Source organism: Acipenser ruthenus, chromosome 15 (assembly GCF_902713425.1).
Source record: "Acipenser ruthenus chromosome 15, fAciRut3.2 maternal haplotype, whole genome shotgun sequence".
Classification (NCBI taxonomy): domain Eukaryota; kingdom Metazoa; phylum Chordata; class Actinopteri; order Acipenseriformes; family Acipenseridae; genus Acipenser; species Acipenser ruthenus.
Window position 1 is genome coordinate 34,343,215 of NC_081203.1, and position 141,266 is coordinate 34,484,480.

General features: G+C 46.5%; 6 protein-coding genes across 17 annotated transcripts in view; 5 read left to right on the plus strand and 1 right to left on the minus strand.

Moving 5' to 3' along the window:
* Window positions 1-1,496, plus strand: part of LOC117422001 (ADP-ribosylation factor 6) — a 3,184-nt gene extending 1,688 nt beyond the window's left edge. Inside the window, exon 2 of the mRNA XM_034036584.3 lies at window positions 1-1,496. This exon is cut by the window's left edge and continues 1,212 nt beyond it. Coding sequence (XP_033892475.1) covers window positions 1-293 — 293 coding nt within the window. The 3' untranslated portion in view covers window positions 294-1,496.
* A 27,249-nt stretch (window positions 1,497-28,745) lies between these two features.
* On the minus strand, window positions 28,746-33,558 carry LOC117421999 (protein N-lysine methyltransferase METTL21D-like). The gene is made up of 5 exons (XM_034036579.3): window positions 33,232-33,558; window positions 32,371-32,481; window positions 31,816-31,888; window positions 30,386-30,505; window positions 28,746-29,672 (listed from the first exon to the last, which is right to left on the minus strand). The coding sequence occupies exons 1-5, from the start codon at window positions 33,495-33,497 to the stop codon at window positions 29,565-29,567; spliced, it is 678 nt and encodes a 225-aa protein (XP_033892470.3). The 5' UTR covers window positions 33,498-33,558; the 3' UTR covers window positions 28,746-29,564.
* Window positions 33,559-33,983: 425 nt separating this feature from the next.
* Window positions 33,984-47,466, plus strand: LOC117973882 (mutS protein homolog 4-like). The gene is made up of 20 exons (XM_058986594.1): window positions 33,984-34,429; window positions 35,154-35,336; window positions 35,974-36,137; window positions 36,578-36,688; window positions 37,287-37,402; window positions 37,537-37,710; window positions 38,147-38,319; window positions 39,085-39,152; window positions 39,391-39,465; window positions 39,981-40,045; window positions 40,531-40,700; window positions 41,186-41,322; window positions 42,126-42,229; window positions 42,927-43,051; window positions 44,246-44,446; window positions 44,756-44,874; window positions 45,248-45,376; window positions 45,753-45,927; window positions 46,202-46,290; window positions 46,892-47,466. The coding sequence occupies exons 1-20, from the start codon at window positions 34,177-34,179 to the stop codon at window positions 47,084-47,086; spliced, it is 2,826 nt and encodes a 941-aa protein (XP_058842577.1). The 5' UTR covers window positions 33,984-34,176; the 3' UTR covers window positions 47,087-47,466.
* Window positions 47,467-47,583: 117 nt separating this feature from the next.
* On the plus strand, window positions 47,584-80,693 carry LOC117413296 (kinectin-like). 11 transcript variants are annotated; one of them, XM_058986536.1, is made up of 38 exons: window positions 47,585-47,727; window positions 56,737-57,289; window positions 57,549-57,692; window positions 58,421-58,564; window positions 58,735-58,859; window positions 59,295-59,408; window positions 60,288-60,446; window positions 60,531-60,625; window positions 60,837-60,981; window positions 61,520-61,616; window positions 62,275-62,447; window positions 62,734-62,802; window positions 63,969-64,006; window positions 64,923-65,013; window positions 65,367-65,435; window positions 65,549-65,589; window positions 66,230-66,320; window positions 66,742-66,810; window positions 66,903-66,940; window positions 67,484-67,574; window positions 68,459-68,527; window positions 68,637-68,674; window positions 69,118-69,208; window positions 69,325-69,396; window positions 69,731-69,774; window positions 70,094-70,184; window positions 71,784-71,870; window positions 73,611-73,700; window positions 74,142-74,216; window positions 74,312-74,401; window positions 74,835-74,927; window positions 75,293-75,364; window positions 75,471-75,554; window positions 75,800-75,883; window positions 77,913-77,996; window positions 78,749-78,841; window positions 79,169-79,291; window positions 80,049-80,693. In XM_058986536.1, exons 2-38 carry the CDS (start codon window positions 56,740-56,742, stop codon window positions 80,079-80,081), a joined length of 3,756 nt encoding a protein of 1,251 aa, XP_058842519.1. In that variant the 5' UTR covers window positions 47,585-47,727; window positions 56,737-56,739; the 3' UTR covers window positions 80,082-80,693. The 11 variants fall into 11 exon arrangements, 10 of the variants coding, with proteins under 10 accessions (XP_058842526.1, XP_058842529.1, XP_058842519.1 ...); XM_058986539.1 differs by having other exon boundaries at window positions 79,169-79,279; XM_058986538.1 differs by having other exon boundaries at window positions 65,552-65,589.
* A 14,578-nt stretch (window positions 80,694-95,271) lies between these two features.
* Window positions 95,272-117,395, plus strand: LOC117415836 (E3 ubiquitin-protein ligase pellino homolog 2). Of its 2 annotated transcripts, XM_058986573.1 has the most exons (6): window positions 95,272-95,626; window positions 108,327-108,456; window positions 114,274-114,375; window positions 115,096-115,293; window positions 115,681-115,869; window positions 116,808-117,395. In XM_058986573.1, the coding sequence occupies exons 1-6, from the start codon at window positions 95,550-95,552 to the stop codon at window positions 117,384-117,386; spliced, it is 1,275 nt and encodes a 424-aa protein (XP_058842556.1). In that variant the 5' UTR covers window positions 95,272-95,549; the 3' UTR covers window positions 117,387-117,395. The 2 variants fall into 2 exon arrangements, with proteins under 2 accessions (XP_058842556.1, XP_058842558.1); XM_058986575.1 differs by lacking the exons at window positions 95,272-95,626; window positions 108,327-108,456 and adding an exon at window positions 108,479-108,770.
* A 5,211-nt stretch (window positions 117,396-122,606) lies between these two features.
* LOC131697652 (transmembrane protein 260-like) overlaps window positions 122,607-141,266 on the plus strand; it is a 23,845-nt gene continuing 5,185 nt past the window's right edge. Inside the window, exons 1-11 of the mRNA XM_058988191.1 lie at window positions 122,607-122,741; window positions 127,049-127,185; window positions 129,108-129,139; window positions 129,992-130,143; window positions 137,552-137,725; window positions 137,837-137,950; window positions 138,470-138,649; window positions 139,249-139,289; window positions 139,662-139,748; window positions 139,940-140,054; window positions 140,463-140,635. Of these exons, the coding sequence (XP_058844174.1) occupies window positions 122,607-122,741; window positions 127,049-127,185; window positions 129,108-129,139; window positions 129,992-130,143; window positions 137,552-137,725; window positions 137,837-137,950; window positions 138,470-138,649; window positions 139,249-139,289; window positions 139,662-139,748; window positions 139,940-140,054; window positions 140,463-140,635 (1,340 nt within the window). The remainder of the gene's footprint in view (window positions 122,742-127,048; window positions 127,186-129,107; window positions 129,140-129,991; window positions 130,144-137,551; window positions 137,726-137,836; window positions 137,951-138,469; window positions 138,650-139,248; window positions 139,290-139,661; window positions 139,749-139,939; window positions 140,055-140,462; window positions 140,636-141,266) is intronic.

Sequence of the window (141,266 nt, forward strand, 5' to 3'; positions counted from 1 at the left end):
CGGGCACCCAGGGGTTAATCTTCGTGGTGGACTGCGCCGACAGAGACCGGATAGACGAGGCCAGGCAAGAGCTGCACCGCATTATCAACGACCGAGAGATGAGGGACGCCATCATTTTGATTTTTGCCAATAAGCAAGACCTACCCGACGCGATGAAACCGCACGAAATCCAAGAGAAACTGGGCTTGACCCGCATCCGCGATAGAAACTGGTACGTGCAGCCGTCCTGCGCGACCACGGGGGACGGACTGTACGAAGGACTCACCTGGCTGACCTCCAATTACAAATCTTAATGGGCGGGCGAGGACTGCTTTACAACAAGCAGCAACGACAAAACATACACGAAAGAAGCAATTAACAAGTAATATACGACTTCTCAGAAGAATATATGATAAAGAGAAGTGTGATTATCGGTTTTTTTTTTCTTTTGGATTATTATAATGATTACCCCCACATACACCTACCCCCCTTTTTTTTGACTAATCATAAAAAATATAAGAGCCAGTGGAGTGATGATACGGCTGGGTTTAGTTTTGCTTCGCTCTGGAGTGACGGGGCGATCTTTTTATTAGTTCGTGTTACTCCAGTAACATTCCCTAAGACTATTTTGACTAAAGAGGTTATTGCTATTTTTCTTTCCCTTCCTGTTTTCCTTTTATTGTATAATGAAGTGATTTATTTTTTGTTTTATTTCTTGGGGAGTCGGGGAGGGGCATTCTGATCACGCTTTTATTATCATTATTATTATTATTATTTCAATTTTCAGACATGTGTTTCTTTAAAAAAAAAAAACTATTGTAGATTTGCTTGTTATCTCCATACAACCAGAGGAAAAAAACATGTTGTTCAGGCCGAATTCAATTAGTAAACTTGAAACAATATTGTTGGAAACAATGCGGTCTCTCTCTCTCTGTGATTCATTTTATATGAACCTTTTGATTGTATGTTTAATGAACCGTTGTCATTTAAAAAAAGAAAAAAAAAATTAAACAGTCCAGGACATTTCTCTTACGGCTTATTACAGCAAGTATTAATGAGTGAAGTACAAATACACAGCTCGACAGACCTCCCGGGTTTGTTTGTGAATGATACGGAAGAGCCGTTGCTTTTGGTACACACTGCTGATGCCTGGCCAAGAGCCACGATTGGAATTAAACGCAAAACATCTCAAAATGATTGGAAACCTGGCGTGATATTTAAAAACGCTCCTAAAACGCTGCAGCTGTGCGTGTGGTTATCGAGAGCTCTGAGCACAGGACTGCTTGGCACGCAGACCTCGTCGCTTTTTTGCAAGCAGTAGAGTTGCAGTTCCTTATCTTCTCGATGCTAACACAGCTGCGTGCATGACTAGTTGAGTAAAGTGACTCATCCACCGAAGGAGCGGCTGAGGTTGAGTGCATTTAGAAATCCACGCTTGTGTTGGGTGAGGCGCAGCAGCAGACAGAGAGGACGGGGGATTATCCGATGTTCATTCCCTCCCCCCCCCCCCCCCCCCCCCCCCCAAAAAAAAAGGCCAAGTGTTCTCATTGTATTCATTTTACAGGGGGGTGTCATTTGCGGGAAGGTGTGAGGTGTTTTTTTTTTTTTTTTTTTAAATGAAGATTGGCTGCTTGTCTTTACATTCAAAACTCTTTTTCAGGGCTTGTGTAATTAAATTATAAATTCATGTTTTTTTGTTTTTTTTTGTTCTATTTGCTATGCTAACTTTTAATAAAAAAAAAAACACAATTCTGTAAAACTGTAACAAATCTTATTAAAATAGCCCTTTTGAAATGTTTTCTTTCTCATTTGAATCCGAGTCCAGGTGCATGGTTTTCAGTGTTTTGGCTGCTAAGGTGGCACTTGGTTTTCATGGCAGGCTTTGAGAAAGGGAGCGTTACACACTGTGGACCGTCAGCACTGCAGAACTGGTGCTGTCGGGACTTGTTATGCAATTAAACAGCAGCCCCTCTTCCATGCCACGGATAACATCACAAACTATCACAGTCTCTGCACGGAATGCCCAGCTCCCTTTACAGATAGACAGTGGATCTGATTTTGCAGTTTGTAGCTGTGGAAGAAAGGATACAACAAAAGCACCGTTTGCTCTCTGCCAGGATCCCCTTTTACTATCTCTGTTCTCATTGCACGATGGAAGAGTGCTTCCACAGTGCAATCTGTGCTCTTACTCTCAGTGTAGCCTTCAGTTAGACACCAGAGATCCACCACAGTGTGCTGTTTGTGTAAAACATATGCATTTGAATGAAAACTGGGGTCAACTTCTACAGCAATCCAAAAGTATATCGTCTTAATTGAAAAAAAAAAAAGTGTATATATGTATATATATGTATATATATATAATTTCCCCTCAAATAGCTCACGAGGCAGCTGGCTTTAAAGCACAGCTTTTGGTAACACATGAAGCACCACAGCGAGGCTTCCAGTTTCAAACAGCACTGCAGGCCTGGCTGCCGACAGCTGCGGGCGGTTTGGTATCGGACGCTTCTCAGAGGGGCGGGGGCTGGGTACTGAGCTGCATTTATACTGGTTTAAAAAAACAAAATGGGTTTCAACTCAGTGTTAGTATTATTTTTATGATTTAAATAAAAATAAAAAAACCATGCAGTCGCTCCAGGGTACAGATTGATGTCATCTATTAACCCTTTAAGGTACAAGGGATATGTGTCCCACAAATAAGTGACACTAACTGTTTATTTATTTATTTTTGCAATGAAACCGGGTTTAAAAATGTCCTGAGAGGTTGGGTCTGCCAATCCACATGGTCAATCTCCTCCTGGTGATACTCGAGTCTCACGGATGGATTTTAAGAAGAAACCGTTTGAACAGCAAGTCGCGGTTCCTTGTGCACCTCAAGGGGTTACGGTGTGTAGATTATTGAACTAGATACCATTGTGGTAGCTCAAGGCTGCCGTGGGTGTTGCTAACTAAAGCTGTTGGAGTTTGTCTCTCCTCAGTGCAGGGCAGTCCTGTAGAAGCACAGTGTTAACCCATACCGTGCTGGTGGATGTGTGTCACCACTAGCCTTGCTGAAGGGCGCTTCCTTTTCATATCAGCGGAGGTTAATGTCTTCATTTTATACAGTGTGTTCAGCAGCTGATGCTGGCTGGGTTTGCATACTATTACACATTAAAAACCTTTCCATGTTTTTTTTTTTCTTTTAATAAAAAAAACTGCTGCTGGATTTTCTTTTTAGAAATAAAAAAAAAAAAAAAAAAAAAAAGCTTGCAAGCCGGGCACCGTCAGAAATACATTGCATTTAAAGTAAAGGGGGTCAACCTAATAGATTCCTTGAATGACTGCTTATATCCCTTTGTAGTTTTGTGGTGATTTGTGAAGAGTCAACAGACACAGCTAGTGCTCCAGGAATGTACGAGAGTGTCGCCCACAGACGCTCTAGATTCTGAAGGATTAGTCTCAGCTTCGTAGTGCAGCTGCTATTAATAACCTGTGTGATTACGCTTTCTCTCGTCGGTCTGGTGCTAATATTGGGTCACTGTTTAAATGTATGGAGATGTAGGAGAGCAGCATTAATTGCTTTACCTGTCAAATGTAGATCTTACGCAAATTAAATGACATTTACAACTGCTGCCTGCTGTTCTCTTTAATCTACACATTTTCAGGTGTTTAAGGATCTTTTGGTGGTTAAAACCAAATCCAGCGCGCATCATTATTATTATTTTTTTTTGGTAAAAAGGAAAATCTATCTGTTAATGTTACAACTAGTAACAACCCCCCTCGTGGCCCCTTTGCCTCTTTTAAATTCCCCTCCTGAGGGTTATTTTTATGGCACACAGTCGTGCTAACTGCATAACTGCATGTTGACATAAATACCTTGACAAATCCGGTTCAATTTGATAAAAAAAAGCTATGATGCTAATGGGAGTTTCAGTTCTCAGAAATGCAATGACTTGTATATATAAATACGTGTGTGAACGAATATATATATATATATATATATATATATATATATATATATCTTTGTATTTTGATATCTATAATATATTTAACCCATTGACTTGATAGACTAATTGAGAGTTCCTGTGCCCGCTGGCAGTGTCGCCCCCATCTTCACCCCACCCCACTCCTCCCCTTCACAGTGTTGGCGCTGCTGTGTTTGAGTGCTCGTGGTGGGGAGGGGACTCTCTCTCAGTCCGTTGCTATGGTTCTGCTCTCAGTTGTTACTTCCTGAGTTTGTGGCTTTTTGCAAATAAAGATAAAGTAACCTCCGTGACCCATCGTGGATTTGTCCTGCTTAGCGGATTCTCTTTCTACCGCTCTTTCTCTGTGTTGTAGGCTCCTCTCCTTTTTGAAGTAATTTGAACGGTATTTCTTAAGTCAAGAATCCATTTCTCTATGTGTTTAATAGCCTTTGATTTATTATTTTTTGGTTGCTACTCTTCAGAAGTTAAAAGCAATCTCAGTCTTGCTTTGCCTCTTGTTCTGTTCCATGCAGTGCCTGATCACAAGACAAACTGCAGTCGGGGCTAGACTGTGCTTTTTATTTATTTTTTTGGTAATGGAAGACTAGTTATTTAGTGTAAGTGTTCAATGCTTGTGGTCTGCGCAGGTACAGATCCATTGATAAAACCACTTCCTGTACAGCATGATCCTCCAACATTATCAGCAGCAGCACAAATTAGCAAGCGATGCTGAGCTCGTCAATCTGTGTGCTTCTGACGTGGCAGAACGTCCCGTCTTTACGAGTCAAGGTAATCCTCAATGCCAATCAAATCCTGGAGAGAACAGCAGCAGCTATTCTAATGAATACAAGTCCCTTCAGCTTTGTGTGGAGCGGGATGGTATTGATATACAGCAGTGCGTGAGATTCATCAGGGTCTTTACTGTAAAGTAAAGCCCCCCCCCCCCCCCCCCAAAAAAAAATAAAAATAAACCTTCTGAGTTTCATGTTACTAGTTTTTGTAACATTCTGCTTTTCCAAATGGTTCAGGTTTCACTTTTGCAAAAAAGAGAAATCTGGCCCATTGTTTAGTAACGCTTGTACACCCACTCGCTCAAAAGCAGAACTCTGCCATCCCCTCCCCTGCTGTGCCCTGCTCTGCTGTGCTCTGCCCTCCCCTCCCCTGCTCTGCTGTGCTCTGCCCTACCCTGCCCTCCCCCTCTGCCCTGCCCTCCCCTGCTCTGCTGTGCTCTGCCCTCCCCCACTCTGCCCTCCCCTCTCCTGCTGTACTCTGTCCTGGCTCTGCTCCACACAGTTGTTCTCAGATAGCCACACATGCACAAGCTGGTTGCTTGCAGTGTGTTTAAAGCCAGGAAGCACTGGTGTAAGTCTGGGCACCGCTACACGAAGCACATGGTGGCAACACTCCTGTTGTTGTCGATGTTGAGTTTCTAAGGAAACTGTTGGCAGCTTTGTGACCACCACTGCGCCCACAGCAAGAGCTGCAGAGCATCCCTGTTAATAGAAGTGCAGTTTGTGAGACCTTGGTGATGAAGACCTTGACCTCTTTGACATGAGGACAGGGCTGTAAAACCAAGTACAAGCTCTGCACAGCTAAAGCATTTTCTTCCAAGAACAACAGACCTGTGTGGCCACTCTGGCAAGTCAATTATGTTCAGCTAAAGAAATAGATTTGCTTGCCCACTTTGTCTAGGGCAGTGTTGGGGAGAGGGGTGATGCAGGCTGGGTAATGCGGTGTTGCTTTTATATTCAAGCTATTCTACTAATTACTTGTCACTTTATGCTACAATGCAGTTCTCCAAGAAATGACAAGTATCAGCCCAATTATACTTTTTTTGTTTTTGTTTCAGTGAACATTTTTTTTAACAGCGTTTGTTTCATTATCGGTATCACAGGAACTGTATAACATTACACTGCAGTTCTGTGTGGGCTGGACAGTTCCAGAATGTGTCTTTGTTTGGCTTCACTCCATGTTGGCTTTTGAATCTATTTTAAGTAATGATTGTTTTCTGTTCGTTGCCCTGGTTTTGCTTTGCAGATTGTAAGCGCTCTGATACGTCTCACATAGCTGGTTCTGCACCAGTTCCCCTGCGTTTCCATTGTGTGCTAGCCTGCTCTGCTGCGAGGGGGTGCAGTCATGTCTGACCCCTGACCTTCCTGCTGAGCCTGAAAGCATCTGGCAGGCATCTCCCCTGGCATCGTCCACGACCAGGTGCGGATTTCTTTAAACTGCTGATAAAGGCACACAGGATAGCAAACGCAAAAGAATGAGCATTTGACGTCAAGAATCCAGCCTCAGCAGGGTTCTTCTGTTTAGTTGCCCATATTTCAAATACAGCTGTTTTGTTGCTTATCCTTTTACTATACAGTAAGGTGACGTTCGAGTCTCCTGGAAAGGTGTAGAGGGTTAATAGAGTTAGCAATGTAGTAATAATCATGCCGGTAGGGTAATTCGACTTCAAAGCTGGTTGTCTGTTGATTTGAAGGGGTTTAAGGAGAACAGGTGTAGGCACATGCCTGGGTTTGGTCAGCGTTGGATGGGGAAGCACACTGCTTCCCCTGGGTGGTTTTTGTATTCTCCTAATCATGTCTTGGAGCTGTAAAACCTGTTCATTGAGCATTCCAAATGGCGTTTCTGCTCTAACCAGCAGTGTAGTGCCTTTCAGTTAAGTTGTCTGAATTTAGTCGTGTTGTGGTTGTTAATTTATACAGTAAAGGACTGACATGTACTGCCTATGAACACCAGAGTACTCTTTAAATACAAACAGAATGACCTCCGAACCTCCTCTACCTTTAATAACCGCTGCAAGGGGGTGGATAGGGTGGATAGATAATTGCTTTTGAGAATCAAAGAATACAGGCACGCCTTTTTCTGAAAACTCGTCCAACACACACACACACACACACAGCCTTGAGGGGGGTTCTGGGATGGCAAAGTTGTTAAACTGGATTCATTTGAATGGAAATGAATGTAATTCTGTCACCAGGGTAAATCTCATAAACACACTTGCATGCTGATTCTTATTTTTCACTCGTTCTCCTTCGTGTTTGTGTTTTGTGGCTCAGAATCCCACCAGTGCCCTTTGCAGGATTCAGTTCAGAACTTTCTTTATTGTGAAGGGCATTTAGCAAACGTGTTTCTGAAAATACCCTGAATGCTTTTTGCACTCTAACATTGCTTCCTAGTTGTCGATTAAGGATGTGTGTGTGTGTGTGTTTGCTTAATCCTATCAGTGGTTTTCAAAGGACTTTGAACAGTTGATCTTGTGTGCTGGAATGTGGAATGTTTGGAAGCTAGATCAATAACTTCATGTGTAAACTTTTCATTGCAAACTGTAATCTGTTATTTTTTTTTTTTAATTAATTTTTAATAGAGCTGCACCCTCAATACAAATGAAACTACCCACATTCAGTACATGATCGCTAGAAAGTTAAGTTTAATTTGGATTGCAGGCATCATACATCCCAGTTCTGCACAGCGTAGTTGAATTGCATTAGCTGTCTTTACCATCTTGAAATGTATAGCATATGTGTATAACAGTTCTGTGCCAGAGAGCTGTCTATGAACCGGGTACCAGCGCATTTCCTTGTTTACAGGAGCTAATTTCCTCTGTGGAATTGAATCTTGGCCTCCAGGCTGAGTCCCCTCCACTGCATGCTTGCTCTCTGCTTTGGCACTGTTGTGATGAGCTGGCAGAGCTGCTGGCACTCCTGAAAGAGGGAAGCCCAGTGATCTAACGAGATCTTCTCCGCGTTCAGGAGCTCACCAGACAATGAGACTTTTGTGGAAGCTGCTAAACGGTTTGTTACTAAACAGCGTTGCTTAGTTTGGGAGGCGTTTCAGTCGAGATGAAAATAGTGCAGGCATTTCTTTCTTGAGGACTGTCAACCTGGATTATAAATGGCTAAATAAAATAAAGCCACAACCCTCAATATTTGAGGTTATTGCTTATGATTTTAGTCGCTCGAGCCTGCCAGTGTGTTTGCGCTCTACGTCACACTATTTAAATGCCCTGTGCTTAATAGATTTGAATGTGCTGTATTTCAATGTCAAATTCTGAATGGGATAGACCAGTTCTGTGGCGGTGCCCTGAGCGTGTATGCCCTAAATATGTCTCCATGAACTGTAGGCAATAAAACCAAATCTGTTACTGCAGCTGAAACCCCTCATTCCGTCTGCTTTTTTCCTGTCTCAAGCAAGTTATTTTTTATTTTTTAATGGGTGTCGAGAGTTTTAATTCGCATTCTCAGCTGTCGGCTTTTGCTTTCATTGTGCTGCAGAAGAATGCTGCCTTTTTAATTCCTTCACTCCTGTTTCGATAAGACAGAGGAGCAGTGAAGGGAGGAGCCCTTCTGTACAATCAAGCAATATTTATTTGTAATATCGGTTGTGCGATTTGCCAGACTGCCCCCCAGCACACAGGTGTGCTTCTCACACTGAGCAGGGGAGGGTTACCAGCATCGAGGGCAGATCCCAGTGCAGCTGTGGAGCAAGGCCTCTGTGCAAGCATCCCAGGACACTTTACAGAAAATCAGCAGCTAGTCAAAAGAGCTTCAAACTGCTCGCTAGTGAAAGCTTAGATTGAAAAACACTGACAGAGGGGTGCTTGTCATTATTGATGCTAGTGTTGTTTTTTTAATTCACTAACACATTATGAAAACTGTGCAGCATCAGTTTAGCAAATAATGCTTCATAACAAGAGGTGAGCAAACTGCATTTGTTCTTGTTTAATGATCTTCACAGACAGTAATGTAGCCTGCTATTCTGTGCAGGTCTCCTCGGCTTGTGCTACTGCTACTCCACCAGTTACTCTTTATGCCTTTTCTTTATAGCTCTCACATGTTATAGATACAAGAGAACATGATGACTAATACAAGTGATAAGCCTGTCATGATCCGAGGCGTTCATTTCCTCTTCTCTATATATATCACCTGTGTTTTTAATGTGGGGCATTTTGCAACAGCTTTAAAGTGATGTGAGCGTGCCACGTAGCCTTGGCTGCTGTGTGTCGCATTTTAAATCCTTCAAATCGAGGATGAGAGGGGGAGAGAGCTAGCAAGGCGGCACGCTGTCATTCATTGATTTATTTTAAACCAAGTGTGTTGCCAGTTTTTGGAGATCTCTGTGCAAGAATGGCTAAAACTATTTTATTTGGTAATTGGACACTGTGTACAGCATCCATAATACTTTTGTAAAAGCTACATAACCGTTTATAATGTTCACAGTCAGTGTTACGAATGCTACGCAGTCTCTAATTGAAATATTTGCATTTAGTGAATCTTGAGGAGGGGGAGGGGGTGGATATGGTGTGGTCTGTTGCTTTACATTTGTGCTGTGTTGTTTTCTTGGCAACATTACGTCAGACCTCAGCCAATTTCCCAATCCTGAATCCTCTTCATAACCTAAACCCTAACGCTAGCTGAGTGAGTTCAGTAAAGACAGAGGTTCCTTACAAAGCCTTTGGGAGTGACAATGCAATGCTGAGTCCGCTCCGCTCTACACTAGGCTGCTGCTGTGTGTGGTTTCTCAATTCTGGAATAGAGGCCCTGGTGTGTGGGAGGCTGGCTCAGTGAGATGTATGTTTGGGTGGAGCTGGTTTCTCATTGACTCAATGGAAGCTAATCCTCAGCCCCTGGGCGTAGCAGTCTGAATCACTGTGATTTTAGAATACACAGCTTCATTGCTACAAGCTTTGTGATCACCCCTGCACCTCTGAGGAAGTTAGAATCCAATCAAGGCTTCAGCTAGTGTCTCTGTCTTTATCTTAGCATTCTGATTGAGCGTTATGGAAAAGGTTTCACTGCTAATGGAAACCATGAACTGTATTCATAAAGTGATGTGTTAAACTTTGACGAGGAGTCACACAAGTGAAGATTTGAGTTAGGATCGTCTGGCTAAAAGCACTCCTCAATGAAACTTCAAGTGGTATTCAAACACCTGGGCAACACTCTACCTAACTACAATACATTTACATTTATTGCAAAACTTTTTTAGTTCGCCTGTTCTAACATGAAGTGAAGTCTTTTATAGTGCTGCTAGAGAATTGCAATCCTATGAGCCTCTGCACCCGTGAGCCGCGGGTTCAAAGTTCAAACTGGACAGCTAAGCACTGCAAACACTCGGCTGGGACTCTGGCCAGGGGTTCAGGGGTTCAGGGGTTCAGGGGTTCAGGGGTTCAGCACATGTTTCAATTCCAGTGTGCTGTGCTGAGGTCAGCTTCACCTGCACAGTCCACAGTTTAGTTTTTCCTTGGAGAACATTTTGAATGCTAACACATGTACAGTCAGTACACAACCGAAAGCAAAGGAAATGCTGTGCCAGTGCCTGCTCTTATTCAGTTTGTAAAGGGTAACGCGTATAAAGTAGGTTTCTGCTTTGAAAGGCAAGTGCCTGGAATTGGTGTATTGTAAGACAGGACATACAGTTTAGTAATTGTCAGAAGCAGCGGAACACGGTGACCTGCGTGCCAGTTTCTCTAACGCAGTGACTCGTGTTTTGACTCAGAAACTCAGAGTATGCAGCTTCGGATCGAGGCGGCCTCCTACAGAAAGCACTGCAACATGTTTTAGCATTTAAGAGCTATTTGTCAGTAGGGGGTTTCCTGCTTTAATTACTGGAGCTGGGTAGGAATGCAAAGCTTGTGTAATAGTAGGCGTGGGGTCGGCGACAAGCTGACAGGGCTGCACAGATTACTGCAGCCCAGTGCAGAATGCCAAGCTCTTCATATTTACTGGACTTGCATTGAAACGTGTATTCATTTCAAAGCATTGGGAACGTACCAGCAAAACAGTTTGTATTGATTTTCAGATCAGTTTGGTTTTATTTAAACAGGAAAGATCTAGCGAGGTCACTGAGCTCGTTTACAAAGGGAACCTGGCAAGACGTGAAAGTTTGTAAGGGATATGGGGTCCGGATTTATTATAGCAAAGCCGATAACAAGCACCTGAGGCGCGCTTGTGAGTCCTTAAATGAAGCACCTGGGTTTGCTATTGCGTGATTTTGTAATATTAATAGAGTCTCATTGTCCTGGTCCATTGTCTAGATGTGGGTGAAGGGTTGACTATTTATAACCAACTTCTTTTGAGATTTGATTTTTATTTTGTTAAGATGTTTCTATTTAGATTGAAGGAACTAAAGCAGGTCAGTAGAGAGTCCTGGAACACCATGTAGATAATGAACGGTCTGGCCATGTGTCGGGGCAGCATGTCCAAAGCATTCGGGGATCTTCTGCTCCTGCATGTGTTCACTTTATGGCAATCCAGAATGCCTGGAACTATAAGAGACAGGGGCTTCAACATGGTGCCCACTGCCAGTAATAGCAGTAATAACCAAAGCTACAACATGGGTGTGGACTTCAAGACAAGTACAAGTTTTGTTCCCCACATGAATTCCCCTGCAGCTGTACCCTGCACACGTTTTCAAGCTGAGGGGAAAGGTTTCTGCACTGTGGTTTCACGAGGTTCCCCCCTCCTCCTCCTCCTCCTCTTCTCATTGGCCAGTTTGCTGCAATCTCACAGGGGTCTGTTTCAGATCTCCTCCTGCTTCACAGATTCACTGTGTGGGGTTCACAGAGTCCACTCTCCCTGGACGAGAGAGGATCTGAAGAACCCCACTGATCCGCGCTGCTGCCGCCCTCGCAATCGTTGCAGAAAGTCCCGCCGCGGTGCTGTCTGCGGAGCCTCGGATCAATCCCTGTGACCAGGCCAGGGATTTACTGTGTTAATAACTCCTGAGGATCCTGCTGGCATTAGGGAGGAGGGGGAAACAGCCAGGGTCGTGTAAATGTACAGGTCTATGCAGCCGGGTACCTGCCAGTGATGGGTTAAACCTCTTGCTTTGTAAATGATCAACAAACAGCATGTGGTGCCATTGGTGTTTGAATCCCCAATTAGACACCTGCCTTTAGTTCCTGTAGATTCCCAGCCTTGGAATGGATGAGTTTTATTTGTTTTTTATAGGAGAATATCCTTCAATCTCCTTTTCTTTTTCAGTTGCCCGTCAAAGTGTTCATGGGCTACGTTTTTTTTTTTTTTTTTTTTAATGCAGCAAATTCCTATGAATTTGATATACCCTCACTGTCCTGGTACCTGTATGAAACGGCCTGCAGTTGCAATGTTTTGACATGCGCTGGCCATGCATTGTAGAGGAAGAATACATGTTTATCAGCAGATACTGATCATATCGGAGACACTGTTCATGCCAGGATTTGCATGAAGCAATCTGATTGGCTGGCGTCAGGTATATCTGTTCAGTCTTAGAAAACTACGATTGCTGGGAGGTGTGAAGAGGTTTTTTTTTTTTTTTTTATTTGAGATCTGGTACAGTACTGGGTGACAGGAGGTGATTTGTTTGCATGCCTTACTGTCAGATGGTTAACGTTTCAAACAGAGAGATGCTCGGCACATGCGCTGTGCCACAGGAAATACATTCAAAGGGCACGGGTTAGTGATGTCAGAACGCACGTGGGGAATTCTGAAGCTCCTCATCTGAGCCACTCTGCGCACTGCAATCTTCAGCCTGCAGTGTATGTGTGAGTAGAGCGCTCTCAGTTGGGTATACACTCTGCGCACTGCAATCTTCAGCCTGCAGTGTATGTGTGAGTAGAGCGCTCTCAGTTGGGTATACACTCTGCGCACTGCAATCTTCAGCCTGCAGTGTATGTGTGAGTAGAGCGCTCTCAGTTGGGTATACACTCTGCGCACTGCAATCTTCAGCCTGCAGTGTATGTGTGAGTAGAGCGCTCTCAGTTGGGTATACACTCTGCGCACTGCAATCTTCAGCCTGCAGTGTATGTGTGAGTAGAGCGCTCTCAGTTGGGTATACACTCTGCGCAATGCAATCTTCAGCCTGCAGTGTATGTGTGAGTAGAGCGCTCTCAGTTGGGTATACACTCTGCGCAATGCAATCTTCAGCCTGCAGTGTATGTGTGAGTAGAGCGCTCTCAGTTGGGTATATTGAATGGGTTTTTTTTTTTTGTTTTTTTTTTAAACCGGGTTTTAAGAAGTATTCCTGACTCTACACAGAATGTATTTTCCAATCTATCTGTTAAAAAGTGACCTGTTTATGTCTTCTATTTTTTGAATATCATAACATTTTATTAGGTGTAAAATATGTTTTTATGAAAACTATTCTTGGCAGTGGGCCAATATGTGAAGCGTTTGCTTGGGAGCCAGAAGCCATCCCAACCCTGTGTATGTGAAGGGAGCTCCAACACCTGCTGAAACACGATCTAGAGAAAGTGTGTATAATTGAACAGCAGCTTCTGCATGCAGGGGACTCAGGAGCTGGGATCAGGTGTTTGAAGGTCAATATGCAGCTCAGGTAACTGATCGTCTAACTGTGCCCTGATAATAAAACCAAGCCAAAAGCAGCAAAGGCCTGTTTCTGTTTGCAATGTGGATTCCACTGATGTCCACTGGAGTCTGAGCTGAGACCATCCAAATGCATTGCACTGGAGTCGGATTTGAACCCAAGCCTCCAGAGATGAACCCGACCCAGCTCGCTCCCCAAAACACCCGACCTGCTGAAACGGATCAGCTCTCCTGTCTGCAGGGAGGAAGAGGCTCTTCTCTAAACGATGACGGAGAAACGGGCGTCGGTCTGCGTTGCTCATGCAAGTATTTCTGTGGTGAGAAGCTGTTGCAGTGTTTAACCAGGACTCGCTGGTGCTGCGCCGAGTGGGCTCCCAAGCTGCCAAGCGGTTCTGTTTGTTTCTTCAGTTTCCATGGCGACCGCTTCAACACAGCACAGTGCTTGATGACTTCATTTTCTTGGAGAGATAGTTGCGGTGCATGGGAGCAGTCTTTCTATTGTGCAAGGGAGAGAGAGAGAGAGTATTGCCTTGAAGAAATGCCAGCAGAATGGCAACACCTATTAATGTGTTGCTTGTCACAATGTGTTGCACACATGTGCAAACCCCGTCCGCTCGCGTCAGCGCGTGTGCTTTCTTATCACGGGGGGCTTTCCACAAGAATTACCATTCCAGGAACATCCCAGAGGCTGTTGTGATGGATGCTGCAGTTAGTCAATACAGCCACCGTGTGTGAGGGACTGCACGGGCAATCTGATATCACGCTCCTGCTGAGGTCTCTCAGATCCTTTTTGTTCCCCTTGTTGTTGTTGCTGAGTAGTTGCACGTAACTCTCATGCAGCTTTTATATCTGTCGGACGTGCCACGTGACACCCGAGCACATGCATTCGCGTGCACTTTTCATTTTAAATACAGGATGCACGGGTAGTAGAGGGTCGTGGCTGTTCAGTGCTGCACACTACCTGTTGCTGTGAATCTGTTTCTGGAGTCGGTCTCTGAAGTTGCCTGGTCTGCTCACTTCCTATAGCTGTTTGCAGCACAGCGTGCAGCCGCTCCCCTCTGATCCAGTGCTGTGTTTGCTCTCCCCGCTGGTTGCTTTTCTCTGGTTCTGGCTGCAGTGCTGTGTTTGCTCTCCCTGCTTCCAGGGCAGCTCAAAGAACACATTCCTGTCTTATCTGGGGCTGAAGGTCGGATCGCGCAGGCAGGTTCTGGAAAAAATAAACCAAAAATAAACATGTTGGTTTGATCATTATGAGAGGGTTAACCTTTGTAAACGCTGACCACAGTAATTGTGCAAGCTGGTCCTTTGCTCGTACCGGAGGAAGATAGTAGTCTGTTTTCGTTACCATACTTTTACTGTTCTTTACTACACTTTTTATGCTATGGGATATGAGCTGTACAGTGCTCCCTCGTTATATCAGGATTTAATAATTCCCAAGTCCTGGTTAGACCGTGTTGTCCAGTAAATTGTACACTTTACTGTCAAAGTCTCCACTTATTCACAGTTTTCAATATTTCTCTATTTGCTTTGTGCAAGACTGAAGGCAAAATACCAAGGTAGCACAGTACTGTGGTGGCAGTATCTGATACCAACACCATACCCCTCTGTTGATTTCAGTGCTGTTCCCCTGAGCAGCATGCACTCAAAAATGATTAACACCCTCAAATCAGGGCACTCCGGCTTCATTTAAAATGCAAATAAACAGAAAGATGTGCGAATGCTGAAATCCTGGTAAACTATAGGGACCTGTAGTCCAAACACAAGGGCTCCAGGAGCAGACCTGCTTTTCGATTAAGGAATGCAATTCCCTGAACGGCAGGGTTTGGGATGTGCAGCATGTTAAGCATGTTCGATCTGCCCTGCTCAGGTATTTCGATTTGATGGCACAGTCCTGTGTTTAATGCAGCACTCTCGATTTTGTCAGGCACCTTATATAAAAGCACGTTGTTAACTTATTAACGGACACGGCCCTGAAGGGAATTGCTTTTCTAGTGGAGCTTTCCGTTTAATTGTTTGCTTTGCATAGACCTTGAATAAGAAATCCTTTTTTTGGCATGGACTCTGCCTTACTTTTTTTGTCTGTGCGCAGGTGGTCACTTCTTTTTATGAGTTTACTGTCGTTTTTAATTGCTTAATAACATGCTTTATTGTGATCCTATCAACAACTTACAGTGTGAAACGCATGTATTGAAAAAGCATGCAAATTCCACTGGTTTCAACATCTGCAATTATCTGGCCAAATAGTTGTTAATACTATTTTAAAACCATTAAAATGTGTTTCTCACTAAAACACTGGAGTGTTTTAATAACACCAAAGGATACAAATACAGCGAAAGTTCACAAAATATCAGAGAACTGTTTGAGAAATTTGTGCACAAAGTTCTTTGGTGAACTTCTACTTTGATGAAGAACGTTGATGAAGTTTCACAACTTGAAATGTACATGAATGTCCATCGTAATTCTCACAGTGACCCCCATGTGTCGCCTGTGATTGCAGGGCAAGAGAGCTCAGCTCTTGCAGGAGCCACTATCAGTGGTATAGAGCGGCATGATTTAGTGAGAAACCATTCATCCTATAGCGAAGTGACATTTGCACAACCTTGTATTCTGTCTTCAACTGTCTGCTGAAGATAAACTCAAGTGAAAATCAGCAGCACTTCCCACAGTCGGTGAGGGCTGGGTTCTGTCTGTGTGACACAATCAGCCCACTTAGTCTCTCTTCACTCCTGTAAACCAATGAGGGCAGGGCAGGGCGGGGCTTGTGATGACAGATCAATCAGCCACGCCCCCAGGGTCTCGTCACTCAGTCACAGGGTCGAAACTGAGCTGAGGAGCAGGTAAGAGGAGTCAATGAGAGAGTGCTGTTGACTCCTGTAACTGTGAAGGGGTCTGATCCCACAGTGGTTAAAGGTTTTTAAATCTGTTTTCTAACCTCTTGTAACATTAGCAGCAGTTCACTGGTCCCTCTCTTGTATTTTGCTTTATTTATTTATTTATTTATTTATTTATTTATTTAAACTTTATTTCAGGAGATTTGAGCACAGCGCTGTAGATCAAACAAAAACTGCTTCCTCCCAGAATCGAGTAACTTCCTGTGCAGTAGGTCACATGGCTCGATTGCACCCAGACCCGCTGCACAGGAAGTGATGCAGCAGCAACCTTTACTTCTATAGCATGGATATGTGAGGATTCCAAACTGAAGTGCAAAACTCGAGCAATCTGGGAAAAAATATCTGCAAAAGAAGAAAAAGGGAAGTGGTCACTTTTTATGAGTCCAAGATCTCTAAACCTTGGCAAGCACTCCTTTAAGATGCTGGAGGACTGTGAGGTACAGCTCTGGCACTCGCAGATCAATGAAGAGCGCTGTGCTGGTGCAAGGCTGCATGTACGCTATTGTAGCGCCTGTTTGAAGACATGATTCCAAACGGTCGTCTCCTTGACTTTCTCATTGTGCTTGGCTCGAGTTTCCTAGGCAGTGGTTTGTATTGCTTTTCCAATTATGTCATAACCTGCTCATCTCCAGTGTGCTGCGGAGTCACCTGAACCGATGAGGTGAGGTTACAGAGCGGGGCGGATCAAAGAGATCACAATATCACACTGCAGCCCTGACGACATCCACTGCAGAAGAGGAGAGTTTCACTTATCAGGGATGTACAGTAGAACCTGGAACCACAAGACCACAGGCAAGGCCATGTAGCTGGCCAGCAGGACTAATTAAGAGCCATGAACATGCAAATGAACAGCTCCCTAATTACAGGGCTACAGCTAGCAGCTCAATAGGGCACAAAGACTGGGAGGATCACAGCCTTGCTGTAATCCATTAACAACGTACGTAAAGGGCAATCAGTCACAAGGGCATCCTAATGGGATTGCTCTCCTAATAGGACAGGGGCCGGAGACTAATGGTAACTCTCAATCCTCCAGCTGATTCGTGCACCTTCACTGATACTGACTGCGTGCTTAACTGGTGATGGTGACATCCAAGGATTGCTCTAGCCAAGCAAATTCAGCACTGGACAAACCACTAATAATGCACATAAGGAACAGGTGCATCTTTCCAGTGCTTGAGATATGCTGGTCTGGTACTTGACATAAGAAAATGGCACTTTGAAGAAGTGTGAGTGCAGCTTAGGTTTTATTTCAAAGCTACTGTGCAAAAACAAGGCTACTATACATGAGCATGCAACGCTTGCAAATGCTTTACAGAATGACAGTAATAATGCTGACATCTGATGCCTCTGTATAAATGCAGTGCGGTTCTCGTTATTTCGCTAGCTGATGAGTCGTGACCTATTGGGGACAGTGAAGAACAACACACACATACAATCTGCTGTCAACACGGACTAACCGAACTATTGAGTCATGAAATAACAAGGGAGCACTGAAAATACTATTTACAGCCCTAGCAGAACCCGGAGCAGGCCACAGCATTACCTGCAGTGGCATTGCAAAGAATTTTGATACAAAGATTGCACAGTACACCGTGTCTGCATGGTAGTGATATGACATTGTACATTCTACCAATGCCTCATCTCACTGTCGCTCTTGTGCCCCCATTGTTCCTCTGTACACAGGCATCGCATTGCTAATGTAGTGCCAGCGCTGCAGCGCCATTACAGATCAATCCGTGCATCACTGTCTTAGCAAAAGTGGGAGAAAAATAAATCATTACAAGTTGTTCCCTCTGTGCCCTTTTAAAAACAGGCATTGTTGGCAAGCTCGTCTCCAACATGCAATCCCTCTGAGAGTCTGAGCTGAGTCTCGGAGCGCTGGCTTGTTTCCCTCTCAGAGACTGAGCTGAGTCTCGGAGCGCTGGCTTGTTTCCCTCTCAGAGTCTGAGCTGAGTCTCGGAGCGCTGGCTTGTTTCCCTCTCAGAGTCTGAGCTGAGTCTCGGAGCGCTGGCTTGTTTCCCTCTCAGAGTCTGAGCTGAGTCTCGGAGCGCTGGCTTGTTTCCCTCTCAGAGTCTGAGCTGAGTCTCGGAGCGCTGGCTTGTTTCCCTCTCAGAGACTGAGCTGAGTCTCGGAGCGCTGGCTTGTTTCCCTCTCAGAGTCTGAGCTGAGTCTCGGAGCGCTGGCTTGTTTCCCTCTCAGAGTCTGAGCTGAGTCTCGGAGCGCTGGCTTGTTTCCCTCTCGGAGTCTGAGCTGAGTCTCGGAGCGCTGGCTTGTTTCCCTCTCAGTCTGAGCTGAGTCTCGGAGCGCTGGCTTGTTTCCCTCTCAGAGTCTGAGCTGAGTCTCGGAGCGCTGGCTTGTTTCCCTCTCAGAGTCTGAGCTGAGTCTCGGAGTGCTGGCTTGTTTCCCTCTCAGAGTCTGAGCTGAGTCTCGGAGCACTGGCTTGTTTCCCTCTCAGTCTGAGCTGAGTCTCGGAGAGCTGGCTTGTTTCCCTCTCAGAGTCTGAGCTGAGTCTCGGAGCGCTGGCTTGTTTCCCTCTCAGTCTGAGCTGAGTCTCGGAGCGCTGGCTTGTTTCCCTCTCAGTCTGAGCTGAGTCTCGGAGCGCTGGCTTGTTTCCCTCTCAGAGTCTGAGCTGAGTCTCGGAGCGCTGGCTTGTTTCCCTCTGAGTCTGAGCTGAGTCTCGGAGCGCTGGCTTGTTTCCCTCTCAGAGTCTGAGCTGAGTCTCGGAGCGTTGGCTTGTTTCCCTCTCAGAGTCTGAGCTGAGTCTCGGAGCGCTGGCTTGTTTCCCTCTCAGAGTCTGAGCTGAGTTGGTATCTGGGCAAGTTGTGGAGCTTTGGAAACTAACTGGGATATATCTTTTTCTTCTTGCTCTTGCAAACCATTTAGCAAATGAATGTGAGATTTTAAATGTATCTTTGCATGCATATGTAGACTAGGGGCTGGGCTGAGTTAGGAGTGAACTCTGTTTAAACTCTGTGTGTGTCTCTGGATTACCTCGAAGACAGGGTCCCCCCGGGGTGTGCAAACACTTCTAACAGTGAGCTGCTAAGCCTAATGGATAAGGTGTCTGCCTGCAGATCAGAGGATGAAGGGTTGAGTCCTGGTGAAAGTGATCTCCTACTCCAGCACAAGTCTGTTCTCCTGATCTCCACAGCGGTGGAGCAGGTATCTGAACTCCCTGTTAAAAGACTTGCTATTGAAGTAAAGAATGCTCCTCTTTTTGTTCCAGTCCACGTACAGTTCAAAGTGGAGGTGGGTAGCCAAAGCTTTTCACTGTTGTCATGTGACATGTGATTATCATTATTTTTTACAGGGATTACAAAAGAGCATTGAAAAGGTAACCTCATGCCATCATGTTGTTTTTAAATGATTGTGCATTAAAAACGACTCCTCTTTGGAAACGAATACATTTCAACAGGAATGCAAAGATACAGCAGTGTTACAGCATTGAGATCCCCTGCTCTTTACAGCAGATGATTCCTGTTGTTTGCGTGGCTTTCTAAATCACTTCAATGGATTGGTGCATTCATTGGGACGCAGGCCCGCATGCAGCAGGTGTTTCTGACACAGTGCTCCTCCAGTTCCAGTGCTGTTTCAGTGCTGATTGTGGTGCAGCACAGTAAGGGGCTGTGTCTCGGGGCTCGCTCTGGGAAGCAGGGGAGGGACGCTCGCCTTCACTAACTGTGCGGGACGACTGCCATTCTTATTAAGAGCTTAGCAACACTCTGCTGTTTCCACACTGAAACACACACAGACAACTCTCTCACACACAGACACACAGACACTCACAGAGAGACCCTCAGATCGACATTCACACACACACTTCACACAGACACACACACTGAGACACACAGACTCACACACAGACGCACACACACACAACCCCACCCTCATACAAACTCACACACGCAGTCGTACAAACACAGTTAAGAGAATGACGTAAACTGAATATTTTTTCACAGTAATCACGGCACAATTTTTATTATGCTTGCCCATGTTTTACCACACCTGATTGTGATTTACCACGCATGCCTGTGCTTTGCCATGATTTCACTCTGCTTTCACTGTGCTGTGCTGAACACGGCACAGGGTAGTACTGTACAGTGCATGGTAACTACAACAAGCATGCATTGGAAAAGCGCTTCACGTTTACCAGGTTAGACTTGCAGGAGGCTAACAGGCTGCGTGTGTTTGTTTGTACAGTAGTTGGGCAGGTCAGAGTTGCTGGTTGATGAGATTCTATAAAGTGCTGCTGCCGCACCTCTCCTGAGCTCCACGGCTCACGCAAGCACCCTGCTGTCGGGTGCAGTGCACCTGCTTCCTTTCATCAGAGCACAGAGTCATCACAGGCAGGTGAGGTATACCTCGTCTGCCGTCACGCCCTCCTCCCATCTTATATCTGCTTTTCTTGCATTTTTGTTTTTCTTGCAGATGCAGGATTTTTTGGTTTTGTTTGGGAGCAGCAACGAACCTGCGTCTCCTGAGACCTAATTAAAAGCCTCTTCAGTGTCTGCCTGGCTGTGTGAGAGAGGAAGGGTCACAGTGTCAATCACAGTTCACACTCTGCTGTCGTGTTTCAGAGGATATTGTTTAATAACTGAGCGACCGTCTCCTGGTCTGGTCTAGGCTCAGTCAGCTCGGTTTTTAATTTCGAATCGTGTGTTTATAATAATGCAGCAGAGAGTGTTAGCCATTTCAACTTCAATCGACAGCCATTCATTAATCAAATGGTGCGCTGCAAGCTGTACTTTTAACAAGGATATACAATGTGCTCACTTATTTATGCAATGGGGTGTACGAAAGAGGGTTTAAAATGTACTGGCAGGTTGGATCTGGTCATCCAATGTAATCCTGCAGTGTACCTGCTGTAGAATCTATACCGACGGCAGCTTCAGCTTGTTGTAGCAGTGTGCATCGTCACGATAGCGGCTTGAATTCAGAGCTCCCCCGAGCAATGGTAATACATTAAGTAAGTCTGTCATCATGCGTGGATCATTAGTTTAGTGTAGTATAAACACAATACACAATGGGCAATATTTTCAAAGCGTTTACACCAGTCTTAAATAAACAATGTCGACCCAGGGGACTCTTTCGACCTGAAAAAAGAAACAAGGACCAGGGGTCACAAATGGAGATTAGATAAAGGGGCATTCAGAACAGAAAATAGGAGGGACTTTTTTCCACAGATAATTGTGAGGGTCTGGAACCAACTCCCCAGTAATGCTGTTGAAGCTGACACCCTGGGATTCTTCAAGAAGCTGCTTGATGAGATTCTGGGATCAATAAGCTACTAAGAACCAAACGAGCAAGACGGGCCGAATGGCCGAATGGCCTGTTTAATGACAGAAACCCTTTAAAACCCTTTAAAATGTGCATCTGTCTTGAACAGAAAAAGAAGCAAACAAAAAGCAGCAAAAAAAAACACAAACCTGCATTGACCTTAAAACACCTCAGAGTGACGCACTCAAGCATTGCCCTATCTTGGAATCGGCAGCAGCATCACGCTGGTATAACTGCAAGTAAACATTTCTAAGGGACAGTCGTGGTTGTGCTGAATTCTTGCTAATAGAAACCCCCTTGAGTGGTGTGATTGGGCTAGTGTAGTTACAAAGTGCAGCTAAACACCAATTCTGCCAATCCTCTGCACTCTGTGTCACGCTGCTCTGCCTGCAGGAAGCACAGTGTGTGAGAGCGACACCCTGCGCAGGACGTAGCTGAAGTAGAACCGGAAACAGAAGAAACTGAAAAACCACATCAGTGTTAATGTCATCATCCCTCTATAGTGCTGCATGTGATAAATAAATAGAATACCACAGTACAGTCTCTATAAATATATATATATATATATATATATATATATATATATATATATATATATATATATATATATATATATATATAATCTACTAAATATTCACACTCACACTCACAAACTGACACACTCACACTCACGGACTCACACACACACACACACACACACACTCACAGACACTCACTCACACTCACATAAATAGACGAAGCTTGTGTTGTAAGAATTGATTTCAGGGGTGATCTTGCCTGCTCATCCCATTCCTCTTCAGTAAGTACAGTTAACACATTCCAGTTCGTTTCTGCCCTCCGCACTGGATTGCAATGGACCCAGTACCACAGTTTATACCAGCTCCATTCTCTTGGCATTTTGTTTTTGTAATCGTATTAAGTGTGTTCTTCATCACTCTATCATTGATCCTGCCTAAACCCTTATTTCAGAGGCTTAATAAATAGCAATTCTCTTGTCAGCTGGAATTCCTGCCCAAGCAGAAACAACACTGGAGAATGGTGGAGAGCCCCCAGATTCAGGATATAAACAGGTAAGGAATTAGACATTAAGAACACTTCGATGGTAGAGAGTACCCCTTTAAGGGCCGTCGCTATGGTTTTTAAAATGCATGTCGTTGTCTTCAATACTTTTATGCTCAGAGATTTAACTAGCTGTTATATATATATATTTGATACTTCGTGCCAGCTTCATAAACTCTAAACTGTCCTTGCAAGTTTATACAAGAGTTCTGAATAGCGTCGTGTGGTTAATAAACAGCAATGAGATGAATGCTCAAAGTGCTTTCATGAGTGTAAATGAAATTAGCGGAGGAGGCATGTGAAGTGGCTGCCAGTACTGAAGCAAGGTCACAGCCAGCAAGCACGCAACCAGCACATTACTAATCTAATCCTCTGAGAATGGGGACGCAACAGAGTTTCACAGCTGAAAATCAGAGGAATTCTTGCCATTGTTGAAAAGGAGCTGGAAGCACAGTGCAATGTTAAATCTGAAGGCTCGTTGGGAGAAATCTCAAGGCACTTGTTTCAGAGCAGGCCAAAATGAAGGGCTCAAAGCTACTGCTGTACCACCATCATAAAGAGGGCCTGTTACTCTTTTAAAAATACCTCACTCTGTTGCTTCTGGGTGTAACTGCTTGGAAACCAAGCACAGTAGAGCACAGCCTGCAGTCACCCGCCATCACTGTACAATGCAAGCTGACAATCAACAGGAGCTGGTTCTTCATATTCTGCTTTAACAAATGCCTTTGACTGCTGCAACGTTTCGCAGCGGTGAAGGGATTAGAATTTGCAAATCTATGCAAATGCTTTTCTGTCCCTCAGCCCTCTTCTTCTTTTCATGATGCAGGTATTTGAAGCCTGGTATTTGGAGGAGGGTGTGGTTCAGCTGCAGCTTGTTTGGGGATGGCAGTAACTGTGTTTACACTCCAAACCACAGCATGGAACAGACCTACAATCACACTCAATACAATCACACAGCACGGAACAGAGCTACAATCACACTCAATACAATCACACAGCACGGAACAGAGCTACAATCACACTCAATACAATCACACAGCACGGAACAGAGCTACAATCACACAGCACGGAACAGAGCTACAATCACACTCAATACAATCACACAGCACGGAACAGAGCTACAATCACACTCAATACAATCACACAGCACGGAACAGAGCTACAATCACACAGCACGGAACAGAGCTACAATCACACAGCACGGAACAGAGCTACAATCACACAGCACGGAACAGAGCTACAATCACACTCAATACAATCACACAGCACGGAACAGAGCTACAATCACACTCAATACAATCACACAGCACGGAACAGAGCTACAATCACACTCAATACAATCACACAGCACGGAACAGAGCTACAATCACACTCAATACAATCACACAGCACGGAACAGAGCTACAATCACACTCAATACAATCACACAGCACGGAACAGAGCTACAATCACACTCAATACAATCACACAGCACGGAACAGAGCTACAATCACACTCAATACAATCACACAGCACGGAACAGAGCTACAATCACACAGCACGGAACAGAGCTACAATCACACTCAATACAATCACACAGCACGGAACAGAGCTACAATCACACTCAATACAATCACACAGCACGGAACAGAGCTACAATCACACTCAATACAATCACACAGCACGGAACAGAGCTACAATCACACTCAATACAATCACACAGCACGGAACAGAGCTACAATCACACTCAATACAATCACACAGCACGGAACAGAGCTACAATCACACTCAATACAGCGACCCAATGCACTTGCTATGCGTACGGAACGCAGGCTAGAGATATGAAATACTCTGGAAACATCCATATTGCATAGCTGTTGTAAAAATGATAATATTTCTGAAGAGCGATCTTGCAGTCTGATGAAGTGACTTTAAGGTTAGGATGAAGTTAAAGGTTTGTGATTTAAGCTCAGGATCGGGTTTGTGTGCAGATGGCGCTGGAATATTCATGGAACGCTGGCCTCCTGAATGAAAGTGTGTGTGCGTGTGTGTTGAGCACATCAGTGTGTCAGCATTTGAAATACAAGAGAACCAGATTTATACACATAATAAGCATGAAAGTCACTCAAAATCAACTTCAGCCAGGTTTTGTAAACTTAGCTACTCTACCAAGATTCCCCCCTATGCTTTCACTAGACTCTGACCAGGGTATACCACAGCCACATCACAGACAGGAGAGACGTTTATCCCCTTTAGACCCCTCGGTTCCTGTGAACAGTAATGGGAGCGCTGTGTGATTTGCTCTCACTTCGAGAGAGCGGAGAGAGCTAGCTGATGAGAGGCGAGGATTGCCAGTGGGAGTGCTTCGTGACTCCATGCTGAGGCGTGTGTGAAACTCACAGCAATAACAAACAGCTGTCTGCTGAAATGATGCTCGATTCTGTTAGGGAAACACAGCCGTTTGTTGTGTTGTAAACAGTGAGTTAGTTTCACCCGTCAGCTGCACAGGGGTTTCTTTTTTGAGGATAGTAGGGGTGTCTAGACTCTGCCTACTGGCCACATTACTACATTATCACCTATATATTCTATACTATGTATATTATGTACATCAAGGCCACCTGCTGGACAGTTAGCACATTTACCTGTACCATTCTCATTGCCTGAATGAAATATGAGTAGCTCAGCACACCCCTAACCTAGTGAATAAAGCAGGCTGTAAATAACATTCTTTACATGAACGTTGTATAGGTTTCAAGCATCGTTGCACTAGCCACATCCTGAGCAGTCTGCGTGATTACCCTGACAGAGTGACGGAATACTTTCCGAATGTTTCCGTACGGATTCTGAGAAGCCGCCCCCGAGCTGTGGCGCACATGGCTAGCTCCATGGCTCTCTGACTCGAGCATGGCGGATGCACAGCGTTTATCAGCTCGCTCTGCTCCAGGGTGACGATGCGAAGGGGAAGCCTGCCTGACCACAGCCTCGCTCTTTGACTCAGTTCTGCCTCCCTAAATCCCCCGCCCCCCTCTCCCAAGTCATTTCAATACCCTCTGACGCTGTACTGAAACGGAATGGCATGCCTACCCTTGGTATAGTTCATATGCATAGGTGTAAGCCACTCACCAGCCCTGCTAGCTACAGTCACAGTGCAATTAGCACTATTTTTTGTAAACGGTTAATAAACTGTTCATGTTACGAGAAATAGCAAACTACTTTGGCCTGTTAAGTTATGTAATTTGCCTTTTTTACTTAGACTTCTACCAACAGAGATTGTCTCTGCATAAGTTACCGAGCTGTGTAGTAGATTTACATCAACCAGTTATTGCTGCTGTTATGACTGTAATCCAGTCATGTTAATGCAACCATAACACATGGAAGATACGACTTGTATTTGTTTTTAAGTGTTTGAAAGCTATTAAAATCGGTAAGCAGGCCGTTTATTTCACTTCTACTTTATCTAAGGTTGATCTGACTATAGCTCTTGTGCAGATGGAGCTTCCTCTAATTTTGCATTCTGTCTTTTAGAATAAAATTAGCAAACCACGTGACACACCGTGCTGTAAGAAACCTGACCGTTAAAAAATCAGATGAGGAGAAAAATATTCAGCCACCTCAGAAATCCCCTCCCCATCCAGTCCTGTGTGATTGGTGACATGCGGTCGATGCTGTGCAACCAGGACAGTGAACCTTCTGCACAGCACAGGGGAAAAAGCAACACCCTCATGTGTTTGACAGATTCATCATTGCAGTGTGTGTAGATACGGTCTGCATGTAAGCTAGGCTAGGCTGGGAGAAAGTGTGCACAGGTCGAGCTGTGAACAGTTCCAGTCTGTGTTTTGGTGTATGTGTGTGTGTGTGTGTGTTGGTGTACGTGTGTGTTGGGGTGTCTGTGTGTGTGTGTTGGTGTACGTGTGTGTTGGGGGGTGTGTGTGTTGGTGTATGTGTGTGCTGGTGAGCGTGTGTAGTCACAGATCGTTGCTCTCAGCCACACTGAGGAAGTCGTGTTTCTCTGTGGTTCTGTGTCACTTCTCCTCGTGCCCTTCATATGAGACACACGCTAGAGCACCTGCAGCCCTCTAGGAGTCAGTTCACATAAGAATGTGCCAGTGACTGGGGTAGCAGCTTTGTAGAGAAGGATTTACTGCAGGTGACCAAACAGCATCTCACCAGACCGGCATGGTACTGTAATTGCACCTCTATGAGGCGCAATCTTGACACAAAAATAGGAATCTGGCCCTTTAAGAAATGTTCTATTGAGGGTAAGAGAGGAAGTGTTCAGGGCTCCTGACAACAGCTGTTAGGGAAGCTGTGTTGCGGGGTGGATCATTTCCTTGCTGCACCACTGATCTTAATGGAAACACTGGTGTCTGGCGGGCCCACACTTTGCTTGATCTGTGGCTCACGATTTCAGGAATCTGGACAATGAGGTCACCAATTCACACGTGTGCAATGGTAGCCTGCCCAGGGGCAGTAAACATGCCGAGTACAGGACTGAAGCACAGATGGTGATCTGAGCAGAACGATTTCTTTCTTTTTCCCCCAAAACAGTATTTTCCACAAACCTAGATAAAGTGCTCGGGTTCCTCCTTCCTAGCAGGGAAGCCCCTTTGTTTATTTAGAAGACATCGTTCTGGGCGTCCCAGGTGGGAAGCAGCCTGTCAGCAGCTCATTTTGTAGCACTTAATACAAATCTACACAGCAAAGAGCTCTGCGTGGTAAAGTGACATACAGCTGCCTGGAGAAATGCTTAGTGATCCTCAGACTGAATGTGGCACCAATTAATTATAGCAGCGCTACACCTGCACCCCCTCAGTGCACACCCTTCTATACTAATGCAAAAGCACAGCATTGTTAAAGCAGAGATCAGCAAAGTTCAGGGAGGGCCGGTAAAGCAAATTAAAAAACATGGCAATCTGTGTTAAACTCCAGTAAATCCTGTGACGCAGTCACGCAGCCTTTACAATAGCTGCTCTGTGTCAAATCAATTAGTCTAAACATATCCTCTCCGCTGCAGAGGGGATTGTAACGGTGCCCAGCGCTATGAGCTTAATAGCCAGTACAGAAAGGCAAGGGCGTGCAGGATAATGAACTCAACCACTGTTTCTATCTTTATGAAACGCGACGTTCATGGGCAGTTAATCTGGTGCTGCACCTCCATCCGAAAAAACAGAAATACCGACCCCCGACCCCCCGGTGGTTCAGTGCTGGGATGAAATAGAATAAAATAAACACATCCGCAACCATTGGGCAATTAGGGCATTCCCAGCAATGACAACACGGTGGTTTTGAAATGGCAGCCCGCTGCCTGTTTGGCACCGCAGTGTGTATTAGTTCATGCCATTGTGACACCAAAATGTTCTCATTCTACCAATGGCAGCCCCACCCTATTGCAGCTGCCGAGTCATCATTGCTCCTCCGTACAGAACCAGCGCAGTGATAGAGCAGCTCCTTTGGGGGTGGCATTCTTCACATGTTGGCTGCATCGCGCTGATTTTATGCTGTGTTCGGGAGCCAGAAATATCATGGGACTTTGGAATCTGGTTTCCGGGTTCAAATCTATGCTGGAGGATTGGGTGGGGCAGGATTCAGAATCCAAGGAATGGTGATATGTTTGGAATTTCTCATAAAAAGCATTAGAGGCGTTCCATGAAAGGAATCTGACCGGCCAAATCACACAACAGCACTGTCCCATGTAATTTTAAAGTTTTGTGTAAAGCATTATTTATATATACACAGTTAACATGTGATGTTATTTCCATCTCATACAAACTATCAGATGCAAAGCCATTTCAGATGGCTGTATCACATCAATATCAGGCTCCGCTACACTGTATATTAGAGGAGCTTATGCAAGGCAAGAGGCGACGTCATTCGAAGGTTCAGAAAGCATCCCTCCCGCACAGCCCGACCAGAGAGGCTAATGGTGCGTCTGTAATGATGTAGCAGCACTAACAAGGCATTGTTTAAAGGCTCGGTCGATGTTCATGATTTTACCAGGTCAGTGCGCTGTATTGTTATAATGTGGAGGCACAGATGTTCACAGAGGAGGCTGTGCACCCAAGCAAAGGGATCAGAGACATTTGTTTAGGAGTCAAAGAGCTAATGAGATTAGGGCTGCATGTAATAGAAGGAACCCCACTTCCCTTTTACATGTCCTTCTTCCCGCTGCTGCTGCTCGTCCATGCAGGGTGAGAAATTGGGTTAATAAAATAATTAGCTTGTTCGCTTTGTGTGTGTGTGTGTGTGTGTGTGTGATTGGAGAGGGCTCAGGTGGCTGATGAATAATAATATTAGTGCAGACTCCCTGGTTGATCGCACATGTGTTTTATTCAAAAGGGCTCTTACAATAAAATAAGAAACAAAACTAACAGAAATATCCCAATCCAGATTTTGACCTACCTTAAATATAATGTTTCTCTACACACGCTGTCTTTATACAGTTTCTTGAATGGATGGATGTTTGTCTGTTTCTAATAAAGCCTGTGACTCTTAGAACTTGTGAACGACCTGTTAGTTTGATATGAAAATCTGTACACACCTTTATTTATATAAGCACAACAGCAGACTGTTCCAGCAAAGCGTTCCCCCCAAAACACAGGTGGTTTCCCCAAAAGTGTACAGTTAACAGCTTTTAAAAATGGGAATCAAAATACATCAGTAAATGTATTTTGGACTGAAACAGCAGGGATGCAAATAGTGAGACTCTCCTTGCAGAGCAGTTTGAGCCACTCCTGGTTTTACAAGCAGACACATGATAGAAATCACATGGCTCAAGCGTATCACATTTAGGACTGGTCAAAGCTGCTATGCTAAGCCTAACCAGACCAGAATATAATCAAACTGCTATGCACATGAAGTACTACTAGAATAGCAAGTCCCTGGTACTGTCTATTTCGTATCTGGAGAACGTTATGGCGAGCTAGTCTAGACCACATCCTCACAGTGCTCAAGTAAAGGATGTGGTCTAGTTACCCTAAATATCCAGCCCTGCTCCTACGTGAAGATTACTCCCCTACGATGTGGCTTGCTGTCACCTCTTCTTGCAGCTACAGAAGGTGAAGTATGAGAAACGCAGCCCTGCAGTTTGTGGTGCAAGGCCCCTTCCTGCTCCACGCGGCCGCTGGCTGTCATCTCTCCCTGCGCACGATGTGCAGTATGCGAATGTCCTCGCTGCGGTACTCCTCGTCCTGCTTCTCAAGGGGGATCTCTGCAACGGCAAAGTCCCTCCGCAGCAGCTGTGCAGGGAGGAAACAGCGGGAAGCGTCAGGAGAGGCAATCCGCAGAAAAAATAAAATACAAACAAAACAGACTCTTTTTTCACTTCTTTTTTAAAGCAATAAAAGACTCTTTGTGGACAGATTTATGCTAAGTTTTTTTGTGAAAGGTAAATTAGTGGGTGTATTAGATTGCCAACCTGAAGCCTTTACCTAGATGCACATGCTGGCAAATGTATCTACATCCCTATCTATTGACATACAGTGCTGTTTAACATGACAATACGAAAGCAAACTTTAGATTATCATGCAGGTCCAGTTCACTATTTGAAATGTTCCACGATACCCTCACACTTGATGTCAGAACCTGAGAACCTATCTAGGGTGTCTTGCTGGATCACGCACAGGGTGGGTTCCAATCTGGTGAGCTCAAGATAAATTCTCAATATCTAGACCAGTTTGAAATGTCAAAATCCTGAAATAATCTTGTGATCTTGAAAAAAACACAATCCCCCACCCCCACCACTGAACTATAAATGGCCCAGCCTGAGAATTATCTGCCTTGCCTGTCCAGAAGAGGGCGCTGAACTCTGATGAGGTGAACAATGCCCAGGCCCACTTGGCACATCCAGGATTGAAACTAGTGAGCTCCTGACTGTCTGGAAAGCCTTCGACTCATTGAGTCAATCCATGATTCCTCAGTGCAAAAACAACGCAGCAGGGGCGGGACTCACCTCAAAGAACAGCTGCTCCACCTGGGGGTTGTTGCCCATGGTCCTCTGCTCGTAGCAGCAGATAATGCAGGTCTCCGCACTGGCCAGCTCTCTCAGGGTCTTCACAAGAGGATCCAGAGACTGAGGAGACAGGGAAAGGCAAGCTCAGCTACAGCTCCACACGGCAGCCCTTCTCACCGCTGCTCGGGCTGCAGTTTCAAAAAATAAGTCAGCAACATACACCCCCACCCCCAATTCCCACTGTTGTGAATACAAACTCAGGGCCAGCAGTATGAAGAAAGAGTAGATTTCTACATTACTATGACCCACGGTATGTACATGTAAAAATATGGACGGATAAAAGTACGGGTTCCTCCATATATCCCAACACTCTGGTACGCACAGTCGTGTGCTGCTGAGGAATGCGCTTCCCAAGTTTCCTCACAATCTCATAAGCAGTTCTCCAGATATGTGTACATCTTTAAAGTGTTGCATTCATATGTACGGGCGCAGTGATAAAAAACAAACAAACAAGGGTAACACTTTAAACAAGTGTCTGTTCGTGATTATTTCAGGGTATGAAGGGAAATGTTATGAAGTCATGCTTGCGACTTTTGAATTCAATACGAATTGGTGTGTCTGTAATGATGTAAGGAAATCATGTGTTAGTTACTTTGGAATTACAGACACTTATTTTAAAGTGTTACCAAAACAAGCAAAGACAAGTCGGAGCAGTGAAAAAAAAAAAACACAACAAATCGACTCTTTGTAATGCATGTTGTCTATGAATCTGGCCTCTAGCCATTGCACAGAGGAGGAATAATGGCTGTTTGTAAGACTGGGATGCTTCCAGTGAGATACAGTACCACGCTCAAAACACTGGGGCACACATTGAGAACAAAGCCACAGGGCCAGTCTGTGAAAATGCAGCATTTGTTACACTGATAATAAATCAGATATCAAGCTAAGCCTTTCATAGCCCTTGACTTCCACAGCAATGGAGAGCTCCAATTCACACAACTTCCAGCATCAAACAATCTTGAGCTTGCCATTGCCTCCATACTGGGACATCTTATCCAATTGTAACCTGTTAATTGTGTTTCTGAAGCACAGTGTATCCAGAGGGTTCTGGTGTTATGCATGCTAGCATCCCAGAACTGCTTGTCTTGCTGCGAAGGAAGATCCAGGGGTTCCAGGAGAAGCACAAGCATACAGACAACTCTATTTCATTTTTCTAATTCATTTTTATTTTAACACTTTCTTGGTCCAACACTGTTTTTACCCTTGAATATCTACATGTATATTGATAGTATAGTCATATGTTTTACTGGGGCTGAGTGACAGTCTACTAAAGTCACACGTGGAGTCCCTTTAGAAAGGTTTACCATGGCAGGCAGTTGTTTTATTAAATGGTTGTTTTTCCAATCACAAGAGAGAAAACACATCTTTACCTGCTCGTAGTAAATGCAATCTGCCATGAGAATGTAATCAGGTGAAGGCAGAAACTCACTCCCGTCTTCCCCCCTTCGTGCAAAGGAACAGAGAGAGAACCATTTCAGGATTGTTTTATTTCGCTACCTTCTACAATTAGACAGACGTTCCAAGACATCTCTGCACGTTAGATTGAACTTGTAGCCGTCATACTGGAAGAGGAGCTGTCTTCAGTTCCTGTGAGGCACAGGGGCTATTTTAATGATTTAAACACTAGCTGACTTAAATACCACCGCTTTTTAATTCTCTAGTCTAGCACCTGCTGGAGTGATCACTGACTCACTTATTAGCAAGTTGCACACAATAAAAATACAGTGGAACAAGATTCACAATATTCCTTCCTCTGAACTCACAGCTGTGGATATTGTTTCTTATTTATACTGTGTTCTGGTATTTCAGACAACACCATTTTAGATAACCTGTTGCTTTTACAGTATGCATGGATTTGTCAAGAGAAAGAGATCAAATAAAACAAACAAGCAAGCAGACAAAATGAGTTTAAGTGCTGTACAAACCATTTTAGTACCTTGGCTTGGATCGACCCAGTGACCAGGTGCTGATTCTCTTTAATATTCACTTCCATTAAACTCTGCAGGTCCTCCAAATCAGTCACTGTGACACAGGCCCTGGGGGAAGAAAAAAAGGCCACGCCTTTATCAAAAATCATTGGATTACATTACAGATCGCGCTCTCCTGGTTAACTGCAGATTTGCTGTTCAGTAAAGTTTGCAGTCCCCGCTCGCTGGCTAGTTTGCGAGACCTTGTGATTTTAACCAGCCAACAAAGCCGAAACATCCGATCACCTCATCCCCTACTGGAAGCGCGTTTTAATCAATATTCTGCACCTTCTGCAACGAATTACATTTTTAAATGGGGGGTTATAGCACCACCCAGTGGCCACCAACAGTGTTGTAGTAGAACGTTTTCATTTTTACTGTCATGATGATACATTCAATTGTGTTTTGCAATTATTCTGAATTTTCAAAATATTGTTTTATATTTTCAGTAACGTTAATGCCATTTTACCCGAGTTCAGGATCGCTTCCTCACTAACACGTCTTGTGATGTCGAATCAAATGTTTGTTTGCACTGCTGGCATTCCGCAGTGCCTGTCAAATCTACGATCTAGCCCGCGTTACACGTGTCTATGGTAAAACTATACACAACCTGGGCATGTTGCACATGATTCAGTGCGTTTCTCGAAACTTCAATGAGACACTATATTTGAGAGTACAGTAACTGCAGTAGAACAATATTTTATTTTCACATGCTTTTTCTTTTTATGATCGTTTTATATGAATGTGAAAATGTTACAATGTATATATATATATACAGAAATTTCTTGGGATTAATTTAGCCCGTTGACTGAGTCTCACCCTAATGTCGCTGCCATGAGACCCACCACTCCCGTCCCCGAGCCCAATTCCAAAACTCTCTTGTTCACCCATTTATAAACTCCGGTGTTGTGCTCGACAAAATGCTCCGTTTCCAGGTATTTTGACAACACGATGGCCGCGTCCCACACCACGCAGCCCACGTCGCCTTTGCTGCATTGCTTGATGCGCAGCGGGGAGCCCGCTCGCCTCTCCACTTCTCGGGTGAAATATTCACCTCCCGACTCTCCCACTACCGGCGCCTCCATCTTGAGTCTAACAAAACACAACTACTGAGGAGGGAGGACAGCAGCTCTGCAGAAACGTGATGTCAATTAACGGAGACTATTTGCCAGTAGGCAGCGCTGTGTACTGCCTGTTCCTTTCAGAGAAACAACAATTATCGAGCCGTTCTGTTGTTAGCATTATGAACACATATATAAATAATTAAAAAAAAAAAAGAGAAAGCAAAATAAACAATTTAACTTACTTATTAAATGTGATATCTGCTGTGTTTACTTCTGTTTTTTTTTTTTTAACTTTATCAAAAGGAGAAACACACCTGTTATCTGACCCTCTAGGCAGACCATATCAACTACAGTATTTTACATTTTTTTTTCCTATTCTTACCTCTGGTAACATTATTTTCATTTTGAAGCAGCTCCACAGATGAAAGCATACCGGTAATTAATATATATGGTTGTTTTTTTTTTTTTTTTTTAAATTATGAACGCTCTCGTGAGTGTAACGGTTTTTTTGAAGTATCTCCCATGCTCGCGCCGCGGAGGCGGGGTGTTGCTCGCGCCGCGGAGGCGGGGTGTTGCTCGCGCCGCGGAGGCGGGGTGTTGCGCGCGTCTTTGTCGGGTGAGGTTGAACGGATCACTCTTCTGCAGATCTTCATTCTTCTCTTTTTTCACTCACTCTCTCACTCACATTCTCGCTGTAAAGATGTTTCGTAGCGCTACTGAGGAGACGACAGGTGGCAGCTCAGTGTCCGGCCGCTGCTCCCCGTCTCCGGTAACGCCTGCCCCGATTACTCTGCCACTGACGCCGCGGACTGGGTCCTGGAGCTCCGGCTCCGGCTCCGGATCCGGCTCTTTCCGAGCCGCAAGCACTGGCAGCGGTCCGGCCACCTCCTCAGGGGCCCGCACATCAGGGGCCGCCGTCGGCAGAGCTAGCGCCAAAGCAGGGTCCAGAGGCGGTGAGTATAATTGATATTGTTATATTGACATTGCATCAGGGGAGCCTACATTAATACCGTGGTGAAGAGATTATTATTATTATTATTATTATTATTATTATTATTATTATTATTAAGGCCTATATTAACATAAAAAGTACAGTCATCGTACTATTATTTACGGTACATTATATTATTATTATTATTATTATTATTATTATTATTATTATTATTATTATTATTATTATTATTATGTGAATGCAGTTGCCACAGCGGTACCAGAATTTGTGTTTATTGGCAGCGACCAACCAACCACGCCTGGTGATACCCAGATTCATAGTTGGTAAATTAGTGGTGTACAAACAATATATGCACAAACTATAAACTATGACACTTAAAACAAAAAAAAAGTATCTCTTACAAAAGTATATTTTTGGTTTAAAAAACATATAGTTGAATGTTTGTCATTTAATTTATAAAGTTTCAGTTAGTATATGAAGACTACCCTGGGGCTGCTGTGTGTTTGTGTTCAGATAGTTTCAGTTAGTATATGAAGACTACCCTGGGGCTGCTGTGTGTTTGTGTTCAGATAGTTTCAGTTAGTATATGAAGACTACCCTGGGGTGTGTTTGTGTTCAGATAGTTTCAGTTAGTATATGAAGACTACCCTGGGGTGTGTTTGTGTTCAGATAGTTTCAGTTAGTATATGAAGACTACCCTGGGGCTGCTGTGTGTTTGTATTCAGATTCCTGCCTTGGAGACCGGAGCTCCAATACGGGATGGGCGAGTGTGCCGAGTTTCACCCCGGGCACCAGCAGCTCCTCAGTGTGGGGCTGCGGGACCCCTCGGCTCAAGAGGACCCCTGTCTCAGCCGGCCATGGGGTGACAGCCACCTACCGAGCACGCACACCCCAGACTGAGCACACAGGTACAAAACACAGAGGCCTTCAACTAGCTAAATATGTGTTCTTAACCCAAGCTAGGGCTCTCTCGCGGACTGAACAAGGGAAGGGTAGGGTACTGGTGAAACAGGGTGGAGGCTGGGTGCGAACCTGCAAGAGAGCGTCCTGATCACTGTGCAAAAGAGCCGGGTTCGACAGGCCATCACACGACACTGCCAGCTTCAACCTGCCCACTCCTCCAGTCACTGCCTCTCTCTCTGCCCTGCAGTTGTGAGTAGGGTTTCCCTTTCCAGTGATCAGCTCAAGCTGCTCTTATGTGTGCCGTTCCCCAGGTATACAGAGACCTTTGCCCAGCTGCAGCTGCCTTGCAGCATTTACTACTGAGTGAGCTGTTATCAGTTATTATGTGGAATAACTTTCTGTGTATCTTGAGAACACTTCATTTGCTTCCCTAATAAGGTCTTAAATACCACTTATCCAATTTCCATTAAACCATTCGTTGCCATTTCTGCTTCTGTACTATTCAGTGCATACTGTACTGTTGAGAAAAGTCATGGTTGTCACCTTTTTTGCCATACTGCTAGGTGGCGGGGGTATGTGTTACTGACACACAGTTTAGAATGGCAGTTTCAAGCTGCTTGTTGTGTGGTGTCTCCTGTGCAGTGACCACCTCCTCCTCTGTGTCATCAGCCACGGTTGCCTCGGTAATTGTGGCAGTGGTGGAGGGCCGTGGCCTGGCCCGGGGTGAGATCGGCATTGCCAGCATTGACCTCAGGTGTCCCGAGTTAATACTGTCCCAGTTCCCAGACACAGGAACATACGCCAAGGTAAAACAAACAAACAAACAAACATTTTACTAACATAGTCTTTTTTCAGCACTGTCAAAGTAACCAGCGCCGTACAGCTGAGTCTGATAGATTAAACTTTTAACCCTTTTGTGTAAACTGTCGTTTACATTTTAAACTCTCGTACCTGTTTGCAATGGGAAAGTAGACTTGATTTAATATAGTATAGTCCTTATAGTTTATATTTTGTGTTTATATTTTACTGTTGCATTTATTTCAAATTTCAAATAGATTTTCACATACAGTCGATATATGATCACATTCTATTGCCAAGACGCTATAAATGGTTAAACAAGGCAAGATCATCATATAACAGTACTTTTTAGATAAATAGTTTGCAAACTACTAACCCATACGAATTTGTATTTCTGTTTATCTTTTAAACCTTTACAACCTTGCCAGTGATGTCTGTGTTTGTGCAGGTTGTGACGAAGCTCCACATCCTAACCCCTTTGGAAATATTAATGCCGGACACAGCCAGCGATAAGGGCAAAGGGACGAAGCTGTTCGGTCTGATTACAGAGAACTTCAGGGTAAGAAAACGGAAACTGGAGTGAGAAATCTCAGAGTGGTCTTTACAGACAGGTGCTCCTTCTGTGCAGTCTTTACTACAGGTTTGACAATGTCCCCTTCAGTCACGGTGTGTATCATTGTGCCACACTAAGTTTCCTATCTGTGTATCTATTTTATAACGCATATACCGGTATGTTTTTTTTCAAGGTTTTGGCAGGGCAACTTCTTGAACTCCATCGAGTTCACACAAACTGTTATAAAATCTCAAATAAAAACATTTAAAAATCGCACCCGAAGGGGGTATAAAAGCACTGCACAGGCGAGTTCATGTCCGTGGCTGCTCAAGTTTATCTGTGTCATGCTTCAGGAGCAATCTATGTTTATCACTATCTTAAAAACACGCAATTACACATTCTAAGCCAATCATAAGAAATTAAGTCGAGTAGACAAATGTTTTGGCTCCTGCCTTGATCAATGTTAGGGTGCTGTAGTGTGCTGTTCATAGTGAGCTGTTCATTGTTGTCCTGTAAGGGAGCTGAAAATGTTTTCATGCAACTGCATGAATATACAGAAAGCCTGTGTATCTGTTGTATTTTTTTTGTATCTCTTTTTTCTCAGAACGTGGCTTTCACTGCAGTACAGAGAAAGTACTTCAATGAGCGAAAGGGGCTGGAATACATTCAGCAGCTGTGCGCTCCAGAGTTCAGCACTGTGCTCATGGAGGTCCAGGCTAAGTATGTATCGCTGTACGCTGACAGAGTGCCAGGGGATCCTACAAAGCCTGTTTAAAGAGTCGTCCCGTTTCGGTGGATTCACCCGTTGGTGCAGAATCTTTGATAACTACTGTATTCACTTTTTATTTTTTTAGATACTATTGTCTGGCTGCTGCGGCAGCTCTGCTGAAGTACTTTGAGTTTATCCAAAACTCTGTTTACGCCCCCAAATCCCTGAAAGTGAGTTTCCGAGGCAGCGAGCAGACAGCCATGATAGACTCCACCTCCGCCAAGAACCTGGAGCTGGTGCTGAACAACAGAGACCCCAGGTAACAAAACTCCTGGGGGGATAATTTAATGGTGCAGACAGTGGCTGATCTAAATACTGTCGTTCTTTAACTCTATATTGATACAGCTGTGTCCCCACCCCACTCCCCCAGCTTAATTTATTGGTCTTATTAACATTGCTACATGCTAAAAATGCAGTGAGGTTCACTGGAGAAAAAAAAAAGAGTTTTATACTGTAGATTGTAGGGTGACTGTATAAAGATTTGCCACTGTTAAGACTATTAAAATACAGCAAACACTTTTTTTCTCATTAGTTATTTAAAGATTATTATTTTTTTAAATCAAATAAACACTTACTGTACCCAGCCCAATTTAGTAAACGCTTAACCAATGTCAAGAAAAAAAACGTGTAATATACAGCATACAGTATGACTGCCAGTGTACATCAGTGTAACAGGCGTGGATGCTTCCTTGCAGGAGCGACCACACGCTGCTGGGTGTGCTGAACTACACCAAGACCCCCGGGGGCAGCCGCAGACTGCGCTCCAACGTGCTGGAGCCACTGCTGGACACCGACACCATCAACACGCGGCTGGACTCCGTGCAGGAGCTGCTGCAGGACGAGGAGCTGTTCTTCGGCTTAAAGGGGGGTGAGGAGGGGACAGGGCAGGGGTCTGTATAGGGTCCTTGTACAAAATACTGACCCTAATGCATTGATTGTTTCCCTCTGTCTGTCATGTCTGTCTGTCATCGCATTAACTGCGTTGAATTTGTATCTGCTAGCCTTCTAATACGTTTGCATTTGAGTCTAATGTGATTCATTTCGGTTCCTAATAGCGAGATTATGAGAACCCACTGGGTCAATGATCTATTCTGTCCCAATGGTTCTTAATTGTTTCCTTCCTAGCTGGGCCTCCCTTTATAATAATGTGTCCTAATAAGCCTGGTCTACCAAGAGTTAGGATGTAGTCTCTTGAGCTGGACTGAGTAATGACAATGTCTTGCCCTTGGATATGGTATAGCTGCTAAGTTTGCTTTTCTTTACCTGTTTGAATGTGATTGTAGCGACATCTGCTGGAAGCCTGTGTGTTGAGCTTTACTGTTCTGGCAACTGATATTGCAATTTCATCAAAAAAAAAAAAAAAAAAGTTTTTTGGTTACTTCCTTTTTCTTATTTTTGTGAAATATTTCAGATCTCTTGTTAGTCCTTTGAACAGAACATTTGCTCCTGCTCTATCTGAGGTTTAAAAAAAAAAACAACAACATGAGAAGATTTACCGATTATATCTCCTGGACAAGGTGCCTGAACGCAGATGTATAAAACAGACATGTGCTGACTGGCGAGTAGGAGCAGAGCAGACTCTTTTTATGCTGGCTGCCTGTGTGTTAACAGTGTTCTCTCTGTTCTTTTTTAGCAATTGCACGCTTTCTGGATATTGACCAGCTGCTCTCAGTCCTGGTACAGATCCCCAAGCAGGAAACGGTACCCACACCCATCTCCCATATCTGTTTATCAATCGTCCCCATACTTTTTTGTCTACATATACTACAATATCAGTCTGCAGTTTCGAGTGGAGTTATCCTAAGAGTTAAAGTTCTGATTACCACTCCTTTGAGTTTGTCCCTCATAACTGAGTAGGGTGGAAAGAGGAAGAGAGAGAGGGGGTGTGAATGAATTTGTTGCGCTTACAGTTGTTTTTTTTTTTGTCTTTCTATTGAAGGTTCAGTTGGCTGAAGCAAAGATAATGCACGTGATTAACCTGAAGCACACTCTGGAGCTGGTGGCGCCTTTAAAGGTCTGTAATCTCTTCCAGAGTGGTCTCTCTCCTGAGTCATTACCGGATTAATGGGCCCCCCGAGTGACTCACCTGGTACAGGCATGACTGCGTGCTGTGCAGGGTGAACTGCACGGTTTCTGACCTTCATTGGCTCTTGCGCTGCCATTGGTTAGGGAGGCAACATCTCTATGGACTCTTTCTCCACATCTTGCTACAGCAGACCCTGCTGGCCTTTTCCTTTGTCCTCCAGGTGCAGATGCTAGCCGACACCCGCCATCGAGCTCTTGGGTGTAAAGAGGCTTGGTTGTAGGATAGGATGACGCCCACTGACCTTCAGATCTCCTCAGCTTTTGTGGAAAGACATTTTTTCTTACTTATGTATTTCATACCAGGCATTTACTATATTAATGTGAAGGCCGTGTGCGTGTGGGTAAATGTGAAGCAGACAGTACCACTGCGGATAGGGAGGTAGGGTTGTGTGTGTGAGAGTATATCACTGTCAGGACTAATAGTCACATGTTTTTGATTGTTAGGCTGTGCTGAAGAACTGTCAGACTCCTCTGCTGAAAGCGTACTGCAGCTCCCTAGAAGATAACAGGTAATTCAGTGCAGCAGCAACACTGACAGGCAGGAATTAAAGTATAGTGTCAAAAAAAAAAGATGTCTGGTTGAGTGTAGTGTGGCACCCCCTGCATTAAAACAAAAAGATTTGTATTATTATTGTGCAATTTCAACCTAAAATATCATGCAACAGTTTACAAGAAAAGCAATGGCATTTCTGCTCTATTAATGGATTTGATCATTTATAGTACAGAGGCATCCTCCTCATACCCTTTATTGATTTTAATGCAACTTGATATCATCATTTATAAATCACTGGTGCATTCAATAACTTACCGTTCATGATTTGTATTGGAAATCCCACTCTCCCTGTAAATGGCTTGCGGTACTGATGAGGATAAATGCAATTCCCTTTAAAACCCACCAGGAGACAGACAGCAGTGAGACTATCGCCCAGCGGTTTAATAAAAAAGGAAGGTCTGGTTCACCACTGTCATCCCTGTCTTTTGCACGTTTATTCAGGTTTGATATCATCCTAGAGCAGATAAAAACCGTGATCAACGATGACACCAGCTACACAAAGGGGAGCCTGAACATGCGGACGCAGAAATGTTACGCAGTGCGGCCCAACATCAACGAGTTCCTGGACATTGCTCGCCGCGCCTACACTGAGATTGTAGATGACATTGCGGGTGCGTTCTGCTGTATTGTTACATCTTCACACACACACACAGCATACTGCGTCTGGGGTCTGTTCAATTGATCTCAACAGCACCTGATATACAGAAATGCTGTCATTGTTTGGCAAATGAAAACAGAACAACTTTGTGTGTGCCACGATTGTGAAAACCACACATTTTACAATGCATGCAAGTCTATTTGGAAGTGTATTTTTTGCCTGTAAAAAGTATTTAATGATTTAAACTATGGTGGTGTTTGGATCAGCTGCAGCTTGGATCGCTTTGCATGTTAGTTTGTTGTTAAGGTTCAGGACGATGTTTAACGATGCTTATTTACCATCAATTAATCGCTGGCATCATCATCGCTGAAAATGCCGATCTTGGGATTGTAAAACTACTGTATTAAATAAACTCCAAGCCAACCAGATTTAGCAATGAGCGTGTGAAGCAGAGAGTTGTATGAATGAATGCAGACAATGCAGACTGAATATTGACAGGGATGGTCACACAATTGGGAGAGAAGTTTGACCTGCCTCTGCGGACCAGTTTCAGCACAGCTCGCGGGTTCTTTATCCAGATGAAGACGGATGGGGTGGTCTTACCTGACGGGCAGCTTCCATCGGATTTCATGAAGGTAACCCCACTCTCCTCCTCAGGTGTGTCCTGCAGTGGAAATGCTTTATTCACAAAGCTTTAACCCTCCAGGCCCTCAGAACATGGGGGAAGTCGCTGAGCCATCAACTCCACAGTGGTCATTGTAATCAGTTTGTAACCCCCCCACACACATTATGTCCCCTTTTGGTCTCTTTTTGTTTAAAAGAGTCACGTCCCGCCACCTCCCCCAATCACCACCAAGTGGGTCTGAGGCTAACTGTTTTTAAACTTTTTCCATACTGTGTAATCAAGTGTTTCATCTGTAGCATACTTCATATTTATCAAATTAATACCATACATTACAAAGTCTGTGTCGTGGGTGTTTGTCCTGAACTGGTGAATTACTCAAAGGAGAAAAACACCCAATTTACAAAACATGAAATAAGCAAGGGCTTGTTAATATACAGTATAGAGATAGATAGATGGATAGATAGATAGATAGATAGATAGATAGATAAATAGATATGTTAAGTTGTTTATTTGTTTTGTAACACTGAAGGGTATTGTTGTTCTCTCTTGGATGCAAGTCTTGAAGCACAGTGAGTGGGTAACTTCCCTTTCTGCCTGGGCCTGCTGTCTTTGTTTATTGGGCTGCTGTTCAGACTGTTGGTGCAGAATGCGGATACCTGTGGGGCTGGCTCAGCTCCCTCTTTCCAGTGCTTCCCTTTAGGAGATACAAACTAGAAACAAGCACATCATCCCAATCATGCACGCATGCATTCATTCATGCTCAGTTTGAACACCGTACACGTTCAGTACTCACAACCTGTCTCCCCATTGCAGGTCACCAAATGCAGGAATAACTACAGCTTCACTACCGCAGACATGATTAAAATGAACGACAGATGTGAAGAGGCTTTGAGTGAGATTTTCCACATGTCCTACGTGTAAGGGGTGTCCTGTGATGACATGAGTCAATACCACACAGCTGTATTATGTGAAATCAATTGCACTCTTCCAGTGGCCACAGGCATTTACAGTAGAATTCTGCAGGATCCACACACTGCAAAAAATGTTGTTTTTTTTTTTTTTTGTTATGTCTTGGTAATAAAAATCAAGTCACTTATTACAGCAGTAACTTTTTTTAGCAGTAAAAAAAAATTAAATTACATTTTCAGAAAACACAGCATGAGTAAGCAGTGCAGGAGCAATAATAATTTAGATGATGATGTGTTATTAGAATCAAACACAATGCGCCGTATTCATTCATCTTAATTAAACTGGAGCACTAAGTGGTGCATTTATACTGTTGCTTTTTTTTGTTTGTTTGTATTTGGCTTTTTATTTGCAATAATGTACAAAGAATGTATGCAGAGCAATGTAATGTCCTCCGCTTCCCTGTTAATATTGATTAGGGCTTGAGGAATACTGTAAAATAATGCAAAACTGTGTGTTAATGGTTTACTTACTGTCCTGTCCTGTCCTGTCTGTACGCTTAGCCTGGTCATGATGACGGGAAGCCTTGACATGAAGGTTCAGCGTCATGTGAAATGGCCAGGTAGAAAGCCCTGGCCACCCCTTTAATGAGCCTGTGTGTTGGGCTTGCTGCTTCCTGCTCCTGAAGTGCCTCCCCTCTGTTCACAGGGTGGTGTGTCAGCTGCTCAGCTCCATCCACGAGCACGTGCACTGCCTGTACAAGCTGTCCGACGCCGTGTCCATGCTAGACATGCTGCTCTCCCTGGCAAACGCCTGCACTGTCTCCGATTACGGCAAGTACAGCACAGGGGCAGGCAAGATCAGAACTGCCCCGGGACTAATTACAGCCCTAGAACTGTAGTTAGAACTACACAAGTGAACATTGTATTATGTGTATTCTGAGATCTGTAGCCGTTACCTTCATAGCAAAGCATCTGCACTGGGCTGGTGGGCTGTTTTTAACAGATTTCCTCGAAAATTAATGCCTGACTGAAATGTTATCCAAGTCAGAACACTGCACAAATGGATTTAATCATTGTTTTCTTATGTCTTTTAATAATAATAATAATAATAATAATAATAATAATAATAATAATAATAATAATAATAATAATAATCATCATCACAGTAGTAACACTCAGTTCAATTAGCTTTTTATCAGGAAGGAAATGATGAGTTCAGTTAAAGGTTCATAAAAGTAAGAATGAACAATGCTGAAATAACACTTCTCTCTACAGGTTTCCTTGGAAATGAATTTCACTCGAAGTATTTGTTTTTAGGCAGATCAGACAGAGTTGTGATGTTGGTGTTCATGGCAGATTGGGGGAGGTATTCTGCAGAGCTAACTGTAAACTGTAATTGACTGGAAGGCTGACAACAGTATTTAAGAGTTGTCTTGGGAACCGCCTAATTCACTGCCTGGGAAATGTGCTTTTGTTTTAGGAGTCTGATAATAGTGCAGACATGTTGAGGTCTTTTTCTCCACCAGAATGAGACTGGAAACAGGTCTAACACCCAGAGACGTCGACTTCTTTTAAACCATATAGTAAAAAATGGTCAGGTTTAGTTTTTCAGTCCTTGAGGGTCATTCTACTACAGGTTCTATAATGAAATAATTGCATATAGTAAAAATCAAGTTACTTTGTAAAGTAGTAACTTTTTAACAGTAAGGAAGAGTTCAGTTAAATTAAATGTTCAAAAAATACAGTGTTAGTAACAAATGCAGGACGTGTCTTTCTGTGACAGAGGGTAAATGGGGATGCCTTACAAGGTGTGTTTGATGTTTGATCATTTCTCTTTGGAACACCGACACACAGAGGAAAAGTTTCCAAGCAAGTTTTTAAGTTTCAGGAGACCGGTATTATTAAAACCCAACCCTGTGCATATTACTGCAACAGACCCCAGTGTCGTCTTGTTTTGTTCATGATCTGCCTGTGTGTACTTCGGTTTTAATGCGAGCTGTGCTGTTTTTTTGTTTTTTTTTCCAGTTCGCCCCGAATTCACTGACACGTTGGCCATCAAGCAGGGCAGACACCCCATCCTGGAGAGGATCTCGGGGCAGCAGCCCATCTCCAACAGCAGCTACATCTCCGAGGGGAGCAACTTCATCCTCATCACAGGGCCCAACATGAGTGGCAAGTCCACCTACCTCAAACAGGTGGCGCTGTGTCAGGTCATGGCTCAGATAGGTAGGCAGCATTCGCACTGAATTTGAGCAATCAGACACTCTCCCCTGCGAAATCAGCTCTGAACTGATCCCACTTCTCATCACAGCATGGATAAGGCTTGCCCGAGCCTGTGGGTTTGCTATTTAGGAGTTGTTCATGCATATGCTATAGGGGAGGGACAGTTTATTGAACGGGGGCCTGATTGCTCAAACTCTTGGCTCCTGATCAATTGAATGGGTGCAGGGTTTGTGTGAGTTTCTAACTCTTATGCCATTGCATTCAAGGTAACTTTTACACTTTCCCCTGAAAGACTGTCCTCTCCTTTCCTAGGGTCTTTTGTACCTGCAGAGTACGCCTCTTTTCGAATCGCAGACCAGATTTTCACCAGGATTGGGGTGGATGATGACTTTGAAACAAACTCCTCGACTTTCATGGTGGAAATGAAAGAGGTATACTGTGTTTCTCTGTCAAATATATTACCTTTTAAAAAAAATCACGTGGCATGCAGACTGTATTAGGACAGGCAGTCTAGCCCCATTTGCTGAAAATGCCTGGCAGAGTTCAGAACCTCACAAGATTCTCACTGAAGTCTTGTGTTCATATTCATCAGTCCTAGTTGTTGCATAGGTGGGTGTTTAGTGGAGACTGTAAAATTTGCACCACATTTTCTGTTAAGAAACCATTTGGGTGCAAGCATTAGCCACATTCTTAGTTGTTTAATTATTATTTTGTTAAGTAAACAGGTCTTTATTTCATTCTGATTTTTTTTTTTTCTTCAGCAAAACTTTTTTTTCTTTGCCTTTGTCTTTTGTCCTCTCCTAGATAAGCTACATCATCCACAACGCGAGTGACCGGTCTCTCATCATTATAGACGAGCTGGGGAGAGGCACCAGCGCTGAGGAGGGGATTGGCATTTGTCATGCAGTCTGTGAATTTCTGCTCAATTTCAGGGTATAGTCTGCACCTACATTTACAGACTGAGCTAGGGGCTTATGAAATTGTGAACAGTCATTGTTCAGTTTTCCTTGTTTTTACCATTGTTAATTTATACGGTACGTTTACCATGCTTTTATTTAACCATGCATTCTTATCCATGCTTGCCTAAGCTTCACTGCATGTGGAATGCAGTAAAATCTTTAACAAATATCCACACTAACTGACCCAGCTCGTAAACTGCAGTTAAGCAATTCTAAATGATGGTTGTAAATAGAAATATAGCTGGGATGGTGATGGGGGTTCGGGGGGATAGATAGATTGCCTGCAGTAACCAGCACACTGGCTCCCAGGAACCTGTGAACGCTCTGAGCTGTTGGCTCTCTGCCCACAGGCCTTCACGCTGTTTGCCACGCACTTCCTGGAGCTGTGCCAGCTGGAGGCACTGTACCCCAACGTGGAGAACCACCACATGGGGGTGACGCTGACGCGCAGCGCCAGCAGCAACGCGGAGAAGGTCACCTACACATACCTGCTGAGCAGAGGCCGCTCCGAGGAGAAGAACTACGGTGAGATCAGACAACATCTACCTGTCTGTCTGTCTGTGTGCCTTATCTATTGGTCTGGCAGTCTTATATTGTATATACATGTCTATTTATTAGTCTGCCTGTCAATCTGTATGTTCTGTATGTTTAGCTCAATCTAGCCATCTGTCAGTGAGTGACTCTTATCTGTCTACAGTCTCTATCTATATCCCCCTGTCTGTATCTAATTCTGTAACCTCTTTTTATGGTCGTGCTGTGTTTTATGGGAGACTGATTTACTGGTCTGTTTGAATGGCAGGGCTGAGGGCTGCAGAGATTACTTCCCTTCCACCTTCTATAATACAGGAAGCAAAGGAAATCACCTCTCAGATCAACAAGCAGCTCTGGGTAGGTGCAGCCTTGATAACCCACTGACAGGAGTTCCTGAGAATCATTCTGCTTTCTGTACTTTTCCTATCCTGCTAATTTACCGGCAACTACCAATTCCACTGTTTCCAGCAAGTTACTGCAGGAGCCCTGTTCTCATCACGCTTCCTCTCTCCCTCTTATTCCCTCCCTCTTTACCATTTCACCACATTCTTTCTCTCTGATTCAACCCCACCCTGACTCTTTCACTTCTCTTTCTCTACTACTTACCTCCCTCCCATCTCCCCTCTCCCTCTCATCCTCTCTCTGTGTCTGTAAGAGAATCTAACAATTGAACCACAGAGGTATCACCTCTCCACTTAACCCTTCGTTCTTCCCTCTTTCTCTATGTTCCTCTCTCCCTCGCTCTTATCTCCCCTCTCTGTCTGCAGGAAAAGCAGCAAAGCGACCTGGAGATTCTGCATCACAGGGCAGTGTAACACCGGTCCTCCTGATCTCTCCCTTCCCATTCTCTCTCTCCCTCCCTCCCTCCCTCCCTCCCTCCCTCATTCTCTCTCTGTTCCACTCTCCTTCCCTTCTTCCCTCTCTCCCTCACTCTCATCCCCTCTCTGTGTCTCTGCAGGAGAAGCAGCAGAGTGACCCCGAGGCTCTGAAGCACAGGGCTGTGTACCACCTGGCCACGCGGCTCCTTCAGGCAGCCAGGAACTCGCGGCTAGACCCCGACAGCCTGCGCATCTACCTGAAGGGGCTTAAGAAGCGCTACCAGGCCGAGCTGTGGGCTGCCGAGGGCCCCGTGCCCACGAACACGGAGGACTGAACTGCTGCTCAGCATCGCCTCTCTAAAACTATAACCTCCGATAGCGCAGGCCGTCAGGGGGCAGTAATGTGGAACCACAGGCACTGACCTACTTCCACCACACCAGAAATAACTTACTTGTTTTTGCAAAGTTCCGTCCCGTTTCGAACACACCAAAAAAAAGTTCTTCGTCTCACTTTATTTGTGTTTTTATTTTTCCAGTCTGAGTTTATTATTCTGTCTTTGTATGATTCTTTTTTTGGGGGGGATGTGATAATAAAAGCAGTTTGAGAGTTTAATATTGAAAAGACTCGCATAGCCTCACATTTCAGGAAGGAAGGCAGGCTTTCGGGTGTTGGTGACAGATCAGCTAATTGGCAACCTAGTAATGAATGAATGTAAGTATTAATACATCTCTCAAATAGTGTGACCGCCCCCCTTAATAAGACTACGCTAACCCGCGCGTTATTTGCATAGCCCCGCCCACCGGTTAACGAGCCCCTCCTTTCATAGCGCCGCCCCGCCCCCGTGAAGCCGAATGAGAGAGTAGAGCAGAAACAGCGATAGAGACAGGCCGGGAGCGGCTGGCAGGAATCGCAGTCATATCGACGCTGATAGAAACAGGGACGCACCGCTCCACTAGCACAGTCACACACTCTCAGGTACGTGCCGTCGCAGCTTTTTTGGCTTTAGCGGGTTTGTTAAAAGGGGAGGAAAGTCGGCGCTAAAGCCGCAGTGCCCGTCCCATCGGCCTTGCCCAGGGATCTGTCCGTGTCACAGCGGGGTTGTGATTTCAGAAGAGGCAGCGGCTTGGCCTCTTCCCGAGTAACAGGCCTAGGGTCGCTGTGGGTTTGCTGGGCGTATTCGACACCGGGGCTTTGCGGCTTTGTGTTCGGTGAAATAAGTAGGTGTGCTAGTAGTACAGCCTGGCGGTAGGCAGGCTGAGGTTGTGCTTCGTGTATTTAGCCTTTATTTCATTGTCACAACAGTGCCAGTCCGGGCAAAGTGCATTGCCGGGTCAGTCCCGTTGTGGATGTGGGTTTTAACCCCGGCAGCCTCTGTGTACGTGACCTGCCGCAGCACTGCTGGGCTCTGGGGTCGTATTCTCACGCTAGGTCCGGTCTGGGGGCGGGCCGGGGGGGCCTTGCTTTATTTTGGGGAATGGGAGGGTACACGTATTTACATCGCAGCTTCTGCTACCCTGAACATTGTAATTCCCACGTTGGGATAAGTACGTAGTTGTGTCATTTGGGTGTAACACACACAACAGTTAAAGGACAGTTAGATGCAAGCGGGGGTTTCTCTTTTGTGCTGGCGCTGTTGGTATAGCTCCAGTAATGGTACTGATTCTCAGTCTTGGTTATAATAATATCCAGGAGTTTTTAATGTCACGATTAGTAATCTTGCTCGATCTATATATAGAACACCATGATGCAATGGCTTCAGCATCAAGTGAAATATCATTTTTTTCCCCCCTCCCATCTCGTTCTTGCTGTCTTGGGCTACGACTGTGTATTTAAAACAAATACAAATAAATTAATGAAGACTCCAAAAACGTAATTTCAGAATCTTTTTCACAAAGCTCATGCCCAGCACTGTGGCCCTGTCGTACTGCGAGAGGGAGCACTTGGTTCCGAGCTTTTGTAGGAATGAGCTTGGAGGAGGAGGAGGGCGTTTCTTCTGCGGACTGCCGGGTGACACACTTTAGTTATATTATCGAGGTTATCCGATTGGCCTTTAGTTCCCTATGCATACACATGTAGTGTCTTACACAGCGTGCCATGTGCCGGCAGCAGATCAGGAATCTCCATCCTGTATAAATAGCGTGTTACTTGGGAGGGCCTCTCGCCCCACACCGGAGGAGACATGGCAAGCGCCAATGCTGTATCTACAGTTGGAACAAGCTCATTCCTTGTATTTATTTTCTTGTGAATCTGTAAATGTTTGCTGTACTGTGTAGTTAAGTGAAGTTACTGTGCTGTGCAGGTTCACAAGGAGATGCGTGGCAGATTAGTGGAGAGTAAACTATTGAGCTTCAGTGAAAGCTAGAATTTAAAAGCTATTAAATATGCTTTTATTGCATCATTTTAACAATCTAAAGAAAAACACGTCATGCCTTATAAAGAGTTAACAAGATGCCTTGTTCTGGCATGTTCAGAGTCCCCTCTGATATAATATCCAGTGTGGATCCCCAGTTCTTGTAATACCTACAGCCTGCAGCTCAGTTTTGTTTTGCTTCACAAGGATTCTGCAGATGACCTTTTATTTCGGGTGGAATTGAAGCAGTGAAAATAACATGGAGACGCAGATCTGCAGCAGCACACAGCTACACTTGCAGGCAGTAGTATTTGGAGAAACTTACCCTGCCTCTCGCCTTCCTGGTTAGTGAGTCACAGAGACTAAATGAATGACAGACAGGCTCTCCTGGTGGAACCTCTCCAGAGTCGAGCAGTTGCATGCAAATTCCAGGCATTGAAGTAAGACTTCTATTGCATAACAGTTTCAGCCATGCCAGGTTTTACTATGAGCTTGATTAGCCACAGTGTAGAAGTAGCAAGCTCAAGTTTGTCTTATTATTAAACTCATAGTAAAACCAGGAATAGATCAAACTGCTATGGTAACGGGAGTCTTTATTTCCATCCCTGAAATCTAAAACGTATTTAAACATAGTTGATTTAGATTATTGGTATTATTTAAGTGATGCAATTGCTCATATTTCCTTTCATTCTTGTCTTGTGCAAGTCTGTGGGAAGCAGTGCCTTCATACCTGTGTACGTGTTGATTAGGAACAAGTAAAGGGGAAGGAAAGATCTCCACCCCCCTATTCATAATTCTGCGAATACAGAGTGGCCTGGATGAGCACTTGTGAAAAAGAAAATGTGGGTTTTACTTTCGTGTATAGAAGTGTAAATCCATGAGAGTAACGGGTCTCGTTGTAAAGGCTTGTGAGCCTGAAGGGGATCAGATACTGCCCCTTGTGTCAAACCGTGAGTGGTGCTGGGGCATCCCGGGAGAGGCAGTAAATCTGTATTAAACAGGCTGAGCATTACAATCTTCTACTGCGTGAACTACCGTTAAGGTTTTCAGTATGAAAGTACACAGCAGCTCATTGTAGAGCTTCCCTGGCTTGGTAGCACTATTCTTAGTCTGCCTTGCAGTACATAAGGGATTATTGATAATCAGGGTGTGGCCACTTATATTTTACTATATTTACCATCCCTGTAAAATGAACTCTGATACAAACTCCTGGCAGGAGATCAACGACTAAGCTCACAATTGGCAATAGAGATCTGTGACGTCTGGAAATCGAAGAAAACGCATTATATTGTGAATTTCTAACAATCCGTTTTCAATGGGAACACCCTCAGGTTAACTACCCTGGTGGCAGTGCAGTGCTGCTGCTCTGTAATGGCCTGGTTCATAGCACATTCGCCAGGCACTCGGGCACACACAGACGGGGGTTAGGGATGTCAGGGCAGATCAAGCCCAGCTCACTGTCTGGCATGTGAATTGTGTAATAAAACCCCCATTGTGTTGAGATCCCGTATTGGAGACTCCTGCAGCTATAGCAGTAGTGCCACGACTCGCTCTGTGAGCTCCACCCTTCCTTCAGTATTGTAACTGGCCTGCCCTCAGCCAATATCTCTTGTCATACACATTCTTTATCGTGGGAGTATCCCAAGTAAACAGTGGGTGAAATACAATGGATTACACCCTTTTGCTCCAGTGGATGTGATTGCAGGCTCTTTTAAAGACAGATTGCTTCCTCTCGCTAATGGTGCTGCCCACACTGTTCAGGGCTTTACCATGCGCATGGTTGCATGGAACAGGCTGACATACTGTATTGAGGGTAACTGAGACTTGTGGTGTTAAAGACTGAATAGTTCATATTTGGTACACAGCTTAATTATACAATTTGCTCATTTGGGTTCCTTTTATTATCTGTGTCAGCTAGTAAAAATTAATTTTTACCAGCACCTTGTTTTAACCTCTGGCCATATCAATGAAACAGACCACACGCACGCTTCGAGATGGTCTTTACAGTTAGTACACAGCTGCTTTCTATTCTTTACAGTTGGTACACAGCTGCTTTCTCTTTACAGTTGGTACACAGCTGCTTTCTCTTTACAGTTGGTACACAGCTGCTTTCTCTTTACAGTTGGTACACAGCTGCTTTCTATTCTTTACAGTTGGTACACAGCTGCTTTCTCTTTACAGTTGGTACACAGCTGCTTTCTCTTTACAGTTGGTACACAGCTGCTTTCTCTTTACAGTTGGTACACAGCTGCTTTCTCTTTACAGTTCCATTCAGTGTTTTCCAGGGACAATTGATAAGTCAACCTCATTGTTTTAATCACTGGCCATTTCATGATTGCATATTATTTCATCAGACATGACAAATCAGTACAACTATTACATACCTTTCTATATTATAGCATAGATTCAGTACAATGCTGAAAATACCAGAGAGCATGCTAAGGGGACATTTCCAGACAATCCTAGGGTACCTGTTGTCAGTGGTGTAGATTTATAGGAGCAGCACAATGGATGGAACTCAGACTCCTATTGCACAGCAGTTTCACCCATTCCACGTTTTACTACGAGTTTGATTAGCCACAGTGTGTATAGGTAACAAGTGCAGGTATTTCTTATTATACTCCCTAGTAAAACCAGCAATGGATCAGACTGCTGTGGGAGTCGTATTTCCATCTCTGGCATTGTTGATGTGGCGGCACAGTACTGGAACCAAATAATTATACATTTATAATGAACAAAAGATGAAAGTTATAGGTCAAGGTTAATATCTGTGTCTGACTTTGAATCTGATTAGAGATTGGATTAGCTGTGTGTTTGCTGAGAAAATTGCTAAGGTGGCAGCAGCTTATTGCTGAAGAGAACGTTCCTGTCGGCTGCAAAGAATTACAGCTAAAAGAAAATCTCCAGGTCCTGACCAAATCCAATCTAAATTTCAGCATCATCAGATTTCTACTCCTGCTTTTGGCCTGTGTCTGTGACAAATTCCTCTGGTCCACCGGGCCAGCAGACAGCAGATCCCTGTTGCGTCGCTGGCCTCACTGTTTACTCTGCGAAGCGCCTGTTGCTACAGTATGTCAAACTCTCTGTAAACTTCTGGAATTACCTTTTTTGGCGTCAGATATTTAACATTATGATGCAACGCCCGCTGCTCAAGCCATTGGTGGCTTTGCTGTTGTGTTTCAATGCCAGCAGCACTGCCGTCGTTCACACATGGAAGTGGAGGGCTTTTAAATACTATTTGAATGTTGTTACGAACAGGCGTTCATTTGGTAACAAGTAGTGGATTGAACGTTTGACCTTCCTTTTCTTTGAAAACAACAGTGACCAATATTCAATTATTTTCACTTTCCTAACTTTGTGCCTTTCCGCCTGACCCTGTCCGGTGATTTCTGTTCACATAAATGTGAAAATGTGAATGCATGTTGTTCCCCCTGGCTACGGCAGTCCAAGAGGAGAACCTGCTGTGTTGCAAAGTTGATCCTTTTGAACCCGGGTCAAAGTCAGCGTTGCGACATCACAACAGTGCAAAGGCCAAGTGTTGCTGTCTGGAAAACAAAGTTGAATTCAACAACTCCAACGTTAACCACAAATTAATGCTAGACGGTCGGCCAGATGGCGTAAATGAATAAAAATAATCTTGGTAACTTTGTTTCAGTTTGAATCTTGTGGGGTTGCCTTGTCGAGACAACTCTGTTTCCCAACCCGATGGGAAAGACTTCAATGTCACAATGTTTCATGCGGAGGAATATTTTCCTCTCGTCTGGTGGTCTGTCATTTTCAGTAGCGTACAAAGGCTGTAAAGAGAGTGCTTTTCATTGCCAGAATTTGGCCTCTGTACGCCAATGTGCAGTAAAAATGCCCCGAGTGACCAGAACATAATCTTCCAATCAGCTTTACAAACACTCCAATGCAGACCGTAGTTGCCTCTGACTGGTACTCGGATGTAAACGTGAGGGAAGGACCGCTTTTTCTTTTTTGAAATCAACACGGTAATGAATGGGTTTTATTGAATGCCTGCCTTTTCTTTTTTTTTTTTTTTTTTAAATACTTCTTAAAGGCAATTCAGAGCACGAGTTTCTGCACACCCCTAAACCACTATACAGACATCAGTAGAATAAATAACATGCTGCTGATGTCTTTGCCGAACTCAGTCAGACCTGAAGTAATGCGAGTTCAGACATAATGAAGTGAAACAGGACTTCAAAAACCCTGATGCTGTTGAAAGCTGACGCAGCGTAAAACTATTCCCAGATGTATTATTAGAGTAATCTTTCTAATCTCCAGCTCTTTCAGGGGCAGTAGCAGCTCGCTTGTGACCCAGGAAAGGATTTCAGGTCAGATCTACGAGCAGGTGGCAGAAAGTCCTTGGTCCTTTTCCACTTGCAGGATTAATTGGTATACACCGTAACCAGCTGCTTAATAATTCGGAACATGCCTGAAATGACGTCCTGGGCTGGAATTCAGTGCTTTAATGGCCACTGCTCTTCAGTGCTGGAAAGTGAGCTGGAAAGTTTATAGGCAAGCCAGCAAACAAACAAGCGAGTGAGATGGATCAGCAGAAGAATGTGCCCAGCCAGACCCCGTCCCCAACACCTGTGTGAACGACGCATGTTGTGAACAAGCAGTCAGCGAGCGGCAAAGAGTTTGCAGGAGCGTGTCCTGTTCGGTATGGAAGGTATTTTAGCTGCAGGGCAGAGGTGGCAAGCTGAGATTGCTGTGTTCAGCAGATAGCCTAATTGGTTCAGTGCGCTGAGGTGTGGAAAGGGAGAGGGAGGGAGGGAGGACCCTGCTCTAATGCCACTGCATGCTTTCTCTATAGGCACCACTCTTGTATTTAAAAATCACTGGAATAGCCACCCCTTTATTTATTTTTTCATATGGTAGGATACTGGCATTAAATTAACAGTAGTATGCATTCGTAATGCTATTCACTGGATTGGTTCTTCAGATAGTGGTCTGCTGCCTGCTGTGGAAAAGCTGTATAACAGCAGCGTCTGGGTGTCTATGGTAGTTTAAATGTGTACGCTTTCAGGACCTGGACTGATCCGACACCTGGTTTTAGGGTCCTCTCTTCAGAGTGAACATGAACCTTGAATTTTTACCAAGATCTGAAACTGTTCTCATGGATGATGACTCCTAGCCTCCTATCATTCTTTCAGATCGTGAACTGGATTTTACTGCATTACCTGTTTAATTACAGGGATGGAAATAAGACTCCCATTGCATAGCAGTTTGATCCATTCCTGGTTTTATTATAACACACCTGAGCTTGTTACTGTACCTGTACACTGTGGCTAATCAAGCAAGTATTAAAACCTGGACTGGGTAATCCTGCTATGCAATAGGAGTCTAATTTCCATCCTTGAAGCAGTACACTGTCCGTCTTGGGGAAAGGTGTCTTCAAGAGAAGGAAAAAAGTATCTGGAAGCCCTTAGCTGTGTTGCATTTTGCCAAGAAGCTGTGATTTGTCAGCATGTGTAACTACTGGTGAGAGAAACTGGCATTATCACTGTAACTGGTTAAACATGTATTTACACTTTCAGGGGAACGGACACAAAATATACTAACTAGGGCAGAGGTTGTCGACTCTTGTCCTCGAATACGTACCCCTGCAGCCCAGGTGTGTTGTTTTCTTGGGAGCAGTTCCTTCCAGCCCTGCCTGAAGAGGCTTAGCATAGCTGTTGGATTGGGACCCCCTCAAGCCAACTAAGTAAGACGGGATGATCCGGGATTGTGCTAGTAAAGCATTCAGAGCAGTCTTGCTAAGTCCTGCTCCCTGCAGCACAGAGCCCCTATACACTAGAGTGTGTGCTGTGACCTTTATCACCTAGGAGACATCCCCTGCCCTCTCTCCAGTTATTCTATCCACGCTAACTCAGATAACAGTGTAGTGTTGGGAAGGCTGTATCTGATTGGTCGCAGCAGTGCCACTTAGGATTTTTAGTTTATAGTTTAAATGTATGAACCTTTACAGCCCAGTGTGCTGATTCAGACCCCCTTTAAAGACTGGCTTGCTGGGAGGGAGGGAGCGGAGAGGCTGGGTGTGCCCCACATCTCGTTTTCAGCTGGCAGCTGTCTGGGCTAATTGGTGTGCTTCAGTCAGTCCAGGCGAGGAGGCAGCCAGCGGGCTGTTTTTTGGGATGATGCACAATTATCTGAGGCACTGGTGTGAGGAAGCCTGCAGGGCCAGAGCTGATCAGACAGCATGTTCTCTCACCTTCTCCTCTCCCACACAGCTGTGTGGAGTGAGCTCAGATCCTGAAAGAAGAGCTTAGAAGAACAACACTGCTTTAGTATGCAAGTACAGTTAAACCTGTATTAAAGACCACTGAAGGATCTTAGTGTCCACTAGGGTGAACCCGAGCGTATGCAGCCAACACAGACCATAGCAGAAATGTGCTTATAATCTCGCAGTGGGGTGGAGCGAGCGTGCATGCTGACAGAATCTCTTATAAGAATGCAGCTTCCGTATGAAAGTGCAGTCATTGCGTGTGTGGAGTCATACGCGAGTCGTCTGCACTTCATTGCAGGCAGTCTTTAATACAAGCCTGCATTAAACCCTGCCTGCTCTGAAGGACTCTGCAGTGATCACGTGAGGAATCACAGGGTATCGTCTACAACAGGGCTGATCTAATCCGATCCTCAAGGTCCGGAGTCCTCCAGCTTTTATAGGTGTCATTAAGTAATTGACTGGAAGCAGATTAAACTGGTTCAGTGAAGTCTGCTTCCAGAGTGCCAGCGGAACAAAGAACCGGGGGGCTCTGGACCACGAGGACTGGAGTTGCGCACCCCTCGTCTGCAGCCTGAACCTCAGTGCGACCATTGCAGGAGTGTCCTTATGACTGTTTGTGGGCTGGTTTGCCTATTTTAGGTTGTATTTATTAGAAGGTTGGATTTGTAAATTTATTTGATTTAATCTCCTGAAAAAAAACCCCACTTCTCCAGTTTGGTTCTTTTTTGTGTGGTGGTCCATTGTCACAAAATTCGAGTCGATTCGTGTGTTGTGCAGTAAGAAGTGGCTTTCTGTTGCTTCCTCCTCGCAGGGCGGTTCATTGCATAAGTCTTGCATAAACAGGAAGACACTCAGGTAAGGCAGAGTTTTTCCATTCCCTGGGCAGTAGGATTATCCAAGACTCTGACAGGAAGGGCAGACTTGAAAACAAGGCAGACATTTAGTGACACCCAGTCTTCCTTGAAGAGTCTGAAAGGCACTTTTGTATTTAGGGTTTGTTATTATAAACGTGCAGTTATGGGAAAAGTTTATTATTTTGTGCGATATCCCATAGTTATGTTCAGTAAACAAAATGATTATGCATTGTGTTAGTTATTTTTAGTGTTTGCCCAAATGTGCCTGGGTCCTATAGGAATCTGTAGTCTTCCACACACCCAGACCTAGAGGGGCATTAGTATATGTGACCTGAAGAGCAGTTCAACAAGGGGGTCTTTTTCAAATCGATCCACACGTATTTAGTACACATCCACTTTGAACATCTAAACCTCTTGAGCTTAACATTTGCATTTCTCAAAAAATGAATATTTGACGTATTTCTTGCGACTGTCCTGTCCTGTGTCTCTGTGAGGTTCCGGGTGGACCTGTATAGCTGACCTCTCTTTGTCTTCTGTCCCCTGCCCAGATCATGATGGAGCTGTATGATTCTCAGTACCTGCTCATCCTGGCCCCCTCCCTGGTCATCGTGATCATGTTCCTCTTCTTCTGGCTCTTCATGAAGGAGACCTCCTACGACGAGGTGCTGGCGCGGCAGAAACGCGACCACAAGCCTCAACCGGTGCGCCCCGAGAGCCGCAAGAAGAACGAGAAAAAGAAAAGCAAGAAGAAGGAGAGCGGGGGGGGCGTGCTGGGCGATGTGGCCAACGGGCAGGAGTCTGACTCGGAGCACCGGGACTTCGATTTGAATGACGGCGTGCCGGAGGAAGAGGACCAGGCCAGCTCCATCGTTATCGCCCCTGCCAGCAACGAAGCACCCGCGGGGCTCCGCGACAGGAAGAGGCGGGACAGGAAGCAGCAGCAGTCCAGGGCGGGCCAGGATGAGTCTGCCAGGGAGTTGAACGGGTCGAAACCGGCGCCCAAGAAGGAGACAATCCCTTTGAGCAAGCAACCCACCCCGCCCTCCGACGCTGCCTCAGGGAAGAAGAAATCCACGCAGAAGAAACAGAAGATGGAAGGAGGTAAGGCAGTGCAGAGCAGTAAGAACAAATTCACTGATTTTGTTAAATATAGGACTTTTGCAGTAATCTATCTAATTTAAGAGCGGGGCAAACCTCTGATTTGTATATCGCTGGACTAGTAATAGGAATAGCTACAGAAATTTAAACAAATGCAAAAATATTTTCATTTACCTGATGAACAAACCTGTTATTGAAGTCTATTAATTGAGTTGGGTAGCTTGGTTAAAGTGCTCTCTGTCTCTCTGTATCTGTGTTGCAGATGATTTCCTTACAGAAACCAAACCGGAGTCGGTCTGTGTGCCCACTAGGAAGGAGGTCCCGCTTCTGTCTCTTGATGCCAAACTGCTGGAGAGCTCCGCTGCCAGGAAGAAGTCGGCACCAAAGAAACAGAAACCCGAGCCAGGTACTCTCTGAACAGAACCACGCGCTGCACTGAGCTAAACTCTCAAACAGAAACCCGAGCCAGGTACTCTCTGAACAGAACCACGTGCTGCACTGAGCTAAACTCTCAAACAGAAACCCGAGCCAGGTACTCTCTGAACAGAACCACGTGCTGCACTGAGCTAAACTCTCAAACAGAAACCCGAGCCAGGTACTCTCTGAACAGAACCACGCACTGCACTGAGCTAAACTCTCAAACAGAAACCCGAGCCAGGTACTCTCTGAACAGAACCACGTGCTGCACTGAGCTAAACTCTCAAACAGAAACCCGAGCCAGGTACTCTCTGAACAGAACCACGCACTGCACTGAGCTAAACTCTTAAACAGAAACCCGAGCCAGGTACTCTCTGAACATAACCACGCACTGCACTGAGCTAAACTCTCAAAGCTAAAGTACAAAGTACAATATTATTCCACCCTACTCTGATTAGAAATAGTGCAGGGAATTGTGTTCAGTAAGTGCAGCATTCATAACTTCACTGCATCAGACAAAAAAATGTTGTTTATATTACTCAAAGGTGATAAAAACCAGTCCCTTATTTTTCTGTGTTGGACAGCGTGCTGTGTTCAGAAGTGCTTGTTGCACAGGGTAGCACTTTCCTGAAAGCCACTGCGGTTACTAAACCTGTGAAGTGGAACCCGTGCCGAGCCCTGAGCTGACAGTCTGTGTGTGTGTCGTGTTTCTCGCAGGTCTGGGGCATGAACCGCTGACCCAGGCCCCGGTTTACATCCCACCGATGGACAACGACCCTGCCACGGCCGTCCCAGAGAAGAAGAGCGTGGACACAGCGACGAAAACCAACGCAAAGAAGCTCAAGAACGAGACTGACAAAGGTGAGGAAGGTCCAGCGGTCCACCAGGGTTATTTTTGAATATCGCAGTTGTCTTGCAGGAATTATAAACATGATGAGTTTCAAGCTCAGATTTTTTTTTTTTAATAATGCTCCCAGGGTGCTGAGCCAAGCCCCCCCCGGTGACGTGTTTGACTTGTTTTGTGTTTCCAGAAAACTCGGAGGTGAAGTTCAAAGAATACCTGTCGATCTTGAAGAGCCTGAGTCGGGAGGAGACTGTCAACGTGGCTGCCGTGCTGATAGAGAGGAACCCGGCCGTGCTGGACAGCTGGCAGAGAGTGAGTTACAAAAACTGGAGGGGTAGTGGTGCTGGCAGAGTGAGTTACACAAACTGGAGGGTTAGTGGTGCTGGCAGAGTGAGTTACACAAACTGGAGGGTTAGTGGTGCTGGCAGAGAGAGAGTTACACAAACTGGGGGGGGGGGAGAAGAAGCTAGGTTAGCAAGCTCAGGCGTGTCTCATTATAGTAAAACCAGGAACGGATCAAACTGCTAAACAATGGGAGCCTTATTTCCATCCCTTTGGTGGCTGCTGTCCTGTGATTTTGGTCATACAGGAGACTAGTTATTGTCATCGATGTGATACAGAAGGATGCAAGACGCTGCGAGAACCTCTAGCAGTTGAGATTGAAACATGAATGGCTACAAATGTGGATTCTTTTCACGATTAAGCATCTCTCCTATTGAAACCCTGCCCTTGCCTGTGTTCTTGCAGCAGAGCGGAAAGGCAGACACCACTATGCAGCAGCTCCAGGAACGAGAGCGACTCCTCTGTACCATCCAAGAGGAGGCCTCCATCGCCAAGGAGAAGGTCAAGCAGCTCTCCCAGGTACCTTACAACCCTGGAAACGCCAGCACTACCCCCCTATTATCTTAATACAATTCCAGCCTCTAATACACTAGTACACCCTGACCCCTAGCCTCAATACAGTATCAGCATTTCACTTTCCAGTAAACCCTAACTCTTAACCTCAATACAGTACCACCCTCCTTTTATATTCATTCCAGTGCAAGGCACTGCATATTGTAGCTATTGCAGTGCGGCTTGCTGTTTCAGCCTGGTAATACCCCCTGTGCTGCAGTGAGTTTAACCTGAAATGCAGGTCTAGCAGGTTTAATTATTATTATTATTATTATTATTATTATTATTATTATTTATTATTTATTATTAGAATTATTATTATTATTAGAATTATTATTATTAATGTGTAATGAGGTGTCTGTTGATTGCTCTAAGCTGCCATGTGGCAGGTTCAGGGAGACTCCTGGATCTCTCTCTAATCTCTATGATGACTTGGCCTAGGTAATGTAATGCCTGGTATTCCTCCTGCCTGTTGTTTCTGATCCGTCTCCACTCTGTTAAGCAGAATGCCAGGGTTTGGAGTGGCTGGGAGGGGCTCAGGCTGGGGAGTCCAGGAATGCCATTGAATGCCATAGGGGTTGAGTTGATTGACGTTTACAATATTTTGTATAACTTGTGATCCTAGTTGAAGATGACGGGGAAACTGCACTCTTCGTGGTATTCACACTGACCCATTGTCAGCCATGGTTTGTGAGCCTGCAGGGAGCTGTAAACCTCTGCACACATCGGGTACCTTCCAGCTTCACCTGTGTGCCTCTCTAGTTCCCATAGAGGTGGAAGTGTTGGCTGTGGGAGGGTTTTTAATCTGGGGCTTTTTTTCCCTAACGGTTTCTTTATCATTCGCAGGAACTGCTGGTTGAGAAGCAGAAAGGGAGCTTGGCCGAGTCCCTGTTAAGGGAGCAGCTAGGAGCTATGGAAAAGGAGCTGAGTGTCCTGCAGGGCAAAGCCCAGGGCAACTACCAGGAGAACCAGGCTGTGCAGATCAAGGTACGAGGTTCAGTTTGGGTAAGGATTCTTCAATTCCATGAATGCACGCATTGGCTGTGACCCCCACTCTGCTCGGGGTGTCTCACGTTTTTCTGTGCTCAGTTTCAGCAGCTGGAGGGTCAGATCGCACGGTTGCAGCAGGAGAACGGGATCCTGAGGGACGCAGTGAGTTCCGCCACCAACCAGATGGAGAGCAAGTGAGTCCATTCTCCCTCTGCAGTAATAAGAGACTAGATTATAGATAGAAAATTTGTTGGCTTCCTTGGTGGAGGCAGCCGTAGAGACGTGCATGAGTTTTGTGTATATCTAGGCTATGTGTGTGATGATTGGTACAATAGAGGAGGGAGAGGGATCGGTGAAGTCATACCCAACATGGCTTTCAATACACTGACATCCTCGTGTTTTCAGGCAGTCCTCGGAGCTCAACAAGCTGCGCTCGGATTACGGGAGAGTCATGGCGGAGCTGGCTGAGAAGAGCAGCAAGCTGCAGCAGGAAGACGCGCTGAGGAAGAACGTGGAGGTCACCTACAAACAGACTGTCAGCCAGCTCGAGGTACAGGAGGGGTGGAGAGCAGAGAGCGGTGTTAGGGGCTGCAGAGGGGTTCAAACTCAGAGGAAGAACGTGGAGGTCACCTACAGACTCAACGGGAGGGGGAGTATATGTGGATTATAATTGGAAGGATTAAGAGTAAAAGCTGGTTCATGCTTCAAATGTACGACCATGGCTTAGGGCGGTTTTTCTAGTCTATAGTGACTGTCTGTCGGTTCAAGGGAAACTGGTTGAATTTTTCTGAACTCCAGCTAGCCGGTCACATCTCACGACCGTCTCCTGGTGGTTGCAAAACTGAACTATGAACCGGCCTTCACTATGATGGGAATGTGTTAGAGGCTGCAGCAAGGCTGCTTTTCAGATTGTGATACTGGCTGCAGCTTGACGATGTGCAAACGAAGTAATGGAGTGCTGAGTCTGACTGTGTGACGGGGAAACAGGTGCTGGGGACAGGACTTTGTTTTTTGTATGGGTTCTGTGACTAAGATAGAAGAATGTCATGGTACCCTGATTGAACCAATCGTTCCCCTCTCCCTGGCAGGGTCAGCTTCAGCAGGCAGAGCGAAGGTGGGAAGATCTCCAGGGATTCCTGCGCAGTGTGACGGCTGAACACGAGAAACTGCAGGCCTCCAATCAGGGTGCTTTTAAATATGTATTACACCTGCGACATGGCTCCAAACAAGCAAGGGGTGCTCAGAGATGTGTGTGAAATCTGGTCTTGTGACCACAGGGAGACTACCTTGCGACGTGATCGACTAGAGTTGAGAATAATTCAGCTCTGGCTAACAGTCTCCCTTGGGTCACCGTTGGCGCACAGTCGAACGATTTGAATGTGTTATGCATTCAGGGATGGAAATAAGACTCCCATTGCATAGCAGTTTGATCCATTACCTGTTTTACTATAAGTTTAATAAGACACACCTGGGCTTGCTACCTATACACTGTGGCTAATCAAGCTCGTAGTAAATGGGTGAAACTGCTCTGCAATAAGAGTCTTATTTCAGTCCCTGGTACTGTACATCCCAAAACCCTGTAATAACAATTCCTGACACAACTCTGAGAACTCTAATTGTATATTATTGTATGTGAGAACTACTTCTATAGTGATGCTGTTATTATTATTATTATTATTATTATTATTATTATTATTATTATTATTCAATATTAAATGGGAGGGGGTGTACTGTAGCCCAGGCTGTCCTGGTAGGAGGCTATAGTCATTGCAGGCTGTATAACACCCTGTCTGGGGAGGCTGGGGCTGCAGTGTGGAATAAACTTGCTCGGGTTCCCTTGCAGAGCTGCAGAACAAGCTGCTTGCGGTGGAGTCCGAGCTGGGCAGCAAGAACAAGGAGGTCCAGACCCTGCACAGCAGCCTGACCGACACCATGGTGTCCAAGGAGCAGGTGGAGCAGAAGATGATGCAGCTCCTGGAGGCTTCCCAGCACAGCCGGGTCGATGACACGGTGCAGGTATGAGAGCTCGCCACAGACCAGACCCTCCCAGGTTGTATGAGAGCTCGCTAGAGACCAGACCCTCCCAGGCTGTATGAGAGCTTGCTAGAGACCAGCCCCTCTCGGGCTGTTTGAGGTTGACGGGGCCTTTGTTTGATTTTAAAATGTAGTACGATAAGACGAATTGCTCTCTTTTAGATCATCGTTCAGCTTATCAGTTTGACGCCGGCTTTTTTAGATGTACTTTAACATGTAGTTCTTCCAGCGTTTCACTCTTGTTTTTTTTTGTTTTTTTTCTCTTCAGGACCTGTTGAATAAGAACACATCTTTGACTGATCATATTGAAACACTGCAGGCACAGATGGCCTCTCAGGTACAGCCATGGCAGACATTTACACCTACCGTTTCACAAGTGGTTTTGTTGTTTACATTGTGGGATCGTGATCTGTTCCAGACCATGCAAGTTGTAATGACATATTTACATATTTTCCATTTAAAAGAACATGAATGTGTTTAGAGAATATCGTGTAACGTTCTGATCTCCAACCCACGGGCGGTCAGAGCAGCAGCCCACGGGTGGTTTTATTAAAACAATTTAACCCTGAAGTGAACCTTAGTGTGACATTGTCTGATGCAAAGAAATATCCGATGCATCGATTACAGCAGTATCTGGGTCGGCTGTATAGATTTTAAATGTGTAACACAAAGGTGGTATTAGAGTTCTGTGACAGGTTAAGGATTGTAGACTGCAGATGAAATCAACAGCATTCCTTATTGGCACAAGACAAGGTCTTGAGCTTTCCAGACTCTGGCTGGCTGTGGGAATGTGGTGAAAGACATGACCGTGCAGCTTGCATGGCTGAGCTCATCTCAGAGTCACTGGAGCAGTTTAGACTTGAGTGTGTCTGCAGCTGGACGCGATGGATAGACTGCTGGCAGAAAACCAGACTTTATACGAGCTGTGTGTTTACAGAGCCATTATCGTTATGTGAAAGTTACCTGCAATTTCCTCATACTTAAGAAGGGTTAGGCAAATTAAAATGAAATATTTCCATGTTCCTTTGACGTGTTTTTTTGTTGTAATTACAGTTTAAGTGATTTGATTGTTTGTTTGCGTGACCATAGGGAGATTGAACTCCTGTTTTGTTTTATTGTTCCAGTATGAGGCTGCTCTGTCACCACGTCACACTAAACCTGGGGAACGCGACTCTGTGTGTGTCACAGTAATAATCGGATGTGTTGAATTAAAGAAATAAAACCCCTGTTCTGTAGTGTGGAAGGTGTTTTACTGTGTTCAGACGTCGGCATATCCCCATCATGACCCAGCGTGGTCATGTTATCTGTACTTGCTGCTCGCCCAACTCCGTTCCCTGTAATCACACCCACAATGCATCTCCTCTGGTGGGAGGTGGGGTTAGACGTCCGTCTCCAAAAGCCCAAACCTGAAAGGTGCAGAGCTGGAATATACATACAAGAGATCATCCCAGTGTGCAAGGAGTCTCGTTGCTCTGTGTTGAGCTGCTTCTCTGTTTCTTTCAGACTTCGACGGCATCGCTGGTGGAGGAGCTCCAGAAAAGGTGGGTTTCAGGTTCTCTTAATAAGTCCTTTAGTTAGGGGTGTAACCATTCACTGCGTATCGCTGAATCGTGATCCTCTCTTTACATGATGTATCGTTATAGAGGTACAGTATGCATTGGGATACAAGAACAAAAGCACAACGTAGCTCAGCTAGTGGTTCTTGAATGAAGAATAACTGTGTTTTTTTATAATTGGTATGAGTGCATACCCTCCAAAATAGTCGAGTGATAAGTGAGCATTTGATCTTCTAATGCACCATACAAGTAGCCAGTCTGCACTGTCACATGTATCATGAAACATATCCTGTCGTATCATGCATGTCGCAATATGTACCGTGTCGTGACATTAGTCTATTACACCCCCTGACTATTAAAAAATGAGAGAGAACCTGTAGGGACTGGTTATAAAATAAAAAAAAACTTTGTAAATGAAATGTCCTACATGTTTTTGTAATTTAAGAAAATAAAAGATGAAATCGGATAATTGTACATAGAAGGATAAAATATATTGAATGGATGAATAGTAGGCTAGATGCCTATTGCAGGATGCCATCAGTTAAGGAATTCAACATGCTCTTTATAGGAAGACGGAGCGTCTGGGTGCTGGGGTTAAACCTTACAAGAAGCAGAACAAATAGATTAGTGAGCCCCACAAATCAGTTTTGAGAAGGAAAGAAAAGTATGCAGCGAATATGATGTAGGGGGTATGATTCGGGTTCAGACAGCCCTGGGTTGCAGTAAAGCACGGTGCATTGCACAGTGTGACACTGCAGCAGATTGTGGGTAACTGCTCTCTGCTGGTAGGACAGTGCATTGCACAGTGTGGCACTGCAGCAGATTGTGGGTAACTGCTCTCTGCTGGTAGGACAGTGCACTGCGGTGCTGAAGACTAATGCTGTGCTCTTGTTCCCACCAGGCTGGCAGAGAAGGAGGCTCAGAGGAATGCGCTGGAGGAATGTCTGAAAGTGGAGAGGAGTAGCTGGGCCAGCCGCGAGGCACAACTGCAGGTACAGCCCCTTTGTCTGACTCTGGTACAGCGACACATTGAGAGACGTGGGGAAGAAACATACTGAGAGTGCCTCTTGAAGCAGAAATCAGTCTGCGTGACACACCCATTCAGGGCAGAGAATAGCTCACAGGAGAGCTCTCTGTCTGTGTCTCTCTCTCTCTCTCTCTCTCTGACTCTGTCTCTCTCTCACTCTGATCTTTTATGGGGATGTATAATTACAGCATCATTTGCTGGTTCACAACTTCACTGATGAAATGTGTTCATTGTATTAAAGCTCGGATCAGTTTGCAGGCTGTGCCACTCCTATTTCCCCTTTTCATTCGGGGTCTCATTATAGCTGTGTGTTTCCAGGCGCTGCACAGCGAGAGCATGACACTAAAGGCTGAGGTTCAGAAACTGCAGGCTCAGAACTCTGAACAGGTCAGATTCATTCATGCATTCGTTGGTTAATGCATTTTACATATTCTTAATATTGCCAGTTTGCTATTTCCGCTCTCACTTGACTGACGATCTGTTTCCTGTATTCATTCCAGCAGGCAGCCTCACAGCTCATCTTGGAGCAGATGCACAAAAGGTAACCATTGTCCTTGTGTCTGTTTACTGTGCAGCTGATACCATGCAGTGCAATAGCAAGAGCACCCCAACGCCCTTATTTTGCAGTCTATTAGGCATGATCTTATCCTGCAGACATTGAATACAAGGGCATCTGGTTGAAAGGTTTTGTCTAGTGGTGTTACCAAAGTTCATCATGGCAGGACTGCATGTCTTCTGATTGAGGGCTTCTCTAATCCTGCACACTCCCCATCAAACCAACCAATTGAAGTGCATGTAAACACACCTAAAAAAACCATGCATTAATTGTGTCGGTGTGTGCTGGTTTAAATAAAAGCACGTTTCATTATTCTGAATTTTTGATTTTGTGTGATGGCTGTGAAGCCTCTAATGCTGGAAGGCCTGTTTGGGTAGTTGAGCAGGTCTTTCATTTGAGTCTTCATTCCAGTTAAAGTTCACATGTAGGGTGGTGGTGAGGGGGATGCTCGCATGCATTCACAAAACAAAACTGGAGTGGGTGAAACTGCTGTGCAGAATGAGTCTTATTCCCATCGCTGTAGATGAAGCACGGTGCTTTAGCATTGGATCCCCACATGCTGTAGTCGCAGTGAAAACTGTTTCTTTCACCCCTCACAGCAGCTGTTTTTTTTTTTTTTTCGCAGTGCACAGGAAAAGGAGGAGAAGATTGTAACCGTGGAGAGTCTTCTGGAAGCTGGACTCATCGAGGTAGCCAATAAAGAGGACCAGCTGAAGGTACTGACACTGCCTTCAGATAGGGAGTGCTGTAGACTAGAATCTGGAGTGGGACGCTTGGAAACTGGAAGCTATAAACTTCTCCCAACCCCGGTTGGAACAGTTTTCAGAAATGCTAGCTTCTTAGTCAAAGTTTTGTTCATAGACCCAAACTTTATATGTACATAAAAATCTGTATTTAATTTTTCACTTTTTATAGTGAATGCTGCCTTAAGGAATCAACTGCCTTAGTTTTAGTTTTGTTTTTATCTTAGTTTTGCTGTCATTCTGTGTGATTTTCATATTTAATAACACAGTTTACAGGTACAAAAAGCAGCCACAGGCTTTAATTAAAACCTGTAATCACACCCCCGGGTCTGCCTCAGTATTGCAACACAGGCTTCTGTAACATGAACCCCTCCCTCTGCTCCTTCTCACCCAGGCCCTAAGGGTGGAGAACGAAGCTCTGAGACAGGAAGTGCACTGTTTGCAGCTCCAAAACGCAGAACAGGTAACTCCCTCCTCCTCTTCATTCTCGCTAGAGGGTTACAAAGCAAAGTGCCTTCAGGCCTTTTCTAATCTTCTTCTTCTTTATTTTTCTAGACTTCTTCAGAGGCAACTGTAGAAGAACTACAGAGAGAGTAAGTGTTTTTTCAATCTTTTTTTTTTCTTCCATACTTTTCACAAGGTCCTGTGTGTGTGTGTGTGTGTCTGTGTGCATGTGTACCCAGTAAGTTATACAGCAAGCAGGACTCCAGGGATGGAAATAAGACTCCTATTCTATAACTGTTGCATTGTTTGATCCATTCCAGATTTCAATACAAGCTTGATTAGCCACAAGCTCGGGTGTGTCTTATTAAACTCGCAGTAAAACCAGGAATGGATCAAACTGATATTACGAGGGAGTCTCATTTCCATCCCTGAGACCTCGTTGCTTATTTACCTTGCAAGTCCTCTGCGTGTGCACAGCCGCATGTAATCTCTCGCTCACTCACTCCTGCACAGGTTGTGTGTATACCCACTGTATTACAGGCAGGCCACTAGAAGGATGATGATAGCACTGCTAGCAGTCTGTTATTATCATGTATCTCTAAAGATCCACAGCAGCGTGAGCCCCTTCTGCGCGCACACATGCCAGTGAACTGGCTGATTTGGGTATTTCTTTATTTCTCTCTCCCAATTAGGATTTTAGAAAAGGATGGGAGATTGAAGTTCTTGGAGGATATGCTGCAGGCAGAGCTGGAGAAAGTATCAGGCAAAGAGAAGATGATCCAGGTACTGAACCCCAGTGACAGGGTCCCAGACAGGGGCTCCCCCCTCCAGTCCTGCATCCAGATGCTGCTGCAGCTCAGCCTAAACGTGCTTCGCTGCTCTGCTCTGCTCTGCTCGGGCACGGAAGTTGCCAACAGGCAGCGTTGATTTTGTTCAGATTTGTTCATTGGTTTTTTCGTCGTGTTTTGCAAGTACTATTTAACCCCCAAAAACTAGACTAGGGCATTTTATATTACGATATCTATTTGTATAGTGGCTGTAATGCAGTTTATTTGCACATGGGGGGTGCAGTGGTTCCCTCCAGTGTACTGAAGAATCGTGACAATCGTTAACCCCCCCAAAAAATGAAAATCCATTAAGTACAGTTATCATGGGGACAGATGAACAAATCCGACTTGCTGAACACAACAGAGCTCTGCAGCAGTCCTAGGCCTACCACTCCCCTGACTCCAGGAAAAGGAAGTGTTGTACTTTCACTTCTTGATTCTAACAGCTTCATACCAGCACTGTGTGGCAGTAATGGAAGGTGTGTGTGTGTGTGTGTTCACTATAGTCTTTAGGTCCGTGGCCACAGCAGGACTGGAATGAAACAGCAGGTGGAGCACTCTTTCCTTGCATGGAGTCTAGGGGAGAACCCTGCAATGCTATGCTTCTTTTGCCTCAACACCTCCCTGCTTTTCCTTCCTTGCTCAGCACTGTCTCCCAGCCTCCCCCCGCCCCCCCTGTTTCCATGGTCAGTCACTTGTGTTATATTATTGTATTGTCACGATGTTGCCCTACACTATACCTGTCAGTGTTTAATACACGGCCAGCTTGCCGTTACTTTCCTTTGCCTTGTCTGTCTGTCATTGCGAATTCCTCTCCAACGCATGTCTTTCTGTCTGAAGGCTCTGGAGCTGCAGAGTGAGTCTCTGAAGGAGGAGGTGGAGGCAGCCAGACATCGTGAAGCTGAGCAGGTAAAGAGAAGGCTGTTGGGCTAATCCTGGTCTACGAAACCATTGCTTGCGTTTGTTTTACCCCTGAGAGCGCTCTTCTCCAATATAACACGCCTGTTTGTGTTTGCAGGTTTCCACAAGAAGCCAGTTTCAGGAACTCCAGATACTGTGAGTACACACTGCTACTGACTGGAGCCAGTGTACAGCAGGGGCTTGAGTGTTCAAGCCCACTGGACCATAATAACCAGAGTACTTTCTGTGCTGCAGTCCCCCTTTCCCATTGCATGTAGGTTTGCGACGCCCCCACACACAGTATCATCAGACTGTCGAGCTGCAGTGCAATGTGGCACAGCTACTGGCTGCAATGATTACTTCTTTTATTACCTTGATATTGGTAGGGTTCAGGGCAGTGCTTGTAGTTTCTGTTCATAAAGTTGGTAGCTGTTTTTTAAATTGCTTCTGCACTGCTGAATGTAACGTTTCTGAATCTAGAGTAGGTGCCTTTCTTTGCGATCTACACGTTTCACTACTGTGTGATAAATCATAATCCAAGACTACCTAGCTGTATTTCATTAGAAGTATGCAATCATTTTTTTTGGTCTGTTTTGCAGGCTGCAGGCAAAGAGTGAGCAGGTGCAGGCGCTGGAGCGAGCTGCAGAGGAGAGAGGCAGAGAGGCTGCAGACAGAGAGCAGCAGCTGCAGGTAGGCACCCTGTCCACCGTGATCAATATGTGTGTGTGTACATCCATCCATCCATCCATCCATCTCTGTGTACATATGACCTCTCTTCTCCCCCTCTCCTTTGCCGTGTTGCTCAGGTGCTGAGGGAGGAAAGCTCATCGCTTCGGGTGCAGCTGCTGGAGGAACAGCAGAGGGTGCAGGAGCAGCAGGTATGTTTTTTGTTTTGTTTTTTTCACACAGAAAACCCCTTTTTCTGTTTATTTTGAAAGAGTAGGGTTGCCTGTTAAACAATGCATTAAAGGATCATTTCTTGAGCTTGGATGCAGCTTGGCTCGTTACCCTTCCGGCTGGTTTCACAGACTCTGTTTGGACTCATCTTGGATTACCTTGGCTGATGAGCTAGTCCAAGATGAGTGCTGATCAAAGAGCCTGTGAAACCAGACGCCTGTGGCTAATCCAAGTTAGTAGTAAAACCTGGAATGGGTGAAGCTGCTGTGCGATCATTAAGGTTCTGTTATAATCTTGGTTTCATTTCTCTGGTAGAATCAGGTCCAGATGGCGGCTCCAAGCCAGGAACTGTTATCTTCGTGAGTATCATGTTCTAGTGTTTTCATGACCTACACTTCAATGCACTGTCAAATGTTTTACATTTCTTAAAGCAAACAAATGCCCCCTTTTTATTTATTTATTATTTATTTATTTTTATTTAAAGCCATGTTTAAATCTCCACCAGCAGTGTATGCTTTTATTCATTTTTTCATCTAATATTTAATAACCGTGTTGTGCAGCTCAGCTGCTTCTCCCTGTGTTGCTCTGTAATGAGACTTGAGAAGGGGTTGGTCTTGGTCTGTGTCTCCCAGCTCTTGTTGTTTAAGTGCCCTGTTTCTCTGCTTCTTGCTCCTCCAGGCTGATGGAGAAGGAGAAGCAGGTCGCTGAGCTGCAGAGTGAGCTGGGGGCGCTGAGGGAGGCAGTGGAGCTGCACAGGAAGAAAAACAATGTGAGTGAGATGGAGAGGGGAAGCACCTGACAGCACCGTGCTGCTCACGAGCTGTTTAAACACAGGCCAGGAGAACGGGACCCGGGCTACAGCAGGGTGGGAGTAAGACTCCCATTGCACAGCGCTTAGATCCACTCCTGGCTTCATAAAACACACCTGCGCTTGTTACCTGTACACTGGGGCTGATCAAGCTCGTAGTAAAACCTGGATTGGGTGAAACTGCTCTGCAATAGGAGTCGACTTTCCATTCCTGATGCAGGGTGCTGTGTTTCCACTGGACCGGCGATGCTGTGCTCTAACCAGCTCTCGCAGGGCAGTCCACAGTTAAATTGCAACTTGGTTTTTATGTGATCTTCCCAGGCGGTTTCATTTTTAAAAGACTTAAAACTGTTAAATGATTGTACTTGTATTTGATTTAAAATACATGTGTTAATATTACACATTTAAATGATATTACGAAAGCAGCTTTTTTTACATAAACACGTTAATTCTGAAATTGGAGACATTGTGCTTCAGGCGTTTTATTACAGCTTGATTTCATTTCTGGAACGATTTACAGTGAAAACGTGTTCCCTTTCAAAAGATGTGTTATTTGGAAGGGTGTGGTGGATTTTATTTATTTATTTTTAAAAGCCAGGAAATATGATGCATCAAAGAGTGTTCTCATGTACTGCTTTTTGAGAAGATTTTAAAAGACAGCGTCCGAGCTCAAACTTGCTCAAAGTGAGCAGCATGGAGACTGGGGCATCCTGCTTGTTTTTATGACGCGTGTTCCAGGGCAGGTTTAGTGCCAACTGGTTTAAAAAAATTGTTACTTACAATTGTAAGTGTAGCAAGCGAGCTATCCTCTTCACATGTGATTGATGTTGGCTGCTGTAAGAGGTGGCCTTACTACACTTTATACGTTAAGCTTTGTTCGTCATAATTAAAAGTATAATACATAGCATACGGTTTTATGAAAATGCACACTCTCTTTCCCTACCTCCACCCCTCTCCCATGTGGCTCCCTTGTCTTGTACATTGTGGAAGTTTGTTCGTCTTCAGGCCTGCATGCTGCTTTTTTCAACATTTCTTTCATTTATAAAAGTGTACATGAGGTCATGCTGACACATGTATCGGGACAGACCCGTGTGGGAATGTAGCCCCTCTAGAAACTGAGAAGGGGCTTTTTTAAAAGTGGGGTTCCTGTGGTCCTGAGAGGGGATCAGGGAGGGAGCGGGTAAGCGCTGCACAAACTGATTATTCCGATTTAAGGTCTCCACAGAAATCAGGTGCTGACAATCAGGCGAGGGTCATTGGTGTTGGTTTGAGCTCATTTACCATTCAACGTGAAACAGAACAAAAGGCTTGTGTGGATCGCTGTTCTGCACAGAGTCCTTAAAGCAGCAATCCTCTCAATCCCAAGCAGCTGTTTCTTCACTCGTTTCACGTGGAATGGTGAATTGGCCCGATCCATGCCAGTGACCCTCACCTGATTTCTGTGGAACGCTCAGTCCCAATAATCGGTTTGTGTGGCACTAGAGGGGTTGTGTGCGTGTTTTTCTTATTTTTTTTTTTTTTCTGGCTGAACTGAATTGATATCTCTCTAAAACTAACTAGGAGCTTCGTGAGAAAAACTGGAGCGCAATGGAAGCTCTTTCAGCCACCGAGTCTGTGCTGCAGGGGAAACTCAACAAGACAGCCAAGGTTCGAACCCCACATTCAGTCTCTGTGTTACATTAGAGTGAAATCTGCAGCTTTTAAGTAAAAAATGAAAAAAGCACCTCCTACTAAACATTGCATCCTCATTTCTGTTTGATATCCTGTAAACTAACACAGCATAAAACCCTGACTGAGGATCTAGTCAGCAGTAGCTCTGCTGATTTTAACCCTGATAAATCTCATAAGTTTTATGTAAAAGCAATACAGTGCACTGCAAGAAGGGTACTGCTGCACTCTGACTATAAACACCTTCCAGACACAGTATTATTTTGTTTGTCTGAAGCAGCAGCAGCTGTTTGTGTTCCTCCAGGTCCACGCATTGCAGTCCACTCTGCATCTCTTAATGTGTCCTCTGTGGGGAGGACAGGTGAAAAACATTTTAGCAATTAACTCACACACTCCTGTAGTATGAGAAAGTAGCTGGCTAAGTGACCAGAGCAATGGCATAGCTGTAGTTTCATTACAAATTAGACTCTTCCATTTTAAAAATGACACTTGCTAGCTAATCTGTTTCACAATCTCATTCCTTCGTTCTCGGGGGGGGTTGGGTGGGGCTGCGCCTGTTCAGAGTTGCATCAAACATGTAATCTCTTGTAAACAAAACGAGAGATTCTATGCAGATTTTTTTTTTCTCTCTTTTTAAAATGTTTGGGGATGTCAGCCAGAAATGTGTGTGCGGTTAGTGACTTGCCCCTGATTTCACTTTAGGTTTCATTAGACGGACCACGCCATGTAATTCCTCCTGCTCCCCCTCCACTCTTCCCCTCTCACCCCCTCCTCAATCCGCATGCTCCTTCATTGCGTCTGCATCTTGTTTTGTGATGTCCGTTTGATTTTGTCTTGCAAGGTGTTTATTTTTTTTTGTCCTACAATCTGAAGGTTGTACATCAATATAATAAATAGTTGAGGGTCATTGGTGTTGATCGGGCTGATTTTACCATTCAAACGAAACAGGTGAAGAAACAGCTGCTTGCTTTTCTTATGACTGTGGAGAACAGCGATCCACACAAACCCCAGCAGCTGTTTCTTCTCTTGTTTCACTCGGAATGGTAAATCAGCCTGATCGACACCGGTGACTCTCACCTGTGGAGCGCTTATCCAAATAATTGTTTTGTGCATTTGTTTATATATATATATATATATATATATATCTCTATCCTCCCAACTTTGCTGTTCCCACTGGATTAAAACGCATCTCCTCCTATTCCTTTGCTAAACAATCTAATCCTCTTAGCTTTTTTTTGTGATTTTTAGAAGATTTCCTGCACCCTTCAGCACTACTTAGAAAGTGATGCATGCAACACAGCCAGCAGAGGGTTACTGAGCAGAGTGGCTGCACCTTGTTCCAACAATCTCTTAATTTGCTCAGAAGCTGCAGCGCATGTAAAACTGGTCTCTTCAGTAGAGGCTGTTATACTTGTTTCATTTGTGTGTATTACAGGTGCCCAAGAAGTTCATCCATAACTTTAAAAAAAAAAAACATTTTACAGCACTTGGGAATAACCCCGGTTTGCATCAAATGCATCTGTGGTTTTCCGAAGATTACTCCTAGAAATACGTTGTCGATGCACTCGCCAGTGCTGGGAAATGCTCTGAAATCTCCAGTGCTGGGAAATGCTCTAAAATCTCCAGTGCTGGGAAATGCTTTAAGATGTGCAATGTAGATTATCCCATGATTTGCAGTGTGCTCTGTGTGCCTGATGAGAGGCTGTCCTGTTTCCACAGGAGGGTCAGAAGGCGCTGGCCTCGATGGAGATGCAGACACGAGAGGCACTTCACAGACTGTTCCCCAGCCTGCCCCTGCCACACAAACAGGTGACTGGCACCTCCCTTCCCTCGCACACGTGGACTGCAGTGCCTGTGAAGAGAGCGATGTCAAATACAAAATCAGAACCAAACTTGTTCTCAACCTTATGAACACTGAGACCACGTAGTCCTGCATGCATGATAGCCTCATATGGGGACGGAAACAAAACCCTCTTCTGGTCTTTAATGGGGGAAAAATGGAAGATGCCAATGCATCATAGCCTCTATGAGGATGCCATGTTTCCCCACGTAAAAACGTGGAAGAACATTGAATAAATGTTCAGTGAAAAACGCATTTATTTTGTGACCAGACCAGTTTATTTTTTAAAGCTATTTTCAGTATCTCATGCGTAAAAGGGTTAAAAAATAAAGTAGTATTGATTGGATGATTATTATTATTATTATTATTATTATTATTATTATTATTATTATTATTTTTTCTTTCTGCAGAACCATCAGGAGTGGCTGCAGGAGTTTGAAACAGCTGCGAAGGAGACTCTGGCATCAAAACCTGAAGACTCAAAGGTATGCAGTCCAGCAGTATTCTCATTTTGTCATGGAGCTGGTGTTGGTGGTGGTGGTTTTATTTAGTGTGTCTTATTAATGATGTTGTTTCCCAGCTGCTGGAGGAGAAGCTGAGGGAATCGGAGGAGCTCCACAGGATTATGCAGAAGGACTGCGAGACGTACAAGAAAGTGCTGGCAGAGACGGTAAGGGCAGCGTTTAAATACGGATTCAGACGCTACAAGGTGGTACAAACAGCGGTGGGTTTGTTAATCAGCAGGTTCACTAATTAAAGCAGTCTTAAGATCTGCTGCTGTTGAGTTCAGTGGCTCACCTAGTGAAGTGACCACGGTGTGGAGAGCAGGGTTAGCCACACAGTCGGGAGCTTGCCGATTCGAATCGTGGTTGCGCCATGTTGCTCCGCTAGGGGCCGCGCAGGCAGTGCTGTTGTGGACTTTGTGCTCTCATCCCGAGGGTTAGTGAGTGATATCGTCTTTGGGGGTGGGGGGAGCGTTTGCCTCATCGTGCTGCAGAGACTCTCCATCAGAGTTCGGACGCCCTCGTATCTGGTGCTGTTCAGGGTCTTGGGGTGCAAAGAGATAACCAGGTGTGTGACTGTGTGTTGCCCCGTGTCCACAGGAGGGGATCCTGCAGAGACTGCAGAGCAGCGTGGAGCAGGAGGAGTCCCGCTGGAGAGTGAAGCTGGAGGTGTCGCAGAGCGAGCTGAGACAGGTGAGAGCAGTTCATTGGATTTTTTTAGTTCTGCTTCTGTCTTGTCAGGATCCCCTTTTACAACAAGATGCGTATCCAGAGTGTGGTTCTGTATCCTGGTTGGGGTTCTGTATCCTGGTTGGGGTTCTGTATCCTGGTTAGGGTTGGGGTTCTGTATCCTGGTTAGGGTTGGGGTTCTGTATCCTGGTTAGGGATAGGGTTCTGTATCCTGGTTAGGGTTGGGGTTCTGTATCCTGGTTAGGGTTGGGGTTCTGTATCCTGGTTAAGGTTCTGTATTCTGGTTAGGGTTCTGAATCCTGTTTAGGGTTGGGGTTCTGTATCCTGGTTAGGGTATTTACATGTGAAACCTGCACCTCTTGTTTCAGATGCATTTGAAGGTGACGGGGCTGGAGAAGGAGGTGGAGAGGCTGTGTGCAGACAGCAGGGAGCTGGAGATTGTGAGTGGAGCAGACTCGCCGCTGCAGGTTTTATTTCTGGGGGGAAGGGGATGTTCCCAGATCTCGAGTCCCCCTGTAATGTGGGCCTGTTTCTGGTTTTTTTCAGCTGAGGCAGGAGAGGCAGCATCTTGAGTTTCAGTTGGAGAAGGCAGAACAAGAGAGTGCCACCTATGTTTCGGAGGTCAGAGAGGTGAGTTTCCAAGCTGCTCCCGTCTGTTTTAGGTGTGTTGGTAATTGCCCTCACAGAATTTTTTCTTCTTTACTGCAAAGACCAAAAGCGTTTCTTTTATAACTCTGTGTGTGTGTGTGTGTTTTTTTAATTGAACAATTCCATTCAAACTAAGTTTTTTTCGTACCCCTGTTCTCTTACTGCAGCACAGAGGCGGGCGCCTCCCTGAGCTGGCATCTAAACCCAGGTTTTAAACTTTATTTCAGCTGAAAGATCTGTTGACTGAATTGCAGAGCAAACTTGATGGTTCTTACTCTGAAGCAGTCAGACAGAATGAAGAGCTGAACTTGGTAAGACTGCTGTGCTGTAGACACCCTGGGGACCCCGCGCTAGGTAGAGGAGCCACACTACACTCTCACTAACGCAGCGCACAGAGTCACAGCAGGGCTGGCCAGGCAGTACTTGTACCATTTGGGAGAGTTCCAGCCCGGTCTTAAATATTGAGTTTCGGTCTGCGTTGCTTTGCCGTGCACGTTGTGCTCACGTCCAGTCTGTAGTATGCTGGGTAGACTGTGCAGATAAAGGGGGAAAAAATAATATGGCACAGATTGATGTCCTGATTTTAGCACACTCTCTAGGTACCTGATATGGCCAGCCCTGACAAAGTACTCACACCAGAACTAACAGCCGCATTGAATTTACTTTCCCTTTTTTTTAATAACGCTGTCTGCCTGCAAAGTGATACTGATTTCATAGATCCATCAGCACTGCTTTCCATTCACGACACACACGTTGGGATCAGTATCTCAATAGCGATTATTCTTCCTAACCAACCAGGTCCACCTGTGCTAAAGCTGGCATCCCAGACAGAAAAACGTTAGCATTAGACTGTTTTATCCTTGTGTATTAGCTTCTAGGTAGATTGGACAGTGGATTCATTAGTCACGTGGTGTATTTGTAAGACAGCAGGTTTAAATCCTGCACTCTGATACGCTGGCTCCACCCCTCTGCCCTCAGTAGAACAGCTGTGCAGCTTGCAGCTCACGCTTCCCTGCTCTGTTACTGGAGCTCGGTGTAATGCTGCGTTCCCGTCTGCTTGAACTGCAGGTGTGTACAGCCCTGTCTGCAGGTGTGACCCCTGTAAGGTAATAAGACTGAGCTCTGCAGCCTCTAGTTAAACACAAAACATCTCCAACATGCGAAAACCGATTTCAAACATTGTTGATATTTGAGGTAGCTTGTGATTTGTACCAGTCACCAAAAACTCTCAAAGGAATTGCAGCCTTATGTACAGGTGTCCATTATTACTAATATTGTGTACCTCCGCACAGCCACACTCTATTAATCAAGCCCATGTCTATTGTTATTAACGTTACTGTAGTTAGTTGAATCAATTGCATTGTATTCATAAAATATATTTAAAACCATAGTTTTTGCAATAAGAACCACTCTGGGTGATTTGCAAACGCCATAAAGAAAAGAAAAAAACAAACTGCAATGGCATTTGAAGCTGTAATTTGCACTGCATTCCTATCCCTTGTTGTTCAGCCAATACAAATCCTACAGCTTTATTGAATCGGCCTCTTTCTGTGATCAAGCTGAACACGCTCACATTCCAAGGTTTTCACAGCTCTTCAGATCCGCAGTGCACAGTCCCTGCCTGATCCTGAAAGAAAAGCCCAGGGTTTGCAGCAGTGAGAAGCTGTTGCACAAACACTTTTAATTACAAGAATAAAAAAGGTCACTTGCCTTCCCTTTTAGTCTTCAGTCCTAAATCCGTGTTGAATTGGAATGAAGCCCCAGGCTGAATTTCTCACACGATTGCCCTCGGGCAGCGTAGAGAGCCTCCGTGCTGCTCAGCGCTTCATTTACTCCAGCCTTTGAGAAATGGATCTCGTGGTGCAGCAGCAGAGAGACGGCTTCGTTTCTGGGGTCCTGGGGATTCATTGCAGCCTGCTAATGCTGTGCTGAGGTGTGTGCTGCTTCACAGTCCAAACTGGGTGTTAATTTGGGGGCGCTGGCTTTTACCCCTTTAATCCCCAGTTTTTGGTTGTGGGTCGAGTCAAGTATTCTCAGTGATTCCCATTGCATAGCAGGTTGATCCATTCCTGGTTTTACTATGAGTTTAACAAGACACAACTGAGCTTGTTACCTGTACACACTGTGGCGCATAAAGCTGCTAGTAAAACCTGGAATGGGTGAAAATGCTGTGCAGTAGGAGTCTTGTTTCCATCCCTTTGTTCACCCTCGCTACTAACCCGGCTACACTTTGTCTTCCTGCTCTGTGGTTCCTGTGTTTATTCCCTGTGCTCTTTCATATCCCTCCCAGTGGTTGCTGTAGTATGTTAATTGCCTTGACTTCTCGTCTGTTTGTTTCAGTTGAAAACCCAGCTGAAAGAGACGCTTTCCAAGCTGGAAGCGGAGGAGAGGGAGCGGCACAAAGTGGCAGGTGATCTGCACAAGGTGAGCACCTTCAAACCTGGACCCTAACCCCACCAACCCCTACCCCACCCCTTCAAACGTGGACTCTAACCCCACCAACCCCTACCCCACCCCTTCAAACGTGGACCCTAACCCCACCAACCCCTACCCCACCCCTTCAAACGTGGACTCTAACCCCACCAACCCCTACCCCACCCCTTCAAACCTGGACCCTACCCTACCCCTTCAAACCTGGAGAGAACACAGGGACTTGTTTTTTTGTTTCGTCCCGCTTGAGCCTTACTGAACACGAGGGCTGCTTTAATAGTTCAGAAATTTAAACAAGTGTTAAATGTTTGCATAACAGGAAGTGTACTGTGTAAGCCAATTTTTTTCATTCAATGTGTGTCCGTGCCATATACAATTTAAAGGCTATAAACAGCCACCATATACAAAAAAACAGAGGGCTTTTTATGATGTAACAAACATTCTCAGTATGTTAATGTAAACGTCTAAACCTGTTTTAGTTTAAACTGAATTGGAAACTAACACCCCTTGTATAGAATCTGTTCCAGGGGTGGAAGTAAGACTCCTATTGCATGGTAGTTTCATTCATCCCAGGTGTTAATACAACCACAGTGGGAACAAGCTCAGGGGAGTAGTCTTAAACGCACAGTAAAACCAGGAGGGGATCAAACTGCTATGCAATGGGAGTCGTATTTGCATCCCTGTGTTAGATCGGGTTCGTATTAATAAATGCACATGTATATGAACACTGGGCTCCCTTATCACAGGCACAGCAGGGTCTGGACCTGATCCAGGCAGAGATCCTCAAAGAGACGGGCCAGGCGAGCCTGATTGAGAACAGCACCCTCGCCACGGAGAGGGTAAGTGCCCAGCGCACCCCGGCACACTTGCTCACACCACTCTGCTGCTGCAATCCCAGATACAGAGCGTCAGACTGGGGGGTCTGTCTAGTCTCATTCTGAGAGCTACTGCCTTACGTGTGTGTTGGGAATGGTGTCTCAAACATTTATTATTAAAAAGATCTGTTTTTAAACTGTGAAACCAGCCATACGTGGGGTTTTACTTCTATAAAGAGTGGGCTCGGGAGGGCTATTGGAGCTCTAGGGTTAACGTGTCGGAGTCTGATGATTCGAGGATGAGTGACGCTCAGATCTCCCTCTCCCTCTCCCTCTCTCTCTCTGATATAGGAGGAGACGGACCGCAAGATGATGATGGCATCCGGGCTCAACCAGACAGTGATGGAGCTGCAGCAGCTCCTGCAGAGTGTCAAGCAGCAGCTCAGCAAGGGGCACGAGGGGGTGAGAGAGGGGGTACGAGAGAGAGGGGGGTACGAGAGGGTAGGAGACGAGAGAGGGGGTTACGAGAGGGTAGGAGACGAGAGGGGGGTACGAGAGGGTAGGAGACGAGAGGGGGGTATGAGAAGGTAGGAGACGAGAGGGGGGTATGAGAAGGTAGGAGACGAGAGAGGGGTACGAGAGGGTAGGAGACGAGAGAGAGGGTAGACGAGAGAGGGGGGTACGAGAGGGTAGGAGACGAGAGAGAGGGTAGACGAGAGAGGGGGGTACGAGAGGGTAGGAGACGAGAGGGGGGTATGAGAGGGGGGGTACGAGAGGGTAGGAGACGAGGGGGGGTACGAGAGGGTAGGAGACGAGAGAGGGGGGTACGAGAGGGTAAGATGAAAGGGAGGGAAACAAGGGAGGACAAGAAGAGAGTGGTGCAAGGGGTCAGGGACAGGACTAGAAAGGGGAAAGAGTGGACTAGTATTGAGTGGACAAGAAGGATGCTCTACAATCTAGCAGGAAAAAGCGTGTCTTGCAACCAAAACTGCAATCCAGCGTTGGCTCACATGCTCAGCATGAAAATTGAGACTTGAAATTGAGACTTAAACCACCTGCAAGAAAGGGTTTAAGGTGGATGTACATCCAGGACCGTGGGAAGGAAACGGTGATCGCGTAGACTTGCATCTCACTCTGTCAGACTCTTTGTAGGTCAGGGCAGCTGTACAAAATGGTCTCTGTTGCTTTTTTTTTTTTATAAAGCTGATTTTGTGTTTCAATTCTCTTTCAGAACGAAGACAAACCCAACACAGCAGAGATATAAACAGCCATTGATACAACCACCTGCCGAATTGAGCCTTACTTCAGAGTCACCTTCCTCTCTCTGTCACCTTCCTCCTCCTCCTCCCTGATTTTAGTCATGAACACTGAACAGATTGTTCCGTCTCCACACCCCTCTCTCCTTCTCTCTGTCTCCAGGGCTCAGCTACTGATACACACAAGGCGGCTTCAGAGTTTAGTTTTATAGCAATCAGCTGTTTCCTTTTTTAAAACGACCTCTTTGGGTTTATACACTATTTTTTGCACCCTTTTTCTGAACAGAATGGGTCTGTCTGTCGGGTCCCCTGGGTTCTGAAAGCCCGGCTCTGCTGGGTTTTATGCAGAGACGGTTTCAGGATTTTTCTTGTGCTGGCGGTTTGGTCCCACCTTGACCAGGAGCTCTGATAGCAAGGCAGCGGCACTGGAATCCAACGCAGTCTAGGCACACAGTCATGAGGTGCCTGAAGGTACACAGGCAGAGGAGTGTTTGATTATTGGGGTGTGTGGGGCTGGGGGTGGAGAAGGGTCATTGTCTTTACTCTCCAGTCAACACTCTGTTTTATTGTTGCTAATTTAATGAATACTGATCAATTTTAATAAAAGGGATGCTTGGTAATCTGGTCGTCTTGTGGTTCTGTGTGTGTGGTGTTTGTTTGTTTGTTTGTTTGTTTGTTTTTGTTAAATGTATTTATTCACTACACTGAAAATGGAACAGGAGCAGAACCAGGGCTGGTCTTTCCTGTATTTTTTGAATGCTGAAGTCCCTCCCAAAGCCACAAGGGGGAGCCTGTGGTCTCTCTTAGATTGTAAAAAGATGCAGAATACAATACGAGTGATCTCTATTATTTTAGTGAAGCCGAGAGAGAGAGAGGCGGCGTTTGACGCTGTTAATGTCTGCGAGTGTGCGGGGTGGGGGTAGGGGGGGGGGGGGGGGGATGAATGGATAAGCGACAAACTGTTGCGTTAGTACAATTTGTGCCGGTACTAGGGATTTACAAGCAATTAATTTCCTCCAAAATCACGAAAAATGGGGACCAAGTGTTGCGCACAGGAAACTGTTATAGTCCAGTGGTTAAAGAAAAGGGCTTGTAACCAGGAGGTTCCCGGTTCAAATCCCACCTCAGCCACTGACTCATTGTGTGACCCTGAGCAAGTCACTTCACCTCCTTGTGCTCCGTCTTTCGGGTGAGACGTAATTGTAAGTGACTCTGCAGCTGATGCATAGTTCACACACCCTAGTCTCTGTAAGACGCCTTGGATAAAGGCGTCTGCTAAATAAACAAATAATAATAATAATAATAATAATATTGCAGGAAGAGAGATATGAGACGAAGGCCCGCTGAACAGCAGCTGTGTTCCAGTGTGATTATGGTTGTAACAATGAAATCCCTGCTGAATTTAAACCGTTCTGAGTGTGATTCAGCGCAGAGAATGTAATAGTTCCTGAGTGACTGAATGCGTTAAATACTCTTGCACAGCCTAATCATCCTCGCGTGGAGGTATAGCGAATCTCACCGCAGCGCCTTAATGGGAGGAAAGTGGAACCAGTTACTGGCATGACGGGTTTGCAGCTCTTTTTTTTTAACGGTATAAAATTCCAGCTGCTGACAGAGCCCACAATACCAGACCCCTGTGACCCTCGCATTTAGAAACGTCCTGCTGCCCGTGCTGCAGAATACGGCTTTCCTTTCTTGCAATGAAGTTGCGAGATCAGCGGAAAGTCGGGCCGCCACCAGCTCAGCACATTCCTGCCGCTCACAGCCACGCCGCGCTGGAATCCGCTGACCCGTGCGAGGCGGGCTGCTCCGAGTCAGAAACGCGTCTCCGGGACTGACCAAAGCATCTGATCGCTTCTTCGAGGATTTCAGAGCTTTTTAAATTAATTTTAATGCTGATGTCTAAATTTGGGATTTGATTGCATGTTTCTGTACACCTCGACACAAGGCTTTTTCGTTTCCACGGATTGTCCCGACACCACGCTGATATTTGATCTGCACGGTATCCGCGTCGCTGTCTGCTATTACACGCTGGAGAGCTGTTGCTGCTGCATCCATTGTTTGTTTGCTAACAGTCGATCCTTGTATCACGCGCTTTCTATTCGAGACAAATTGCAGTTTTATACGTTTTAAGAATTCTGTATTTTCTGTCTGCCGTGTTACTGCAATGGGAACTGTAATGTCCCTCCATGTTTTAGGATGGGGGTACCTTTTTAATCCTAGATATTCAAATACTGATGCCTAGGAATGTGTGTTGTGGTCGATGCAGCTCGTTTAATCACTGCGTGATTTTTTTTATTATTTTGGTTTAGGTCAGTATTCAAATGGGAGATTCCATTGAAATGTATTATTATTTTTTTCCCGTGGTGAATGATCTGAATCTTGAAAGTACAGTAAAAACAACCCTTTCATTAAAACCCGTTAATTTCTCAGAATGATGACGTGTGCGCTCGGGTTTCTGTCCATTGCTGTTGGTTAGCTTGATTTTTTAAAGCATTTTTGTTTTGAAGTTGTGTGCAGTATCCTCCACTCCTGTAACAGGAATTGAACTGGAGCTCTCTTCTCATCTCCACCCTGGAGCTCTCTCCTCCTCCCTGGAGCTCTCTTCTCCTCCTCCCTGGAGCTCTCTTCTCCTCCTCCCTGGAGCTCTCTTCTCATCTCCACCCTGGAGCTCTCTCCTCCACCCTGGAGCTCTCTTCTCCTCCTCCCTGGAGCTCTCTTCTCATCTCCACCCTGGAGCTCTCTCCTCCACCCTGGAGCTCTCTTCTCATCTCCACCCTGGAACTCTCTCCTCCACTCTGGAGCTCTCTTCTCATCTCCACCCTGGAGCTCTCTTCTCCTCCTCCCTGGAGCTCTCTTCTCATCTCCACCCTGGAGCTCTCTTCTCATCTCCACCCTGGAGCTCTCTTCTCATCTCCACCCTGGAGCTCTCTCCTCCACCCTGGAGCTCTCTTCTCCTCCTCCCTGGAGCTCTCTTCTCATCTCCACCCTGGAACTCTCTCCTCCACCCTGGAGCTCTCTCCTCCTCCCTGGAGCTCACTTCTCCTCTTCTCCCTGGAGCTCACTTCTCCTCCTCCCTGGAGCTCACTTCTCCTCCTCCCTGGAGCTCTCTTCTCATCTCCACCCTGGAGCTGTCTCCTCCTCCCTGGAGCTCACTTCTCCTCTTCTCCCTGGAACTCACTTCTCTCCTCCCTGGAGCTCTCTTCTCATCTCCACCCTGGAGCTGTCTCCTTCTCTTCTCCCTGGAGCTCACTTCTCAGTTTCTTAACAGATGCAGTTGAAACGCTGACATCTCCCACCTGGTGAGCTTGAGGCAGTCCACCAGGGAGCAGTAGACTGTCGACATGCACTGCGGAGCACCTGGCCAGAAAAAAATAAGTTGGTTGGGTGGTGGTATTGGAGGGTGCCCAGAGAGAGAGAGAATTTCAGCGTGCTGTCGCAGGTCAGGATGGACCCTACAGTAAGAAGTGAAGGGGGAGTGTTCTCACCACCACCAGGCCTGACTCCTCCTCCGTGCCCGGCTTCACTCGGCACTGCACAGCTTCGCTCGGCACTACACACAGTCTGGTGGGTTTATATTTTGCTGGCTAGTCCCAGATCCCAGACCCCTGGGGTTCTCCGTTCCCATGGCAGCGTGGGGAGTCACGCGGCCGGATCGCTGACATTCCTGGGACTGGTTCAATGAGGACGATTGTTCGGCGGACTCTGTTTAATCTCGGAGCGTGTGACCAGCCTGGGGGGGGGAATTAAAATAGGCTCTGCCCAGCAACACAGTGGGGAATTAAGAAGAGGGTTGTGTCATTGGCCTCCAATGTTAAACTGGAAGGTTGCTGTTCTGTCTGTTCTGGTATTCATCATCACTGCTGAGTGAATACCATACCAGTCTGTTGAAATGAGAGGTTTGACTTGATAACTGGTCCCCTTCTCAAACTCAAAATAACCCTGAGCAGACCAGGGCAAGGTTATATTAAACTGGAATTAATTCAAAGGAATCTGTTGGGAAATGAAGGAACTAAGAGGCTGATTTGCAACACCTTAACTGTAGACCTACCTGGCAAAGGAGGGAGGTGGGGGGGGGGGCTGCCCTATAGTGCCACACTCCAACCCTCTGTGCATTGGGGTTCACAGAGAGCTCAGAGGTGGAGTGCTTTAGAAAGGAAACTACATGATGAGGAGGAGAGCAGTGAAAATGTAAGTGACGCTAACAGAAGAGCAGGAGGTCTGGATTTTTTAAATGTTTGAAAGCACTCAATACTGAGCCCCAAACCAGGGTAGTGCTTTTACTGGTCTCTTTCTCTCTCTCCGCAGCGTGCACAGCTCCTGTACCCCTCATGCACACACAGAGGCCCGCAGTGTGCACAGCTCCTGTACCCCTCATGCACACACAGAGAGGCTCGCAGTGTGCACAGCTCCCGTACCCCTCATGCACACACAGAGAGGCTCGCAGTGTGCACAGCTCCCGTACCCCTCATGCACACACAGAGAGGCTCGCAGTGTGCACAGCTCCTGTACCTCTCATGCACACACAGAGAGGCTCGCAGTGTGCACAGCTCCTGTACCTCTCATGCACACACAGAGAGGCTCGCAGTGTGCACAGCTCCTGTACCCCTCATGCACACACAGAGAGGCTCGCAGTGTGCACAGCTCCTGTACCCCTCATGCACACACAGAGAGGCTCGCAGTGTGCACAGCTCCTGTACCCCTCATGCACACACAGAGAGGCTTGCAGTGTGCACAGCTCCTATACCCCTCATGCACACACAGAGAGGCTCGCAGTGTGCACAGCTCCTGTACTCCACATGCACACACAGAGGCTCACAGCGTGCACAGCTCCTGTACCTCTCATGCACACACAGAGGCCTGCAGCATGCACAGCTCCTGTACCCCTCATGCACACACAGAGGCTTGCAGTGTGCACAGCTCCTGTACCCCTCATGCACACACAGAGGCTCACAGTGTGCACAGCTCCCGTACCCCTCATGCACACACAGAGAGGCCCGCAGTGTGCACAGCTCCTGTACCCCTGTCCCTCACGCACACACACAGAGGCCTGCAGTGTGCACAGCTCCTGTACCCCTCACACACACACAGAGACCTGCAGCATGCACAGCTCCTGTACTCCTGTCCCTCACGCACACACAGAGGGGCCCGCAGTGTGCACTGCGCAGCTGCAATGTGTCAGTGTGCCAGGCAGCACCGGCTCCACAATGGTCAGTTATATCGGCAGCAAGAAAACTCTATTGTTCTCATTGAGAGGGCAGCAGTACAGAGAATCAAAGACCCCTGTGTGTGTGTGTGTGCGTCTCTGTGTGTGTGTGCATGCGTGCGTGCGTGCGTCTCTGTGTGTGTGTGTGTGTGCGTGCGTGCGTGCGCGTGTGTGTGCGCACAATCTTGTAATCATGTTACTTGCCATCGGCATCTGTCTTGTGTGTCTCACACATAAGAAGCAAACGGAGGCGTTGATTACATGGCTGTGGTTTTGTAGAGCCTCCTTGCTGGCTTTCGCGTTGTTTTAAAGCACTTTCCATTTTTAACAGCGTTGCAATAGACGCTCTCTATTAGATCATTGGGGGGGGGGGGGGGTAACTTCAGTAAAATCGGAGCAAAACTATTGAGGGGTTTTTCAAATACACTAGCGCCTTGCAGGAGGAGATTCAAAGAAAGGAGATTAAGAGAATATAAGAGCCTTCCTATCATACTGTACCAGCACAGAGCAGAGGGAGGCTGTCCAGAGAGTATAAGAGCCTCCCTATCTCTCTATACCAGCACAGAGCAGAGGGAGGCTGTCCAGAGAGTATAAGAGCCTCCCTATCTCTCTCTATACCAGCACAGAGCAGAGGGAGGCTGTCCAGAGAGTATAAGAGCCTCCCTATCTCTCTATACCAGCACAGAGCAGAGGGAGGCTGTCCAGAGAGTATAAGAGCCTCCCTATCTCTCTCTATACCAGCACAGAGCAGAGGGAGGCTGTCCAGAGAGTATAAGAGCCTCCCTATCTCTCTATACCAGCACAGAGCAGAGGGAGGCTGTCCAGAGAGTATAAGAGCCTCCCTATCTCTCTCTATACCAGCACAGAGGGAGGCTGTTCAGAGAGTATAAGAGCCTCCCTATCTCTCTATACCAGCACAGAGCAGAGGGAGGCTGTTCAGAGAGTATAAGATTATTCTTGAGGTGGAGGAATGGCATTCCTTGTATTTCTAATATAACCCAGTTAATAAAAGGATTATTGCACTGATATCCAAGTAATACCTGTTGATCTTTTTTTTTTATAATACAACTCTGAGCCATAGCAGTTCTGGAATGATGATACTGTCTCCTTGACAACCGGCTGAATCACCATAGCAACCAGCTGGGTGGATCTCCTGGAATGAGTTTGCGGACTCTCTCTCTCTCTTCTTGTAAAGCCTCTTTCTTGATGAGTCGAGAGAGGGTTATGGAGCAAGGGAGGTGATGAGTCTCTCTCCCCCACATCCATCCTGCTAACTTCACAGGCTTGCTGCATCAGCAATTAACTTAGAGAGCGTGCTCGAGAACAGACCCATGTGGTACTATACAAACCTAGCGGACTCGCTGCCTAACTCATTTATTAATGAACAGTAATGTTAATATTAATGCTGTTGTCAATACTGCCTCTATTACTACTAATACCAATGTTTAAGAATGTGCCAGGGTAGTGTCCAGCAGGCTGTGGCTGTGCGGGGAGCCTCGGTGTTGGGGGGAGCAGTCAGTGAGCACGGGGAGGGCAGGATGTGTCGTTCTGTTCACTTTTGAACTGCAGCGCTCGCTAATGAAAAGCAACACTGTTCATTACTGTTCATTGTTCCGAACTGTGGCCACAGAGACAATGCAGCTCTGAGGGCGAGGGGACAGGCTGTGACACAGAGAGGGAGAGGGAGCACTGGAAAGTGTGTGTGTGGGGGAGGGGGGCGCACATTCTATACTGTACACACCAGAGCCCCAGTGTCAGACTGATCTACACTGCACACACCAGAGCCCCAGTGTCAGACTGATCTACACTGCACACACCAGAGCCCCAGTGTCAGACTGATCTACACTGCACACACCAGAGCCCCAGTGTCAGACTGATCTACACTGCACACACCAGAGCCCCAGTGTCAGACTGATCTACACTATATGCATTTGACCCTCCCTCAGCTCCCAGTAGCTTGCCCCCTGTCATTCCCAGCGCCTCCAGTCCTGTGTGTTTGTCTCTCCTGCCCAGCTCAGCCCTGTAATTAGCCTCATTTACTGCGCTCTGCTAATCAATTAGACAGCCTCAGTGCTAATTAAATTAGATTACTGAGGCTCTGCGCTTCACTCTGAACTGGGAATCTGCGAGTCAGACGGAGGAAAATACAAACCAATCGCATGCATGCGCACACACACACACACACACACACACAGATGGATACAGACACATAGACAGGCCCACACACAGATATAGAGAGAGAGGGGGAAAGAGAGAAGGGACAGGAAGGAACTGTGAGAGTGGGCTGGAGGGCGGGAGGGACAGGCACTTAAAAGAGATCACTCTCTGTTGCACACACTTCATGTTTACATTCCTACAGAAGCAAACCGCTGGCGATGCAAGCAGAGCCGATGACTCGGTTTGCTGTCAGTAGCGGAGTGGTTTGTTTGCCTGGGAGATATGCAGCTGTAAAACACGCAGAGACACACAAGGCTGGGCTCCCCTGCGCTTCGGACAAACTTCTGTTCCAGTGTTTGTTTAAGGCTTGATTTAGGTTCTTCCCATGCAGCTCTTGAGAAGCAGCACCTGCACTCAATTAGGATGTTCTGGATACAGGACTGGCGCTGATCCCCTTCCTGGGCTGGGCGTGCTCTTCAATAGAAAGGATGAAGACATTCAACAGAGGAATCCTTTCAACAGACACACCCAGTGCTGGAGGAGCAGCGCCGGTTCAGAGCAGGCAGGGCAGGGTTAAACCTGAGAAAAGTACCATTGCAAAAGCATAGCAAAGTGTAGTACAGCATAGCAAATGCATGATAAAGCATAGGGAGAGTTTTATATATAAAACATGGCAAACTGTGGTAAACTTGTAAATGCATAATATAACCATGGGAACACTGCAAAAACACAGAGTGCACATTTAGTATGGTGAACTTTTATAAGGAAAGCGGCGCTCTGTGTTCATTTGTCAAAAACCTCACAGAACCCTAATCATGTTCAGGCATCTATCATGACATTTATTCATTTAATAACCCTCACAGCACCGCAGCTGAACCCCAAACCCTCACAGCACCGCAGCTGAACCCCAAACCCTCACAGCACCGCAGCTGAACCCCAAACCCTCACAGCACTGCAGCTGAACCCCTAACCCTCACAGTACCCACTAGACCACACTGCCTCCCTCCCCCTCCCAGTCCCTCTGCTCTCATCACTAGACCACACTGCCTCCTTCCTCCCTCTCTCTCTTGTGCGCTCCCCATGCCTCTCTGCCGCTCCTCTCCCTTCATCTCTTCTCCCTCTCTCCCGCTCCTCTCCCTTCATCTCTTCTCCCTCTCTCTCTCGCTCCCCATGCCTCTGTCCCGCTCCTCTCCCTTCATCTCTTCTCCTCTCACTCTTGCTCCCCATGCTTCTCTCCCACTCCTCTCCCTTCATCTCTTCTCCTCTCTCTCTCGCTCCCACTCCTCTCCCTTCATCTCTTCTCCTCTCTCTTCCCCGGTGGTGTTTGAGTCTGCAGTATGCTTAGCTGGCATTCCACAGACATGTGTCTGCCCCCTCTCTTGGATTAGTGTTTAATGTGTTGCTGCTTTCATCCTTCCTAATGGTATCAATAATAATACATCCCACATGAGTCTGAGGCCACATGTGTCTCGGGGGCAGGGGGATCACATTCCACATTCAACAAGTTGCCAACAGATTAGCAGAGAAGTACAGAGCTGTGTAGTGAGAAGTACAGAGCTGTGCAGTGAGAAGTACAGAGCTGTGCAGTGAGAAGTACAGAGCTGTGTAGTGAGAAGTACAGAGCTGCTGTGAGAAGTACAGAGCTGCTGTGAGAAGTACAGAGCTGTGTAGTGAGAAGTACAGAGCTGCTGTGAGAAGTACAGAGCTGTGTAGTGAGAAGTACAGAGCTGTGTTGTGAGAAGTACAGAGCTGTGCAGTGAGAAGTACAGAGCTGCTGTGAGAAGTACAGAGCTGTGTAGTGAGAAGTACAGAGCTGTGCAGTGAGAAGTACAGAGCTGTGTAGTGAGAAGTACAGAGCTGCTGTGAGAAGTACAGAACTGTGTAGTGAGAAGTACAGAGGTCTGTAGTGAGAAGTACAGAGCTGTGCAGTGAGAAGTACAGAGGTCTGTAGTGAGAAGTACAGAGCTGTGCAGTGAGAAGTACAGAGCTGTGTAGTGAGAAGTACAGAGGTCTGTAGTGAGAAGTACAGAGCTGTGCAGTGAGAAGTACAGAGCTGTGTAGTGAGAAGTACAGAGGTCTGTAGTGAGAAGTACAGAGCTGTGCAGTGAGAAGTACAGAGCTGTGCAGTGAGAAGTACAGAGCTGTGCAGTGAGAAGTACAGAGCTGTGTAGTGAGAAGTACAGAGGTCTGTAGTGAGAAGTACAGAGCTGTGCAGTGAGAAGTACAGTGCTGTGTAGTGAGAAGTACAGAGGTCTGTAGTGAGAAGTACAGAGCTGTGTTGTGAGAAGTACAGAGCTGTGCAGTGAGAAGTACAGAGCTGCTGTGAGAAGTACAGAGCTGTGTTGTGAGAAGTACAGAGCTGTGTAGTGAGAAGTACAGAGCTGCTGTGAGAAGTACAGAGCTGTGTAGTGAGAAGTACAGAGCTGTGTTGTGAGAAGTACAGAGCTGTGCAGTGAGAAGTACAGAGCTGCTGTGAGAAGTACAGAGCTGTGTAGTGAGAAGTACAGAGCTGTGCAGTGAGAAGTACAGAGCTGTGTAGTGAGAAGTACAGAGCTGCTGTGAGAAGTACAGAACTGTGTAGTGAGAAGTACAGAGGTCTGTAGTGAGAAGTACAGAGCTGTGCAGTGAGAAGTACAGAGGTCTGTAGTGAGAAGTACAGAGCTGTGCAGTGAGAAGTACAGAGCTGTGTAGTGAGAAGTACAGAGGTCTGTAGTGAAGTACAGAGCTGTGCAGTGAGAAGTACAGAGCTGTGTAGTGAGAAGTACAGAGGTCTGTAGTGAGAAGTACAGAGCTGTGCAGTGAGAAGTACAGAGCTGTGCAGTGAGAAGTACAGAGCTGTGTAGTGAGAAGTACAGAGGTCTGTAGTGAGAAGTACAGAGCTGTGTAGTGAGAAGTACAGTGCTGTGTAGTGAGAAGTACAGAGGTCTGTAGTGAGAAGTACAGAGCTGTGTTGTGAGAAGTACAGAGCTGTGCAGTGAGAAGTACAGAGCTGCTGTGAGAAGTACAGAGCTGTGTTGTGAGAAGTACAGAGCTGTGTAGTGAGAAGTACAGAGCTGCTGTGAGAAGTACAGAGCTGTGTAGTGAGAAGTACAGAGCTGTGCAGTGAGAAGTACAGAGCTGTGTAAGTTGTCTTGTGTTTTAGAATGGCTACCTGGATTGTGATCCCAGCATGCAGCACTAATCTATGTAATCATGAAAAGGGAACATGCTTTTTCTTTGAGTAATTAAATCCTTTACTCCAGTCTTTAATACACTCCTGTTTTTAAAGTCTCAACACAGCCCCAGTACTTTGTGTTCTGATTCCCCTCCCAGCAGTTTCGTGGGTCTGGTATGTGTGACCTGTGTTTGCCCGGGGCACCCCGCTGTTATCTCTGGGAGGGAGCTCCCCCGGGTCCCCTTTGCTGAATGTTTGGTATTTACAAATGAAATCTCCATGGAAACCAGACAGGAGCACTCCCAGCATCCCAGCAACGGAACTCAACAAACCCCACACAAAGAGAGCAGAGTACTGCAGCCGCCCCCCCAGCATGAACCTTCACCCCAATAAACTGAGAGGACAGGGGACACAGAGCAGCTAACCAGCTCCAGCACTGAAGATAGCTGAGGAGAGTGAGTGTGAGTGTAAGGGAATGGGAGAGAGGCAGTGTGGGCTACAGCTCAGAGCTGGGGGGCAGTGTAGAGTCTGGCTACCTGTCTTTCATTAGTTGTGCTTTTCTTGAGTTTGTGTTTGCAGAGCTGTGATCTCCCCGCCTCCCCCTCCAGCTGGCTCACACAGTTGCTTTACATTAGACACAGTGGCCCCAGAGGTTTTATAACAGTGTTGAGAAGCATTCCACACAGCCTAGAGGAAACCTGCACACCTCGCTGTGAAGAGAATGCAGTTGCTTTTGTCGAGAGGCTGGGTGTTTACAGCATTCACTTTCACTTTGTAACTCTAGAGCCATTATCACACAGCATGGTTGCAGGAGATCTGTATTTGTTGTGTTAATCAAGGTACTAATGATAAAAGATGTGAAGATTACATGCTGTTTATTTGACATTATTACCAGAGTCTTAAAAACTCATGTCCCAAACTGCATGTAGGATCCTACTGTTAAAGTCAGTTTAACAGGGCAGAGGCTGGGCTTGAACCGGCGACCCCACACACTGCGAGCGAGCGCCTTAACCACTGTGCAAAAGAGCCGGGCTCGTCTGCATTTGTGGTGTTAGAGCTTTGAGCTTCATGTAACGTCCCCGACAGGGAACAGAATCCGTACTGGAAGCGCATCATACAACACTGCAGTTACATCTGTCTTACCTGAGGTATCGCCAGGGAGCCCAAGGTTAGTGCTAATCGGACGACAGTGTTCGGGCTTCTCCAAGTCAAAGGGAAAACAAAGTCAACAAAAAGAACAACGGTTCAATGGGGCCGGGGGCTGGCGAGAATGCTCTTGTGATAATGAGAGGTAAGACAGTGTGGCTGCTAGACCCGTACCCATCAACAGCATTTCAGAGGAGTGTGGAGCAGATCTCACAGCTCTGTGCAGTGATTGTGTCTCCCGCTGCTCTCCGCTCGCAGTGTAAATATCATTCTATTGAGAGCAGCCAGTCTGGGATCACAGGAACACGCTCAGGTGACGAGGTGCTCTTAGGGGGAGCAGCGAAGTGATAAATGATCTGATGTAACACAATCCGTGGGAATAGGGGAAGATACTGTCTGTGTAACACACTTCTTCCTGTGAGACTGGAGACCACAGTGTGTGTGTGTGAGCGCGTGTGTTTGTTTCTGTGTTTGAGTCAGTGTCTATCTGTGTATGTCTGTGTTTTGTATAGTGTCTGTGTTTGTTTGTCTGTCTGAGTGTGTGTGTGTGTTTGTGTGTGTACTGTTCCTCACTTTCCTAGAAAATCTGCTTTGATAAAGAACAAAACTAAAAGTGCTAACGAGTTATGTTTTCCTCCACTTAGAGCTGTGTGTGTGTGGCGGGTTTGTGTGCCAATGGGGGTCAATGCACTGTCTTCAGAAAGCAAGCAAGATGTGTGTGTCTGCAAACCCAGAGATGACTTTCCCTTTAAGAACCGTGCCAGCATCACAGTTACAACACAAAATCAAAATCCCACACAGAGAAAATGCAACTTCAGCAACCGGGATAAAATCCCAGGTTCTCCGTTACCACCATACCCCTCAGCCATGCAATGAAGCACGGTGGCACTGCTGAGTGGGACAGTGTGACGAGGGCTTGCACAGGCTGTGGCTGTGGGGCTCTGCACTCTGGGACAGTGCGACGCACGGTCAGGCAGTGGTTAAGCATGGGGAATCAGGAGTCAGTGACCTTGCTGACAGCTCACAGCTTAACAGTGAAAACACTGTGCTGCAGCTTGGTGTGAACAGGATCTGTACATCAGGGCAATGCTGCTTTGAGAGCCTCTACAAATCATTGCATTCAGACTCTGTCAGACTGCGTCGGTGAGGTCAGTGCCGGACGGACAGTAGACTTTAACAATGAATCTACCCTAACCCTAATCTAGTTCTCCCTGCCTGTGTCCCTGGGCTCCCTGTCACTGAACACACGGTTCCCTTGAGAGAGGCCGTGATGATCACACTCACACAGGCAGCCAGGGTCACCGCTTGGGGCACGTCACCCTCATTGCTTCACAGGCAATCAGCTCTGGAGATTGAAATTGATTGGCTGATAAATTAGCAGCCAGGGGCTGCTTCTGGGATGAATGTCAAACCAGGGATAATCGGAGAGTGTGTGCGTGAGAGAGATGGGGAGAGAGAAAGAGAGAGAGAGAGAGAGAGAGAGAGGGGGGAAGGGAGGATAGAGAAGGAGAGAGAGAGAGAGGGGAAGGGATGATAGAGAAGGAGAGAGAGAGAGAGAGAGAGAGAGAGGGGAAGGGATGATAGAGAGAGAGGGGAAGAGAGGATAGAGAGAGGGGGGGGAGGGAGGATAGAGAGGGATAGAGAGAGAGGGGGAAGGGAGGATAGAGAGGGAGAGAGAGAGGGGGAGGGAGGATAGAGAGGCAGAGACAGAGACAGAGAGAGAGGGACATGCCAAGGAAGGTTCTACAGTAATGATGTAAACTGGTGATATTTAGATGCACAGCTGTTTACATCAATTGAATAAACCCTTCTAACTCAGGAATGCATATACATAAATACAGCTATATACAGTATAGAAGCTGTGTCTGGGCTCCCTGGTTATATATAGCCCTGTCACAGAGCTGCGGCCCGTGCCAGCCGCCCCGAGGTTTATTCGGGGGTGTTGTTTGGTGGAGCTGGGACAGCCGGCAGCTTTGTGCCTCCACTTCAAGTCTGCCCAGAGAGAGAGAGAGAGAGGGAGAGAGAGGCTTGTTGCTACAGTGATCAGCACTAACTGTCCTACTCAGCACTAACAGCAGCAATTCACAGCATTGTCTGTGTGGGTGTGGGTTTTAAACTTAGTTCTATTTAAAGGGGTACGCACAGTGCTTGCTCCTTCAGTCTCTGATCTGCTTTTACTCATCTCCAGTTAAATCAGAGAGTATTAGTGATATTAAAAAGCTGTTTGATTTGAGTTTGTGTCTGTTTAAATATTTTCAATAAGTTTTCAGATATAGTGAATCTGGTAATGATTCAGCAGCGTGGTTGTGCAGAATGTCAATAGCAGTCCCACACTGCCATGGCACTGCATGTGACTGCCTGGGACACCCGATTAAACAGAGGTGCGAGAAACACGATTCAATCATACTGATGCAATGAGGATTGGAGGTGATTTTCCTAAAGGAACCACTTTATTCTTTGGATTTGAATGACGTTTTATTATTTGTCTGTGTTTCTTATCCCATGCTAAGCGTTTGTATGTTCCTGTCAGTTGTTCATGTTGTAACAACAGGCAGGCTGGTCTGAGATCAGTTCATTGCAGCTACAAGCCTTGTGCCAAAGGTGCCCCGTCTGACCCTTTTTACTTGCAGTTTAGAAGATGTTTTACAGGAAAAACATGTCTGGTGATAGAATACATTGAAAACAAGTAATCTGTCAACAAATCTGTACGGAAACTTTCGTCATGTTTTTTTTTTTTTTTTTAATATTTAAAAACTGTACAAGATTAGCCCCAGAATGGAGACTGGACTTCAGCATGACTAGCTGTCTTGTGAGGCACTTCCCACAGAACACAGGAGCAGAACGGCCCAATGACAGCCAAGGTAATGAAAACTCCCCTCCAGCCACACCCACATGGTCAGACCCTCCTCAGGGCTGAGGGAGGGTGGGGCCTCGTCTTCAAAGGCCCCACCCCTCATGCTGTGGTTTGTGAGTTGCACAGCTGCTGCCACACCCCTCTATGGAACCCCAGTTTGAGAAGTTTAGTATGGAGTATGACAGTACCTAGGACTTCTGTTCATCTGTGTTTTAAAAAGTACACTCTTAGGGTTTTGATGTGTTGAGGCACCCATAGAACTGCATCTTAGTCACAAGTCAGCACTAACCACAAGCCCTCACTGCATCCCAGTCCATCTGCTTAAATCACTTGGCCACACTGCCTCCCAGTCTTTCTTCCTTGTCACTAGATCACATGTAAAATATAACACTGCCCCTTTAAGAATCTCCACTCACTCTCTGTTTACATAACAGTGGGGGGCCATCCCAATACCGCGGAGGAGACACAATAGGTAATTCCCAAAATTCACACTCTCGGTTGTATTGTAAGCCTACACATACACTCAAATGCATATTATAAATATCTTAATTGTATAATAACCTGATTGCGGTATTGATTTTATTTTTATTAGAAAGGTGTGTTTTGGAGTCTGCTTGTGGTCCCCCCCCCGCCTCACGGCGTGTGAGCAGTTGGTACAGTCCGCCCCCGACTTTGTATTGTTTGTGTGTCTCGCGGCTCCAGAACTGACTGAACCGCCGACGGGAGCGGAGCTCGTGCGTGGCGCGATTGTCTGCTTAAAACAAAGTGAGAAAAAGAGACGTAAGAAAGTAAACGAACAAATAATAAATTAAAAAAAAGAAAGAACTAGCGGTTACCACGTCGAAAAAGAGCAGCCTGGATGGGGTTTACCGTCTCCCCCGTTTGAAGGGTTTCCTCGCCGAGTTTCCAGAGCACGGAAGGTGGCTGCGTTGTGATCGCGTTGTTGACCGGACTCGCGAATGTTTTCTCCCAGTCAGGAGGAGCACTGTGCCCCGAACAAGGACCCTGTGACCTACGGGCAGCTCGTCGTGCTGGGGTGAGTAGCGGATGCGGGTCAGGCTGATCACACGCCAGCCGGACCCTGTGTGACCTACGGGCAGCTCGTCGTGCTGGGGTGAGTAGCGATTGCGGGTCAGGCTGATCACACGCCAGCCGGACCCTGTGTGACCTACGGGCAGCTCGTCGTGCTGGGGTGAGTAGCGGATGCGGGTCAGGCTGATCACACGCCAGCCGGACCCTGTGTGACCTACGGGCAGCTCGTCGTGCTGGGGTGAGTAGCGGATGCGGGTCAGGCTGATCACACGCCAGCCGGACCCTGTGTGACCTACGGGCAGCTCGTCGTGCTGGGGTGAGTAGCGAATGCGGGTCAGGCTGATCACACGCCAGCCGGACCCTGTGTGACCTACGGGCAGCTCGTCGTGCTGGGGTGAGTAGCGAATGCGGGTCAGGCTGATCACACGCCAGCCGGACCCTGTGTGACCTACGGGCAGCTCGTCGTGCTGGGGTGAGTAGCGAATGCGGGTCAGGCTGATCACACGCCAGCCGGACCCTGTGTGACCTACGGGCAGCTCGTCGTGCTGGGGTGAGTAGCGAATGCGGGTCAGGCTGATCACACGCCAGCCGGACCCTGTGTGACCTACGGGCAGCTCGTCGTGCTGGGGTGAGTAGCGAATGCGGGTCAGGCTGATCACACGCCAGCCGGACCCTGTGTGACCTACGGGCAGCTCGTCGTGCTGGGGTGAGTAGCGAATGCGGGTCAGGCTGATCACACGCCAGCCGGACCCTGTGTGACCTACGGGCAGCTCGTCGTGCTGGGGTGAGTAGCGAATGCGGGTCAGGCTGATCACACGCCAGCCGGACCCTGTGTGACCTACGGGCAGCTCGTCGTGCTGGGGTGAGTAGCGAATGCGGGTCAGGCTGATCACACGCCAGCCGGACCCTCTGACCTACGGGCAGCTCGTCGTGCTGGGGTGAGTAGCGAATGCGGGTCAGGCTGATCACACGCCAGCCGGACCCTGTGTGACCTACGGGCAGCTCGTCGTGCTGGGGTGAGTAGCGAATGCGGGTCAGGCTGATCACACGCCAGCCGGACCCTGGACCTGTGGCCGCGACTCAACAGGAATTATTAGCTCGCTATCAAAACGATCGGAATTGTATTTCTTATTTATTTATTTATTTTTTGGAATGTTTACCCCCAACAACTTTATAAAACTACTTGGCGTCTAAGCGTTTGAGTTTGTTTTGCGTTTAGTTAAACAGAATTGTTTTTGTTTACAAGTCGAATGCAGATATCCCTGTAGCGTGTGTGTGTGTGTTTTAAGTGATCGCTATAACGAGGTTTAAATCTAACAAAGGAGTGGGTCTCGGGGGGGTGTTTCATAAACTACATGTACATGTACGATACAGCAGTTAGCATTGAGAATTGCCGTGTTTGTGAGCTGATATAGCGGGGCACGCATCGTGGGTCGAGTCGAGTTTCGGCCCACCAGCGAGGGGAATGCGATTGGGGGATGGGGGGTCTGTCTGCCCGGGTTAGGAGAGAGAGATGCAGAGGCCGAGGGAAACGGGGATGGCGAAGTCTCCGCGGCTGTAATGTGTTTTAGTCGCGGATGGCGTGTCTGCGTTTGCTTTGTTTTTTTTTTTGCTATCACGGCGTTGGTAAATCGGATCGCTGTTTATGTATCTGCACTGTGTTCGTTATTTTACATCTTGTTTTGCAACTTCCGCTGGAACGTGGCGACGGGTTAAATGGAAACATTCTCTGGCTGGAGTTCAGATAAACTGATATGAAGCGACGTGTGGAAGGATTGCAATTACATTGAAGCGATGTTTCCCTCTCCCCGTGATGCACGATCAGCGTTGCCAGACTATCACCGTCCACAGCACAAACATCCTGTATTTACCAATTCATTACAGCGAATTGCGCCCCGGTTTAGCGACTACGCTCACTTTCTGCTGGTTAAGCTTCAGAAGCGTGCGATCTCTCCATTGTTACTCGTTCCCAGTATTAACACGCTATGCATACACACAACTCGTTAGGTGAGCATTTTCTAATAAAACAGCACACCTCTGTATAGTGATATTCCACTCAACCTAAGGAGGGATTATGTTTAGTGACTCATTTTTAATAAATATTTCGCATTCTCCACTCAGCGACACGGATAGGTAAAAGAAACGCCTGTGATTTTTGATTTGTCAGATTTCCAGTTTCGGCAAGACCCGGTCGGTTTCTGAAGTTGTGGTGTATTTCATTTCCGCCCAAATTGTAAGAGTTTTTCCTGTCTTGAAATGATTACATGCATTCTACATAAACAATATAACATGTAACCTGGTCTTATGCTCGGCGCACATATATATATATATATATATATATATATATATATATATATATATATATATATATATATATATATATATATATACAATTAATTAATTTAATAAATAAATAAGGAACTCGGCGTTTTGTTGTTAACGTAGTCTTCTTGCATAATCCGGAGGAAATGCTCGGTCTCCATGTCTAGATTTTCGGATGCTGGGGGTGTTCTATTCAGTAAATACTCACTTGAGGTATTCGGATAACAGATTCCGCTCCGAAGGGTGATGATTCACGTCACAGTCCAGACCGTGGCGTACACGGTGATTCAGGGACTGCGCAGGCTGTCGTCGCTGCGCTGCAGTCTTTACAGTGTACCGTGTAGGACGCTAACGAGGCTGTGTGGAGCAGGTGTCATTGTCAAACTGCTTCAGAAAGCTTCATTTCTAATAGAATTAGGCGTGTATTCAACACAGCATTGCTAAACTGTGTGTGTGAGGAACACCTACTAAAAAAATAAATACAGCAAGTGAAGCCATTCTACAAGCGAGGGGTCAGCGCTGCTGTGTTGTGCTGTATTGTAATATAGCAGGCAGTGTTACAGGATGGAAATAGACTCCCATTGAATTGCAGCTTGATCCAGTCCTGCTTTTACTATAGGTTTAATACCCCAGCTTGTAACTATACACTGAGGCTAATCAAGCGCATAGTAAAATCTGGAATGGGTGAAATTGCTGTGCAACTGGAGTCTTATTTCCATTTTTTTGTTTGTTTTGTAAAAGCAACTAATAGGCTATTTTAAAGTAGCTTGAATAAAAAAAAAATCTGTTATTGGGCAGTTTGAGCTGAGCATGTTTTTGAATTGAGTGGAAAAGAATAACAAAGCTGGATCTGGATTATTTCTGAAATGAAGGAAGGTATTGACTGTAGCGGAGGTGCTGGATCTCAGCCTCTGTCCATTGTCCTTTTCACTGCAGTCTGGATCTCAGCCTCTGTCCATTGTCCTTTTCACTGGAGTCTAGATCTCAGCCTCTGTCAATTGTCCTTTTCACCACAGCCTGGATCTCAGCCTCTGTCCATTGTCCTTTTCACCACAGCCTGGATCTCAGCCTCTGTCCATTGTCCTTTTCACCGCAGCCTGTCAAAAACCTATTCATTGTTCATTGTTGGTCATTTCACAACGGGCTCCCTGTGCGGCCAGTGGGTTTGTCAGACGTTGCGTTGCTCGTTTTTAATTTCATTGCTCTCTGCATGTTTTTTTTAATTAAAAGCAGCATTTTAACCAAGTGCAGCTCTAGTGCCTGGACTGCGAGTTGAATGTGGATGCTCCTGGCTCTTGTACAGTATATAAATCTCGTGTCAGTGTTCTGGAAGCGAGTTTGATGTGGGAAAGCGTTTCACTGCTGCGTTGGTCTTAACCCAGCTGAGGTAGAAGTGCAGTAAACGGCCACCAGACCTGAAGCCACTTCTAATTGTAATGACCGTTACAGCAGAATTGTTTACTGACCTGTACTTGGTTACAATGCTCTATTGTTCAGTTAGTTACAATTATACTGCAGTAATTACAATTATATTTACAATTACACTAAAAAACTACCCACATAAACATGTTCACTGTGTTTATTCTGAATAACCAAGCAGTCATCCCAGGTACAAATGCAGACCCGTGCTAACGTGCTATAGGGAGTATTAGAGTGGCTGGTCGGCTCTCCACTGTGGCTGCAGCGTTCTCTATTCACTAGAGTCTGTTAGTCGCACCTCTTGAGTGGCTGTGATGGAGAGTCTGGGCTCTGCTATTCTTCAAGTTATTTTAACGAGGAGGGGAAGCTGTCCAGTTCAACAGTGTCACCAATAGCTGTTAAACACTAGTGCTGAATCGAGAAATGCTGTGTAATGTTGGATATGATTCAGATTGGGATCCTGCTCCAAGGGTATTGCTTCATTCGGTGCCTCAGTGTGTGTTGCTTTGCGCGCACCGCTGCAGTGATGTCATCGCCGCTGCAGTGACGTCATCACCGCCCTGTGCCGTCTGGCAGACTCAGGTGAAGGAGTCCAGAGCTGGATTGCTGGATTGAAACCTTATGCTTCTGGCTCCTGTTCTAGGGAGGAGAGTAAGACTCCTGTTGCACAGCAGTTTCACCCATTCCAGGTTTTGCTATGAGTTTGATTAGCCACAGTGTCTAAGTAACAAGCTTAGTTGTGTCTTAATAAACTTATAGTAAAACCAGGAATGGATCAAACTGCTTTTACAATGGGTGTCTTATTTCCATCCCAGCATTCCCACCTGGACCCAGGCAGGGAGTGTTCTGGCTGGCTGGGGTACAGCACAGGCATTGTAAAGATGGTTAAAAACTGAAATGTTAAAAGCTCCCTCAGGTAGGTAGAGCGGTGTAGCAGGCAGATAACTGATGAGAGGTGTGCTTCTCTACCGCAGATGAACCGCATCAGCCTCAGGGAAGAGCAGCCGGCACCTGTGGTTTAAATGACATGACAGGAGCGCCACAGACTCTGTGAACACCTTTCCTGGCAGGGAACATACAAATACCGTGCAACCTCTTTATTTCACAATCCGACTTGCGCACACACAAAAAAACTAATCACAAGGCTATTTAAACAGAATTGCAGTCATGAAGGGCCCTCAGACAGGGAAACCTAGCCGATGTACAGTTTACATGACTTCTTGAATTTCACCTTTTTCCTTCCGTATTCTTTTTGTTGAGCTGAACAATGCACAGTTCAGTTTTCTAATTAAAAAGAGAACTCTTTTTACCTGTATTTGTGAGTATACATGAGACCAGGACCGCAAAGTATTTCCTGTGAGGCTCCAGCGTGATTTTCATACAGCATGTGTTAACATGATGGCAAATGCAGGGTGATTCTGAAAGAAATCCTGTCTGAGTTTCACAGGCAGACAGCCATGTGGAACAGGAATGCAGCCTCACAAAGTGCTTCGGTCTACCTGGATACTCTTCATAGAGGATCTCCGTGTCTCTCTCTCTCTCTCGCCTCTGTCTCTCTCTCGCTCTCCACCAACACTTTGCCCATGAACTGCGTTTGTGAACACCAAGTCCTCATGTTCGTCAACACTGCAGTGTATGCGTGCCTGTGTGCAACGACCATCTCAGTGTAAAAATGGAAACATAATAATTCATGTTCAGTGATGCGCAGTGCTCCCGTTTTGATATTTAGCAGTTCAGTGTGATTTACGAGTTGGGTTGATTCGTGGTGGGCAGTGCTGACAGTAAAGTCCTTTTATTTTCCTGTAGGAGGACCCTTTACTAATGTCTTCAGTGTTTCACTTTGATGTGCAAGTCAGATAGAGAAAGAAAGCTGGAGCTCTGTATTCCTGTGATGAGTTGTTTGTGACTCTCCCTGTGTGTGTAATTCTGTATATCTGTACACAGACAGCGTGCCATACAGCCAGCGCTGGAAATGAAGTCCTGATCATGATGGATATTGTGACATTAACATATGATTACTTACCCTGCTACACGGGGAATGGGCTCCAATATCAAATCTCGCTAATGGAGATTAGTCAATGATCGCAATTTCCCTAAAGTCTTCTCATCTTCTTTTATAATGCCTGGTAATGAGACTAAAAGAGAATCTATTGGCACTATGTTCCAGACAGAAGGGAGCATTAACCCTTTCTTCTGTCATCAGAGAGACTCCCATCTTCTGACAGTGGTCTGCTTTAACGTCCTTGCTGACTGCGTTCTTGTTAATTGCAGTGAGCCGCTGTTGTAAATTGGATTTGTTTAACTAGCTGTCTTGCCAGGACTTGCTTGTTTGTGAAGGGGGTGTGCTTGTCTCAACAGTGTTCATTTTCCTTGAATAATGAAAGCTGTAATGGAAACCAGTCTCCCGTAACCAGACTATGAAGTGTCTCTGAACACAGCAAGAAAAGTAATTAAAGACCTGCCAGAATAGATCGATCCGTCGCATCCATGATCCAGTATTCATCATTAAAAGGTTAACGTGTTATCGCAGCCAGATGTCTTCCCTGTGGTTTTGTCTCCTGTTCATTACATTGCTATTTTCCCTGTAGCTGCATGAACTCCCTAATATAAAGACTGCACACTCATTTCATGCTACGAGGCAGAGTAAGCAGATTTAGCAAGGGCCTGATGGACTATACCTAAACAAGGGGAGTGCTGAGCCCCAGGACCGGGTGCATTGTGAGGCTGGTGCGAGTTTCGAACCCTGGCTGAGCACTTCAAGGTGGCTGCTGTGTCCCTGCTTTTCTCCCCTCCTGCAGTTTCCCTGGCTGGAATACTGAAAACAACACGGAATCGGACAGAGTAAAATGTAATACGCATGCATGTTGCTGTCAAGGTGGACTGTACGTGACTTAACCAAATTAATGAATTCTCAAATGGGCAAGATATCATGACGAGCACGGTGTACTAGAATATTCGGAGCAGTGCGTCTCCTCTCCTCGCGCTCTCTCTCTCTCTCTCTGGCTCTCTTTCTTTTCCCTCGACAGTGACAACATAAGCTGCAGTAGATGAGTTGTGTAGATTACTAGCCTGGTGGTGTCTGAAACAGCGAGACACTCCTGCACTGTGGCTTTCTGCAGGAGCCTGGCTGCAGCAATAGCTAGCTAGCTAGCTAGGTGTCTGTCTGTCTGCCTGACTGAGCCGACGTCTCTCACATGTTTGTTTTTAACCCCTTTGTATGTGAAACCCCTCCTCTGCCTGATACCTGCAGCACCCTCCCCCCAAAATGATTTCAGTAATGCGTTACACTGGTCCACTAATGCATAGCGCCATTAATCTATTTGCAGTGAAAGAAAGCAGCAGTAGGCATTCTGCAGCGATGTTCAGTTCTGGCCACACAACTGGAGATGAATGGGCTGACAGAGTGCTTACCACCAGCTTTCATCATGAACAATTCATCTGGGTCAATCTGACCCAGGTGCCCTAAACTCAGGGAGGAGGGTAATGATGCTGCTACTGCTCAAATAAACCACATGAGCTGGAGAGAGCAAGGCGCTGTGTGTGCATCGCAAAGAGATGTGGAGCTTCACGTGGTGAACGTGTCTGACGTTCTCTTCTGCGGTGGGGAATGAGCTACACAAAAAAGTAATAAAATTGAGTGTCATTTTGAAGACTGAATTATTTAAGCCATCGATGCCGGTTGAGCAAGCCTCCCTCCGTGGTCCTCTTGAGCAGGTTGTAAAATGACCTGCTCGTCTGTAGCTGAAATAGCTGAAACTTGTTATGTAATGGGAGGCTTGACTATTATCCCACATGGCTTTTGAACTAAGCGGCTTTGTAAGCACACAATAGCAATGCATTCATGGGGGAAAATAAAGTTTAAAAACCAAACTAACAATAAGCGCTTTGTGCAGGGTTTTGAGTGGCAGCTGTGAAGCTCCTCTGTAGAGAGCTGAGACTCCCACACCCTGCTTCAAGGGTGTTCCACTGAAAGGAACACGATGAGTGGCACTGCGGTGGAGCAGGGCTCAGCCAGTCCACCTGTTAGGAAGGGAGCAGGCAGTCTGACACTGAGATGCCTTTAAAGTGCTGCTGACTGCCGGCACAAAGCTGTCGCATCCCAAGCTGGAGAGAGAGGTTCGCAGTATGCTGGCTATAATTGGAATGTGCTGTAAACCTCTGTTCCCTCAGTTTAAGAAAGAGAGAGAATGCATGTGACGTGTGCCCCTTGCGTTGCAGAAGTGAGGTTCTGCGCTGGATTGCAGGGGTCTGTCTGTGGCTGGTAGGGCTTCCCTCCCTGTTTGTATATACTGTACATACAAGCTGCGGCTGCTGCTCAAAATAGCAAAGCCTTTCTCTTGTGTTCAGATTAGCCGGGGTAATGGAGATGCGAATCCTGGTATTTTTACCTGATTAACAGAATGGAAAAGCTGATCCTGGTATTCCACTATCCAATGAACTCAGCCCTGCGTGTGAGCAGAGCAGCAGGCTCTGATCCACATGCATGTGTACTGGAACGTGTGTGTCGAACCCGGGTCGCAGTCTACATATCTATCAATGTATTGATGTGTGTGTGTGTGTGTCTATCTCTATCTCTATCACAAACAAAAAAAACTAAAGCACTGCCTGTTTAAACAGACGCTCTAATTGCCACTCGAGGCTGTTTTATAATAAAAAGATGTGCTTTTAACAGAACATCAAGAGGCACTTTAATCCCAGTGATCAGGGCCTGTTTGCATTTCAAAGAGTGTTCATCATCGAGATTCGTCCCCAGAGTCACTTAAACATTCATCAGCCTGGGCTGCCAGCGAGAGAGATGGGGGAGCGAGGGGGCTTGGGAGCCTTCTGTGTGCAGTGAATGGTGCTTCTAGGATTCGGGCTTCCCCTTTTAAAACGTTTGTAAATGCGTACGCTCTCTTTAGTGACTGCACAGTCTCTATTGCTTGAATACCTGGCACCTGGAAACTCGTTTTCAATACTGTACCTAAACAAGGGGAGTGCTGAGCCCCAGGACTGGGTGCATCGTACGCTGGTGTGAGTTTCGAACCCTGTCTGAGCACTTAACGGTGGCGTCTGTGTCCCTGCTTTTCTCCTCTCCTGTGCTAATAAGTAATACGCCAGTATGTAGGTAGGCTCGTCTGCAGTGAAGTTCAAGTGTGACGGCCACTGCGTTACTCACGTACTGATTTCCACTTCCTGCTTTGTGCCGATTTCTCAAAGAAGCACAACCCAGGGGCCAACATGCGCTTTAAAAAAGCGAAACTATCTTACAAAAATGTGTTAACTGTACCCCCCCATTTAATGAGCAATACAGAATGTATAAAATAGCCAACTATTTCTCAGGGAGTTCAACAGCGTATTATTATGGTTATGATTAGCAGTAGCATTATTAGTTGTAGTGTTATTGTTACAAAGCCCTCTGTGTCTCCTCGCTGGTAGCATGGTGTTTTTTTGTTGACTGTTCCAGCTAGACTCTGCTATTCCTCGAGCCTGTTCGCAGGGTCTGGGCTCCAGCTGATGGAGAGGGTGTGTGGGTTGATCCCAGTCCCCTCCTAACGGGAGGCACTCTGCAGAGTTTGTGTAGCTGGAGCTTCAGATTCCTGAGCAGGTGTGCTGTGGGGTCCAGTTTCAGTGCAGCTGCATCTCACTCTGCACCCGTTGAAACATTCGGATCGAGTGATCCACAGAATTCAGGGGCCTGGTGTTGATCGGGCTAACTCGCCATTCCAAGTGAAACGAGCGAAGAAACAGCTGCTTGGGTTTGTGAGGAGTGCTGCTTTTCAGCCTCTGTGGTGATCAGCAATCCACGCTAACCCCAGCAGCTGTTTCTTCAGTGGTCTCTCTCGGAATGGTAAATTAGCCCAGTCAGCCCCAATGGCCCTCGTCTGTGGAGAGCTCGATCCCATTGATTGAATGAGGGGTTTGTGACGCTCTATTGGTGGGTAAACCAGTCGGCACCACACGTGGGGTAATGCAGGATAACAAGAGCGCCGCTCACACTGTGGGGTAATGCAGGATAACAAGAGCGCCGCTCACACTGTGGGGTAATGCAGGATAACAAGAGCGCCGCTCACACTGTGGGGTAATGCAGCAGTGCAGGATATCGTTGTCCGTTGCCGATTTGCAAGATCTTGTTTTGTTTTCAGAAAGCACAAGGCTCGGTTTAATAAACCTCCCCAACGCCGCCTCCTCTTCCTCTGTTGCATTGTGGTTCTCCACTCGCCAGCTTTACTACCTACTGGGAATGTGCAAGAATGACAAGGATCCAGGCAAACAAGATGTACGAAGTCCTGACCTCCCAAGCCGCTGCTCACTCCTTTAATACTGCAGTGCGTTGCTGTGTGTGTGTGTGTTGGGTTTGGATGATGGGGACAGGTGACCTCTTTCTCGGTCATTACCTCCGTCTTTTCGCTTTGATCCCTCTGTGTGTGTGTGTTTTTTTTTTTGTTTGTTTTACTCCTGTTCCTATTCCCTCCTCTCCGCCTCTCATGATCTCGTTCTCCTGATTGTCTTTCTCCTCTGTTTTTCCAGCTGCATTCTCTCATTGTCTGCCTGTTTTTTTTTTTTCTGTTCCACGTTCCCCAGTTGTCTTCCCACTCTCTTCCTGTATTCCTCCACTCCTGATTCCCTCTCTTCATGGCTTCTTTCCCTTTGTCTTAACCCACGTTTCTCCCCCTGCCTCTCCCATTGATTGCCTCTCTTCTCCTAACCCCTCTACTCCTGTCTTTCTCTGTGTGGCTTCAGTTTGTTTTCCTCCTATCTCATCCCATCTATTTCCTTTTCTCCAATGTCTTTTACCCTCTTCCTCAGCCTGTCCCCCCCCCCCTGCAAAGCGTCTCTCCCCCTCTTATTTCCCTCTTTCCTTTGTTGCTACATTCTTTCCTATCTCCCCACCCCCAGGTTTATCATTTCTCATTCTTTATTTCTGTCGCCTGTACGTTTCTCTTTCCTATCCTCTCAATCCCTTTGTTTCCCTATGCTAGCCCCAGAGGTCGGGATGTCAGATGGGATGGATGGATGGATGGATGGAGGGAGGGGGGTGGCTTTGAATCCCAGCTGTGCAGGACAGCTGGTGAGTTTGGATTTATGGTCCACAGCCCCGGGACCTTAATTGCCCAATCAGGCTGGTCTGTTTCACGAAGGATGAAACAGAATTAAGATGACAAAAGAATAATTGTGAGCTCGTCAACAAATATTTCTTCATTTAAATGTTAGTCTGTGAAACTGTTTGAAGAGGCAAAATAACCCTGTCTCTATTTGCCATAAGTCTTCTGCTTTTCATTTGCACACAGACATATACATTGAACACGCCTCAAACACGAGCTACAGTAATGCTGTGTGTAGCAGGTAAAGACACAGCTAGTGGCTGCTATTAAAATGATGACTCGGTGAGTGTTTCTATAATCACTTTTAACATTCACAGAGTAGAGGGACCGCACTCCGAGTCCAGAAATGAGTTTGATCATTTCAGCTTTAAAAAAACAAGACCGCGCCCGTCCAAACGAAAACATTTTTATTTTGACTACGCACTTCCAATTGTTGAGGAGCGCTCCGCCTTTTTGTGATTTCAGAAATCGTTTCAGAGGGTGAGCACCACCGTGTTATTTGTTAAATGCAAAGTTGCTGCTGAGTTATGATTTGATTGTGTGTTTTTGTTGCTCCCTCGTTGTGTTTTGTTTGTTGCTGCTGAGTTATGATTTGATTGTGTGTTTTTGTTGCTCCCTCGTTGTGTTTTGTTTGTTGCTGCTGAGTTATGATTTGATTGTGTGTTTTTGTTGCTCCCTCGTTGTGTTTTGTTTGTTGCTGCTGAGTTATGATTTGATTGTGTGTTTTTGTTGCTCCCTCGTTGTGTTTTGTTTGTTGCTGCTGAGTTATGATTTGATTGTGTGTTTTTGTTGCTCCCTCGTTGTGTTTTGTTTGTTGCTGCTGAGTTATGATTTGATTGTGTGTTTTTGTTCCTCCCTCGTTGTGTTTTGTTTGTTGCTGCTGAGTTATGATTTGATTGTGTGTTTTGTTGTTCCTCCCTCGTTGTGTTTTGTTTGCTGTGGTGGTGTGAGCCTCTTGCCAGGTCGACGTTGGAAATGAGAATTTGTTCTCCTCTGGATAAAGGTTTTTGTTTGATTGATACTAGAGGTTCCTCCTGAGAGCAGTTTTCATTGAAGTTAGCATGCAAGGTACTTGTTATAAGAGACGTGGTTGGGCAGCCCGAGCCTCGTCCACACTGCACAGGATGAGCGCTCTTGTACAACACTGGAATATATTAAACCTCTAACAGCAGACCTTTCATCTGTTCTGTTGGTGGCTCTGCGTACAGAAGAGTCTCGATCTATCCCCGTTAAAGTGTGCAAATCCTTGCCTCCCTATTTCACTGACGCACGCAGCCTCACTCAAAAAAAAAAAACAACCTGTGGATGAGGAGGCTGTTGTGCAGCAGGGGGCGCCCATGGACCGCTGCCGGGAGGTGGGGGGGGTGTGGGTAGCATGGACAGATGGCAGGACAGACACAGGACACCAGCTGAGCTACACACGGAGCACAGCGGGGACACACACTCTCACAGAGCTGCACAGACAAAAGGAAAGACACGGCGATCAGTGATGTGAACTGCCAGCGTAACTCAATAGAGACGGGGCTGGGTTGGATTAGGACTTGTTTCTCACATGTTTTTAGAATAAATTTAAGTGGAAATAACCCATCGCAAAGTGTTTTTATAAGATGATCGATATTTGAGTTGTATTGCTTGTTGCAGCAGGGCCATGACTATTATAAACATGAATTAAACGTGATTTACTGTACAGACCTCAAGGGAGCTGAATCTGCAAAAAAAAAAAAGTGAAATATTACTATAGTCCTGTAACCCTGCCCCCCCCCCCCCCCTCTCTCGCAGGTACAGTGGGTCAGCGCAGTGCAGCTCCGCTCAAGTGTGTGATTGTGTTACTGCAGTGATCATCCTGTAACCTTGCCTGTCTCGTTCTCTCTCTCACAGGTACAACGGGTCCCTCCCGAATGGAGACCGCGGCCGCAGGAAGAGTCGGTTCTCGCTCTACAAGAGAGCCAAGGCCAACGGGGTGAAACCCAGCACTGTGCACGTCATCAACACACCCCAGGCCAGCAAGGTAACCCTCCCAGCACTATGCACGTCCTCAACACACCCCAGACCAGCAAGGTAACCCTCCCAGCACTGTGCACGTCCTCAACACACCCCAGACCAGCAAGGTAACCCTCCCAGCACTGTGCACGTCCTCAACACACCCCAGACCAGCAAGGTAACCCTCCCAGCACTATGCACGTCCTCAACACACCCCAGACCAGCAAGGTAACCCTCCCAGCACTGTGCACGTCCTCAACACACCCCAGACCCCAGACCAGCAAGGTAACCCTCCCAGCACTGTGCACGTCCTCAACACACCCCAGACCCCAGGCCAGCAAGGTAACCCTCCCAGCACTGTGCGGGCATATAGGACCATTTCATCCACACAAAGAAACCCCTAACTGATTTTAAACTACTTTTGGGTTATTTTTTTTTAATGCAGATGTATTTTCTTCATCCCCTATTGTAATTGTAAGTGTACACTTCATTAGAGTCAATGCAAGGTCTCTATAAAGATGCAAGACTGTGGTGTGTGTGTGTGTGTGTGTTCAGCTCTGGGTAGCAGTACCTGGTTCAGTCCAGGCTTCCCTCGCTCCCAGATCCTCCTCTTCTCGTGTGTGTGTGTGTGTGTGTGTGTGTGTGTGTGTGTTCAGCTCTGGGTGGCAGTACCTGGTTCAGTCCAGGCTTCCCTTGCTCCCAGATCCTCCTCTTCTCCTGTCTGTGTGTGTGTGTGTTCAGCTCTGGGTGGCAGTACCTGGTTCAGTCCAGGCTTCCCTCGCTCCCAGATCCTCCTCTTCTCCTGTGTGTGCTGTGGATTGCCAGTCCACTGCGCTCCTTGTTGGTGAGTGTGTGGTCAGGATTAGTGCCGGGTGCACGCGGTTCAAGGCAGCTCCCTGTCCGTCTCTGGGATTTCCTAAAAGAAAGGAGAGAGATTCACTCACTATCTAGCCTGCAGGCAAATGCAGGATTATTATTATTATGATTATTATTTCAGATATATTCATTTACACAGATTCTTACAACTGGAAGACATTAGGCTTGTGTTCTTAACCCAGTAAAGACTGTATTCTGGTCAATTGTTGCCTTCGCTGTTTGTTTTTCTTACTTTTTTTTATTTTTTTTAATCCCAAACATGTGCAAACTCTGTGCTCTGGAATCTCTAATAGCCTTATTATTCTATTTTTGTTTGTGGGTGGTGGTTTTGTGATATGTTGTGTATTTCATAATAAGCCGGACTCACATTTTTTCGCCTCACGCATGTGCTTCTCATCCTTCTTGCTTTCTTGACCCGATTTGGACAGTTTTCTTGTACTGTTTGTTTCTGTGCTGGAATGTATTTGGTCACGTTGCCTGCCAGCAGACAGCCCTTTACAGCAAGATGTTTTATATCAAGTAGTCTGCTACTCTGAGTAGCTTGGCAATCCTGCAAACAAACATCATGCTGTTTACTTCAAAGAAAGAGGTGCTGGTGAAGCTTGCTTTAAAAAAAAAAAAAAATCCTCTTCCCTCTGTCGATCCATACTGTCGCTCTCCCCCCCCCGTCCCTCGGCTCTAATCACTACCCTGTGATTAGTGTGTGCCTGGTCTCTGTGTAGGAGGTGGCTGTGAGTTGAAGGGTGCCACGCTGTTGGAAGAGGAGGAGGAGGAGGAGGAGGAGGAGGACGTGGGTAATTGCTGAGTGAGAAAGGAGATGCCAGCCCCCTCACTCACTCCTCTACTGCCAGCCAAGCCATTTGTATGTGTTTTGGTCTGGATTGGTGATCACAAAGGGTAACGCGTGTCTCTGGGATCTCTTGATGTGTGCAGAGTAGACCGGACCTTGATTACCCGTCTCCTGTGAAAGACAGCTGTTCCTACTGCTCTGTGAACACCGTGTTTGTGCTGCTGCTTCGTACCGAGTGTGTGATTTTTAGAAGAGGACACACAGAGAAGATCACATTCGAGTACAGGGTAGAGGAAATCCATCGTGAAACTAGCTGAGCATCACCATTAGGGGCTGGGGGTATATGCAGCCTGTCTGTCTGTGTGCATCAGTCGGTCTCTGTCTTTGACACTTTCACATGTTTCTAGAGAGCTGCTTATCTGGTTTTGTGTTGAAACTCAGCTCTAACCACTAGACCACACTGCCTCTGCCCCCACATTTTCTTCTTTTTTTTTCTGTGAAATGATTGTTTTGTTTTGATCCAGCAGTTGAAGTTGTTGTAACTGGTTTGCTGTCTCTCTCTGTGTTGAAGCGAGGGGCTGGCTGTCTGGCTGCTCCCTCATGTCTCCTCACCGCTCTGTGCCGCACTGTAGCCCCCTCTTGCTGAAGGGCTGTAATTAGAGTGAAAGGCTGATAGTAGAGGATCTCTGGCAAGCTGGTGAACCTCTCTGTTTGTCTCTGTCTCTGTCTCTCCCACTCTGTCTCCCTGGACTGTGTGTGTGTGTGTGTGTGTGTGTGTGTGGGGGGGGGGTATTTAATGATTCACTGCACATTGATGAATCGTGATACTTTCTTTACATGAATATCGTGTCGTGATAGAGGTGTGTAATCGATTTGTCTCGTGATACAAGAACAAAATAATTGATCCATTCCTGGTTTTACTGTGAGCTTAATGACACACCTGAGCTTGTTACCTATACATTTTGGCTAATCATGCTTGTAGTAAAAGCTGGAATGGGTGAAACTGCTGTGCAACAGGAGTCTTATTTCCATCCCTAGATACTGCTTGTGTGTACCAATCCTATAACTTAATTTGTCCCCACAAATTGTCAAAAGTACGATTTTTGCGATTCCCAGCTGCACCCTACCCAGAAATTTGTATAAATGTCATTTATTCTATTTTAAACATGATAGATTGTCAGAGTGAGGGTGTGAACTGACAGCCTGGATAGACCGAGGCTCTGAGCTTGGAGGAGCGGTCTGGGTTACTGATGAGCGGTGTGATCCGTGGCTCCGACTGTTCCACCTCGCGGGCTGCGCTGCCTGGAAGATGAAGTTTGTTTGCAAACGCCTGTCTGCTTTGATGTGTACCCGTCAACCCCCCCCTGTGTGGGGGACAAACTGCTTCACAGCGGGGGGAGGATGGAGTGAGTGTGTGAGATCACGAGGCAGCCAGCCTGTCAGGCAGTGTGAAGGGAAGCTGTGCTTGAGGCTGCTTGCTTGTTTAGTTTTGTCAGTTGGAGCAGCACCCCTCCTCCTCCTCTCTGACTCTGGCACTGTGAATGTGCGCTAGTCTCAGGGAGGTCTTGGATGTGTTTGACAGCGTCGCCAGTCCTGAAGAAGCAGAAATCCATTTAAAGACAAGCGTACGGTACCGACGCTGTGCGAGTGACAAATCGGACTGATGCATGATAGTCTTTCTCCAGATGGTTCTGCGAGGTCTGACCCAGCATCGGATTACTAAACCTGCATTAAACGAGGTTTCCCAGCAACAGTATCGTCTACCAGCGCTGTGAATCAAACAGAATTGCTCTCAGCCCTGGAGTGTTGAATAAGGGTTTCTGATTTCAATCCCACAACCCTGCTGAATCGTGACAGTACTGACCGTGTGGAAGACACAGGGTACGGGTTCACTGGGGGAGGAAAAAAAAACAAAAAAACCTTTGATTTTTTTTCGTTGCTCCGCTGTGTCTTGTTTGCAATGTTGCTGATTGAATACTGAAGAGGCCCCCCCTCCGCACCGCCCTCGCTGCTTGCTGCTTGCTTCCCCGGCTCCCTTTCATCTCTCTAATAGAGGCAGACGACCTGCAATTCTGCTTCCTGTTCTCTCTTTAATCTTTCGCTTGATCCTGTTTAGAGGGAGTCTACCTGTGATCCTGATAGAGAGAGAACGAGACGTGAAACTGAGCGATGCTGAGCTCTCGTGTGTGGTGTGTGTGTGTGTGTGTGTGTTAACCTGAGGTGTGTTGTGGTGTATCATATTTAATTACTAATCTGTTTATCACCAGTGTAGAACTCATTTAAGCACCCCCGAATCTCAGTAGGGGGTTTCTGGCAAAGTGGCAACGAACACGTTACAACTCACAGCCCACATCAGCACCACTACAGAGAGTCCTGTCTTTATGTAACTACAGCGTGCGTCTCTGCTTCCCACACACTCGGCACGGCACAACCATCTGCTCAGGAACCAGTAACTGCAGGCCCTGTAAGAGAGAGAGACTCCTTTGTGTCTCTGTCTCAATTGCAAAGTCATCTGTCAAACAATGAATTCATCAGGTTTTAAAATGATGTGTGCTCACCTGGACGTCTCTCCGATGTTGTGTGGGGTGTGTGTGTGTGGGGCTTTTTTTTTCTTTCAATTTATTTAAAAGTTAACACTTTTTAATTAATTGATCTTACGGTTTTATTTTAATAGTACATTGTTAAACTATATATAATATGTAACATCCGTCATGTTTTACGCACACCGCTGTTTTATACAGTTTGCAAGTGTGAATTATATACAGCAGGGAATATCAGCAGGATACTAAAAGTGAGTTTGTACATTTGAGTCCTGAAATAAAATAAATAATACCCTGGTAGGACTGGATTTACTGTGTTAATACCCAGGCGGGACTGGATTTACTGTGTTAATACCCAGGCGGGACTGGATTTACTGTGTTAATACCCAGGCGGGACTGGATTTACTGTGTTAATACCCAGGCGGGACTGGATTTACTGTGTTAATACCCAGGCAGGACTGGATTTACTGTGTTAATACCCTGGCGGGACTGGATTTGCTAGAAGCACGTTCAGCTGTGCAACCCCCCCCCCTTAGAAATAAATAAATACTAACAATGAGCTCAGAGTGTCAGTGTTACATTGATGTGTTTGTCTGTGGTCTCTGGTGGGGAGTCTGTATTGGAGACTGGAGCATGCTGTATGACAGTGTGAGGGTGCATCATCATTAACACAGAGACTCTGCGAGGACAGCTGGGCCCAACTGTGACCCCCGCCCCCCCCCCCCCCCCCTCCAGCAAACAAACACACAACCATCTGCCACTACTACCCCCATCCCCCAAATACCCTGCCCCCAAACTGTAGATCTGTACCCTAATTACACTGCGCTGCACTGGGATCCCAACACGCTACTGCCCGTCCATCTTCCATCGCAAGCCAGAGAAGGGGGAGAGTGCGTGTGATTTTTTTTTTTTTATTATTTATTTTTTTTAATGTATTTTTCTTCACACCCATTGGCTGTTCCCCGGCCCCTCCTGCTGCTGTGCTTTTACATTGTTGCACACAGCGGGGCTCTGAACTCTTCACAGCCAGTCCAGAGGAGCTACCTCACCTGCTTATGGTCTTGTGTGGTTATTTCCTTTGACACAGGTTTGAAGGGCAAGCATATAGGAACGAGACTCCTTCGGTCTATATGAGACCTGTGTATACCAGACGCTTTGACTCTTCCCTGTAAGCATATAGGAATGAGACCTGTGTATACCAGACGCTTTGACTCTTCCCTGTAAGCATATAGGAATGAGACCTGTGTATACCAGACGCTTTGACTCTTCCCTGTAAGCATATAGGAATGAGACCTGTGTATACCAGACGCTTTGACTCTTCCCTGTAAGCATATTGGAATGAGACCTGTGTATACCAGACGCTTTGACTCTTCCCTGTAAGCATATAGGAATGAGACCTGTGTATACCAGACGCTTTGACTCTTCCCTGTAAGCATATAGGAATGAGACCTGTGTATACCAGACGCTTTGACTCCTCTCTGTAAGCATATAGGAATGAGACCTGTGTATACCAGACGCTTTGACTCCTCTCTGTAAGCATATAGGAATGAGACCTGTGTATACCAGACGCTTTGACTCCTCTCTGTAAGCACGTAGAAACGAGATGTTGTTTTGACTCCTCCCTTCTCTTGTGTTTCAGGCGGTGAACTGCAAGGGGCAGCACAGCGTCTCGTACACGCTGTCTCGCAATCAGACGGTGGTGGTGGAGTACTGTCACGACAAGGAGACGGACATGTTCCAGGTACGGGGGCCGGGGGGCAGCGTCCGCAGGAACGGGTCAAGGCTGTCGCAGTGTTGGTGCTTTGTGAAGTTTAGTGTAACCTGCTTTTTTATCAAAGTCATGGTAGTTTTATTGTAATTTTCTCTTCTTCCTGCAAAGTGTTTGAATCCTTCACAGCCACTAGAACGCCGACGGGCCCGGCTGCTTTCCTTCTCAGTCTTCTTATTGTAGCTATTATTAAACCATCGGCAGGCACAGCGTCTCTGTCAGAGACAGGGAGAGGAATCTGTAAGGCAGGTGCCCACAGGCAGTCTGTTATTGTAGCTATTATTAAACCATCGGCAGGCACAGCGTCTCTGTCAGAGACAGGGAGAGGAATCTGTAAGGCAGGTGCCCACAGGCAGTCTGTTAGCAGACTCGTGAACAGGTTCTAGGAATCTAATAAAGGCTTTGGGGATCTGTAAAGTGAGCTACAAAGTGAGAAATGATGCGAATGAAGCAAGGTGGTAGAACACGGTACCTTCTCAAGCTGAAGCATACCAGCGACACTGCGTACCACTCGCACTGGGGTGTGAAGCAGTAGCATACCTAATGTGACATACTGTTAGTTTGCTACCAGGGATGGAGATAAGACTCCTATTGCATTGCACGTCTTTGCTGGAGAAGCTACCCTTCACTATCACCCACAGTAATAAACTCAACTATTAATAATAAACTATTTTTTTCTCCTCTCTCTCTCAGATTGGCAGGTCGACTGAGAGCCCGATTGACTTTGTTGTGACGGACACGGTGTCGGGGGGGGCGGGGGGCGAGGAGACCCCCGTGACTCAGAGCACAATCTCGCGGTTCGCGTGCCGTGTGGTGTGTGAGCGCAGCCCCCCCTACACTGCCAGGATCTACGCAGCGGGGTTCGACACGTCCAGGAACATCTTCCTCGGGGTGAGTGTGATTGTGTGGAGAGGATAGAGTGAGGGGGATCAGCAGACAGGAACATCTTCCTCGGGGTGAGTGTGATTGTGTGGAGAGGATAGAGTGAGGGGGATCAGCAGACAGGAACATCTTCCTCGGGGTGAGTGTGATTTGTGTGGAGAGGATAGAGTGAGGGGGATCAGCAGACAGGAACATCTCCCTCGGGGTGAGTGTGATTGTGTGGCGAGGATAGTGTGAGGGGGATCAGCACTCTGTGGCTAATCAAGCTCATAGTAAAACCTGGACTGGGTGAAAGTGCTGTGCAATAGGATTCCCATCCCTGTTGAGTGTTCCTGTGTGTACAGGGTGGGTTTGTTTGCTTGCTTTTGATGCTGACCTCTGTTTGACCCCTCGCAGGAGAAGGCTGCCAAGTGGAAGAATCCGGACGGTCACATGGACGGGTTGACGACCAATGGGGTGCTGGTGATGCACCCGAGGGGCGGGTTCACTGAGGAGTCCAAGCCGGGGGTGTGGCGAGAGATCTCTGTGTGTGGAGACGTGCACACCCTGCGAGAGACGCGGTCCGCACAGACACGGGGCAAACTGGTGAGACTGGGAGGGGGATGTGTATTCACTTCTAGAGACTGGGGTCTGGAATTCCCCAGTTAAACCAGTAACCTGCATTGGAACCACAAGCTAAGAATATAGCTGAGAACTGGGCTTTGTTTTACAACAAAACCAAACCTTATAACACTCAATAAAAAAGCAGACAAACGTTTTGACCAGAGCTTTATTGTGCTGCAGTGTCCTCCATATACACTGATAAAGCATCTAGCCCAAACGTTTGTCAATGTGGCTTGCTTTCTTACAGATTTGATCCTTCTAAAACCCAGAGGACAGGATTGTGCACCCCAGCTGAGCTGTATATCCACTGCGTCTCCTCCTATCCCTCTCTGAGCTGTATATCTACTGCGTCTCCTCCTATCCCTCTCTGAGCTGTGTATCCACTGCGTCTCCTCCTATCCCTCTCTGAGCTGTATATCCACTGCGTCTCCTCCTATCCCTCTCTGAGCTGTGTATCCACTGCGTCTCCTCCTATCCCTCTCTGAGCTGTGTATCCACTGCGTCTCCTCCTATCCCTCTCTGAGCTGTGTATCCACTGCGTCTCCTCCTATCCCTCTCTGAGCTGTATATCCACTGCGTCTCCTCCTATCCCTCTCTGAGCTGTATATCCACTGCGTCTCCTCCTATCCCTCTCTGAGCTGTATATCCACTGCGTCTCCTCCTAACCCTCTCTGAGCTGTATATCCACTGCGTCTCCTCCTATCCCTCTCTGAGCTGTATATCCACTGCGTCTCCTCCTAACCCTCTCTGAGCTGTATATCCACTGCGTCTCCTCCTATCCCTCTCTGAGCTGTATATCCACTGCGTCTCCTCCTAACCCTCTCTGAGCTGTATATCCACTGCGTCTCCTCCTATCCCCCTCTGAGCTGTATATCCACTGCGTCTCCTCCTAACCCTCTCTGTGCTGCTCCCCCCTGCAGGTGGAGAGCGAGAGCAATGTGCTGCAGGACGGCTCGCTGGTGGACCTCTGTGGGGCCACGCTGCTGTGGCGCACGGCAGACGGGCTCTTCCACACGCCCACGCTGAAGCACATCGAGGCTCTGCGGCAGGAGATGAACGCGGCCCGGCCGCAGTGCCCCGTGGGGCTCAACACCCTGGCCTTCCCCAGCATGCAGCGCAGCCGCGACCTGACAGCGCTCGAGGACAAGCAGCCCTGGGTCTACCTCTCCTGCGGCCACGTGCACGGCTACCACAACTGGGGCCATCGCTCCGAGAGGGAGCCCAACGCCCTGCGGGAGTGCCCCATGTGCCGGACTGTGGGCCCCTACGTGCCGCTGTGGCTCGGCTCTGAGCCTGCCTTCTACGTGGACTCTGGGGCCCCGACCCACGTCTTCGTGCCCTGCGGCCACGTGTGCTCGGAGAAGTCCGCCAAGTACTGGTCCGAAATCCCCCTGCCCCACGGCACGCACGCCTTCCACGCAGCTTGCCCCTTCTGCGCCACACAGCTGGGGACCACGCAGGGCTGCGCGAAGCTCATCTTCCAGGGACCCATTGACTGAGGAGGGGAGGGGGGGAGGGGGGGAAGGGGGGAGCAGTACTGTGATGCTCCAGCTCCTCCGGATCATGTTTATACTGGTGCGGTGCGGGGAGGGGGGGGAGCAGTACTGTGACGCTCCAGCTCCTCCTGATCTTGTTTATATTGTGGGAGGAGGGATTGATCAGGGTGACGTCAGTTGCTGCAGTGCTGGTTACGAAGCAACCCTTCACACAGCCTGACCCACTTTTTTTTTTTGCTGTTATTATCCTGGATGTAGCCGGTCAGAGTTGTTTTTTTAAATTATTTTGTATTATCCTGGATGAACTTGCGGCAGATCTGAGTTGTTGATACAACTAGGTAGCAAATAGGATCTTCAAATTGTTTTGTCTTTTAATCTGTTTGAGATTTGCTATCCACCCCTTGTGTATCTCCACTGAAGCCACTGGGGGTGAATGAGTGGGGCGGGGCGGGGCGGGTGGATGATGCCTAAATGGCAAAAACAAAATTGTGGTCCTTGTAGCCAGTGTGTCCAACTGTAATGAGCAACGTGGCGTCACCTCTGATTGAGTGAGTTTTTTCAAGTTTGGGTTTGGAGGGGGGGGGGAGGCTGGGACAGACTAAACCCACCCGGGACCTGGAAACTGATTTGAATGAGAGAAGCGTCTCCTGTTTTTACTGTATAAACTGTAACCCAACACCCCTGAGCTGCTTCTGTGTGGAGTTTCTTAAAATAAGACTCCCGCTGCAGAGCAGTTTGATCCACTTCTGGATTAAGAAGCCATCAGGACCAGTGTTGTGAGCCTATAGTCACATCTAGAGCACTGTGCCATCTACTGGACATGCAGGGTACTTCAGTGTCTGGAATTGCATTATTTATGAAAAGCAGGTTCCTTGACCTGTGGCTTCAGTCTGTCCCTGGGAACGAGGGTCATTTTTACAGGAGCACATTAATATTTAACGGAGGAAGGGGGCAGGGCACGGGAGTGGGATGGGGAGGGTTTACAAACAAGAAATTTCTTAATTGTTTAAAAATTTCACTGGACTGATTCTTCTAATGAGTATTTTACTACACTGAGGCCCTTGTACAGTTTTATAATTTAAATGAAGTTTAATATATTATCTCGTGTACGCCTGGGTGGGTGGGTGGGTGTGTGTGTATATGGATAGATGGCTTGTGTACAGGGTGGCTGTGAAGTCACTAAGACTGCTTTGCTCTGCTGCTGTGGGAAACCCTTCACTCCAGAGGAACCTGAGGGTCAGTACACCAGTACTGGACTCTCCATGCCTGCTTGGGAATCTCTTTCTCAATGCTCCTCCTGATTCCGATCTTACAATACAGGCGCGTGGAGGCGAGGCATTACATAAGCACAGAGCTTGTGACGTCTTGACTGGATCCAATCTTTAGAAGCTGGAATGATGATGCATGTCATTGCAGGAGCGGTGCAGAGCAGGGCAGTGTCTCTCAGAGCCTCCCCTGAGCTGGAGCTGCAGACACACACATGCGCTGGGTGATTGTACTCGAGGTGCAGAGCAGGGCAGTGTCTCTCAGAGCCTCCCCTGAGATGGAGCTGCAGAAACACACATGCACTGGGTGATTGTACTCGAGGTGCAGAGCAGGGCAGTGTCTCTCAGAGCCTCCCCTGAGCTGGAGCTGCAGACACACACGTGCGCTGGGTGATCGTACTCGAGGTGCAGAGCAGGGCAGTGTCTCTCAGAGCCTCCCCTGAGCTGGAGCTGCAGACACACACATGCGCTGGGTGATCGTACTCGAGGTGCAGAGCAGGACAGTGTCTCTCAGGGCCTCCCCTGAGCTGGAGCTGCAGACACACACATGCGCTGGGTGATCGTACTCGAGGTGCAGAGCAGGGCAGTGTCTCTCAGAGCCTCCCCTGAGCTGGAGCTGCAGACACACACATGCGCTGGGTGATCGTACTCGAGGTGCAGAGCAGGGCAGTGTCTCTCAGGGCCTCCCCTGAGCTGGAGCTGCAGACACACACATGCGCTGGGTGATCGTACTCGAGGTGCAGAGCAGGGCAGTGTCTCTCAGAGCCTCCCCTGAGCTGGAGCTGCAGACACACACATGCGCTGGGTGATCGTACTCGAGGTGCAGAGCAGGGCAGTGTCTCTCAGAGCCTCCCCTGAGCTGGAGCTGCAGCCACACACATGCGCTGGGTGATCGTACTCGAGGTGCAGAGCAGGGCAGTGTCTCTCAGAGCCTCCCCTGAGCTGGAGCTGCAGACACACACATGCGCTGGGTGATCGTACTCGAGGTGCAGAGCAGGGCAGTGTCTCTCAGGGCCTCCCCTGAGCTGGAGCTGCAGACACACACGCTCAGGCTAGCCTGTTAAACTCCCACTGCCGATTTTCATTTCTGGCTTCCATCTGCAAGCTGTCGGGGTGTTTTTGTTTTTTGTTTTTTTCTTTAACGCTCCGTCTCCCTTCAGGGACAAAAGAAAGGCTTGTGGCTAAATCGCGTCTCTTATTTTTTTAAATTTGTGGGATAGTGCTGAGCTGTTTTGACCTTTTTTTATGAGCATGGAAAACATGAACAGCCTGGCTCTCCTCGGAGTCTCTTCTCGATCTAATCAGACCAGTTGCTTTTCAGATTTGACTGTGAGCGAAACGTGGCTGTCCTGGTGTGGGTGTCAGGGACTGACTGGTTCAGCTCACAGTGAGACCTGCAGTGGCTCAAACGCTTACAGGGGGAGCCTTAGTTCCATGGTGGTAGATAATTGTGGTGGGGCACTTAGCCTGGGGCAATGCTTGAGGACCAGGGGCAGCGGTATTTCCAGAAGTACGTTAAAAGTAAAAAAAAAAATATATAGAAAAATTCTGTTCATGCACGAGACCCATGAAACTGACCAGACTTGGTTAGTTCTGAGAATGAACTGGAAAGTGTGTAATCTGCAGCGCCCCTGTGCTTGTGTCCCCTTTTAAGTTTTTTTTTTTTAATGAAATTTTATGTAATTTTTACTTCATATTGGTGGCCCTTTTTTATTTAATTTGAATATTATTTTTTTTTTTTTTTTAAAAAGCATAGTTTATCATAAAGGGGAGTCCTTCATAACATAAATGATCACTGGTGCTAAATTTAGAAGTACTGATTTATACTGAAACTTTTATAGCGCCTCCCTGGTCTGCTTCAGAAGAGCTTTGCTCTGGTTCGAGGGCTCTGCTCCGGCGTGCTTGCTCTGGTTCGAGGGCTCTACTCCGGCGTGCTTGCTCTGGTTCGAGGGCTCTGCTCCGGCGTGCTTGCTCTGGTTCGAGGGCTCTGCTCCGGCGTGCTTGCTCTGGTTCGAGGGCTCTGCTCCAGCGTGCTTGCTCTGGTTCGAGGGCTCTGCTCCGGCGTGCTTGCTCTGGTTCGAGGGCTCTGCTCCAGCGTGCTTGCTCTGGTTCGAGGGCTCTGCTCCGGCGTGCTTGCTCTGGTTCGAGGGCTCTGCTCCGGCGTGCTTGCTCTGGTTCGAGGGCTCTGCTCCGGCGTGCTTGCTCTGGTTCGAGGGCTCTGCTTCAGAAGAGCTTTGCTCTGGTTCGAGGGCTCTGCTCCAGCGTGCTTGCTCTGGTTCGAGGGCTCTGCTCCAGCGTGCTTGCTCTGGTTCGAGGGCTCTGCTCCGGCGTGCTTGCTCTGGTTCGAGGGCTCTGCTCCGGCGTGCTTGCTCTGGTTCGAGGGCTCTGCTTCAGAAGAGCTTTGCTCTGGTTCGAGGGCTCTGCTCCAGCGTGCTTGCTCTGGTTCGAGGGCTCTGCTCCAGCGTGCTTGCGCTGGTTCGAGGGCTCTGCTCCGGCGTGCTTGCGCTGGTTCGAGGGCTCTGCTCCGGCGTGCTTGCTCTGGTTCGAGGGCTCTGCTCCGGCGTGCTTGCTCTGGTTCGAGGGCTCTGCTCCGGCGTGCTTGCTCTGGTTCGAGGGCTCTGCTCCAGCGTGCTTGCTCTGGTTCGAGGGCTCTGCTTTTTTTTTTTTTCTGTCCTGAACACTCCTCTGTCCAGGAGCTCTGAAGCTGGTTTGTACTTTAACCTTTGTACGAGTGCTGGTGCACTCCAGAAAGCTTACTTTACTAAATAAAAACAACCAAATCAAACCTGCATTCATGTGTAGCTACTGAGTGAGAGAGTGTGAGTGTGAGAGAGTGTGAGTGAGAGAGTGTGAGTGTGAGAGTGGGTGCTGGAGCTCGGAATGAGACAGACAGACAGGGCTGGGGCGCCCCTCTGTGACACGGAGAGGTACTGAATGAGCCTCCTGTGGTAATCGGCAGTACTGCAGATTAGATTTCCTTGCTCGTTCTGTGAAACAAATGGGGCTGGGTGTGTCTCCAGGTATGTACATCTGTGAGACTGACAGAGCTATAGTGCCTTCCTGTGGTATTGTACAGTACTGCAATGCTTCAGCTCAATGGGTTCTGTACTGGGATCTTCTGTGGAACAGACTGTGGCTCCCTCTCGTGACAGTGAGCGGTACTACCGTCTGGAGACTGAATAATAAAGCCCGTAGTCTCTCATTTTTATATATATTTTTTTTTTCTAAAGACAATTTAATCACACTACAGCTTCATTTTTTTTATAAAACATCTGAAAACCGGACACATTACTTCTTGTTTTAATGTCGCGTTACAAAATCATCCCTAGGCTTTCTAAATGCTCCTGTAACCGTGTTCTGCCAAATATTTCGTGTTACTGTTATCATAACTCCTTTATAAATCCCTTCTCATTCGGCTTGTAGCGGAAGAGGTTGTTTTTTAATGGTGGGAGGTCCTGTAAACTGTTCATGCATTTGGGTGCACATTTGCAGGTAAAGCAGTTTTTAATGTTGGACTGAAAAGTCGTTCTGCTTTTCACGTTGTCTCAGTGTGGAAACCTGTGAGTCTGCGTCGTTGTTGTTCTGCTTGATAACCACAAGAGGGAGCCCGCGCACCACATCTCAATTATGACTTTAGAAGAGGAGGAAACAGTTTTGCAAGCAGCGAACACAGAATCAATCTATTCAATTTATTTTATTTTTTTATTTTTATTTTTTTATATATAAAAAAAAGCTTTATAAACTTTATAAATGGCTATAATGAAATTGCTTACTGGTTCAAGCGTAAGCCATGAGGCATTCCATGAAAATACAACGCTGACGTGTGAAAAATAAACCAAAACGAAATCTGACCCAAAATGAGGTAGAAATAATAATTAATGAAGTGGACATAAACGAGGATATATGATTCTGTAAACGTAATATTATTATTAAGCTCCAAACACTGGTCCTGCGCGAGATGGCACGATTTCGCTTCTGTGAAGGTTTATTGCAGCGAGCCTCGAACGTGTCAAGATCACGCCACGTCACTCGTGAACTCAAGCAGTCGTTCAAGAGCGACTGGAGTACGGAGGTGTTCGGGGGAAGCACTAACGTTGCCCTAATAAATAGCATGCTGTGTTTGAACTGCATTGCCGACTAGCCTCATATATATATCCTATACACGAACTACCTCAGCTGCAGGCCCGCTGCATTTCCATATTCAACACCGTGGAGAGAGAGCGCGGGGTGTTAGTGCAGCGAGGCGCGTCTCTGCGGAGTCCAGACAGCGCTGCTAGTGGTTAGGCGTCTTGTCTGCCCCTGGCAGGGGCGCAGCGGAGAGCCAGCGCAGTATTTAAACCCTGATGATGGCTGTTTTGCTATCGATTAACTTCTCAATGTGACCCCTGTGAACAGGGCTGGGGGCCCCGCTGGCGCGATGCCACAGGTGTCTGCGGGCTGCGAGCCGCGCTATCAATGCCACACCTCAGCAGACGCGCTATAATCGCGCTAATTTCCTCGGTCACACTGCAAGCTTCTGAGGGAAATGATATGCAGATCACAGTCTGTAAATAAGAGATAGTTGCATTTTTTCCTTAAATATAAGAAAACAAATCTTAAAAATAGAAAACGCACATACACAACAATCGCATGCGTGTCCTCGTTTTTATTTTAATTCAGTCAATTTGGCAGTAATTTTAATCTTCCGGCAAATTAAACTGGCGTTGGATGCCTGTTATGAATTCACAGACATATCTATCTTGTACAATTAGTCACTGTTTGCCGCCTGAAAATGTCTCATTCATTATCCCCAGTCCTTACTGAAGTTTCGCTTGCCTCCGTTTTAGTTTGAAATGCTTTGTGTCAGAGGTCGCCGGTTTTTTTGGTCCGATATCAAACCGAGCTCCGCCAGCGACATTAAAGGTTTCTCGAAGTCTGTTTGAATTCCTCCCTCCTTCTCCCCTCTCCTTGATTTCAACAGCAGCGGGGTCCTCCGCAGTTTATAATGCCTTTCATGGTGTAATTGATCATTTTTCAAGCAGTTATAGAAACACGCTCTGCACACAGCGCTATGAATATTAAATGCTGCATTTGATTTCATGCTCTGTGTTAAATTGAACGCGTCTTTCACTGTAGGCCCCTATAGCCTTCTCGTGCAGGCAGCTGCTTTCCACATGTAATCAAATTAAAAACGCATTTGTATTTGGTTTATTAGTTTACCCCGAATCATCAAAGCTCAGGACCGGCTTGCTTTATTTAAATGACACATTCCACATAGTTCTGGTTTGTGTTGTTCAAATGTTTTTTTTTTCTTTTATTTCTGTATCTTTCAACCCTGCTGTTCAGCATCACTCCTATATCATCACGATGTTGCTAATATGTAAGCTTCTCTTTTTCATGTGCTATTAGATGTGTTCAGAACCATTCTCTGCTGTTGGTTCAGCTCAGATCATTCCTAAACCATCACATTATATCAGTGTTACTTTACTTGTAATAAGCTTTGCGTTGAACTCTTCCACGTACTGTATGTACAGGGCATAAGGGCGTCCCACCAAGGGGGGGTCTCGCCCCTCTCTCGCTCCGTTCACGTGCTTCAAACTGGGCTCCAAAACTTTTTGTTTCCCAGCTTGTCATCTTAATCCTGCTCCGTGTTCCTGGGAGCGAAGATCTCCTCTGATAGGAGCAGGCGGGCTGAGTCCTGTTCACAGTAAATACCCCCGGACAGTGTTCACTGAGCTGGGCTGCTGTTTGTTTTTCTTGAGAAAGGTAGTGCATTGTGAGCGGCTGGTGATACGTGTCTGCAGACGTCTTACCACAGCCCAGCTTCATCTGGGAATGAATAACAACAACAGTACAAAAAACACACTCTCTTACTCAGAGCCTATACCATCACTACCTCTCTCTCTTCCTCTCCCTCACTCCCTCCCTCTCTTCCTCTCCCTCACTCTCTCTTCCTCCCCTCACTCCCTCCCTCTCTCTCTCTCTCTTCCTCCCCTCACTCCCTCCGTCTCTCTCTCTTCCTCCCCTCTCTCTCTTCCTCTCCCTCCCTCCCTCCCTCTCTCTCTTCCTCTCCCTCACTCTCTCTTCCTCCCCTCACTCCCTCCCTCTCTCTCTTCCTCTCCCTCCCTCCCTCTCTCTTCCTCTCCCTCCCTCCCTCTCCCTCCCTCCCTCTCTCTTCCTCTCCCTCCCTCTATCTTTGTCTCTCTCTCATCTCTATTTCTCTTTCTTTCCCATATCCCCCTCCTCTTTGCTCATCCTCCTGTTCCTCACCCTCCTTATCTCCCTCTATCTGCCCCCCTCTGCAGTGACATTCTCAGCGCGACCAGGAGCCACATTACTTTAATTATGGAGTAATTGCAGAGTGTTGTGTTAATTCAATCTTGATCAGTTTAAGTGAGTGAATTGATTGCTCCCATTTGTAAGGCAGGCTGCTGCAATGGAAGCAATGAGGCTCTTTCTCTTGTGTGTGCTTGCATGCACATGCATGTGTGATCTTGTGTGTGCTTGCATGCACATGCATGTGTGATCTTGTGTGTGCTTGCATGCACATGCATGTGTGATCTTGTGTGTGCTTGCATGCATGTGCACGTGTGATTGAGTCTGAATCCCTATAGACTACCATTGAGTCTGAATCCCTATAGACTACCATTGAGTCTGAATCTGCATAGACTACCATTGAGTCTGAATCTGCATAGACTACCATTGAGTCTGGATCCCTATAGACTACCATTGAGCCTGAATCCCTATAGACTACCATTGAGCCTGAATCCCTATAGACTACCATTGAGTCTGAATCCCTATAGACTGCCATTGAGTCTGAATCCCTATAGACTACCATTGAGTCTGAATCTGCATAGACCACCATTGAGTCTGAATCCCTATAGACTGCCATTGAGTCTGAATGAAGCCTCTGTGCGATCACTCTTTTGCGAGTCATACTGCAGTTTATTCCCACATTGACACACACTCACAGACACACACACACACACGCACACCTTCTCTCCCCTCAGTTCAGAGTCAGTGGTTCCCCATCCTCTCCCTTTCCCTGTGCGGGCTGTCAGTCAGTCTGGATAATGAATGTAATGCCACAGCACTTACAGCACTCTGTTTGCTAACAGCCCCTGCGCCATATGGAAACCACGGCTTTGGTCCATTTGGGTAAGGCCCGTCCTTGGACAAGCCCCAGCTCTAAAATAAAAACTCTCTCTTAATTTGCTGAGCGACGAGGGTCCTGTAATCCGCATCAGCGGGAGGGATTGAGAGACCGCTAATGCAGACCTGGCGCATATAAACCCCCTCGCTGTGCATTAACTGGGGAAGCTGCTGGATCACTTCCAGAACGTGACTCCCACACCCTCTGCACGCACAGGGCCCCTCCCAGCAGGGGTGGGTCAGACAGGACGCTTCCACGCCTGCTCTCTGTTCCAGCCCAGAAACACAATCATTCCTGCTGAAAACAACGGACCAGCATTGAATCCTTTAAAAACAGTTAGAAAAGGTTTTTCAGAGTCATTTGTATTGGTTACAGTGTTGTTTGAAATGTGTGCCTTCACCTTTAAATGGCAGCTTTTAATTCGTGCACGTTTGGGTTTCGACAGTTAGGGTTAGGATCCCCTATATTGACACGGGGGTTGAGCTTCATGTAGGGGATACAGGGAGTGAGAATGAGCGCAAGACTAAACAGCTGCACTTTTAAAGATGTCACAGCACTAACGACTGCAGAGCAAGACCAGCTTTTACCTTTTTGCTTGTGTTGAAGTGGCAATCCGGGGAGCATCACCGCTAGCAGACTGGCGGCAGCACTGAGCCGAGAGCGCCTCTATTCCAGAAAGCGGTTTCAAACCCATGGGATATACCATGTGCGATCCAACCCGGGGGGGGGGGGGACAAGCACACTATATCCAAACGCACACTACAACTAAGAGCATTCACCAAAAACGTTATCACAAACAGAGTGATTAATATAAAGAACACCCTCTATCCTTTATTTGCATATCGCATTTTCTCGAGACGACATAACAGTAAACATTTTGACATCCACTCCCTGAAACGTGAATGGAAGAGTCAGTCCAGGAAGTGGAATTGATATATTTTCTCGCCGTGTTTATTTTAGCAGTTATCCGCTGAACTTTAATCAACGCTTTCAATTTAATTGTGCATCTGTATAACCGTGTTTCAGATCTTAAACGCTAATACGTTTATCTTACTGCTCGGGGCTGGTATCCCTACTGAGAGCTTCCAGCTGTGCCCGTAGTAACACTGAAATGTGAATATTTCATACTTTTATTACAAATGCAATGTAATTATACTTAAAGGTTGCGAGTTACACAGCGGCACTGTCCCAGCATTACCTCTATAGCTCTCACTCTGCATAGCATTAGCACTTGGTACTGCGCTCTTCGTTATTTCCATGCGCAGTAGCACAGCGGTTGCGGCTGGTGGCACGGTGTCGGCGCGGAGCTCGCGGGATGCTTGGCTGCTCACCTGCGCTTCTTTCGCCTGCGTCACGGCGCTTTACCTGCCCGGGGTGCAGCGGTCCGTGGCGGGCGGAGACTCAGGTACCGGTACACGGTTACTCACCTCTCTTACATTATTTACAAACGCGTACTTCTTTCCGTCACAGTGTGATAAAAACAAAGGCAGAATCGTTTTTAAGGGTTCCGCGGTCATTTTACAACAAGAGGGCGAATCACGGACCGGGCGCTTTGTATGAGTAAGGCTTACATATTAGTGAACCCTGTTTACTGATATAGTCACGTTAATGAGTAGGACATATGCTTTTGTCCCTCTAAACGTCACAGGGAGTATGAATGAACCCTTAGGGACCCGAGGTACTTTCAAATGTGTGTGTTTAAAAAGTTTCGTTTGTGTAACCAGGAGGACCCCCCCCCCCCCCCGTGCTGGAGATCGCTTCGGTTTGAGGCGGAGCGTGTCTCTCCGGTCCCTCTCCACTCTCCTGTGTTTGAAGTGCTGTGTGATTAGCATACACGAAGCAGCGCTATACCGACACGTTGAAGGAACTTTGACAACGCGCAGATAAAGCTGACACAAAGCCAAGATTATGCTAATAGGGATTCTTCAAATTGAGAAGGAAGTGGCGGAGACATCGCTGTGAATGATCACATTCAGCACTGAGAAAAAAAAAAAAAATATATATATATATATAGCCAACTTCTTTGCTGAAAGAAAGGATTAAATATGTCATTAACCTTTTTCCTGTTTAACGAAAGGAAGTCTTTGTTGTAGCAGCTCCTCGTGAAGCATTGAGCATCGCAGTCTGTGCAACACTGATAAGCTTCCCCACAGTCAGCCTTGGGGAGTCTTTCCAGAAGCAGTTTTTTGCTGGAATAGTCAGTAACCATGGGAAATACGAATCTAAGCAGATGCAGCACTATAGACCTGTACAGAGCAAGCACAGTGTGTTACTGAGCAGGTAAGAAATCCAATACCAGGACATGAGGACAGCAAGGAGACTCAAATACAATACCAGGACATGAGGACAGCAAGGAGACGCGAATACAATACCAGGACATGAGGACAGCAAGGAGACGCGAATACAATACCAGGACATGAGGACAGCAAGGAGACTCAAATACAATACCAGGACATGAGGACAGCAAGGAGACTCAAATACAATACCAGGACATGAGGACAGCAAGGAGACTCGAATCCAATACCAGGATATGAGGACAGCAAGGAGACTCAAATACAATACCAGGACATGAGGACAGCAAGGAGACTCAAATACAATACCAGGACATGAGGACAGCAAGGAGACGCGAATACAATACCAGGACATGAGGACAGCAAGGAGACGCGAATACAATACCAGGACATGAGGACAGCAAGGAGACTCGAATACAATACCAGGACATGAGGACAGCAAGGAGACGCGAATCCAATACCAGGACATGAGGACAGCAAGGAGACGCGAATACAATACCAGGACATGAGGACAGCAAGGAGACGCGAATACAATACCAGGACATGAGGACAGCAAGGAGACTCGAATCCAATACCAGGACATGAGGACAGCAAGGAGACTCGAATACAATACCAGGACATGAGGACAGCAAGGAGACTCGAATCCAATACCAGGATATGACATCTCTTCTCATCCCTGTCTCTCTCTATCTCTCTCTCTCTCTCTCTCTCTCTCTCTCTCTCTCTCTCTCTCTCTCTCTCTCTTCATGCCTCTCCGGTGTCCTTGCTGCAGTTCTGGGACTCTGGGAGAGTGGGTGTGTTTCGGGGGGAGGGGTCCGCACTGAGGGGATCTGGGGAGTGAGGAGAGATGAAGGCGGCGAGCGAGGCTCTTAGGATGTGTCACGCTGGGAAGATTTGCAGGTTTTGATCCAGGCAAATTAATGCAAAATCCCAGAGCAAGTATTTGGATTGGGAAAACTTTAGAGGGGCCTCATCTCTTAACAGTAATTATTGGGTTTACATTCATTTCACTCTCTTCTTTTTTATTTTTCCACAGGAGAGCTGATCACTGCTGCCTGCGAGCTTGGGGTGAGAATTAGCCGTATTGTTTAATCAATTCACTCATTAACTGTTATAAGCATTAAGGAAGTTTAATTAACCATGGGCTGAAAGCAGATTAATTTACTTTCTGGGTGCAGTTTTTTTTCTTTTTTCCCATACACTTATTTTATTAAGTTGCAAGTGCAGAATGCTATAATTTGCAACACGTTTTTTAAATCCAATTAAAGTCAATGGTAAGGCGATGGCTTTTGTAGGCTTTGCCTTATGTACGCTATAGGCTTATTATAACACCCCTCCCTCCCTCCATCCCTCCCTCCCCCCTTTGTGTGTGTGTGTGCACGCCTGTGTGTAAGCCAGGAAGAATTAACTAAATCGGGTTAACAGTTCTAATAAGTTTTATTATTTAATAAAGTTTATTACGCCTCTGTGATCCATTTAGGGAGGCTGTGCCGATGTCAGTGTGCCAGTAATCCAGTAGTTAGTGAAGCAGTCCGTGTGGCCTGCCTGCCTCCCTGCCTCCCTCCCTGCTTCCCTCCCTGCCTCCCTGCCTCCTTCCCTCCCTGCCTGCCTGCCTCCCTGCCTGCCTAACTCCCTCCCTGCCAGCTTCCCTCCCTCCCTCCCTGCCTGCCTGCCTCCCTCCCTCCCTGCCTCCCTCCCTCCCTCCCTGCCTGCCTGCCTCCCTCCCTCCCTGCCTCCCTCCCTCCCTGCCTGTCTGCCTCCCTGCCTGCCTGCCTCCCTTGTTACCTCTACACACACCGTGGCTAATCAAGCTCCTTGTAAATCCTGGAGTGGTTGGACCCGCTATGCATTAGGAGTCTTATTTCCATCCCAGTGGTTGAGTTGACAGTCCTGGATGTCCCTCCCTTTACCCCTCTCCAGGTTGCTCACCCCCCCGGGTACCCCCTCTTCACTCTCCTCGCTCGTCTGGCTCTGGATCTGCTTCCCTTCGGACTGCCAGCCTACCGCGTCAACCTTCTGAACGGGCTGCTGGGGGCGATAGCGAGCGCCTCGCTGTGCTTCACTGTCTGCAGGTAAGAGCTTCCTCGACCCTCCGTCCTCGCTGCCTCAGCTGCATCGTCTGTAGTCGAGGTATTCAAATAATCCATTGTGTGGCCAGCATCGTGGAGTCACCATGTAGGTACAGCTACAGGCCTCTGGTTAATCTTTGCAACCTGATCATCCAAACTCCTCGTTCACCGAGTCATACAGAACTCTCCAACCCAGACTGCTTCCCCTTTGCGTGAGCCTCGTGCCCGCTCCTCACTGGAAGTGAGAATTTGTTCTCAATGGACTCCGCTCCCAGCTCCCCTCGGGTAGGAGGTGTTTAATAATGGGTGCGTTCGGAGAGGCCGGGTGGTGACTGCTGATTCGGAACCCCTGCTAACCTGGAAGTTCTTTAACCTGTTAGCTTTGCGGTGACCCTGGTTTAGCTGGGGGGCAAAGGGGGCACTCTGTGGTTTGCGTGTGTGTTTTGAGGGGAGGGGGAAGCAAGCGCTGGAATTGAAATTGAGGGATTATTATTGTGGGTTGTGGGATAGATTGAGGGTGTTACAGAGAGAATTAATTTTTTTCTGTAAGAAAACAGCTGTGGAATTAAAATGCAGTGGAGTCAAAACAGCATTATTGACGTGTTTGTTTATTTGTTCATTTATTTATTTAACTAGTCAGCTGGGAGGGATTTGAAAAGAGTTTGATATGAATGATATATTGTCTGCTAACGTAACCACTCTCTGGAAAAGTTTCATTTAAATACAGTTCTTGAAAGAATGCAAGCCTTGTGAAATGTACTCCAGTAGTTTCGGTGTTTTCAAAGCTGGCTGCCTTTGCCACTTGCATGCTGTGTTCTCTCTGCACTCCCCCCAGCTCCTGGTGTTTCCCTGGGCTGGGATTGTGTATTTGTCGAGGGTCCTGACAGGAAGCTCTTGTAAATAAATTGTTGTATCTTGGTGGTGCACTCGGAGTGTGCTCCCTGTATTAACAATTTGAATTAACGAGTAACATATAGGCTTGGTTCAGTGTTTCTCAGCTGAAGGAGAATTGAATTGCAGTATGGCTGGCTTTCACTTTCACAGTTTCCATGTTCCAAGCTGCATGCCAAGTTACTGGCAGGGAAAGTCAAGCTCAGATCCTAGCTCTTCATAATCGCATGTGTGCCAGTGAGAATCAGGTTGAGAATGCATGCTGTGTGTGTGTGTGTGTGTGTGTGTGTGTGTGTGTGTGTGTTTGCCTGTGCGTGTGTCCGCTTTCCCAGCTGCTCCTCACGCTGACCTCTGCACCTTGACCTTCACTCTGCGCGCGACGGCCCGTATCCTGTTAACCTCTGAGTGACCCTGATTTAAAGGGATTACCGCAAAAGATACAAGAACCGGCCTGAGACTCAATTTCCATGAACTATCAGACACATGGATCTGTTTTATTACAATAACCTGGTAAGTAAGCCAGGTTAACCCTGTGTGCGTGTGTGTGCCTGTGTGAGGGGGTCCGGGCTGGATTGGCTACAGAGCACTAAATCCCTGAGCATCAAGCGTTTGTGTGTGCTGTAAAATACCTGCAGTAAGTGGACGTCACGCAGGCGATACCCCTTCTGGAGGTTTTTGTGCTTGCTAGTGTCAGTGTTGAGGAGGTCTGCTTGTTTGTCTTTGACGTCCGTTGTTCTTTCTTTGTCTGTCTGTCTGTCTGTCTTTCCACGTGGCTGAATCAGACGATTATTTCGGGGTGATCGTGCTTGCGTAGTTTTGCCCCTCCATTCTTTAGCACAAGTCATTGAATAATAAAGGAACAGTGCTGTCTGTTTGTCTTCCATTTCTACATGCGTGTCGGGTTGATGTAGGGTTGATATTGGGTTAGCAGCGTGGCAGAGGGTTCAAGTCACTGACATGACCACAGCCTGATGTAAGAATTGAACAGCAACAAGACGGCTAAGCTCTGCAGCTCACAGGGAAATAAGTGAGCACTAATGCATGGGATACATGGTACAAGTGGACAGTGTGCATACAGTGTAGGGGATTAAAATAACTGGGAAAAACACCTCCTGTAATACGGAGAAATCTGAAGTTTATTCAACAACAACAACAACTGTCCACTTTAATCTAAACATGTACTTTTCCATTCAATCCAAGGAAAGGCGTTTTTTTTTTTTTTTTTTTTTTTTTAAGTACTGGAGTGCCCCTTTTAGTGTCAGCAGGAGGCTGCATGTTAGCCGGCCGGACAGTCACACCCTCAGAGCTGTTAAGTACAGGTTTACACAGGGTTTAGTTTTTTAATCTAGGTTTTCCAAATTAAAAAAACAAGCACACACACAGTATAAATTGAAGATTTATGTCGTTATCCCGCTGAGACTGAGATCCAGGGCCAGCAGTTGAGTTCGAGGCGAGGCTGAGAGTCGGGTTCAAATCCCAAATGAGTTCAACTCTGTCCAGCAGAGCAACAGACACCTTCACTGTGTAAAAGTGAACCCATGTCTATCCTGGAAGCACACAAAGAAAACTGAGACTGCAAAAGACTTTGTGTTCCTACTTTCAGACGAAACTCCTTTGTAGTTTTATGAATGGTTTCACAGACCCCCGTTGGCACTAATCTTGGACTATCTAATGTAGACGAGTGCTAACCAAGGGTCTGTGAAACCAGCCCATCATTTTCTTTTTTTTTAACTCTTAATCAGAACTGTGACTCTCTTTCCTAACTCGCCTCTCCCCCTCTCCCCCTCTCCCATCTCTCTCTCTGCAGTGCAGTCAGCGTGCCGTGTCAGCGTTAGGGATGAGGCATTGCATTGCTATTTTATTATTATTATTATTATTATTATTATTATTATTATTATTATTATTATTATTATTATTATTGGTAGTACTGTAACTTGCATGTGTAAGTTGTAGCTTATGACAGTGAAACTAAATAAATGAATATATATATTTTTTTCTGAAATGCCTCTTGTCAATATAGGGTTTAAATATCTTTCCTACATGGAACAGTGTACAGGATTCAGAGCTGGTGACCTTGAGAGATCCATTTAAATCATTAAATATCTGTGTGTGTTTGGTTAGTAGTGAGTGAATGGGTGTGCAAGCCTGATCACACACACGGACACGCACACACACACATACGCACACACACACACACAAGCACACACACACACACACTTTGCTTGACTGAAACCAAAAAGACTACGCGCCCAACATGCAGTATGACCAATGCTAGCCTTAGGAGAAATCCTTCTAATGCCTTGTAACAGACGCTTAATTAAAATGTTATTTGCTCATTACTGGATCAGAAAGTGTCAGAGTACTGTCAGAGTTAACATGCTCCTGCCCGGAGGGCGTTCACTTGTCTCCCCACAGTGGCGACTGCGAGTACTGCATCTGCTTTTAGTTATCTCAGCCGTTTTCAGCCAGTTTTGCCATCATGCTGTACCTGGCTGAGGTGTGTCAGCGTTTACTCTGTGTGTTGCAATTCGATGTATCGAACGAGCGACAGTGAGAAGTAACCATGTATTTCAACGCACTTCCTGAATGTGTCTCTTGCTGCGCTAAATTTAAAAACAATTCAAAAAATCAATATTAAAACGCAACAGTTATCTCGTGACTGTAAATGTAGAACAGTTATGTGACCTGTTTTTTTTATTGTTTGTTTATTGATTAAATTCGTACCTGCAACTTAGCCAGAGCCCTGCCTCTTCATTCCCCTCATTCCCCTAATCCCCTCCCTCGGCAAATTGAGGGTTAAATAAACACTTTGCACTTTACAAGCTGAACAAAACGCCCGCCCGCACGAGACAAGCACACAGGTAAAAACAGACAACACGAGACAAGCACACAGGTAAAAACAGACAACACGAGACAAGCACACAGGTAAAAACAGACAACACGAGACAAGCACACAGGTAAAAACAGACAACACGAGACAAGCACACAGGTAAAAACAGACCGCACGAGACAAGCACACAGGTAAAAACAGACAACACGAGACAAGCACACAGGTAAAAACAGACAACGCGAGACAAGCACACAGGTAAAAACAGACCACACGAGACAAGCACACAGGTAAAAACAGACCACACGAGACAAGCACACAGGTAAAAACAGACCACACGAGACAAGCACACAGGTAAAAACAGACCACACGAGACAAGCACACAGGTAAAAACAGACAACACGAGACAAGCACACAGGTAAAAACAGACCACACGAGACAAGCACACAGGTAAAAACAGACCACACGAGACAAGCACACAGGTAAAAACAGACCGCACGAGACAAGCACACAGGTAAAAACAGACCGCACGAGACAAGCACACAGGTAAAAACAGACAACACGAGTCAAGCACACAGGTAAAAACAGACCGCACGAGACAAGCACACAGGTACCTCTCTGCAAAAAGCGGAGAGCACTTATTTAAAAGGGATACAGTGCTAATGTTGCTGGCGCTAATAATATTAGATAGGAAAATGTATTTGAAATCCTTGGTTTGCATTTCTTTATAGTGGGGCCAGTGATGTTGTTTCTAGTGCTAATAATACTAATACTAAAAAGAGGAGGCAAGGCAATGCATTTAAAACATTTAAAAGGGGTGTGTTGACAATAAGAAGAGGCACGAGAATGCATTGGAAACGCTGGCTGCTCATTTAAGGGGGGTGGGGGGGTGGTGTAGCTCATCTTTTTCAGTGTTGCTGATGGTAAGAGAATGCATCAGAAACGCTGGCTGCTCATTTAAGGGGGGTGGGGGGTGGTGTAGCTCTTCTTTTTCAGTGTTGCTGATGGTAAGAGAATGCATTGGAAACGCTGGCTGCTCTCTGGTGGGTCAGCGCAGTGCTGGCATGTCTGTTCTAAGGTATTCTCTGGAGTCTCTCTTGATTGATTGGTAGTGTTTCTGCAGCAGCGTGTAAGGGCTGGAGACGCAGTGTCTATTAATCTGCGTGGTGTCAGGGCCGGCTCTCCTTATTGAAATGTGTATCTGTCTGCTATTGTGAGATGAGTAAACTGTGTCACGCAGATCAATGGGGTTTGTCATGTCCCTGTCAGTCTGTCAAGATAGTGCAGATAGGAGGGCTGCAGATTAGACTGGGAGACCGCCAGCAATTCATTCATAACAGGGGGCCCTTTACACTGGACAATCAATGAAGTGGTCCAGATGCTGCATTGTTAGATCTCTATATATGTTTATTTCAGAGCAAGTTTTAGTATAGAATATTATATAGGGTGCTGTAGACTCTGACCTTGAGTGGGTGAAGCTTGTATCTTATAGTTAAATGAGAACAATTAAACAGTTTAGCTCATTCTAATGTGACGTCATTTCCATCTGATGCAAAGAAAGTTCAGACGGCTGCATCACACCTGCATTAGGGTCTTCTATAGACCATCGAAAACCAAGCAAGCAAACAGCTAGAGTGGTTTTAAATCTGTGGTGGATTCGAGCTGTCAGAGCTTGTGGAGCTTCGGGTTAATCACAGTGCGGCGGGGATGAGGGGCTACGAATCGGGGGGCTCACCTGTCCTGCACCCCTACCCCCAACCCCCTGACTGACAACTAAATCTGAGAGGACATTTCTATAAACCCGTACAGCCCTCCCTCGCTCCCTCGCTCACTCGCTGTTCCTCTCCAAGAAAAGAAGAAGAAGAAAAAAAGTCAGGTCTTTTTTTTTTATCTTTTTCCTCTTTTTCCTGATTTCATGCGCTTTCCCCAGAAAGTTCCATTGTTCCCTTTCCCTAAGTCTCATCAGGCCCTTTGTGGTGGAATATCACAGCGGCAGCCAGGGAGCTGGGAACGTATAAATGGTATCATGCCTGTGATTAATAGCGGTGCTTATGAGTCAGGTCTGATAACAGCCTCTGCTCTCCACTCAATTTCAGATACCGCTAATGGAATCTGTCTTCTGCAATTGTAATGTGAGAGCGCCTAATTTGCTATGGAGCTTGGAGCTGTCACCAGCAGGGGATTGCAGGGTCATAAGGGACCTGGCAGCCGTTTGGCCTGCAGCTTGTATCTGCAGCTTTGAATAGAGCAGCTCTCTGCCTGTCAGGTAGCTGATAGGCTGATGAAGACTCTAAGCCACTTCGCACAATGGTGTGCAGGACCGTGCAGGCTGACTTTTCTAATTGTGTCGGCTGCTCAGATTTCAGAGCCAGTGCGCTGGTGTGCCAGGAGTTTATTTCTTTTTTTTTTCTTCTTCATACTCCTCTCCTCGCTTCTTACTCTTTCTCTTTCTTTTCTCTGTGTCTTTTTTTCTTTTCTCCCCCTCCCTTTCCTCTCTCTCTCTCTCCCTCTCTCTATCTCTCCGGTTCTATATTAAGTATAATAATAAGCAGGCTGGGGTTTTAAGCCTCAATTACAGAAACGATAGCGTAATAAAAAAATGATGAAAAAAATTAAACCTTGGTGGAAACGTTTCCATTCCTCAATGTGTTTCTCTGTGATTTTAATGCGGTACGGTGATGCCTTGAAGTATCGCCAATCTAGGGGCTATTTTTGTGATCTTAATACCGCCCTAAAATTTCTAAAGCTGAACTGTCGTGGACTTCATCTTGCTGTTTTTATGTACTGTATGTGTGTCATGTCTGTCTGTTTCTGTGTCAGTTTCTGTGTGTCATGTCGTGTTGTCGTGTCTGTCTATCTGTCCGTCTGTTTCTATGTCAGTTTCTGTGTGTCTGTCTGTCTGTCTGTCTGTCTCTCCTCTTTTTCCCTGCACTCTTCAGCTCTCCTGCAGTGCTGGAGATGGTCTTGATGTTTGATCACCCTTGTTGATTACATGTAATCAGAATCCATGTGTATCCCTTGGAGGGTTCGAGTTTCCTCACTCCCTCTCCCCCTCTCTCTCTGCAGGCTCTCAGGCAATGCAGTGGCCTCACTCCCTCTCCCTCTCCCCCTCTCTCTCTGCAGGCTCTCAGGCAGTGCAGTGGCCTCACTCCCTCTCCCTCTCCCCCTCTCTCTCTGCAGGCTCTCAGGCAGTGCAGTGGCCTCACTCCCTCTCCCTCTCCCCCTCTCTCTCTGCAGGCTCTCAGGCAATGCAGTGGCCTCACTCCCTCTCCCTCTCCCCCTCTCTCTCTGCAGGCTCTCAGGCAATGCAGTGGCCTCACTCCCTCTCCCTCTCCCCCTCTCTCTCTGCAGGCTCTCAGGCAGTGCAGTAGCCTCACTCCCTCTCCCTCTCCCCCTCTCTCTCTGCAGGCTCTCAGGCAGTGCAGTAGCCTCACTCCCTCTCCCTCTCCCCCTCTCTCTCTGCAGGCTCTCAGGCAGTGCAGTAGCCTCACTCCCTCTCCCTCTCCCCCTCTCTCTCTGCAGGCTCTCAGGCAGTGCAGTAGCCTCACTCCCTCTCCCTCTCCCCCTCTCTCTCTGCAGGCTCTCAGGCAGTGCAGTGGCCTCACTCCCTCTCCCTCTCCCCCTCTCTCTCTGCAGGCTCTCAGGCAGTGCAGTAGCCTCACTCCCTCTCCCTCTCCCCCTCTCTCTCTGCAGGCTCGCAGTGCAGTAGCTGGTGTCTTTGCTGCTGGTAGTTTTGCAGTGTCTCGGCTGGCTTGGCAGTGGTCGATGGCCGCTGAGGTTTTCTCTCTGAACAACGTGTTCATCGGGCTGCTCCTGTGCCTCAGCGCCTGCTTCCACACCGCGGGCTCAGCCCAGCAGAGAGACAAGGTACTGTCCACCCGCTCCCACCTCCCACCTCCCCTCTCCACGCTCTCTCTCCCTCCCTCCCTCCCTCCTTTCTCACTCACCCTGTTTCCCTCTTTCTGTCTCTCCTGTCAGTTTGGTTGCTGGGGAGCGCTGTGCTGTGGTCTCAGTCTGTGTAATCAACACACCGTGGTCCTGTACGTGCTCTGCATCGCCCCCTGGGTGCTGGGAGGACTCAGGACTCACAAGGTAAACGATACAACAGTATCATTGCAGAGAGGCTACACCGTGGCAGAAAGAGAGGGGAGACAGATACACACAGGGGCGAGTTATTGGTGTGTGTGCTCATAAATTCAGGGAAGGAAATGAGACTCCCATTGCACAGCAGTTTGATCCATTCCTGCTTTTACTATGAGTTTAATAAGACACACCTGTGCTTGTCACCAATACACTATGGCTAATCAAGCTGGTAGTAAAACCTGGAGTAGGTGAAATTGCTGTGCAAAAGGAATCTTATTCCCATCCCTGCACGTTGATTTTTTTTGTAGTTATCCCACGAAGAACCATTGTGATTTCTTTGTAAATAAGCAGCATGTCAAAACATGAAACTATTGGTGTATCGCACAGTAAAGTATGTTCCCATCTCTTTAATGTTTTTAGTTATTGCAATGTGTTGGATAGGTGCAGTGTAGGAGACTGCTCTCATTGAAGTGCTATTAAGTCCTGTTTAATGGCTTTGACTGTCTTATTGTGTGACATCCCCCATAGGAACTCTCTTTGCCTATCGTGGGGCGGCTGGGGACTTGTTTCCTGGTCGGTTTCCTGCCCTACCTTTACCTGCCGCTCTCCTCCTTCCTGAACCGAGCGCGCTGGAGCTGGGGGGACCAGAGCAGCCTGGGGGGGCTTCTGAAGCACCTGCTCCGGATCGAGTACGGGACCTTCAGCCTGGTAACAAACACTGTGTCCCCCTCTCCACCACTCCATCCCTCCATCCGACTCCTCCCCACCCCTCTCCCTCCCTCTCTCCACTCCATCCTACTCCTCTCCTCTCCCTCCCTCTCTCCACTCCTCCCTCAAGCACCTGCTCCTTCATACCCCCTTCTACCATATACCCCTCTCTCTACTCCACCCCTTCTCTTCCCTCTCTTCTCTGCCTCTCTCTATCTTTCTCTTCCTCTCTCTAACCTCTTACCCCTTTCTTCTCTCTACCCCATCTCCTCTTTTACCCTCCCTCTCTCTCTACCCAGTCCAGCGGTGGGGATTTGAATCCTAGTTTGAGTTCCTGTCCTGCAGGGATGGAAATAAAGATCCCATTGCACAGCAGTTTGATCCATTCCTGGTTTTACTTGGAGATTAATAAGACACACCTGACACACCTGTGGCTAATCAAGCTCATAGTAAAACCTGGAATGGGTGAAACTGCTGTGCAATAGGAGTCTTATTGCCATCCCTGCTCTGTGTGTTTTACTGCAGGATGGAGGGAGAGGGTGTAGCTAACTTTGTGTGTGACGAGTTTTGCTTTATGTGTTGATTGTTCTTGCGGACAGGCCAAGTCGGAGACTGGGACAGGGATGGCTCAAATGTTGAGGTTAGTCCTGCCTGTCTCTCTGCCTGCCTGCCTGCCTGCCTGCCTGTCTGTCTGTCTGTCTCTCTGCCTGCCTGCCTGCCTGTCTGTCTGTCTGCCTGTCTGTCTCTCTGCCTGCCTGCCTGTCTGTCTGTCTGTCTGTCTCTCTGCCTGCCTGCCTGCCTGTCTGTCTGTCTGTCTGTCTCTCTGCCTGCCTGCCTGCCTGCCTGTCTGTCTGTCTGTCTCTCTGCCTGTCTGCCTGCCTGCCTGTCGCACTAAACACTCACACTGGGCTGCTGTAATCACCAGTCTCTGCACTGCATTCCTTCTCCTCTTTTGCATTGATCAACAAGCCAAACGAAACTCCTCACCCTGCCCTGCTGCCTCCTGTTTCAGAGCCCAGCTGACTCACTGCCTGTCGGACCTCTCCGCTCCAGTTCTGGTTCTGTCCGGGGCCGCCCTGCTTCTGAACCCCTTAAACAGGTACTGATACACAGAAAAAAAAAAAGTCCTCTGTTCACAGCTTTATCTAGAGAGGTACAGCACAGACACAGAGATACAGCACAGACACAGAGATACATGTTACCTGATCAAGCTCATAGTAAAACCTGGAATGGGTGAAACAGCTATGCAATAGGAGTCTTCTTTCCGTCCCTGCTCTGCTGTGTGTACAGGAGTCGTGGCTCCTCCGTGCTGGTCTGGCTGTTGGCTGCGATGGTGACCCTGTACTCTCTGTTCTTCGCGTGGAGAGCGAACCTGGATATCAGCAAGCCCCTGTTCCTGAGAGTGGTGAGCATTGATCATCCTTTCACACGCACTCACATTCCACCAAAATGAACCTTCAAGCAAATGATCAATTTAAACATTTAGCAGCTGTAAACTAAGCTCAAGCACAGGAACATTTAACAGGGATGGCAAAGTCCCATTTGGGGTAAGAATTTCTTTTATTCCAACCCGTCCCTAACAGTTCAGTGTCGATTTCCATTGCACTTCAGGGGTCTGTGGTCAGTATTTGATGTCGTTGATTGCTGAATCGTTGTAGTCCTTTAAGACCTGACTTGATGAAGTTTGGAGATCAGTCAGCTACCAGGAACCGGACGAGCGGCGATGGAGCGAGCGGCGGGCCTGTCGCTCGTAAACGCGCTTGTGTTTGTGCGTTCCTGACTGCCCCCTGGCGTGTGTCCCGTGTCACTGCAGGTGGAGCGGTTCTGGGTGCAGGGCGACGCGGTGCTGTGTGTGCTGGCTGGACTGGGTCTGTCCTCGCTGTGCTGTGAGCTGGACAGACGGCTGGGCAGAGGGGGGGTGTGGAGGGCAGTGGGCTGGATCTTCACAGCAGGATTCATCGCCAGCCAGGCTCACCGCCACTCCAGGTACTGTACAGCACATTTATTCATTCATTCATTTGAAATATTGAGCATTTATAGTATCTGCTCTTGTTGGGTGGAGTGTTAAATCCTCAGGTAACTACATAACAGGGATAGAAACAAGACTCCCGCTGCAGAGCAGTTAGATCCATTCCTGTTTTTACTATGAGTTTAATAAGACACACCTGAGCTTGTTACCTACACACTGTGGCTAATCAAGCTCTAAGTAAAACCTGGAATGGGTGAAACTGCTGTGCAACAGGAGTCTTCTTTCCATCTCTGTGAAGGGAGAGATCTGTGTTTTAACACAGCCACTGGAATGTATGATTCTGCAAAGGCTGTAAATTTGCTTTTAATATACTGTATTAAACATTTAAACCGTTGCTTACGTTTTCAATGTAAAATGTCATTGAGTACTTGTGGTGTTTTATTTATATTTGTACGTTTACAAATCTGACCTAAATGTTCACATCAATTGCAGTGATTTACAATGCAATAATATACCAGGAACAAATACACTCTGAGCAAAACCAAAAAGCAGGATTGTGATTCAAACTGTACGTTTCCAGTTAAACGTTTAGTTAAGTGTTACCCCGTTTAGGATTTCACCGTTTAAACCTTTACAGCCGTATGCAAC

Excerpts from the sequence above, each read along its gene's own strand:
- LOC117413296 (XM_058986536.1), top strand. The coding sequence starts at position 56,740 with ATGATGGAGCTGTATGATTCTCAGTACCTGCTCATCCTGGCCCCCTCC. Across the intron at positions 67,575-68,458 it reads GCAAAGAGAAGATGATCCAG|GCTCTGGAGCTGCAGAGTGA; the intron begins GTACTGAACCCC and ends TTCTGTCTGAAG. Across the intron at positions 79,292-80,048 it reads ACGAGGGGGTGAGAGAGGGG|AACGAAGACAAACCCAACAC; the intron begins GTACGAGAGAGA and ends ATTCTCTTTCAG.
- LOC117973882 (XM_058986594.1), top strand. The coding sequence starts at position 34,177 with ATGTTTCGTAGCGCTACTGAGGAGACGACAGGTGGCAGCTCAGTGTCC. Across the intron at positions 34,430-35,153 it reads CAAAGCAGGGTCCAGAGGCG|ATTCCTGCCTTGGAGACCGG; the intron begins GTGAGTATAATT and ends GTTTGTATTCAG. Across the intron at positions 44,447-44,755 it reads TCAGGTCATGGCTCAGATAG|GGTCTTTTGTACCTGCAGAG; the intron begins GTAGGCAGCATT and ends CTCCTTTCCTAG.
- LOC117415836 (XM_058986573.1), top strand. The coding sequence starts at position 95,550 with ATGTTTTCTCCCAGTCAGGAGGAGCACTGTGCCCCGAACAAGGACCCT. Across the intron at positions 95,627-108,326 it reads GGGCAGCTCGTCGTGCTGGG|GTACAACGGGTCCCTCCCGA; the intron begins GTGAGTAGCGGA and ends TCTCTCTCACAG. Across the intron at positions 114,376-115,095 it reads AGGAGACGGACATGTTCCAG|ATTGGCAGGTCGACTGAGAG; the intron begins GTACGGGGGCCG and ends TCTCTCTCTCAG.
- LOC117421999 (XM_034036579.3), bottom strand. The coding sequence starts at position 33,497 with ATGGAGGCGCCGGTAGTGGGAGAGTCGGGAGGTGAATATTTCACCCGA. Across the intron at positions 32,482-33,231 it reads CTCATGGCAGCGACATTAGG|GGCCTGTGTCACAGTGACTG; the intron begins GTGAGACTCAGT and ends TTCTTCCCCCAG. Across the intron at positions 29,673-30,385 it reads TGGAGCAGCTGTTCTTTGAG|CTGCTGCGGAGGGACTTTGC; the intron begins GTGAGTCCCGCC and ends CTCCCTGCACAG.